Source organism: Alligator mississippiensis, chromosome 1 (assembly GCF_030867095.1).
Source record: "Alligator mississippiensis isolate rAllMis1 chromosome 1, rAllMis1, whole genome shotgun sequence".
NCBI classification, from domain to species: domain Eukaryota; kingdom Metazoa; phylum Chordata; order Crocodylia; family Alligatoridae; genus Alligator; species Alligator mississippiensis.
In genome coordinates, this window is record NC_081824.1 from 241,225,986 (window position 1) to 241,349,755 (window position 123,770).

The 123,770-nt window shown below is 47.4% G+C and overlaps 1 protein-coding gene across 8 annotated transcripts; it reads left to right on the top strand.

Annotated features, from left to right (window-relative positions):
- Positions 1-227: 227 nt before the first annotated feature.
- On the top strand, positions 228-107,207 carry USF3 (upstream transcription factor family member 3). 8 transcript variants are annotated; one of them, XM_059720346.1, is made up of 9 exons: positions 237-406; positions 33,232-33,344; positions 47,229-47,276; positions 69,748-69,812; positions 71,612-71,640; positions 84,142-84,224; positions 87,483-87,560; positions 91,201-91,297; positions 92,399-102,286. In XM_059720346.1, the coding sequence occupies exons 4-9, from the start codon at positions 69,766-69,768 to the stop codon at positions 98,845-98,847; spliced, it is 6,783 nt and encodes a 2,260-aa protein (XP_059576329.1). In that variant the 5' UTR covers positions 237-406; positions 33,232-33,344; positions 47,229-47,276; positions 69,748-69,765; the 3' UTR covers positions 98,848-102,286. The 8 variants fall into 8 exon arrangements, with proteins under 8 accessions (XP_019351732.1, XP_019351727.1, XP_019351730.1 ...); XM_059720347.1 differs by having other exon boundaries at positions 33,232-33,295; XM_019496185.2 differs by lacking the exons at positions 33,232-33,344; positions 47,229-47,276 and having other exon boundaries at positions 234-406; positions 92,399-92,541; positions 102,195-107,207.
- Positions 107,208-123,770: the final 16,563 nt, after the last annotated feature.

The window sequence follows — 123,770 nt, forward strand, 5'->3', positions numbered from 1 at the left end:
CTTCCTCGCCGGCGCTTCTGCTTCTAACTGGCTCCTTCAGACGCCAATAGAGAGCAGTTCCTGTTTTGGGCAACCGAACATGCTATCAATTCCACGCCGCCTTTCTCCAGCCCCCGCCGGATTGGGCCTTCCGAAGTAATATTGTGGGCAAGGATTGGGGGGAGGCCAGTTTGCCCCGCCCTCCCCGGGATCGCCCGCCTCCTTCGAGGGCGGGTTCCTGATTGGCGCAGCGGAGGCAGCCTGCAGGAGTGGATAGGCTGCCGCGGGTCGCGTGTGCTTGTAGCTGGTTCCGTTGCGAGGAAGGGGATTATAGTGGGGCCGGCCGGAGGTAGAGCGGGGACGCGGGGCGTCCGCCGGGAGCATGGTGCCCGTGGCGGGGCCGCCGCCGAGCCCGCCCTGCCCGCTGGTGAGTGGTGCCGGCCGGCCGGCTTGTCTCTGCGGGGCCTCAGGCGCCGGGCCCGGGGTTGTCCGCGGAGCGGGTCCCGCTCCCTTCCTGAGCGCGGGGCGGCCAGGCTGTGCTGTCGCCAGCAGGGCTGTGCACCTCCGGGGGGTACTGGGAGAAGCCCGGCCCCGGGCAGGTCGAACCAAATGCAAAAACTGAAGGGTTTTCCTCTGCTGCCAAACGCGGATGTCCTGTGACAGCGCCTCGCAGCACCTCATCTGCGAAGCCCTGGTGCTGCTCCAGGAAGTACTGCAGCAAGTTGTGCTGCATGCTACCTCTCCAAATGGGAGTAAGCTAGCCATCGGTACAGTGTTGGGCACGCATCTGTGAGCATCGCAGCCGGGCAGCTAAGTTACTTATGTTTCAGGAGGTTGTATGCATGGGGTCAGTGTGGCATTTTACTGTGGTGCTCTATCCACCCAATATAGCCGAAGGAGGTTAAGTAACTGTCATCTTCAGAACCAGGAATTCTTAGGGAGTGTTGAAAGCCATTCCTTTGAAATGTATAATTTGCAATGTTTGCTCAACAGACAAAGGTGCAAGGAAATAGTGGGGAAAGCAGTGGATAGTTACACCATTACCTTTTATATACCCTGCTTAGGAATTGTCAACAAATACATTATGCTGTAAAATAGTTACGTTATTTAGTAATCAGGCTGTCCAACTTCTAAGTAGCTGGGAGTCTCACCCTGTGTGGCCTGCACCAGCAGGGGCCCTGAGCAGTGTGAGCCACTGGGACTGATGCCATGCAGGTGATCTCCCTGCTCTCCCACCTCTACACAGGCTGCTGTGCCTCTGCTTACCAGCTGTGGGCTCCCCCACTCCCTACTGTGCAGTGGGCTTCCCCGCCTCTGCATGCTGCACCTCCCACATCCTGGGGCAGATGCAGAAATAGGAAGCCAGTGGAGGGAGGAGAAGCTCAGAGACCCTGGCTGCAGCAGTAGCAGCCACCAGAGCTCTAGGGGGAGTGGCAGCATGGTGGGATCCCAGAGACCCAGATTAATCTCTCACGGGCTGCATGCTGCCAGTTAGACAGTTCTGATTTAGTATGTACTTGCATTTGGATGTACCTGTGATGTGAAAATAAAAGTTTTCAATTTTATTTTAAATTAATAGAATACTATTTTCAAAATCAGTGGTCTTCCAAGTATAAATTACTTGTATTTTCCCACAGGTTTAATCATGAACAGTGGGGGCCAACCTTGTTGGCAGGTGTGCCACAAGTTAGCCCTACATCCTCCTCAAAAGTTACTATGTTTTCTCCCTGCCTAATCTGCTGCTCTGCTGCTTGTGCCACTTGTGTTGCAGGCTCCTCCCAGGCTGCCCGTACTGCTTGTGTTGCAGGTTGGCCACCCCTAGTGTAGAATGTTGAAAATGACATTGAGAACTTATTTGGGGGGCTTGTCGCATAGAAGTAGTCGCTCTGCTGTCTAACACAGTCTAACCATATACATGTTGTGGTCTCCAAGGATCTATTTGGTCCTACTACAACATAGTTCAAATGAAGTTTGCAGCAGCTATTTATTGAATATAGGGTCATAAGAAAGTAGGGCTGGAAGAACCTCACGGGGTCGTTTAGTCAGCCCCAGAGGTAGTCTAGCCCTATAGATTGTGAGTATAGTCTTTATTCATGCCATCAGCCAAGTAATGAGACTGGCCAAAAGCAGGGAGAGTGCAGCGTTAAACTTAAAGCTAAAGTGCATTTCTGTTATACTCTTTTTAAACATTAAAAGCGCTTGCATCCAGCCTGCATCATTATACCTTACGACTAGCTGATTTAATCATCTTAATAATAACAATGTTCCTACATATCTTTTGTGCCAAGTTCACCTGTGCTCTCATACATGCCTTCTGTATGATCAGTCATATTTGATGTCTTACACCTTTACAATTTCCTGATATTAATGAACTTATTCAGTTACAATATCCATATGTTTTGGGGTTGGCCATACTATCTTACACACTTCTCTTTACTATATAGTTTGTACTCATTCTTTATCCATCTAGAGATGTTCTTGAATTGATCCCAAATGTTCTGTGGAAGGCAGCAGTGCACCAGAACTTTAGACCTGCAGGTTTTTAACTCCTGCTCCTAGCCTGCCTTGTGGCCTGATTATTTACTGTTAATTTAACCCTGCATCTCTCTGCATGTGAGAAATGGTTTGAAACCAAACAAATTGCTATTCAAGAAGTCTGTATATTCTCAAAAGAAATGATTTGAAACTTATTTTATATAGCAGTACAGGCCACAGAAAGAAAAGTTAACTCTATTAAAAGTTTTTAAGGATTAAATTATGAAAGAAGTTGAACACCTTAAGCTCCCACTAAAGATTATTGGAGCTTCAGGTGCTTGGCAGCTTTTGGGATTTGTCCAAAATACAATAACAATAGTCCTGGAACATCATAATGGCTAGTGTAAGTGGTGATGAAAATGCATTTTTCTGTAGGTTAATGTTCAGTGGCAAAGATGATCTGGAAAAGGTCCAACTGGAAAACTTCAAATATATTAATCTCAGTTACATATAGTTTCAACTCTAGGCCTCTTGGTTCTGATTCTAATTATTCTGCCTTAGTTTTGACAACTTCTAGTACTGTTATTCCCCACTTAATAAATGGCCCTCTGAGGAACAGAGTGAATTACTTTAGCCACATTGGTATGAGAGTCTAATCCTATCTTCTGAGTCAGAGTCTAGGGATTTACCTCAGGAGTAGATCCATTGCAACAAAAAGGGGTCCATTGCAAGTATCGTTCCACTTACTTTGGACCATTTTCCTGCAGCTTTGGATACAGCTCGCTCCCTAGACTCTCTTTTATTTTTTTATTTTTATAAATCCGACATTAGTGTAGCACTGAAGGTTGAGATTTTAATTGGACTACAGGCATGAACTAGAAGTTTCATGGTACGATACCAAGTATTATATTTCATCTGAATACTCTTATTCTCTAGATGCAAATTATAATCCAGGTCTTCCATAATATGATGGCAAGAGCAGAGCATAACACTAGCTAAAATGTTGCAGTACTGTACAGTGGAAAATAAACATTACTCTTGTTTCATACCCAGCTTCATTTTGATAATATTTCACCTTACATGTATTGGATAAAGCTTCAAATTTGTTAGCCTAGCATATTTTATAATAAGCATTTTGGTTCAAGAATGAAAGTCTAGGAAACTGGGTGGCTCATGGAATCAGCAATTCTTGGAGATGCTGGAAACCTATAGGATGCTGACAAGGGAATCACAAGGTTCTTTTAAAGAGGGTGTGTCAAAGATGGGGCCCAGGGGCCACATTAGCCCACTGAGGTGGGCTATCCAGCCCACAGGATTTCTTGCGAGCTGGACCAGATTAAGTCTGTGGGGCTCATTGCAGTGGCTGCTGGGGCTCCTCTTGCTTAATGATCAACTACAGCGCTTCTTGGTTTTTATTCAGTTGCCTTTTTCAGTAAGCTGAGTGTACTGCAGTGTCACAAGCCTTTCATATACTAGAGTATGGTAAATCAAGTACTAGGATGTGGAGCATCCTATACTTGTGTATGCACATAACTTACTGAAGAGCATAGCATAAGGGGCATAATACTGTGACCTTTTGTGGTCATTTTGGGTCTAAGAGACTGAAAAGGATTGGAATTTTTGTTTTATGATATGGAGGCAAAAAGTGAAGAGTTTGTATATTGGTAGGGAAAAATTAGTTAACCAGATTAATATAGTTAATAAAATGGACAAAATCTGGGTTTTGTTATCATTACTTTGGGCATGGTATATTAAAATGAACAGCAACAACCTCCCCCCTGAAAAACCTTGAATTCTTGGTAAATGCCATCTGGTTGGGATGCATAAATTAAATACAGTTTTTTATACAAAGGATTTTGATACAACCGTGGCTACTTGCACTTCTAACTCTTGCAACCTTATTTTTGTATGAAGTCATAATAAATAAATGGCATGACTAAGTTCATTTGTTAAGTACTACAGCTGGTTATTATTGTTTTCTACAGAATTCTTCCTCAGTAAAAAAGTGAATAATGGTGATTATTTAGATCAAATTTTCAAAAGGTGAAGAAGTTTGTCTGTGTAATTGTATGCATAATTGCTTTGGTCCCAGGTACCAATTGGGTGTTTGCACACAAAAATAAAGCCTCTCTGCCTATTTGTGCACATTTTTGCAGTATGTTCACAGTAGAACTTGGGTTTCTATCTGAAGATTTGACTCTAAAATTATAATAATTTCTAGATATCAGAATAAATAGGTCCTTTTCTAAAGCGGTAAAACAGATTTTCTACTTATAGATTCCCACACAAAGTGTATATAACTCATCTTTCATTTAGGTAACTGCTTATTCAAGTAGAAAATATTTTTTGATGTCCTTTTTATTATAGAAGTATCAATGGTAACAGATAAACTATATACTTAGAGTATGACTTTTGAGAGTGATTAATTGATTGAGAATCTTTGATCTTGAAAGGAAAAGGAATGTAGAGAGTGAGGATCAAGATTCTTTTGAACTCAGATTTATTTTGTTATGATCATCCTCATTTACTGTTTATTGGCTGAGGAACATAGTTTTGATTTTAGTCTCTTTGCTTATATGTAGATGTATATTTTGGCTTTGCTAGTATAGTACAGTTGCCTTGCTGTAACCTGGCTTTAAGAGAGATTTCTGTTGTGTAGATAGGACTGCTTAAGAGAGAGAGAGACAGTGTGTGTGTGTGTGTGTGTGTGTGTGTGTGTGTGTGTGTGTGGCTAGCTATGTAATCTCAGCACTTTTATGCAGGAGGCCATCCTTTTGAATTGCAAGCTTACTCTTGTTACTAGGTCCTACACTGACAGCATAAAAGGACGCTGTCTTCTCTCCCAGCTGTCCTGTGTGCTGTTAAAATCCATGAAACCAGAAACTATTTAAGTTTCATGTTTACTGAAACATAGCAGACCATTTAAGTTTCATGTTTACTGTTGCTTTTTCCTGCTATGATTTCTTCCTTTTGTAGTGAAGCCTGAAGCTACTTGGACAGAATGGATGTGCCATCAGATAAGACTCTTGACCAAGCCTATTTCTATGCGTGCCTCAAGTATGCACTTGTTTTGATGTGAGGTGAGCCTCCCGCTGCAAATCTGAAGCAGTGAAAAGATCCAAGCCGTTTGTATTTTGGCTAGATATATCATTAAATCTATTGGCATATGTTTGCAAATTGCAGAGGAAAGAGGTTTGACGGGCATCATGGAGAGATACCTAAAAGTTTTGAGACATTCCAAGTGAAAGCAGCCTTTCAAAGAAGAATAAAATCTTGTTGATGTTTGCCATAACTTAAATACTATCTTTGTGGTGAAAGAGGGTGCAGGAAAGAGTTGGTAGTACTCAATGTCTGTGACTAGTTATGTTAATGAAAATTCATGAGAAGATTAAATATCACAAAAAGAACTTTGCAGTCTAGAGCAGGTGGAATTTGAAGATGACCATGCTCAGCAGCAGAAGAATGAAAGCAGAACTCCCCAGCTGGCTTGAAATTTAAGATGGAAAAAGCTGGAATAAGTTTATAGGAGGAATAAGGCAGACAAGGTTCTTTGGGTAATATATGATATCTTTTATTAGACCAATTTAAATAGTTGGAAAATTGTTTTTAGCAAGCTTTCGGGTTTAAAAACCCTTTGTCAGGCTGAGGAAGTCTCTGCAGTTGGCGTGTTCTCTTCCTGGATGGAATGAATAGTAAAGAAACCAGAGGCTGGGCTGGTATGCATGCAAGGCAGTCAGTGAAAATATAAATTGAGGAGTTGGTGGATGAGACACAGGCTGGGTGGGGGATTTTTTGGTTGGTCTAATAAAAGATATCAGATTCACCCAAAGAATCTTGTCTGCTTATGTTCTTAGACCAACATGGCTACAACCTACACCCCTGTAACATAGGAAAAATAAGGGAGTTCTGGCTCTCCAGACAGGCTCTGTGATATGTAGGGCTGTGTTTGCGGTTCCCAGGTTGTAGTGCAGGATGGAAGGCATTTGGTTTTTCCCATGCTTCTGAGCTTTGCTGGTTGCCATGGAGGAACAGGAAGGGTTTTTTTTTCCTCTCCTATTGCTACAGGTGTTGAGGGTCTTTCTTGCATTCTCCAAAAACATTGGATGTTGGCTGCAGCCACGGATGGGTATTTTGACTGGGGTGTGCCTGTCTGTTGCTCTGGCTTCAACTGTTGGTTCCTGGAAAGAGGGAATTGCTTCTTTGCTCAGTCAGACCAATTTCCACATTTGGGATCAGGAAGGAATTTTACCCTAGAGCCAGATTGGTTTAGACTGGGGATTTAGTCTTCCTGTATAGGAGAGGGTGTGGTTCTGTTTCCTGGATCTCTTAAGTATATTTTTAATAAACTACTACCTGTCCTTAGATTGCCAGGGCATAATTGGTGTCCTCATTCCCATGCTTTTCCTGTGGCAAGTTAGGTTTTTGGGCATTGCACCTGATTAGTTGTATGAGATGGTTGTTTGTACAGCTTTAACAATTGGTTAGACAAGCAATGGTCTGAGTAGGGATGGTCCTGCGTTGGGAAGGGGGTTGGACTTGATTGCCTCCAGAAGACCCTTCTAGTCCTACTTTAAAACAAAACAAAATTGTGTTATCTTCATGTATCTGGTAATGTTGGTAGTGCCACCCAAGCCATCTATGGTCTGAACACTCGGGGACCAACCCCCTTGAGACCTTGGGATGAGACCTAAGGAGACGTGATCAAGGAAAGGGGAGCCATCAATGCCCGTTGGAAGGAGTATTTTGAAGACCTTCTCAATTGAGACTGTTGTTGACGAGAGTGTTCTCAACTCCATCCTGCAACGGCCAGTCAGAGATGATCTCAGAATCCCTTTGACTCTTGACAAGGTGAGGAAGGTCATCAAGCAGATGAAAAACAACAAGGCATCTGGAGTGGATGGAATCCCCACTGAAATCTTCAAACAGGGAGGAGAGGAGCTCACATCACAGCTGCGTGCCCTCGTCTTAAGGATCTGGAATAATGAAATCCCAGACAACCTCAGGGATGCCATGATTGTGACAACCTTTTTCTCTTTTAAAAAAAAAAGAGACAAGTCCAACTGTGGAAACTACAGAGGGATTGCCTTGCTGTCTACCACAGGAAAGATGATTGTGAGAACCTTCCTGAACTGTTTCCAGGAGGACTTCTACAGGAAGTGGAAAGAATCTCAGTGTGGGTTTAGGGCATCAAGAGACACAACTGACACTATCTTCGCAGCTTGCCAGCTGCAGGGGAAATGGCAGGAATGACATAAGACTCTGCATGGCCTTCTTTGACCTCATGAAAACTTTCGACTCTGTCAGTTGAGAAGTGTTGTGGAGGATCCTTATGAAGTATGGATGCCCACTGAAATTGGTCACCATTCCCTGCTTGTTCTGTGATGGTATGCAAGCAGTGTTTCTCAGTAATGGATCTGTCACAGATCCCTTTGAGGTTAAAACGGGAGTTAAGCATGGCTGTGTTGTTGCTCCAACACACTTTTGTTCCTTGGCATAATGTTACATCTGACCACCAACAAGCTTCCAGCCAGAGTGGAGCTAAACTACTGAATGAATAGTAAGCTGTTTAACCTCAGCCAACTGTGAACCAAAACCAAGATCACCCTGATCTCAATCATTGAGCTGCAGTATGCCAATGATGCTGTAGTGTACACTCATTCGGAAGCAGATCTTGAGGCAATCATCAACATCTTTACTGAAGCATACAAGAAAATGGGACTGATGCTTAACATTCCGAAGACTCCGGTCTTCCACCAACAAGCTCTTAATGAACAGTCCCCAGCTTGGGTAATCCAGGTCCATGGTGTGACTCTGAAGAATGTTGAGAGGGCTTTTAAGGTATAGGAAATACTCTTGCAGAAGGTTGTTATTGATGAAGAAACCCAACATTGCCTCAAATGTGCAAGTGCACCTGAACACCTGAAGAAACAGGTGTTCAACGATCACAACATAGGATCCAAAACCAAGCTTGTGGTTTATCAAGCAGTTATGATCCCTCCTTGCTGTACAGAGTTGAGGCATGGATAACGTACAGGAGACATCTGAAGTTGTTGAAGTACCATCAATGCTGCCTGCGGAAAACTCTCCGAATCCAGTGGGAAGACCAACATTAGCATCCAACATTAGCATCCACCTGCAAGCAAGCACCGCAAGTATTGAGGCAGTGATCATCTGACATCTTCTTTGTTGGGTTTGCCATATTATCTGGATGTCCAACTTCAGACTCCTGGAGCAAGTTTTATTCTCCTAGCTCAGCAAAAGTGTATGCTCAAGAAGAGGGCAGATGCTTCAGGGACGTTCTCAAGGCCAACTTAAAAAAAATACAATATCAGTGGCAACTCTTGGGATACTATTGCCCAGGACTGCTCCAAATGGAGGCAGAGTCTGCTACAGGGATCTCAGTACTTTGAAACCTCACAACAACATCAGGAGATGGAAAAGCAGGAGTGGCAGAAACAACATGTTGTGAACCAAATCAAGAATCCAGTGCCACCCACCCTATATGGATACACATGTCTGAGCTGCAGTAGAGTCTGTCAATCCCAAATAGGCCTCAGCAGCCATCTTTGGACATACAGATAAGACCATCATGAAAGACAATCATCCTCGATTTGTAAAGAGATGGCCTAAGAAGAGGGTTGGACTCTTGCTCCTCTGGTGAAAGAACAGTGACTGGGGGCAAACTACTGGGGACAAAAGTTTTCTGCCAATACCTAGAAATTTCATTTCCTTCAAGGTTGCAGCTCTTGGCCTAGACAACATTTATACCTCACAGCAAACATTAAAAACAGTGATGAAGACTGAAAGGCCGCTTGTGGGTTCAGGCAAGTATAACTTGCTTTGGCACTTAATCTAAGACCTTCTGGAGACCATAGCAAATGAGCCAAACTGGCTTCCTTCTCTCTTGCACTTGAAATGAATTGTAAAGTTTCTCTTGGCACCAGTCACGCACTGATTCACTTACCCATGTTCAAAAGTCTCTGAAAGGTAGGGGTGTACCGGTAAAGATGTTTTTGGGCCAGTACTGATGGCTGATTATTAATGAGCCTTATTGGCTGATACTGATCCAATTGCTGGTGTGCCGTCGGCAGCTTGGAGAACAGCATCCGGCTGGTAAGTCTGTTGCAGGGGGAGGGAAGGGCATGGCAGAGGGGGAGATCAAAACCTTTGTGGTGAGGGAGGGAGGGAATGGGGCTGGGGCAGGTGCTGCCCAGCTGTGGTGAGGTGTGGGACAGAGCCTTTTCAGTGGGGGTGAATCCCGCTACTACACTCTTTTTTCCCCCCTCCCCAGGGGAGCCATAGGAGGCATGCTCCCCAGATCTGTGTGCTGTGGGCTGGAGCTGGAGGCAGCACTGGGCTCTTCCTGGCAGGGGGCTGGACTGGGGTTGTGCTCAGGGCAGGCAGCTGTGGTGCTGGGGTGGCAGGAGTTCGGGGTGGGGGGGCTACAGCCACCACAGAATTTGCTGTAGCCCATCCTCTCAGTGCTGCTCCCTCCCTCCCTCCCTGAGCACAGCCCCGGCCCAGTCCCTGGGCCCCCCAGTGGGGGCCCCACTGGGAAGAGCCTGGCAACAACGCCTCTGGCCCCAGCCCACAGTGGTAGGCTGTCCTTGCCCTGCACACAGATCCAGGGGACCCGTGCCCCTCATGGCTCTCCTGGGGGTGCATGTAGCAGCGGGATCTACACCCCTTTCCCTGTACTCCCTGGACCAGCCACTTGTGGCTCTGTCCCATACCTAGCCATGGCTGAGCAGTGCCTGCCCCACTCCCTCCCTCCACTGCAGGAGGCTCGATCCGCCCCCCCTGGCCCTTCCCCCCCCCCCCGCAGACTTACCAGCTGGATGTTGCTTTGCAAGCTGCTGGGCTGGCTGTGTGTAGGGTGTGGCTGCACATGGCATTTATCCGCGACATTATTGGGCACATCAGGCAAAAAATGCCAGTTGCCAATAATGTCAATTTTTCTTTTATTGGTGCCAATATGATATGGACTGATGTATCAGTGCACCTCTAGTAGAAGGTGGTTATGATAAATTTAACCACTTAAGGAAAGATACAGACATATTGGGGATGAGAAGCTTCCAAAATGTTGTGTGAGAGAAAAGGGTGAATGAGTTGGGGTTTGTCTAGTTTAGATGACAAGAGTAAAGGACAACATATGTCTTCATATAAAGTTGACTATTACCAAAGGAACAAATCAATTATCCTGCCCTCACTGGATGTAGAGAACAGAAGGTAATCGGGCTACTTTGCAGCATGGGAAACTTGGGTTTAGGAAACTCTTATTATAAAAGGATAGCTATACTAGAGTACCTTACGTAGGGGGGATTGTGGAATCCCCTTCATTGGTTAGACAGGTATCTATCAAGCAAAGTCTGAGTAAACTTGATCCTGCTTCAGAGCAGAATGATAGATTTGACCCACTGATGCACTTTGAGCAAATACTTCTACAGTTTCCCACAGTCAATTGATACGTATCATTATGTGTAACCTTTCAAGCACTAGATATAGAGCATGGTGCCTAGGCGCTAACTATGCTTTGGATCCTAGTTTATAAGGATTTTCCTTAGTTAATCAGGACTGATATAATTCTAAAGTGTCAACTCATCTGGCCTTGTGAATCAAGCCTACAAACTGGTCCCACATTTGGGACCAATCAAGCCTGCAAACTGGTCCCAGATCAGTATGTGGGGCTGGTCTGGGGTGGGTGTCTTATGTAGTGTGCACCCTGAACTGGCGCATTGTGCTGCTTCCAGTGTATTCACCGACTGCAGTCCTGCATATCACATGCAGTATGTGCCGGATCCAGCCACACACAGCACAAGGTGCATAGGGCTGGTGCAGGCTGTGTGCTGCATTTGGCACTCGCACCAGACTAGCCCTGTGTGGGCCCCGTGCCCTCCCCCTGTGCCAATGCAGCTTTGTTTGCCTACTTGCACTCTGCCATAGCAAGCAGCTGTTTAGCCTACATCTGCTTGTCCTGTTCCACCACCAGCCTCACTGCAGCCATAGTTTGTTCAACAGGTGCAGACCCCTCCATTGTGATGACAGTAGCAATAGTGGGGCCAGTGGCCATGGGGCACCTCTCACCACCTCTTTCAGCCTCCATCTTGGGAGTCTCTGTTCCCCAATCTTCTTCTTTCCCCTACCCCATGATCTGTTTTTTGTTCTGTATTTATTTGACACTGACAATTTAATCCTCCCCACTTCCTGGATGACACTAGGATGACCTCTAAAAGTGTTGTGCTGTGTTGTTCATCCTCTGAATTTGAAGATCACCATGACTTCACTCTGGTTTGGTTTCTGTGAACATGTGAATGGCCAATCAGGCCAATTTGTGCTTTGAACTGTCTATGGCACACTGAACAAGAGATGCCGCTTTGGGTTGCTTGATCAACAGTGGATATGCTGCTGTTGTGAGATTTGCGCTTCTGCTCTGCCTCAGCAGTTCTCTGCTCACAGATGGTAGTTCCAGAATGGATGAGGCTTCGCTAGGTGGAACAATCTTGAGTGAGATCTTCCCAAGACTTCGGGTCAGTGTTGAAATGTTTCATGGACAACTTGAGGAAGTCCTTGAAGTGTTTCTTCTGACCTCCCTGAGAGCATAAAAAAATCTTATTTGGCAGTCATTCATCTAGCATCCTGGTAACATGGCCTGCCCATCTCATCTGTGATTTCATCAACAGTGTGTGGATGGTTGGAATGCCTGCCTATGTGAGAACCTCAGTGTCTGGGACCTTGTCTTGCTATTTTTATCCTCGTCGGTTTCCTCAGACAGCCCATGTGAAAGTGGTTCAGCTTCATAGCATGGTGTCTGTACACCGTCCAGGTTTTTGCATGCATACATTGGGACTGGAAACACAGTGGCTTTGTAGACGATCAGTTTTGTTTTTTGATTGATGCCTCTGTGCTCCTGCACATTTGCGCATAGTCTGCTGAAACTCCTCCATTGCTTGGAGGCTTTGACCATTCACTGTGATGGTAGGCTTTACATAAGGCTTTCCTGGTGCAGGCTGGTGCATCACATCTCTCTTCTTAGTGTTGATTTAAGTCCAAAGATGTCACAAGCTGAAGAGAAATGGTCTATAGTCCACTGCATGTCAGACTCAGATTTGGCATTCAGGGAGCAGTCGTCAGTGAACAGAAGATAATGAACAATCACTTCCTGTAACTTTGTCTTTCCTGTAGTCTCCTCAAATTGAAGAGCTTGCCATCAGTCCGATATCTGGTGTCAATCCCAGTGTCACAGTCACAAAAGGCATCTGTAAGCATGACTGAGAACACCATACAGAAAGGGTTGGGGCCAACACACACAGCCCTGCTTGACTCCGGATGAACTCCATCCACATTCATCTTACTGGAAGAACGGTATCTGAGAGTACTGAAGATGCTGAAGTCATTGCAAGACCGTTGACAAAACTCTTTGAGAATTTGTGGTGCTCAGGAGAGGTTCCAGAAGACTGGAAGAGGGCCAATGCTGTGCCCATCTTCAAGAAGGGGGAGAGAGGACCAAGGGAGCTACAGGACGATCAGCCTGACCTCAGTCTCAGGAAAAATCCTCAATTTCTCAAGGAGTCTGAGACGTATGCAATAAGCTAATAGAGAGCAAAATTCTGAATGCCAGCCAGCAGTTTTGTCATGGGTAGGTCATGTCTGACTAATCTCATGTCCTATGACCAGGTTACTCACCATCTGGATAAGGGAAATGAGGTCGATGTCATTTACTTGAACTTTAGGAAGACCTTTGACTTGGTGTCCCATGAGACTCTCAAGGTAAAACTAAGGGATTATGGGCTCAATGATTCAGCGGTCAGATGGGTGGGAAACTGGCTGCGGGGTTGGACCCAGAGACTGTTAATAGACAGATCTGTGTCGACCTGGTGCAAGGTAGTCAGTGGGGTCTCTCAGGGTTCTGTACTTGGACCAGTGCTTTTCAACACCATCAGTAATCTGGATGTGGGACTGAAAAGTACACTGACAAAGTTTGCTCATGACACTAAGCTGTGGGGAAGTGCAGCCACTCCTCAGGGTAGGCTAATGATCCAGGAGGACCTAGACAGATTAGTTAGATGCATGGATCAGAACCAGATGCTATTCAACACTGAGAAGTAAAGTGTTCCATCTGGGGAGGAAAAAATTGCAACAAACTTAAAGGCTTGGTGGTGCTACTCTAGCTAGTACCACGTCCGAAAGGGACCTGGGGGTCATAATTGACCATAAAATGAATATGAGCCACCAGTGTGATGCTGCAGTTAGCAGAACAAACAATATGCTGGCAAGCATCAAGTGATGCATCTCAAGCAAAACTAAGGAAGTTATTCTCCCGCTCTACTTGGCATTGGTGAGGCCACAGCTGGAGTACTGCATCCAGTTCTGGGCTCCACACTTCAAGAAGGATGTGGACAAGCTTGAGAGTCCAGAGAAGAGCCACTCATGATTTAGAGACTTGAAGAGTAAGCCATACAAGGAAAGGCCGACAGACATGGGACTGTGCAGCCTAGAAAAGAGAAGACTTTGGGGGGACTTGGTGGTAGCTTACAAATATATGAGGGGTGAGCATCAGAGGCTAGGCAAACAAGTATTTGTCAAAGCTCCCTAGGGGAAAACCAGGAACAACGGTCATAAACTCCTAGAAGAAGGTTTCATACTGGATACAAGAAAAAACTTCTTCATGTGTGACCAGACTCCCAGCAGGGGTGGTGCAGACACCTACCCTGGAGATCTTCAAAAGGAGACTGGATGCACACCTTGCTGGGGTTATTTGACCCCAGCAGTCTTTCCTGCCCAGGGCAGGGAGGGCTGGACCTGATGATCTCACAAAGTCCCAGTCCTAAACTTGTGTGACTCTGTGACTCCACTGGTGACTGGGAATGGTTCAGATGACTTGCTGTTATCCACAACATGAGCAAGCATGCCATCATAGAATTGATGAACCGTTGTGATGAATTTCTCTGGGCAATAGAATTTTGCCATGATCTTCCAAAGGCCCTTCTGACTGACTGTTTCAAATGTGTTTGTCAGGTCAATGAAAATGATGGAGTTCTGTTCCTGGCATTTCTCCTGAAGTTGACAAGTGTTAGGCAAACTTTATCAGTAATGCTGTGTGCCCTTCATAGGTTATTACCCCAAACAGAAATGTTCATAAAAAGCTTATAGATGTTTTCAAAATGTAATTGTACTATGAAATATTCTAGAGGTGCACCAATCCATCAGTCCATATTGTATTAGCACTGATGAAAAGGAAAATTGACATTATTGGCAATCAACTTTTTTTTTTTTTTGTCTGATGTGGCTGATAATGTCACTGATAAATGCTGTGTGCTTGGCGATCAGTGTCTGGCTGGTAAGTCTGGGGGGAAAGGACAGGGGGAAGGAACGGGAGTGGGCAGGAGATGGAGGCTGCAGATCAAGGCCCTTGTGGTGAGGGAGGGAGTGGGACTGCGGCAGTGGCAAGCAGCTTGTCCAGCGGGGCAACCCCCACTGCTTCACACACCCCCAGGGGAGGCATGGGGGGCTTGTGTCCCCCAGATTTGTGTGCAGGGCAACAACGGGCTGGGGTCAGCACTAGGTTCTCAGTGTGAGGGGCTGGGGCTACGCTTGGCTTGGGTGGCGGTGGCACTGAGAAGGGGTCTGCGGGGCCCGTAGCGCCCCCTCCCAGCACTGCCACTACCCGCCCTAAGTGTAGCCCCAGCTCAACCCTCCCACCGGGAAGAGCCTGGCATTGCCCTTGGCTCCAGCCCACCCTCACCCTGTGCACAGATCTGGGGATACATGCTCCCTTTGCCTCTCCCAGGGGTGTGCGCAGCAGCAGGAGCCACTCCTTCCACCGCCCCCCGCCCCACCCCGGACAAGCCTGCCCCAGCTTCGCTCCCTCCCTCACCACAGGGGCACCCCATGTTGCTCTACCCTCCTCCCACCCCTTCCCCCCTCCCCCCCACCAACAGACTTACCAGCTGCTCTACAAGCTGTCAGGCTGCATATTGCCAATCAGATCGGTATTGGCCTATATGGCTTGCTAATAATTGGCCATTGGTATCAGCCCAAAAAATCTTCATTGGTTCACCCTTAAAATATTCAGTTCTTCCTTGGGAGATAGTTTTAGAAATAGTTCAGAGTAAAATAATGAATTCAAAAGTTTATTTTTCCAGACAGAAAAAACATACTAGGGCAGTGAGATTCAACCATGTGGGCCAGATGAATGTTGCGGGGTCTGTCTGCATGCCAGGATCTGACCCAGAGCTGTCTGCATGTTCAGAGCTCCAGTATGGTACTGGAGATAGGTCAGTTGAAAGCCTTTTGGTTAGGGTCAGAAGGGAGAGCAACAACGGTTGATGTCATGGTGGGGGGGTCTACTGTAGATCATCAGACCAGGAGGAAATAGCAGATGAGGTTTTTTTTAAACAGTTAGTAGAAGTTTCCCAATCACAGGCCCTGGTTCTCATGGGGGACTTCAATCACCCTGACATCTGCTCGGAGAGCAATACAGCAGTGTGCAGATAATCCAGGAAGCTTTTGGAGAGTGTTGGGGACAATTTCCTTGTGCAAGTGCTGGAGCAGCCAACTAGGGGCCATCCTCTTCTTGACCTGCTGCTTATAAAAAAGGAATTGGTGGGGAATGTACTAGCAGATGGCAACTTGGGCAGCAGTGACCATGAGATTATTTGAGTTCAGCATCTTGAGGAAAGGAGAGCACCAGAGTAAGGATCCTGAACTTCAGAAAAGCAGACTTGGACTTGGGGAACTGATTGGCAGGATCCCCTTGGAAGTCAGCCTGAAGGGGAGAGGAATCCAAGAGACTACTGTACTTTAAAGTTCAGGCCGTACTTTAAAGAAACCTTACTGAGAGTGCAGGAACAACCGTCCCAATGTGCAGGAAGACAAGCAAGTATGTCTTGGCTTAGCAGAGAATTTTTCAGTAAACTAAATCACAAAAAGGAACCTTATAAGAAGTGGAAACTTGGACAAACAGCTAGGAAGCAGTATAAGAGTGTTGCTTAGGCATGAAGGGATGAAGTCAAGAGGGCCAAAGTGCAATTGTAATTGCAGCTAGCAAGGGACATGAAAAGGTAACAAGGAGGTTTTTTACAAGTGTGTCAGTAACAAGAGGATCAGAGAGGGTATGGGTTTCTTACTGAATGGGGGAAGCAACATAGTGACAGAGGATGCAGAAAAAGCTGAAGTACTCAATGCCTTTTTCACTCCTGTTTTTACTGGCAAGGTCACCTCAGACTACTGCACCTGGCAAAAAAGTTTGGGGAGGAGGTGAGCAGCCAGCTGTGGCAAAAGAACAGGTTAGGGACAGTTTAGAAAAGCTGCTCTGATTAAAGCACCTCCCTGCCACTTCCAGAGGACATGCATAAATGTCCATTAGCAATATAGGACAGAACATAGTGGCTTCTCATTGTTAAAGAAAGTTTGTGTTTGAGCTGTATTGAGTAGGAGCTACCTGCCACCACTCTTCAATCAAACACTGAGTTTCCTGTTATCTCTTTCATAACCATGTTACACTGTGCATATCAGAAGGGTGGGCAAAATAGGGCCTGCAGGCTGGATCTGGCCCACCAGGCCATTTTATCTGGCCTGTGGGGCTCCTGAAAAATTTAGAAAACTTAATATTTTTCTGTTCTTGGCTGCTTGTCAAAGATGATGGGAGACGGGGGCAGTAGGACCCAGGGGAAGCTGGTAGCAGGACCCAGCAGCAAGGCCAGCCCTGCCTGGGGCTGTTCCTGGCTCCGTCTGCTGGAGAAGGAAACTCAGATAAGAATGCAGGGAGGGATGAAGGGGGGCAGGGGAGGACTGTGGATGATCATCCCAGTCCTCAGGGCTGGGCCAGGCTGGCTCCTGCTGAGTCCTTCAGTTGTGGCCATGCAGCCAGGAGCCATGAAGTGCTGGAGCAGCAGGCAACAAAATGGGGAAGTGGCAGCTACAAGCTGGGGGGAGGAGGAGTGGCAGCAAGTGGGCGTGCGAGAGCACAGCGACAGCTGGGCAGGAGCCCAGGGCCTGGGCTGGTGTGCTGGGAACAGCACCAGTGGGGCCCAGATTGGGGTGGCAGGAGTGCAGGACCCCTGCCCCTTCTCCAGCACAGTTGATGCTAGACCCCGCACCCCTGCCGCCCTGCTCTGGGCTCTGCTGGCACTGGCCCCAGGACACCAGTCTGATCCCTGTGCTCCTAACCAGCTACTGCTATGCTTCCATGCAGCTGCTCGCTGCCCCTCCCCAATACCTGTAGCTGCCATTTCCTTGCCTTTCTGCCCGATGCCAGCTGCTTGTGCACCACGTGGCTCCCAGCTGCATCACAAAACAACAGGAGCACAGGGCCCACGCTGATACCCTGGAGCCAGGATCAGGAAGTGTGTGTGTGTGTGTGCAGGAAACAAGGTCTTTTGTGTGTGTGTGTGCAAGAGAGAGACTGTGTGTGTGCGTGCGTGTGCAGGAAAAGGGTGTGTGCATGCATGTGTGCAGGAAAGGGATAGTGTGTGTGCATGTGCAGGAAAGAAGGGACCTTGTGTGCATGTGCAGGAAACAGGATAGTGTGTGTGCATGTGCAGGAAAGAAGGGACCGTGTGTGCATGTGCAGGAAACAGGATAGTGTGTGTGCATGTGCAGGAAAGAAGGGACTGTGTGTGTGCGTGTGCAGGAAAGTGCGTGTGCAGGAAAGGAGTGTGTGCTGGAAAGAAGGGAGTGTGCACGCGCATGTGCAGGACGAGATTGTGTGCGCGTTTGCAGGAAACAGGATTGTGTATGTGCATGAAAGAAGGGAGTGTGTGTGTGTGTGTGTGTGTGCGTGTGTGTGCAGGAAGGAAGGGATTTTGTGTGCGTGTCTTCAGGAAAGAAGGGAGTGTGTGTGTGTGTGTGTGTGTGTGTGTGTGCAGGAAGGAAGTGTGCGCACGTGCAGAAAAGGGAGGGCATGCGCACGTGCAGGAAAGGAGTATGCATGAGTGTGTGAAAAAGGGAGTGTGCGTGTGCAGGAAAGGGAGTGTGTTCATGTGCGTGTGCAGGAAACAAGGGATTGTGTGTGTGTGTATGCAGGAAATAAGGGAACGAGCACATGTGTGCAGGAAAGGGAGTGTATGCGCGTATGCGCAGGACAGAAGATAGTTTGTGCGCACATGTGCAAGACAAGGGACTGTCAAGGGATTGTGTGTGCAGGAAGGAAGGGATTGTGTGTGTGTGTATGTGCAGGAGAGAAAGGAGTGAGTGTGTGTGTGTGTGTGTGCAGGAAGGGAGTGTGCGCACGTGCAGAAAAGGGAGGGCATGCGCACACGTGCAGGAAAGGAGTATGCATGAGTGTGTGAAAAAGGGAGTGTGTGCGTGTGCAGGAAAGGGAGTGTGTTCATGTGCGTGTGCAGGAAACGGATTGTGTGTGTGTGTATGCAGGAAATAAGGGAACGAGCACATGTGTGCAGGAAAGGGAGTGTATGCGCGTATGCGCAGGACAGAAGATAGTTTGTGCACACATGTGCAAGACAAGGGACTGTCAAGGGATTGTGTGTGCAGGAAGGAAGGGATTGTGTGTGTGTGCATGTGCAGGAGAGAAAGGAGTGAGTGTGTGTGTGCAGGAAGGGAGTGTGCGCACGTGCAGAAGAGGGAGGGCATGCGCACACGTGCAGGAAAGGAGTATGCATGAGTGTGTGAAAAAGGGAGTGTGTGTGTGTGCAGGAAAGGGAGTGTGTTCATGTGCGTGTGCAGGAAACAAGGGATTGTGTGTGTGTGTGTATGCAGGAAATAAGGGAACGAGCACATGTGTGCAGGAAAGGGAGTGTATGCGCGTATGCGCAGGACAGAAGATAGTTTGTACGCGCATGTGCAAGACAAGGGACTGTCAAGGGATTGTGTGTGCAGGAAGGAAGGGATTGTGTGTGTGTGCATGTGCAGGAGAGAAAGGGTGTGTGTGTGTGCAGGTGCAGGAGAGAAAGGAGTGAGTGTGTGTGTGTGTGTGTGTGTGTGCAGTAAAGGGTGTGTGTGTGTGCTGGAAAGGGGCTGTGTGTGTGCAAGCGCATGCAGGAAATGGGATTGTGTGCGTGTGCAGGAAACAAGGGATTGTGTGTGCGTGTGCAGGAAACAAGGGATTGTGTGTGCGTGTGCAGGAAAGAGGGGTGTGTGTGTGTGTGTGTGTGTGCGCGTGTGCAGGAAAGGAATGTGTGCGTGCATGTGCACAGGAAAGGGAGTGTGCGTGCACAGAAAGGAGTGTGTGTGTGCATGTGTGCAGGAAAGGGAGTGTGCACAGATGTGTGCAGGAAAGTGTTTGCTTGCGCATGTGCAGGAAAGAAGATATCGTGTGGATGTGCAGGAAACGGATTGTGTGTGTATGTGCTTGTGCAGGAAAAGGAGTGTGTGTGTGTGTGCGCATCTGGAGGAAAGTGCACACGTGTGCACGAAGGAAGGGCATGTGCATGTGTGCAAGAAAAGGTGTGTGTGCACATGTGCTGGAAAGAAGGGTTTGTGCGTGCGCGCGTGTGTGCAGGAAATGTGATTGTGCTGGAAACGGGATGGTGTGTGTACGTGCGCGCGCATGCAGGAAAGAAGTGTGCCTTTGTGCACATGCACAGGAAAGGAAGAGTGTGTGCATGCACATGTGCAGGAAAGAAGGGAGTGTTTGCATGCGCGTGTGCAGGAAAGAAGGGATTGTGCATGTTCAGGAAATGGGATTGTGTGTGCGTGTGCAGGAAAGTGTGCGCGTGTGTGAGGAAAGAAGTGTGCACTCACGTGCAGGAAAGAAGGGGTTGTATGTGTGCATGTGCAGGAAACAGGATTGCGTATGTGCGTGTGCAGGAAAGAAGGGATTGCATGCATGTGCAGGAAATGAGATTGTGTGTGTGTGTGTGCAGGAAAGGGAGTGTGTGCACGTGTATGTACAGGAAAGTAGGGATTGTGTGCACGTGCAGGACACAAGGGAGTATGTGTGCATGTGCAAGAAAAGGTAGTGTAAGTGTGAGTGCATGTGCAGGAAAGAAAGGGAGTGTGTGTGCACGCATGTGCAGGAAAGAAGGGAGTGTGTGTGTGTGTGTGTGTGTGTGTATGCAGGAAAGATGGGAATGTGTGTGCGCGTGTGAAGGAAATTAGGGAGTGCACATGTGTGTGCTTGTGCAGGGAAGAAGAATGTGCGCGTGTGTGTGCAGGAAGGAGGGAAGTGTGCGCGCATGTGCATGAAAAGGATTGTGTGTGTACATGTGCAGGAAAGGGATTGTGTGTGTATGTGTGCATATGCAGGAAGAAGGGAGTGTGTATGCACTCGTGCAGAAAAGGGAACCTGTGCTTGTGTGTGCGGAAAAGGGGATTGTGTGTGCGTGTGGGGTGGGAGGGGCCGTGTTTGTGGGGGTGTGTGTGTGCAGGGAGAAAGGGACTGCGCAGAGGGAGGGAGGGATATTGTCTGTGTGCAGGAGGGAGGGACAGTGTGTGTGTGTGTGTAGGGAGGGATAGTGTGTGTGTGTGTGGGTGGGTGCAGGAAAGGACTGGGTGTGAGTATGCAGGGGGGATGGAGTGTGTGTGGGGGAGATGGGGTGTGCGTGTGTGTGGAGGGATGGGGTGTATTTGTGCAGTAAGCAAGGGAGTCTGCATGCATGTGCAGGAGAGAAGGGATTGTGTGTGCGCAAGGGGCAGGGGCAGTGCTTGGGTGTGTGAGTGTGCTGGGAGGAAGGAACTGTGCACAGAGGGAGGGAGGGATAGTGTGTATGTGCAGGGAGGGAGGGAGAGTTTGTGTGGGTGTGCCGAGAGACGGGACAGCTGGTGAGCATGTGTGTGCAGTGAAGGTGGAATGGTCTGTGTGTGTATGTACAGGGAGGGAGGTGACAGTGTGAATGTGTGCCACACAGAAGGAAAGTGTAGGTGTGAGTTTGCAGGAAGGGAGGGATTGTGTGTGTAGGTAGAGAGTGTCTGTGTAGGGAGGGAGAGACAGTGTGAGCATGTGCAGGGAAGGACTGGGTGTGAGTATGCAGAGAGGGAAGGATTTTGTGTGTGTGTGTGTGTGTGTGTGTGTGTGGAGGGAGGGGTAGTGTGTGCGTGTGTGTGTGGAGGGAGGGATTGTGTGTGTGTGGAGGGAGGGGTAGTGTGTGTGTGTGTGTGCGTGTGTGTGTGTGTGTGGAGGGAGGGATAGGTGTGTGTGTATGTGTGGAGGGAGGGATTGTGTGTGGAGGGAGGGGTAGTGTGTGTGTGTGTGTGTGTGTGTGTGCGTGTGTGTGTGGAGGGAGGGATAGGTGTGTGTGGAGGGAGGGAGTGTGTGTGTGTGTGTGTGTGGAGGGAGGGATTGTGTGTGTGTGTGTGTGTGGAGGGAGGGAGGGATTTGTGTGTGTGTGTGTGTGTGGAGGGAGGGATTGTGTGTGTGGAGGGAGGGGTAGTGCGTGTGTGTGTGGAGGGAGGGGTAGTGCGTGTGTGTGTGTGGAGGGAGGGAGTGTGTGTGTGTGTGTGTGTGTGTGTGTGTGTGTGTGTGGAGGGAGGGAGGGATTGTGTGTGTGTGTGTGGAGGGAGGGATTGTGTGTGTGGAGGGAGGGATTGTGTGTGTGGAGGGAGGGGTAGTGCATGTGTGTGTGTGTGGAGGGAGGGAGTGTGTGTGTGTGTGTGTGTGTGTGGAGGGAGGGGTAGTGTGTGCGGAGGGAGGGATTGTGTGGAGGGAGGGATAGGTGTGTGTGTGTGTGTGTGTGTGTGTGTGTGTGTGTGTGTGTGGAGGGAGGGATAGGTGTGTGTGTGTGTGGAGGGAGGGATTGTGTGTGTGTGTGTGTGGAGGGAGGGATGGGGTGTGTGTGTGTGTGGAGGGAGGGATGGGGTGTGTGTGTGTGGAGGGAGGGATGGGGTGTGTGTGTGCATGCGCATGTGTGTATGCAGGGAGGGAGGACATAGTCTGTGCATGTGAGTGCAGGGAGAGAGGGATAGAGAGTGTGTGTGTATGCAGGGAGCAGAGATAGTGTGCATGTGCACAGGGAGGGGGATAGTATGCGTGTGTGCAGGGGAAGGGGCAGTGTGGCTGTGCATAGAGGGAAGGATGGATTATGTGTGTGCATGCGCACAGGGAGGGAGGAACTGTGTGTGTGTGTGCGTGCGTGCGTGCGTGGAGGGAGGGAGGGACATAGTGCATTTGTGTGTGCCAGAAGAGAGGGACTCTGTGTGTGTGTGTGTTGTGGGCCAGTAGGGGGTGTTCCTGCGTTGAGGCAACCACCTCACTGCTCCCAACCACCTTCCAGGCTCTGAGTGCCTCCCTGGGGGCACCTCATGTCTGTCCGACCCCCTACCTGGAGCACACCCGCAAGCCTGGCTTACTGCCACCACCACCCAGGGTCTTGACTGATCTTGGACCTGTGCTCCCTGTGAAACAGGGCTAGTAGTCCTTGAGGGTACTTGACTTGCTGCAAGAACTTGGGGTGCTTCCCTCAGTCCGAAGCACAAATAGTGATCTCCTTTAGTCAGCCGAACCAAGGGGACCCCAAGGCATAATCTAGACTGTCTCCCAATAAGTCTCCCATGCTAGGTACAAAGGAGAATTTTATTGGTTACAAGGAGTAGGTTTGGAATAGGGAAGTGTTTCTCAACCTTTTAAATAGCAAGTACCCCCGAACTTCTGAAAATTTTAATAAGTACCCCAACACTCAATTTTCCATGGGATTTTATATTTACAGACTAATGTTTGCCATATGTTGGAAGAAGGGCTGTGTATATAAGGCCGTGATATGACAGATATTCGATCTAGTGTAGGTTGGGCTGCCACCTTTTACACCAGGGATGGTCAGTTCAAATATGTACCTGGGCTTGAGGTGATGTTGGCCAAAACTAGGAGGGCTGAAGCCTAAATTATTGTTGGGGAATTTAATTGTGTGGTGTGCCAAATTTTTTGCCATAGTTTTGAGAGGAGGAAGGGGTGAGAGATGGGGAAAGGGGGGGGGGGGGGGGAAGAGAGAGAGACACAGGGAAGTGGGAAGAGTGGAGAGAGGGTGGGGGGGGAGAGAGAGAGGACAGGTAGCAACCCTATTTGTGGGGATGACCCTTAGGAGGAGGGAAGATTGTGGCTGCTCTTTTTCTAAAAAGGGTATGTCTGCACTGTGGTGGCAGTGGGTGAAGGGAATGTTTGGATCTGTAGTTCAGAGATAAAAAGATACACGGACATGCAACGACATGTTGAGACATGCATGCAGGCAGACATGGAGGCACACAGAGACATAAATAGGTGTACAATAATTCAGAATTTTAAGATTTATGTATTTTTTATTGAATTTTACAAGTTTTTGAAACAAAATAACATGAATCATAAAAATTATAGAACAGTAAAAACAATACAACTCAAAGTTTTATATTAATAATTGCTAAATATGGGTACTTTTGTGATTGGAACTGATACTCTCCCTCTAGAATTATTCTACAAATCAGGGATTGGACTGGACTTTTTGTTAGCTTTACTTAAATAACGTTAAAATTAGTTTTTGTAAGAGCTGGATTTAATGAGAAACTTGGGCCTGTTTGAATGACATAAGCATTCCAAATCTTGGTTTTAAACTATTTATTGCTACTATCAGATCATTTTCCAAGCACAAATGATTTCTTATTTTACTTTTTAGCCCAGTCAAGTGCAAGAAACTGGTTGCACACAAATATGTTGAGGCAAACGGGAGAAGATCTGTGAGAGCCATGTTCCTCAGCTGTGGGTATTCCCATTTCATTTTCTGCCAAAATGCAGGGATGTTACACAATCCCATGCTTTGCATCCTCTGAGAGAGACAGTAACTTCATATCTCAGCTCAAACGGGAGATTCAACAACCTTCCACACGACAACCACCGAAATTCAGTGTGAAGAAGTACAGTAGTATGTTCAGATACCATGTCATGGCAAGGTGATTGGAAAAGATGTGAATTCAGACTTTTAGGAAGTTTACTGTTTGCACAGCTGTTTCTAGCACACTGTTTAAATCTTGATTCAGTCACATTGCAGCCAGTGCCTGTCTATGGATCATTTAATAGATTTCATAGACATTAGGGCTGCAAGGGACCTTGGAAGATCATCAAGTCCAGCCCCCCACCCGAAGGGCAGGAAGTCAGCTGGGGTCATAGGATCCCAGCAAGATAAGCATCCAATTTACTCTTGAAGGTGTTCAATGTAGGTGCTTGAACCACCTCCGATGGCAGGCTGTTCCCGACCTCGGGGGCTCGGACAGTAAAGAAATTCTTCCTTATGTCCAGCCTGAAATGGTCTTGCAGTAGTTTATAACTTTATAACCTCGTCATCCCTTGGGGCACTCTGGTGAACAAACGTTCCCCCAGATACTGATGGTCACCCCGATAAACTTATAGGTGGCCATCGGATCACTTCTGAGCCTGTGCTTTTCCACGCTAAAAAGCCTCATAGATCTCAGCCTGTCATCGTAAGTTCTGTTTTTCTGACCTCTGATCATGCGCATGGCTCTTCTCTGGACTCTCTCAAGCTTCTCCACATCCTTTTTGAATTGTGGGTCCCAAAACTGGATGCAGTATTCCAGCTGTAGCCTCACCAAGGCTGAGTACAAGGGGAGAATGATGTCCCAGGATTTGCTTAATACAATGGTTCCACTTGATTGAAGGATTTATAGCTTTTAAGAAAGCAATATGTGGCGGGCCAGTAGGGGGAGCTTCTGTGTTGAGCCTCCCACCTCACCATGCCCGTCCACCTTCCGGACTCCATGCATCTCTCCAGGGGTGCCTAAGCCCTGGCAGTCCCCCTTTCGAGCCCCACCGCAGAGTCCCGGGGGGGTAATGTGTGCTGCCACCACCCCGAGAAGGGACTGTCTGGGGCCTGTGTTCTCAGGGAAACACAGACCTAATGGTCCTACGGGTACTCGACCCAATACAAGAACTTGGGGCACTTCCCCAAATCGGGGGCCAAAAAGGATAGTTTCCCTTAGTCCGCTGAACCAAGGGGACCCCCAAGGCATAATCTAGACCCACTCTCAGTAAGTCTCCCACACTAGGTACAAAGGAGAACTTTATTGGTTACAGAGGGTAGGGTTAGAATAGGGTACAGGGTAGAGCAATATCAGAGAAATCCTATAGAGCAAACTCCTGTGGCTGGGGTAGCCTTTGATCTCGCATCTGAGTAACTGCAAGCTAAAGATCTAGTTGGATCTCAGCTTACTCACAAGTATCTTCCAGAGGCAGTTCCTTGATCATGAGTTCTGAGAGAGAGAGCAAGTTTCAGATGGTACAGCTCTTCTTTGTTCCTGAGTATCCCTCATGGCTGTTGCCTCCTCCTGCCGGGCAGTCCTTATATACCCCTTGTGACCTCATTTTCCTGGTCCAGTGGAGGCCAGCACCTGTTGGCTGTCAGCCAAACAATTTTAAATACATCACTAGTTGCTAGACAGACTCCCTCAGGAATGTATCCAGCTCAGGTTACCTAAAGAGATAGGGTAAGGATGTCTCTCTCTGCTGGACCCATCCTTATCAAATTTGTCACAGAGCAGAGTTTTTGGGAGAGAAACAAAGATGGCTTTCTGCCACACAACACAACACAACCACTTTATTGACCTACCATTGCTGCTGCTCCATCTGTGCACACAAATACATGCCGCTCCAATGACAATCCATTTTTTTTACAATGTGATCATTTAAGATCTTAAATATGTCCTCTCCTGTTGTTTTTGTGTCCAATTCTTTGCAGTCATATATTTGTTTCTGTATTCCTTGCTCATTTTCATCATCAATGTATTTGACAAACATCATCAATTGTGCATAGTTGGACACATCTGTAGATTCATCAGTCTGTAAAGCAAACTTTTTTTCTGTATGATTTTTTCTGAAATTTGTTTAATTATGTCTTCTGCCATGTCATCAGTTCTTCTTGTCACGGTGTCATTTGAATGTGGGATGGTTTTAATTTTATCTACTTTTGTTTTACCAAACATGATTTCAGTGATTCTGATAGCAGCAGGAATGACAAGGTTCTTAGCAATGACATGTGGTTTCTTCATTTTTGCCACCACGTGTGATTTCAAATGAAGCTTGTAGAGCTTGTTTAGGGAGTGCAGAGTATGATTTAATAGCAGCACTTGATTTTTTCAAACTTTCACACTTTCTTGTGATGATAAAATCTATTAATTTGTCCTTCGGATCAGGATGTTTAGTATGAAGGTGCCATTTCAGAAGGAAAGGCTTCGTACAATGATTAGATAATGTCTCACTGCAAATCACATAAAGTGATAATGAAGGTGTACTTCTGTTGTAAACCCAAAAGCTAGATAACTGGGATTGTAGCTATGTGCTTTATGAACCTGTGAAGAATATTTACTTTCATACTTTCACTACTGAGGCTTGTTTTTTTTTTTTTAAACATGTTCCTCTGACTCCAGCACTTGTTGCACTATGTCTGGAAACTACCTACCTTCTTCTAAACCTGAAGTCTTTCTTTTTACAAGAAAACAATCCATTTTAACACTCTCCTAAACAGTAAAATTAAAACAGTGACACAAGCCCACTTAAATTTAAACACTTAAAGTGGAAACTACAGCTGACAGGCACGTGCTTAAACTCTGAGAAACATAATCTTCCTCCCTTTTACCGATGGATGATTCTTTATTTCTCATAAAGCAGGAGAGTTCTGATGCAGAAAAGCTGGCAAGCAAGTGCAGGGTTGATGAATTATGAAAGTATCTTATTTTAGGAAAATATACAGGTTTCCCTCCCTTGATTTATGCAGGTTTGGTACATGTGAATTCACTCTTATGCAATGACCATTTTTATACCCAAATTCGTTATATGTGAGGTAAATCCACAGTTATCCAATCAGCTCTGGGGCTCTGCTTGTCCCCACTTACCCCAGCCCCTGGATTGCACCGTGCTGTGATGCAGGCAGGTGGTGTCGGCTGCTTCCAGGGCCACTGTAGCAGGGGTTGGAGTGATAGTGAGAGGCAGAGGCCCATAGCACTGTGAGGTAAGTCTGTAGGGCAGGGGTTGGCAACCCCTGGGGCATGCATGCTGAGCATGGCACCTGAGGCCATTTTGCTTGGCACATGAGGCCATTTCACTTGGCATGCTACCGCCAGCCCAGGCAGCTGCTCCCAGGCATGGAGCCTGGGCTGTTCCCAGCAGGTGGATGGGAGGCTGCAAGCAACCTGGGCTCTGTGGCTGGCGTCAGCTACCAGGAGGCTGGAAAGCTGCTCCAGACTCCAGCGTTGTGCATCTCAGAGCAGATGGTTGGGGGGGCACTGAGGCAGCACAGCCCAGAAAAGCCTGGTGCTGGTGCCGGCCGTCCCTGTAGACCACCTGGGCTCTGAGCAGCTGCAGCGGGCAGGCTGCAAACAGTTGCACTGGGCTCCGCAGCCCCAGCATCAGTTCCATGCTGCTAGTGGTTGCATGCGCACCTCAGAGCAGACAGCGGGGATAAATGGTAACATTGAGGGGGCAGGCAGCAGCCCCCTTCCATCACCGCAGCCCACCCTGAGCACCAGGAAGAGTTCAGTGCCACCACCAGCCCTCCCGCATGCAGTGAACTGGGCCCCAGGCAGGCCGGGTCATGGGGCAATCCCCACAGTGCAGGAGGAAGCAGGGCGGTGCCCTGCCCCTCCCCTACTTCCTCCTGCACTGTGGGGTCTCAGTCTGCACCCCCCCCAAGCCCAGGTAGGATAAAGGAAAAAATACTTACCTGCCTGTGACTGGGTTGGCAGGGAGTGCACAGGTATCTGTTTGCCCACCTTCCCCCTCCTGCAGCAGCCTGTGGCCGGCCTGAGGGGCAGGAGGCAAGCAGCCAGATGCGAACCCAGGGACGGCCAGGGGAGCAGCGGTACCCCCTTGCTGCAGGCGTTTTTGGTACCCACATACCCCCTGCCTGTGTCTCGCATACCCCCAGGGGTACGCGTACCATAGGTTGAGAAACTATGCAGGATAGAGCAATATCAGAGAAATATCTTAGAGCAAAAAGTGGCATGATAGCCTTTGATCATGCGTCTGAGTTGTTGTAAACTATGTATCTAGTTAGATCTCAAGTAGCTTACTTACAAGTATCATCCAGAGGCAGGTAGAGATTTCCTCTGGAGGCAAGCAGTTCATTAACTGTGAGTTTCAAGAGAGGGAGAGTGAGTTTCATATGGTTCAGCTTCTCTGAGTTTTCATCATGGCTGCTGCTCCTTCTCCTGGGCAGTCCTTAACTTATATAGACCTTATGACCTCATTTACCTGATCCAATGGAGACGAGCAACAGTTGGCTGCCAGCCAACCAATTTGAAATGCATCACTGTTTGCCTGGTAGACTGGCAGGGTCTCTAGCCCCTTCCTAGTCAAGTTGACATTGCATAGAATAATAGGGAGCCCCCCCTACCCAGGTTTGTGAGGCCAGTCGCATAGGCTGGGGGAGCAGGTTTCCCCCTCCCTCAGGAATGTATCCAGTTCAGGTTACAACTCAGGGTTACCTGAAGCCACTGGGGTCAAAGGTGTCTGCCCTCTGCAGTGACCATGGTAACCAAATCGTCCCATAGCAGAGTTTGCGGAGAGACAGAGATGGTATTCTGCCACACTTTCCTCCTCCTTTAAAAGCTTGGGCACATGGCTTCACAGAGCTGTGTGTACAAGCATATTTTGTTTGGAAGGGAGTCACCTTTCACACCTAAAGAGAGATTAAACAGCACATAAGACTGGTTATAGCGATACTACACATAGAACATCGAAACACATTGGGGTGCTCCCACGCCAGAGCTCTGTCAGGTGGGCCTGAGTTCACCTGACCCATTACCTGGAGTCCTTTCACGACGGGGCATCTGCTATCACATTCTGGCTTCCCTTGATTTGTTTGATGGTAAAATTGAGCTCTTGAAGCTGCCAGGCCTATTGTTGAAGCTTGGCATTGGTATTGTGCATGGTTTGCAACCACTGAAGCAGGGCATGGTCCGATAGGACGGTGAACTGCTGCCCCCACAGATAGGGTCTCAGCTTCTTCAGTGTCAAGCACTCTTTCTTAATAGATGACAGGTTTCTCTCCTGAGGGATTAACTTCCAGCTTAAGTAAACCACAGGGTGTTGTGCTTCTTTGTGCTCTTGTAAGAGTGTAAAGCTCCTAGGTCTGTGTTGAAGGCATCATTGGCTATGTAGAAAGGTTATCCTGAACCGGTGCCTTCAGAACCGGTTGTTTGATCAGGGCACCCTTTAGGGTGTCAAACACTTCCTGACACCCCTGCTTAGACCACTGGATCAGGGCTGCTCTTCTTGGTCAGTTCATGTAGGGGAGCGGCCATCGCTTCAAATCCAGGGACAAACCTCCTGTAGTATCCAGCCAGACCAAGGAAGGCTCGGACTTGCTTCTTGGTTTGTGGGGGCAGCCAGTGTCTAATGGCCTTGATCTTGTCCCACAAGGGAGCAATCTGACCTCCACCCACACAAGGTCCCAAATATACCACTTCAGATAGTGCCAACTGGCACTTTTTGGCTTTCATCACTGTTTGCATCACTCTTTGCCTGGTAGACTGGCAGGGTCTCCAGCCCCATCTTAGTCAAGTTGACATTGCATAGAACAATAGGGTGTTTGAGTCCCCCACCCAGGTTTGTGAGGCCAGTCACATAGGCTGAGGGAGCAGGTTTCCCCCACCCTCAGGAATGTATCCAGCTCAGGTTGCAACTCGGGGGTTACCTGAAACTGCTGGGGTCAGAGGTGTCTGCCCTCTGCAGTGACCGTGGTAACCAAATTGTCCCATAGCAGAGTTTGCGGAGAGATAGAGATGGTATTCTGCCACAGTGTGTCTGTTCCGGAAGAGAGGGACAGTGTGTGTGTTTATCTGTATGTAGGTAGGGAGGGACAATGTGTGTGTGTGTTTGCAGGGAGGGGTGGATAGTGTGTGTGCATCTGTGTGCAGGGATGAAGGGACAGAGATTGTGTGCAGGGAGAGAGGGAGAGTGTGTGTGTGTGTGTGTGTGTGTGTGTGTGTGTGCGTGCACGCATGCTTGTGTGTGTGTGCGTGCAGGGAGGGACATAATGTGTTTGTGTTGGGAGGGAGGGACAGTGTGTGTGTGTGTGTGTGTGTGTGTGTGTGTGAGATCAGGAAGATAGGGACATAGTGTGTGTTTGTGTGTATAAAGGGAGGGGCATAGTATGTGTGTGTGTGTGTGTGTGTGTGTGTATCCAGGGAGGAAAGGACAGTATGTGTGTGTCTAGGGAGGGAGGGAGAAAGTGTGTGCGTGTGTGTTTGCGGGGAGGGAGGGACGGAGTGTGTCTATGTTTATGGTTGTGTGTGCAGGGAGGGTGGGACTGTGTGTGGTTGTGCAAGGAGGGAAGAACACTGTGTGTGTGTGTGTGTGTGTGTGTGTGTGTGTGTGTGTGTGTGTGTGTGCAGGGAGTTAGAGACATAGTGTGTTTATGTGCAGGGATAGAGGGACATTGTGTATGTGTGTGCGTGCAGGTTGGAAGGGACTGTCTGTGTGGGAAGGGAGTGGCAGAGTGTGTGCATGTGCATGCGGAGAATGGGAAGGAGTGTGTGTGTGTGTGCGCATGCGTGTGTGTGTGCACAGTGTGGGAGGGATTCTGTGTGTGTGTGTGTGTGTGTGCAGGGAGGGAGAGACCGTGTGTGTGTGTGTGTGCGTGCACACGCGCATGTGTGTGTTCATAGGGTCAGTCCCACATGCACACCCTGCCATAGACATGCACTACATGCCCCTTTCTCTGCCATACACACAGACCCTGCTCACATGCCCCAGCCACCGTCCCCTCCACACCCTACATATCCATGTACATACTCACATGCTCCCTCACCTCACACACATACCTGCACCTTCTCCTGCACTCCATTCCCACAGCCACCTACAAACTTATACCCACCCCCCACAGTGTACAAGAGTAAAACTTCATTTTAAGCTATTGTGCAATCACCTTAACATACACTACGCAAATGCATTCAATATTTTTTTAAGTGAAATTAATGAATGCTGTAGATGTTCACTTTTTAGAATATCATTTGGTATTTTTCTGGTTCCGAGATAGCAAACTGCTTTGCTGAAAGGAGTACTTTCAGGGCCAAGGGGGGAGGGACTTCTGGTGGCAAATGTCAGGAGTTAGGGGTGGGACTTCCAGTTACAAGATGGCAATTGGGGTGGGGCACCTGTCAAGGGGCAGGGCTACCCATGCAGCTCTCGACAGCTTGCCAAAACTTGGTAAGCAACCCTCTGCTCAAAAATGTTGCCCCCCCCCCCCCCAGTATATCATCTAATATTGTACCATACCAGTCTCATGTCCCACCTCACTCCTGACCTTCCCCATTGCAAGAAATTCCCTGTGAACTACTAGTGATGACCAAAAAGCACAGCACTGGAATGAGGCATACTCTATCTCTCAGGGTGCTTATGCACGTCTCTCTGAACATCCCTGGTGAGAGGCACAGATCTGCTTCTGGGGAGCCAAAACCATCAAATCTAATTTCACAGTCATAGCTCTAAGTATTTTTTTTCCAAAAAATCCCTCTACCATTCAGTAAAGCTAGACCTAATTTCTTCACTCCATGTTGGGCAATTTTATAATTACCAAATGAACCTATCATACATGGCTTAGACTCTTCACAGCATTCAGAGCTAAAAGCTATTTTTCTTTGTTGCCTTACAAACCTCTTGTGTAGTCAGCTCTTTGGGGTATACAGGTTTAGAGTCCAGGCTCTGCTGCGTGTATGGTAAACTCTTGTATGCACACAGCACTATGCTTTTTTGTTCTGTATCTGGTTAGCTTTTTAGTTCTTATGAGATTTTTCTAGGGTTGCACCAATGAAGATTTTTTTTTTGGCTAATACCAATAGCCGATTTATTAATCAGCCATATTGGCCAATACTGATCTGATAGCTGACATGCAGCCCAGCAGCTTGGAGAGCAGCGTCCAGCCGGTAAGTCTGTGGGGGGGAAAACACGTGTGAGGGGACAGAACGAGGCCCCAGTGGTGAGTGAGGGACTGGGGCTAGGGTAGGCACTGCCCAGCCATGGCACTTGGTATGGAGGCTTGGTACAGAGCCTTGGGTGGCTCATCCAGGAGAGTGGTTCCCTGCTGCTGTGTGCAGCTCTGGGGGAGACATGGGGGCATGTGCCCCCTGGATTTGTGTGTGGGGTGAGGGTAGGCTGCCTGTTGTGGGCGTGGATCTAGCAGTTGTGCTGGCCTCTTCCCAGTTGGGGGGCTGGGCTCAGGGTGGGCAGCAGTGGCGCTGGGAGGGTGGGCTACAGGCACTCCAAAATTCACTATAGGCCCCCTCAGCCCTCTGCCTGTAGCCCCTCTTCCAGCACTGCTCCCACCTGCCCTGAGTGCAGCCCTGGCCTAGGACCCCCCCCCCCCCCCCCGAAGAGTTTGGCACAGCCCTTGACCCCAAGCCTGTAGTGGGCAGGCTGCCCCACACAAATCTGGGGGTACATGCCCCCTCCCCATGGCTCCCCCCCTGGGAAGCCTGCCCCCTACTTTCCACCCCTGTGTACCCCCCTGATGAGCTGCCTAGAGCTCCTTGCAGCCCTGGCTGGGAAGCACCTGCCCCAGCCCCACTCCCTCCCTCATCGTGGGGGCCTTGGGCTTCCCTCCCCTACACCCCTTCTTTCCCCTCAACACTTTCCTGCCAGATGTCACTGTCCAAGCTGCCAGGCTGCATGCATGCTGCAGCAGTGCACATGCACGCATTTATCAGTGATATGTTTGGCTACACTGGCCAAAAAACTCCAATTTGCACCGATTAAAAGGAAAATTGACATTATCAGCAATCTGATACGGACCAATATCAGTGCACCTCTAGATCTTTCTTTTCATTTGCATAGAATCAATACTATCAGGATTGATGGACTTAAATCTTAAGATCAGGCAATACTTAAACATAACTTTTTTTTCTCCTATGCAGTAAGAAAATAATAAATGTAAGAAGTCTGCCAGCAGAAGCTGATGTGTTCAGGAGCCAGAGTGAGGTAAACCTGGGAGGGCTTCTAGAGTCCATGAGAAGAATTGCATCTTCAGGTTGGTGGGTGAAAGAATGTGAACAGGACTGTAAAACATACTTTCAATGCTAGAATAATAGAGATACTAAATGTGGGCTGCAAAGTGAGGTTGGGCTGGGAAGGAGATGAGACGCTCTCCATTGTCTAAGACAGGGCAGCAAAAGTGGGGTGGATTGCTTTTGAACTTGGGCATTTGAGAAGGGTAATTTTTCCTCCTTATTTTAATGTTTTATTCCAGGGATGCTCATCCTCTGGCCCATGGGCCAAATGTGGCCTGTGGAACCATGGCATCTGGCCTGGGGGTCCCTGTGGGTCAGGAAATTTGGTGTTGGGGGAACAGTGACATTTGATACTGCCACCCTCCCCCATGGCCAAATTCCCAAGCCCTGCAGGGTTAGGTTGCCCTCCTTCCTCCTGCGGGGCTGGGTCAGAGCTAGGCCATGTCCCTGCTCCCCCCGACTGAGCTAAGCCTTCTTTCCCTGTGCAGCTGGATGAGGGCTGGACTGTCCCCTCATCCCACCTTTGCATGTCTGGATGAGGCCCTGTCTTGAGTGCTGGATTGGGGCTACTGACCATATCCACCCGCAGACAGACTGGGCACTGCCCCTCAGGCCCACTGGGCAAAAAGGTTGAAAGCCACTATTTTTTTAAATTCTTTTTCCATTTTTTTAGGTCTTTTATTATAAGCTGCCCTGCACCCTTTTTTTGAGAAGGTTGGCATGTAAATCAAATAAATATACAATCAGATTCACCTTACAGACATTGTCAAAGAAATGCTCTTATGTGCCCCAAACTCTACATTATGTACAAACAGCCTCCTTCTTTGTTATGGCATTGAGTGAGATAGATAGATAGATACTCGCTACTACATCATATGTAGAGTAGTTTAAGTGTAGGCTACATGTAGTGGCTAGAAATAGACATCTCCCCCTCTACGCGACACTGGTCAGGCCACAGCTGGAGTACTGTGTCCAGTTCTGGGCACCCCGCTTCAAGAGGCATGTGGACAACATTGAGAGGGTCCAGAGGAGGGCCACCCGCATGATCCAGGGACAGCAAGGCAGACCCTACAATGAGAGGCTACGGGACCTGAACCTGTTCAGCCTTCAGAAGAGAAGGCTGAGGGGGGACCTTGTGACCATCTATAAACTCACTAGGGGGGACCAGAAGGGTTTAGGGGAGACCTTGTTTCCCCTAGCGTCCCCGGGGATAACAAGGAATAATGGCCACAAGTTGTTGGAGAGTAGATTTAGATTAGACATCTGTAAGAACTACTTCAAGTTAGGGCGGCTAGGATCTGGAACCAACATCCAAGGGAAGTGGTGCTGGCTCCTACCCTGGGGGTCTTTAAGAAGTGGCTTGATGCCTACCTGGCTGGGGTCACTTGAGCCCAGTTTTCCTCCTACCCAGGCAGGGGGTCAGACTTGAAGATCTACAAGGTCCCTTCTGACCCTACTTCTGTGATTCTATGAAGTGTGATCAGCAGGGATCTGGATTTTTGTTTCCTATGAAAAAACAGAAAAACATGGATTTTCCCCCCTTTACTGGAGGAAAACATGGATTTCTCATTTTAAATGGAGAAACCCACAGATTTTGCAGTCTTGCAGAGTGCTCTCTGCAACCTGGCAGAGTTCCAGCTTATAAGGGTCTGGGAGAGTGTGGGCTTAGGGGGTGCCATGTGCATGGAGGCACATGGCTGCCAGGCAACTTGGAGAGGCACTCCTATAGGTAAATGGGTGGCAGGATGGGAATTGAGGCCCCCATAGGGAAGGAGGGAGGGAGTTGGGCAGGGCTGGGGCTGCTGCCCAGCTGGGTGGTACAGGGGTTTGGGGGCCTGTATGGCTGCAGGGCCTTAATGGGGAGCCATAGATGGATTGTCCAGGTAGTGGGGGAGTTGGGGCCGACTTCCCACTGCTGCATGCACTTCTGCAGTGGGGAGAGGCAGGAGGGTTCTGTGTCCCCCACATCTGTGTGCAGGGTAGGGGTGGGGATGTAACCACTTAAATGTTACACAAATTGCTAATTGCTCAAATCACAAGTGAGACCTTATGAGGGAGGATAAGGTAAGATGTCATGTTTGTTGATTCAGTGCCCCGTGGGGTCAGGCTAACTCTCAGGATCTCAATATGGTGCTGTTAGACAGGAGGGTGTGACACAATTGTGTGACACAATTGTATATATACAAACACACAAATCAATTAAGTGCACACACACACACACACACACATACTACCAGCTCAGGCACATACACATCCAAACCAGCTTAGGCACATGCATACCTATCACCAATTCAAGCACATACTCTATTCACCCCAAAAGTTAAACACGGATCACCAATTCATATATCATGCACACAATGCCATATATACACACACACACACACAACCCACCTACACATGCACACAGGCAAGTTCCTAACTTGCATGGTATAGTGTGTCTGTGTGTGCTTGGGGTACCTGGGATACTTGGGGGAAGGTTCAGGTGAGAGAGAGTTAAAGTGTAGGGAGTGGAAGTTGCCAGAACTGGGATTAGAACTAGTGGACTACAGGGAAGCTGGCTGAGGAACTGAGGCTTGGGTTTACTTAAGGTAGACTGGGGCTGGAAACTGAGGCAGACAGCTGAGATGGGGGGGAGGGGTGCAGATAAGTGGTGGCAAGGAGGAGATAGCCAGGAAAGAAACTGAGGCAGAAACCTGGTTGCTCAGGGGAAAAGGAAAAGGCAATGGGGATAAGACAGTGGCAAAAAGAAATGGGGGGTTTGGAGGCAGAGAGGAGCTCAGGACATGTGTTGCAGCTGGTAGTGAGCCAGAAGTAGGAGAGGGAGAAATGAGACAGAAGAAGTGAGAGGGGCAAGGAGTAGAGATTGGAGCAGGGCCAAACCATCGTAATTATGGAGAAGTTTTACTTGTGGGTGATAGATTCCCCTAATGGTAGTTGTGGGAAGTTGACAAGCAGCAGCTGAGTGCTGTCAGCACTGAGAGATGATGAGAGGCTAGATGGGCCTCAACCTCAACTGTATCTAGGCAAAGGTTTCTGGCACGTTCCTGTACAATAAATTCACTTCACTTTAATCTGTATTTCCCTCTGTTGGGGGGGGGAGAATGCTGCCCTATGTCCTGTGGGTATGTTATGGCTGGCTTTGTCATTTCAGTGAGCTTCATGTAGCAATAATGGACTCTATTGCTTCCTCCTGTAGGAACAGTCATGGTAGGAAATCATACTGAGGGTCTTGCAATGCTTTTTCTGACTGCAGGTTAGACAAGTGGGCAGAAAACAACAAAATGCAGTTCAACAAGGAGAAATGCAAAGTGCTGCGCCTAGGGAGGAAAAATGTCCAGCACACCTACAGCCTAGGAAATTACCTGCTGGGTGGCACGGAAGTGGAAAGGGAACTTGGAGTCCTAGTGGACTCCAAGATGAACATGAGCCGGCAGTGTGACGAAGCCATCAGAAAAGCCAATGGCACTTTATCGTGCATCAGCAGATGCATGACGAATAGGTCCAAGGAGGTGATACTTCCCCTCTATCGGGCACTGGTCAGACTGCAGTTGGAGTACTGCGTGCAATTCTGGGTGCCACACTTCAAGAAGGATGCGGATAACCTGGAGAGGGTCCAGAGAAGGGCCACTCGTATGGTTAAGGGCCTACAGACCAAGCCCTACGAGGAGAGACTAGAGAAACTGGACCTTTTCAGCCTCCGCAAGAGAAGGTTGAGAGGCGACCTTGTGGCTGCCTTTAAGTTCATCACGGGGGCACAGAAGGGAATTGGTGAGGATTTATTCACCAAGGTGCCCCCGGGGGTTACAAGAAACAATGGCCACAAGCTAGCAGAGAGCAGATTTAGATTGGACATTAGGAAGAACTTCTTCACAGTTCGAGTGGCCAAGGTCTGGAACGGGCTCCCAAGGGAGGTGGTGCTCTCCCCTACCCTGGGGGTCTTCAAGAGGAGGTTAGATGAGTATCTAGCTGGGGTCATCTAGACCCAGCACTCTTTCCTGCTTATGCAGGGGGTCGGACTCGATGATCTATTGAGGTCCCTTCTGACCCTAAAATCTATGAATCTATAGTAAAGCAAAACCCAATTTAGGGATCCAAATAACAGCGGCCCCATGAAGTTATTGATTCTCACACACAAGCAGTCACAATGGCAGCAGGAGAAAGAGACTTAGTGGAAGGATTGGAGTCCAAGTTGGAGAAGAGAAGCAGAGTCCAAGTCCTTGGTTGAAGAGGGGAAGGGGGGGGGGGGGTGATAGCTACCTATCCAGGCTGGAAAGGGGTTCTTGTCTAGTAGGTGTTATCCAGAAGGTTGGGGGGAGTCGCCAGTAGGGCCTCTGGGTGGATAGGTGGTGTGGCATGGTGCTGGTCCAGATGAAGAGGGCGTCGTACTGGGTCTGTCTTCACTGCCCCTTTTTATAGGGGCAGACCTTGTGTGACCCTAGTGACAGGAGGCATGCCCAGGCAGGGGTCAGCCCCTGGTGTACTGAGCACGGGTGCTCCATGAAGGGATGTGCAGTTTTGGGTGTCTGTAACGATGGGGTACAATGGTAGAGTTGCTGGTTCTGCAGGGTCTTTCATCTTTCAAATGCTGGGATCTTGTCACTGTTCCTGGGTGAGGTCTGAGGTTCCTGGATGAATCCATGCAAGGTGATGGCCCAGTCATTACAGGCCATTCAGTAGAGGCCTGCTACCATTGGGAATGATTGAAATACAATGAATCACTCTCGTTCATCTTGGAACTAATTTACATGGGAGGGGTACATGACTCACAGTTGCAACACAGGGGATGCCTGGGCAGAGGACATAAGATGGAGACTTGACATTACTTTGGTTCACTTACAAACACAGGCCTAAACCATACAAGATCCATATGAAACAATAAAAAAAAAAACAATACAAGCCTAATAATAATACAATATAAAACAGTAGATATCCAAAACCAAACACTTGCTACCAAAATAAAAATGTTAAAGCTTATCCTGTCTGAGCTTGCTTATGCTTGTCTATCGGGAATAGAGAGGGAGAGAAAGAAAAGCCAGAAATAATTGGAGAAGGGAATGCATATCTATTCTCTCTCATTTTTATATTATATATATATATAATGAAAACTGGGGTTTTGCTACATATTCACCCCGCCCCCCCATTTATACCCCAATTTCTGTTCTGCACTGGTATATATTACCAGTCTTATCAGCACTCAGATTAATTTAGTGGCCAGCCAAGTTGATCATGAGTAGGAGCCAGGCTCCTCCTGGTCCATCTCATCAGACAAACCAAATCTCCAGGATGACGTGCAGAACCAGACCTAGAAATCGATACGTCTCGCCCCATCTTTTATACCCATGTCAATTCATCCAGTTCTTTGGGCTTTTGCTGTGTTATCAGTGTGTTCTTCCTTGAAGGCTGATTGCCATTGTTCTCTCAGTGTTTTGGGATGGATTCTTCTTGTTTGGTCTTTTACCTGTCTGCATTGGTCAGCCAGTTGCCAGCTGATGTTTTCCTTTTCCGCAGACACACTCACCCATTCAGCATATAAAGGTTGAGCACTTATGTCAAGCTACAGGGCAATGCAAAATGGAGTTCCTTAAGGCAATGCAAACTCAAGAAAATACATAAGATTAAAAACCATAGGCAAAAAGTCTATTTGTATAACATTCCCTTCCTTGATCCTTCAAAACGTTGTTTTGAATGGATCACTCTATACTTTTTGCAAGGCTATATGTTGTAAAGCACTTAAGCCATGTGATTTCAATTTAAATACATTTGTGTCATCCAACAACACATCAATCGTATTATTCCAGTTAGTGTACAAAAGATGATAATAGAATGTAACATGACATTTAGGACCGCCATCCATGATGGTGACCATCCCTAGATAATATCATTTGTCTAGCTTGTTCAAATACTCTCAATTTCTGAACTTTGGTGTAAAATAGTTATGATACACCGTTGATTTTGTTCTCGTGTTGTAGTAGTAAGATGGCTAATTTGTGAATTCTTTTGTAACCAGTAATTGAAGGTAGTCCAATTGATTTCTAAAGGGAAATGGAAGTCAATTAAATTATTCCATCTCCAGGGATGATTTCCTTTAAGATGCTTGCACAATCCAAAATGCTCAAAAAGAAAAAAAAGTAACAAAAGTGTAACAATATGCTGATAAATCTTAAAGCAATAAGCAAAGCTAAGTCAAAATATCCAGGGTTTGTGCTAGGCAGTTTCCAGCAGCATGTGCAGCTTCTATATATGCATGTTAAATAATTGGTCATGTTCAATTCATGACACACACATCAAAAATAGAAGAACACAACAACAAATACAGGTTGACACTGGTTCACCTTCATCAGTGTTTAACAGTCACTGGTCTTTTAGTCCAGTGTCATTGGGCATCCTGTGGCTTTCAAATAAATTTAAATACATTACATTTCATACACCATTGAATAACTTTAACTGAAAAGTATGTACCCATTTTGATTCTTCTCCCCAATTGTATTTCACATACCACTGGACTAAGACGGTTAATGGTAGGCACCAGTCCACTTTACTTGGAATCCAAAGTATGTTTTTTCTTACCCGGTTATAAATACATAACTTGATCATCAATATCCCATAAAAATGGGTTGCCAATCTCTTCTTTCTGTATTTTCTCCTGCATTTGTTGAATGGCTTCCTTCATTTGTATTTGAAGGGTTACCTTGTTCTCTTTTTTTAATTGTCCTAATCATTTATACACGTCATAGTTAGTGGTATCTCCCACATCATTAAACTGATCCACGTCCATCACCAGCTTCATGGGCTGTTCAAATAAATTTTGATAAGTTTATATATATTGTTCATAAACAGTTTAGAGTTACAAATAGATTTAATTAATAAATTACCTTTAACTTACTCCACAGGCCTCCCCTCCTTTGAAATAGTGATTGGAACCAAGAAGGTTGGGCCTCTTCTTTTGCACATTGGACATAATTAGCTATGCAGGGTTTCACATCATTTTACATACCCATCCGTTCTGTAGTTTGCTTTAATCAGTAAAGAGTTTCCTTTACCTCTTTATACAAAATACTGATGTGCTAGGTTTATCAACTCTTGCTTTTCCTGTAAAACTATTGGTTAATGTAGTTTTCACACGCATTCTGGTATGTTGGTGTTATAAATAGTATCAAATACAAATGAGATTTCTTTTATAGCCTTAAAAACATTTCATTAGGTTATTTACTAAACACACACATATTACCTTTTTAATAAATGCCATTTTGCTAAACAAGTAAATTTTACAACCTGAAACTTTCATATGCATTGCTGGTTTTTGTTTCAAAGCTTAGAACAACTTTCCTGTCCAAACTGGACAGAAAGGGTCCTGGTCTGGGATCCACAGATAAATCCAATTTTTAGAGGGAGTATAACCAATGATTTTGATCACATCTTTCTGATATCCATATACATTTAAACTTTTGACAACTTAAAACAAACCAAAAAAAACCACAAACACACAGCAGAACAAACAACACAAATCAGACAGACAAAACAATTTTTGCTGTGGTGATTAAACCATGGCTTAAGTGAAAAAACCCCCAAAACCATGCTGTTGATGGTAATGAGGCCTTGTAGTCTTTCAATCACCCTTGCTGCTAGATTGAATTTTACACTATGGCTTCTGCAAAAGACAACACACAAACCAGCCAAGGAAAACTCCTTGCAGTAAAATATTATTCATATTTACAATGCTGATGTGCAGTAACAGTGTACATATTGTTACAATTCTTGGGGTGTTTTTCGTGTGTGTGTGTGTGTGTGTAAGTGACAAGGATTATTTACATTTATTTTACTGTTTTCAATGGTTCATTGCACCATTTTGGCAATTGGAATTGGGACCTTTACAATTCCCCCCCCCCCCCCCCCCCAAACATGCGAGATCAAGGGATGCCAATACCCTTGTTACACTTTAACCAAATTGCCATTTTAAAAAATAAATTTTTCATTTTAGAGGGACAATTTTCTCCTCAGAATTTTTATTTTAAAAAGCTTTTTCCATATCTTTATTGCTGGGACATTATAAAAACTTTAAGGTATTTGGATAAAACAATACTATTGTTCCCATGAATATCAATTCCAAATTATACCAGCTCTTTTGTGCTGAAGAAATAAACCAAAATATTGTATTAGCCAAATTCAGTATTAAAAATCAGTTTACCCCACCTGCTATCGCTGCTGGAACTTCAGAGTATTTTGCTATACCAGGGGCTACAACAGTTGTTACTGCATTTAAAGCTCTGAAGTTTATGGTCAGTTTTCAGGTTCTTGTTTGCCCTCAAAAACAGACCAAAATTTGGGAACTATACATATTAACCATCTATACTATCATTTCTTAACTTTAACCAACAATCCTGGTTTTCCATTTCCAACGAAAAAAACAGACAAAACCACGGGGACTCAGTTTGAAAGGTGTGCGAGGCAGAGTTAGTGACTTGGAATCCAGAAAGGGTTAGATCAGGAGAGAATGCCTTCATTTACTTGTCTTGATTAACTCTATCAATTACAGTAAGAGCCTTAATAGCTGACACTGAGTTTTCAGAACCATCTTTTTTTGTCTTAACAAGCTGTTAACACTTTCTTCTCTACAAGGGTTGCACTACTCTTGGAGAGTGCGGGGAGCTAAAAAAAAAACAAAACCAACCAAACCCCCCCCCCCCACAACAACAACAAAACACAACACATTTCTCACCCCCTTTACCAATGAGATTGCAGATACTTACACTTCCAGCAGTTTTTCTGCTTTCCAATATACACACAGAGAAAACATATCACACTGCTCACACGCTCCGTTTTGCACCAACACTGTAACAGTCTTTGCAAAGCTGCTTACTCATTAGGCTCTTTAAGCTCTACTTCTGTTACAAACATTCAGAGTTTCTAGCACAGAGGTTATTTTTTCTTTGCTTCTGACTTCTTATGGGACCAGCAATAGAAGGTATTTTACTTAATCACCTCAGATGCTCTGAGATCAAGTTACAGCTTTCTTTCAAGGTTGCTATATTCCTTTCTGCTATAAAGCAATTATTTGTAAAATTTCGTTCTCACCGTCTCCTCTGCTCTCCTCTCAGTGTGGCACCAAGGTGTATTTCTGCCATACATCTCTTTTCCTTGGGTTTTACTGTTAGGGTATGCTCCCCCTAGCCTTTTCCCATTGAAGGATAACCCACAAGGTGGTGGGAGCTAGAGTTTTAAGGTGCCCTATATTTGCCCCTGCCCATTCCCCAGGTGGTTATTATGCAGCATTTTGCAGACTACACTAACCACACCCAGGAGGGTGGCAGTTTCAGGTCATACCCAGGACCAAACTCTCCACTCTCCTGGTCTGGTCTTCACTCCTCATGGGCACAGTTTCTCATTTTTGGGCTTCCTGACCTTTCCTCAGGCCAGTTGAGATTACAGGCTCCTGGCTCTGGCAGCTCTAACAGTGTTTTTTTCTCTGCCCCTTTTCTGGACTGCCAGATCACTTGGTCTTCTAGGGCCCTGCAGATCCTTCATTAGATCTTTCTCTCTCTTGGCTCCCCTCAGAGCCTCTGGACTCCATCTAGCTCTATTCTCTCCTGATCTAACCCTTCCTGGATTCCAAGTCACTAACTCTGCCTCACACACCTTTCAGACTGAGTCCCTGGCTTTCCATGCTGTCACAAACTCTGGCTGGGTTCTGCTCTTTAGCACCCACTCTTAATTCTTCTCTGTGAGCCTATTTTCAAACCCTCTTTTAATAATCTCTCTCATTCCTCAACAGGTCTCTCTGTCTAGCAATTCTCTCTCCATTCTGATGGCAATACTTTCTCCAGCAGCTCGCTCTCTTTAGAATCCCAAAACTTCCTTCTAGGTCTCATCTAACTTCCAGCTTTCCTTCTCTTTACCAGATCTTAACCATATCCTTTCTGGTCTGTAGGCTTTACAATACATTCTCATCAGTGACTCCTTTCTTGCCTTGCTCTCTGCAGACCAATACACCCAGCAAATATTGACCTTTCTCTCACAGCTTGTCAGTTTTCACAATGCACACACAATCCAGCAAGCTTCATTCTAGGACTGAGAGAGCTCCCCCTGAAAGACTGTCTGATGGGTTACACACTATATACAATCCCTTTGGAAAAGCTCTTCATACCTCTAAATGGAACACCCCAAACTATGCCTCTATAGAGAAAACAAAACAAAACATGCCTCTGATAAGCTCACTTTTCTTCTGCCCAGGGTAACTCTGGGCACTGATCTCTGTTTGCACAGCTGTACCCTGATGTTTCCCAAAACAAGATGTTACACTCCTATAACAATTTCTTTCTCTTCTAGGCTCTTCACTGTTCCTCAAGAGGTGGGGGAGTGGGGAGGAGGAGAACCAAGTTTCTCCTTCACTTTTCAATTACAAATTCTCTGCCACTGCCTGAGCAGGTGTCCAGTAACATACCCTGTCTCTTTCTGTGCCACCTGCTGCCTCTATTCTCCGGTGCACACAGGATTCCAAAGTATTTGTATCTGATCTCTCTGAAGCTACACTGCCTGGATAACAGTCTGCCTTGCCATCACCTGCACTTGTAACCACACTGTCCCAGGAGAGAACGGGACGAAGGACCCCAAATAAGAAAATAAAGTTATGGGGAATGGAATAAATGAAAGGGAGAGCGGACAAATGAAAGAATTAAAATAGGAAAAAAAAAATCACTTACCTGCAGCAGGCTCCCACTGCGTTGCGGCTCAAGAAGAGAAGTCCACGTGGCTCGTTAGCCACGTCTTTATTCAGCTGAGGCCAGCCGGTGATGTCACCAACAATCACCAGCTGGTGAAAATAAAGATGGTGGATGGTGAAAGGAGAGGAGGGGGAGAACAGACCGGAGGAATGTCTGGCTGCAGGACCCACTCTGGGGACCCCTCAGGAGAGGAGGAGCGTCAGACGAGGAGTCAGAAGAAGCTCCTGACCCCAGTCTCAGCCGCGGCAGCAGGGAACAGGTCGTTGGTGCTAGAAGCAGGACAGAGGTGGCCCTTGCAATCGGTGACAGCAGTAACCGCAGGGGAAGCAGAGGGGAGCAGGCGAAGACCCACAGCATAGCAGGTGGAAGTATTGGGAACGGTGGGGAGGAGAAGGAGGTGGCCCTGCTGGAGAAGTCCCGGCAAGAGCAACAGGGAGGGCCACTGAAAAGCAGGGCACCTACCCTGAACACAAAGAGTAACCAGCTATATATACAGGAGCTACTAGACGCTCATACGGGGATGCTCCAGGAAGAAGAGAAGTGTGGTGGCCCAGGGCTCGTGAAAGGAGCTGAAAAGGAGGAAAGGAGTAGGAGGCTATGAGTATATGGTCCAAACGGGGGTATACCTCAGCTAGATCATAGGGGAACTTGGCTCCTCATACCCTGTTGTACGGAACTAGGGAGGGGGACCATTCCAGTTCCTAATGAAGCGACAGACAAGTTTTCCTGTGGATTTTCTTTTGTGTTTCCCTGGGTGAAGGGGTTGAGAGACGGGACAGGCTCAGGTAGATAGAATAAGTGGAGCAGAGCTCGTAGGGCTTCACATGGGGATCTGACCCTGAGGGATGGAATTTGCTCAAGATGATTGTAGATTCCAAGAGCAGACCCTCCGAAGATAAAGAACCCACGAAGGGATCAGCAAGACAGTCTCCAGGGTTAAGACTCTGGACGGGAAGAAACTCAAGAGGCACCATAGCTACAGTAGGAAGAGGAGGGGGCCCAGAAGACGGAGGGGGCCAATGAGGTCGGGGTGGCGGAGCCCCGTGAGTTACCATCGGGCAGACTGTGTGCTGCAGAGGGACCCTGGATAGTCAACCCCCCCCACTGGGGACATTCAAAGTCGTGGCAGGAGAGATAAGGGAAGACTATTCCTGGAGCGACCAGCTACTTGGCCATTTATGGGAGCCTGTAAGACGACTGTCACCCATCGTGCAGACCAAGGCTGCACATGACTGGGTGTTTGAAACCCGGCAGTCACACACACCTTACAGACCCCACAGAAAACGCACGACTGCTTTTGTAATGATCCACAAAAGACTGTAACCCTTCCCAAGGACCCTAGAGTCAAAGGACCCTGTCATTAACACAGCCTTTCCAGCAGAGAGATGACTTTCTCTGCACTCTAGCTTCCTATTGCAAACACAACAGGAGGGTCTAACTTAATTCCAAGTGGACCACAGCATGTAACCATGTCCACTACTCTGCCTGACCTAGGCAAACAGTCCCCTGGTTAGCAGTAACAAACCACCTCTCCTGTACAAAACATACAACTCTACCTTACTACAAGTTGTAGCTAACCCCTTGTGGCGAGGTGGGCTTCTCTCAGGCCAGCTGTTACCAGCCTCCCACCTGCCTCTGGGCATGCCGCCTGCCTGTCTCAGCCACCACAACTTGTTGGAAAATTAATAAGTTGTTAAATAAGGCAGGAAGCTGCCCATTTCTTGCCCTGATGCCAGGTGGTGCTATCTGCGGCTCCATTCCTCCCCTACACCACAGCCCAAGCCTCACAGATGGCATCCAGATGTTATCCATATCACTGGTCCCCAGAATCCTCTTGGGAGGACCCTTCCTTGATCCCTCCACTCAAGCAGCCTACGCTGCCTTCATTTGGGCTGCTGAGCTCCTTGTAGCTGGGTCCCCTCTCAGGTGTGGTCCCCCCCACTCGGGACCTTCAGCCATACACAGGTCCTGGCCTCACATCGAAGGCCAGGCAGGGTCCCAGGCCCACAACTCTGGGTGCCCCTTGCAGTGGGCGCCTGGCCTTTTTGACCTCCTTGGTCCTGGCCCCAGCATGGACCAGTCGAGGGGGCGCTCTACTCCCGGCCTCGCTAGCCCCACCTTCTCTCTGGGTCCACCTTCCTGAATGTGGGGAGCTGGGGTACCTCACACCATGACTGGTGCCCCAGGGTGTCACAGGGGACTCTCACTCCCCCCCGGGGCAGCAGGTCATGGTGTTACTTCAGATCTTACATTCGACCCACACTCGGCCTCCCAGCAGTGGAGGACTTACCGGGGTCAGGACTCGCCTCTCTTGCTCTGGGGCTGATCCCCTTTCACCCTCTTCATTTGGGGCTCCAAATCTCTGCCCTTTACTTGGGGCCACCCCCTCACTGGAGCTCTGTGACTCTGCCCCCTCACTTGGGGCTACCACACCGACCTTTGCTTGGGGCTACAGATCTCAGCCCCCTTCATTGAGGCTATCCCCTCACTGGGGTCCTAATTTCCACTCCCTCTCACTCAGGGCTCCAGACCATCTCACTGGGGGGCCATGGGGTTTGCTTCGCGGGGGGCTCAGGTGGCCATAGCCATACCCGGCTCCAACTTTCCCTCTCAGGGTCTCACACCCCCGCAGGACTCAGGTGGCCACAGCCATACCTGGCCCCACTCCTCCTCGGGGCCTGTACCCCCACAGGGTTCAGGCAGCCTTAGCCGTGCCTGGCCCTAACTACTTCCGATGGTACACAAACCCACCCGAAGGTGAGGGCCCCTACCGACCTTTTACAGGGGTGATAACTGGCCTGGCATTTCCTGGGGGCTCCTGCACCACTGAGAGCCCCACCAGGCCACCCACTCCCAGCAGGGTGCAGTTTTGGGCCAGGGCCTACAGCAATCCCTTACTGCCAGATGATACCTGCAGCCAGGCAATGTTGTTGCTTGCCTTCAGCAGCAAAAATGCCTTGTTTATATGGGCAACCCTAGATCCAAAATGGCTGCCCTCATCAGGCACCTGCCAGCCACTAGCTTCGGGCCCTTAAAGTGGCAGGCACCTACAGTACCCTGCCACACCCCTCTAGAAAGGGTCACTGTACCAACAAATTCCGTGATCAGTCAGGTTATTGCCCTCATCTAATGAAGTGGCCAGTTGTTGGACTGAATTTGGACTCAGCACCTATACCTTTGTTCCAGGTGGGCACAACCCTCAGACTGACCACAGCACCTGCCGGTTGATAATAGGTAAGTTTATTGATACAGAGTGATAACAAAAACCAGCAATACAAACCATCAAACAATTCTATGTCTACCAATCCTAGGGCTGTCATCAGAGTTAAGTTACATCTGGCCAGGATGCAATCTTCACTTCTGAGGCTCTCCTAGGTGTCAGTCTGGAGGTGGGATTCCGAGGCCCACAGAAACCCTCTAGTGGGGTATATGAGATGAGCTGCTGGTATGCCCTCTGTCCGTGGTGGCCTTGGGAGCCTTCCCCGTGGAACGGGGACAGGGACCCTCAAATCTTTACTTTTGTCTTTTGCATAACAGCCATCTGCACAGCTTCAACAGACAGCTGACCCTAAGGATTTTTCAACTGCTTAACCTGTTTCTCTAGATGTTAATTAATAAATTGCTATACTTCTTACAACCTTCTATTTAGATACCACCTGTTTCTGCACTTTAAAGTCCACTTGCCTTAAGTCACACAATATATCTTAAAATCTGTGGTCACCAACCATACAACACCTAAATTTCCCCTTCTAACCCTCAGGGACAGCTACAGACAAGGGTTAGTGGTAGGAGCAGAGATTGTAAACTCCCCCCCTCTAGTTTCTCAGGTAATCTACAGCCGAGAGACATCCATAAATTTGTTTCCATAAACTTGTTTCTAACTCATTTCTTCTTTTTCCTAACAAAAACATCTCTGAATCTCCTAATTGGTGAGACTGTAACGTCTCCCATAGGCTCAGGAAATTCTACAACTGCGAGGGTGCACACCACAGGAACAGTAAACATGGAGCTTCCTCTATATCCTCCTTCCGCATTCTCCACCACTTAAATGTTACACAAATTGCCAATTGCTCAAATCATGAGTGAGACCTTATGAGGGAAGATAAGGCAAGATGCTGCGTTTATTCATTAAGCACTTAATACAAACACACACCACATTCATACCAATTTCTGTTCTGATACATTACTAGTCTTATCAGCACTCAGATTAACTTAGTGGCCAGCCAAGTTGATCATGAGTAGGAGTTGGGCTCTTCCTGGTCCATCTCATCAGATGAACCCATGCTCCAGGATGACATGCAGAACCAGACCTAAAATCAATATGTCTCGCCCCATCTTTTATACCCTTGTCAATTTACCCAGTCCTTTGGGCTTTTGCTGTGTTATCAATGTGTTCTTCCTTGAAGGTTGATTGCCGTTGTTCTCTCAGTGTTTTGGGAGGGATTCTTCCTGTTTGGTCTTTTACCTGTCTGCGTTGTTCAGCCAGTCGCCATCTGATGTTTTCCTTTTCCACAGACACGCTCATCAATTCTCTCACACGTACAGCATATAAAGGTTGAGCACTTATGTCAAGCTACAGAGCAATACAAAATGGAGTTTCTTAAGGCAGTGCAAAACTCAAGAAAATACATAAGATTAAAAACAATAAGCAAAAAGTCTTATTTGGACCTGGGTTCCTCGTCTCATAGCTCTGGGGGCCTGCTTCAGCAGGGTTGGAGGAGGGGAGGGAAAGAAGGCTGTGTGTAGGGGATAAGAAGCACCAGCAGGGCTGGGGAGGCTGTGGGAGGGCAAAGTGAAGGAAAAAGCAGGGCCAGGGGCCTGTGGTGGGGGGGATGAGGCAGGGTCTGGATGAGCTGGGAAGTGCCTCAGAGGTGATAGATGTCTGCCACAAGAAAGTGACAGAGTTTATTATCACCTTGTGTTGTGCTGCTGACTTTCATATGCTGCAACCAAGGGTATGGATGTCTATTTGCTTAGCATTTGTACTGCTTAAAAAAATTTAAGGTGATACAAATGAAAAGCCTGGTAAATGTCTGTTTCTACCCAGTGTGTGTTCAACCTACAGAAAGGTTATGTGTAAAGTTATGGTTAGGGATCAATTTAATGTTTTATTTTTATTTTCAAGTTTGTTTTGTTGACATTTTAAATGTTTACCAACATAGAATACTATTTGTAACAATTTTAACTATGTATGTTAATACAGGGCTCCTTTGTGTATTGAATTGTAACTTGTGCCTTTGTTGGAGTAATGTCCAAAAGGAGCTTGGTTTTTGGTTAAGATTTTAAACCAAGGTTAGAAGCTTTTTATATATTCTCTTCTGTAAATGCAAGAGATGGCAAGGTCACTATTGGTACGGACAGACAAAATTTGTAGTAGGGTTGCACCGATAAAGATTTTCATGGCCAATACTGGTAGTCAGTTATTAACCAGGCATATAACCAGGGAAAGGCAGCAGAGCAGAATGCCCCGAGCACGGGTGGTGCTAGGGGAGGGCTTGTGGGAGCTATAGCCACCCCAAAATTTGCCTTAGCCCTTCTACCCCCTGTAGCCACCCCTCCCAGTGCCACTGCCACCCACCCCATACAGCTCAGGCCACCTCGCTCTCTCCTGTTCCGAACCCAGCCCTGGTGCAGCCCCCACACCAAGAAGAGGCTGGCACCTCCCGTGGCCTCAAGCTCACAGCAAGCAGCCTACCTCCGCCTTGTGTCCAAATCTGGGCAGGGGGCACCCCCTCCCCATGACCCCCCGGATGAGCCACCCATGGCTCTGTCCCGCTACCTGCCCTGGTCCCAGCCCCTGCCCCCCCGTATCCCTTCCCCTCCACACACTTACCTGCAGGGTACTGCTGTCCACATTACCTGGCTGCATTCCTGGCCATGGACATGCTGCCTGTGTGTGCATGCACTTGGCATCTGGGGACCCCAGCCAGAAGGCGTATTTATCTGTGACAATATCAGCTACACTGGGCAAAAAAAGCTGATAGCTGATGATGTTAATTTATGCAAGCAGACAGACTACCATGAAGGCTAAACTGCAACAGAACTGCTTGAAAGTAGATTGGAAGAAATATAGTGGGAGTGGGCAATTTATTTGGGCCCGAGGGCCCTAAGCAAATTTTTGCAAGCTGTAGTGGGCAGGGTTCTTCCCTTCTGCCCCCCAGCAGCTCACTAAAACTCCCTAAGTGGCTTTCATCTGTGCTTGGCTAGGCAGCTAGGATGGGGCTGCAGGTAGGTTCGGAGTGGCACCTGGGAACAGAATGGGCAGGCAGTGCCAAGGCTGAGATTGCGGGGCAGTGACAGTGCAGGGTCCGGAGTAGAGGCATGATTCGCTACCTACATGTCTCTGTGACAGGCACTGGTTCCACAGGCAGGAGCATGAGAGGAGCAGATCAAGACTCTGCTCCAGGCCCTAGCCCCACATTGTCATTGCCCCGTAATTCCTGGGTCTCCATGGAGACCAGCCAGGACCTGCATGGGTAGGGTGGGTGGCTAGGTGGACAGCATAGGTCTGTTGGTGGGAGGAGGATGGGTGGGTGAGGCTGGATCTGGGATCTTGGGGCAGTGATCGTGCAGAGCCAGGGTGGAGCTACAATTCACTCCTTACATGCCCCTTCCTATGGAACTGGTGCCTGTAATAGGGACATGCAGGGAGCAGATTGCAGCTCTGCCCTGGACCCCCACCCTGTGTTATCACCACCCCGTAATTCCAGCCCATGATTCCAGCCCCGCTTGCCTTTCACACTCCCAAATGCTGCTTCTTTCCTGCCCATAGTCCAGTCCTATCCACCTGGCCCTGCACTCTGCCTGTGTGGGCCACACTCCTGGCAATGCGTGCAGGGTGGATGGGCTGTGTTGCCCAGGCAGCGGGGCCTGGGCTTGGTTGGCAGCCACTGAAAGGTGCTTCCGCTGTTGGGAAGCAAGTCTGGCCACTGTGCCACTCCAGTCCTACTGCATGCTTAGGGGCAGCAGGACCGGCCACAAGTGCCACTGCCTGGGCTGCCCCCCACTCCTGGGTTGGTTGGGGCTGAGGAACCTGCCATGGGTCGGACAAAATCCCTTGGCAGGCTGGATCTGGCTCTCAGGCCAGGTTTTGCTCATCCCTGTGCTATAGTATCCCACAACAAGTGGACCATTTAGTCCCCCAAGTATCTTACAATGCAATGTTTCCCCTCCCTTTACCCCACTCTCCAGGGTTCAACTGGCTGTTCTTGTACTTGGGCTGATCTCTATTGCCTGGGGATTATGGGTTATAGATGGCCTCTCCCTCTTTCTTATTACCCAGCACAAAAGCTGCCAGCCATTTTGTAGTTGCCATTGACATGGATGAGGCCTGGGCAGAGAGCAGAATTGTTGCTGCTGCTGGTGTCCCTGTCCCAGGTGGGCTCTCTGCTCAGCCATTTCTCACAGCTCCCAGTTGTGATACGTGATCCTAAGAGAGGGGTGGGCAAAATACGGCCAATGGGCAGAATCCAGCCCACAGGGACCCTAAAAAAATTAGAAAGTGAATATTTATTTGCCTCTGGCTACCCATCAAAGATAACAAGGCACCAGGAGCAGTAGGACCTTCAGGGAGCTGGTGGCAGGGCCCAGCATCAACAACAGCAAGGCCCGCCCAGCCCCACTCTAAACCTAGCCCCCACCTCCAGCCGGAAGCCTCTGTCCTTACCCTTTCTGTGAAGTGTTATGTGGACTTGATGTGCACTACAGTGATGATGAGGGTGACGTTTTGGGCATCTGTACAGTGACAGAAGTAGCACTGGTCAATCATTTGGGGCTTCTGGCCCCAGCAGCCTCTTTGAGCTTCTGTGGACCTGAGGTGGGAGGCTGGCAGCAGCAGCAGCAGCAGCTTGCCCTTTGAAGGCCTACTTCCACCCAGATCAATCCTAGGGCAAAGGCAGACTCTCTCATCATGGTCCAGGTTATGGCAGCGGCTATTATACGATTTCTATGTACACTACACAAACCCATGTAAATCAGGACAAAAATATTTTTTTAAATCAAGTTAATGAATGTTGTAGTAGATGTTTGATTTTTAGAATATCATTTGGTATTTTTCTGATCACAGGTGGCAGCAGTCCCTCTACTGCAGCATTCCCCAACCTTTTTCACCCCATGGCACACTTACCTAAATAAAAAAGTACTGCGGCACACTGGATGTGGGGCGGGGGACGTGGTGCATGGCCAGCTGGATGCTGACAGGGACGGCATTTTGGGCTAGAGCTACGTTCCCCATCCGTTTGTGTCTGCAGCAGCAGCAGGCAGGGGGCATGGCTCCAGCCCAAAATGCTGTGGCACACTGGTTGGGAAACACAGCTCAACTGAACCCCTATGACTACTCTTGTGGTTCATGAGATTTCCGTTGATTCAGGTGCCTTCCTTTGGGAGGCCTGAGGGTGACCAGCCCTTATGTCTGATTAGGAACCAATGCCAGGACCTTGTCATTTATAGAGGACTCGAGCAGTTGTAGATAGATGGGCAGCAGCTCTTCAAGGTCCTTGTTGTCTGATCTGGTGGAGAGGGTTCTGAGTAATACAAGGTCAGCTTATTGGAGCTTGGCAGCAGGCTCAGGGCCATGATCTCATGGCATAACAACTTGCATTCCTCTAGAGTGAGATGAAGCTTGGGCCCTCTGCATTCTGTTTGGATTTGTTTTGGTTTAGTTTTGAGAGTTCTTTTTTGGAGTTTTTGTTCATAGAAAAAGGTGTCCACCCCCCTCCCCCTCCGCCCTTTAGTTGCCTCTCTGTTATTAAAGAAATGTAGTTTTGTCTGAAGTCAGTCTGAAGGCAAGGTTGATTTGCATCTTTATAGACTAACTAAAGCAGAGATATATAGCGTAAGCTTGTGTTTTTTTTTAAGTTGGAAAAAAAAAATCATGTTTCAGACCAAATTAGCCGAATCGGTTCTAAATTCTATTGACTAAACAGCTCAGTCATTCAAGTTTGTGTCGTGCTACCACCGGCAAATATCTTGAGTCCCAGACTCTTCATCCTGGAGCTTCAGATACTCCTAAATCCATGGCAAGCATGAACGATACATGCCCCCGGTGGCTGGAGGGGGCACGGCAGCGGCAGGAGCATGGCAGCAGGAGCATGGCGGTGGTAAGCGACAGCTCCTTCAGACGCTGCTGGCATTGGCAGTGGCGGAGGTGGGGAGGGGCGTAACGAACATTGACCAGGGGTCGATGACCACCTGCAGATACTGTTGGCAGCAGCCAGTGGGGATTGCTGACTGCCCACAGATGCCGCTGGCAGTGTTGGCAGCAGGGGGGAGGGGGTGGTGAGTGGCGACTGCCTGCTGTCGGCAGTTCCTTTTTATAGGGGGTGCGCTGCTACGCTCAGGGAGTGCACATACATTCAAGTGCACCCTGTACACGTCCCCCCTGATGGCAAGCATCCTTGGAGTTCAGTTGTCCTCAGATCTTGTTTGTCCTTAGCCAAAAGGCCAAAGGAGCAAGTAAAGGAGAAATCCTCCATCCCCATAAAAATAAAGTGTGGCACCCTGCCTTTTTCTGGGATTGGTCTGTGGGGCCCTGGGACTGCTTCCTTCTGTTGCCATGCATTGTACCACTCCTTTCTGCCCCCCCCTCCCCCCCAAACGCTGGGATTGGGCCCTGGGGCCTGGTGCTGCCTGTGGCAGGACCTTTAGGACAGCTGCCACTTTAAGAGCTGAAGCACTCTGTGGAGCAACCTGCAGATGTGGAGCAGGGCTAATTGCAGAGTCAGTTGCCCCAGGGAGCCTGCAGGTGGTGCTAGGGCTGAGTAATGGAGTTATCTGACTAGAGGAGGGCTAGGCTTAGGCAGGATATAAGCCCAGACCCTGAGAGCAAAGATGGCAGTAAGATTTTGGAGCCTGCTGAGAGAATACCACCTTAGTAGGATGGCTGCAGCTTGAGAAGATCAGCCTGGAGAATAGCATCTAGGGCAGGGGTGGCCAACCCATGGCTCCAGAGCCACATTTGGCTCTTCAGAAGTTAATGTGCGTCTCCTTGAATCTTTGTACAAGCACACGGTGACCATCTTCCAAAACCATTATGTCACATCATGTGACACAGCTGCTCGCAGCGAGCACATTACTCAGTTTGGACTCTGGAGCCACGGGTTGGCCACCTCTGACCTAGAGTAGTCTGAAGGTTTGGGACGGAACTTCAGGGGTACAGGAGGTTTCTGGGGACCTAGGGAGAGGTTAATGGGAGTCCAGAGAGAGGGGTCAAGTATTATATGGGGGGAGTCTGGATAAGCCCAGAGAGTGGCCAGGTACATGGGACCTACTAGGTGGGAGGTCCAGGTGAGTCCAGAGAGAGGAGCAAGTACATGGGATCTTTTGGGGCAGTGTCTGGGTGAGCCCAGAGAGAGGGGCCAAGTATATAGGACCTATGGGGGGTCTGGGTGAGCCCAGAGAGAGGGGCCAAGTACATGGGACCTATTGGGGTAGGGTCCAGGTAAGCCCAGAGAGAAAGGCTGAGTGGGGAGCCCAGAAGGACTGGGGCAGAGAGGGCCCAGAGGTGAGACTGAGCTGGGGCTAAGGGTCTGGAGGTCTGCAGCCCAAGAGGGGCAAGGAACAGGGCTGGAAGCTCATGGTCCAGAAGGGGTGTGTGACATCAGGATTGCCAGAACAAGATAGTTTAGAGGTGGGTCCTGGGTATGACCAGAAACTGCATCCTACTGAGGCTTGTGGTCACACTTGTGGGGCTGCTTGTGGTGGAGTAGCCCCTAGAACAGGGTCGGCAAAATATTGCCCACGGTCTGGATCTAGCCTGTGGCTGTCTTGATGGCACTCCACATGGGGCAGAACTCCTCCTGCTCCTGCTGGGATAGCCCATGCTGCGCTCCCTCAGGCATCTGCTGCCCCATAATCTGGCCAGCATGCAGCTTCTGGTGGGGCTGTTCCCAGTGCGGCTGTAGCCTGCTAGATACTGCTCTACTTCCCTTATCTCCGGTGGGAGCCACCCAACTGAAGCTTCCCCCTGCCCTCCCACCTGGAGCGTCACAGTGGGGGCATGAGCAGCAGCCACAGCTGGAGGCAAGGGGAACAGAACAGAGCAGCACCTGGCCAGCTGCAGCTGCACTGGGAACATCCAGAAGCTATGTGCTGGCTGGGGCCTGGGGTGGTGCGGCTGTTCTGCTTCCCTCGCCTGCAGCTACAGCTGCTGCTCCTGCCCCTCCCCCTGCTGCACTGCTCCAGCTGTGTGCAGGGAATGGGGGAAAGGGGAAGCATTAGCTGGGTGGCTCCTGGCCCAGCATGTGGAACTCTGGCTTCAGCTTCTGGCTACCTTCCACCCACTTCACCCAGCAGGTGTAATGAATAACCATCTCCCAGGGCAGGGCTTCAGGTGGCTGTGTTGTCTGGCTGGGTTTCCCCCTCTCCCTACAGTCAAAGGGCTCCAGGAGCCGGGAGTGACTGCTAGCAGCAGCTATGTCCCAGCTGCTATGTTATTGGTTAACTGTTTAACCGATATAATTAAAGGAGGTTAAACAAATAGTTTTTTTAAAAACAATATTCCCATATTTTGTAGGGCACTTGGGGTGCCTGCCACTTTAAGAGGTCAGGCAGCCTGTGGAGATGCTGGAAGGTGTGGGCCAGGGCTGATTGGGAGTCAGCTGACCCAGGGAGCTGCCAGATGAGGCTAAGTCTAATAGGGGGAATCACCTGACTTCAGAGGGAGTCATCCAACTCGGAAGGAGGGCTTAGCTTACAGTAGGTATAAGCTCAGGCCCTGAAGCCCAAGAGTAAGATGTGGACCCTGCTGAATGAAGTCATCTCAGCAGGAGGGTTGCAGCTCTGGAGCACCACTATCAGAAGATAGCTAAAGCAGTCTGGAGGTTTGGGGAGGAACTAAGGGGATGGAGGAGGTTCCTAGGGACCCAAGTGGGGTCTGGGTTAGCTCAGGGCAAGGGGCTCAGAATGTAAGACCTACTGTGAGGCCTGGAGGTGAAGCTGAGAGAGAGGGCTCAGTGTGTGAGGACTATTATTGGGTCTAGGTGAAGCCTACAGAGAGGGGCTCAGTGTAAGAGACCTGTTGAGGGGTGCAAGAGAGTAGTCCCTTGAGTGAGTGAGCTAGCAGGCTGAAGGACAGATCCCAGTGGAATCATGCTGGCCTGGCAATGGGGCCAGAGCCCAGGGAAGGGCCAAAGGCTGGAGGCAGCCACAGTGGGAGACTGCCTGAGACAGAAAGGGGCCTGGAGTTCTCAACTGGCCCAAGGTGGGGCCAGGGGTAGGTCGAAGGTCCCAGTGGGACCATTGCTGGATGGAAGGGGATCAAGGAGCCATGTGGCCAAGAATGGCTGGCCTGGCAATGGGACCAGGGTCTGTGTGAGGCTAAAGGTCCAGGTGGGGCCACTGCAAGAGAGAAAGTGGTTAGAGAAACTGAGGCCCAGAATGAGGATGGCAGTGATGGGGCCATTGAAAGGGGGAGGGCCTGAGAAACAGAGGATGAGGGCCAGAGGTAGCCTGGAAAAAGAAAGCTGAACCCCAGGAGGCGGATGCATGAGAGCCAGTGAAGACCAGGGGCTGAGAAAAGGGAGGGACCGCAGGAGCCCTGAGGGTTGACACCAGTAAAGGGCCAGTGAGTTTGTAGCCAGGGTATTGGACAGCATGGCTCTGGGGATGGAGGCCAGGGCCTAAGCTGGTCCAGGGTCTGACTGAAAACTGCACCCTACTGGGGTATGGGGTCACAGTTGTTTTGCCAGAGCCCTTCAAAGATTGACACAGAAACTCATCTGATGCGGTATCTAGTGAACTTTAATAGTAACCCCTAGGCTTTATTACTGGTTTCCTCCCTGTATTACAACCTGGCAGGCGGTTTCCTCAGATGTTACGATAGTGACCTTCGGTGGTACTGGCCTCAGATCCTCTGCTGGGAGTGTGGGATGTTAGTTTCTGGAATCCCCGTTTGAACAAGAATTTCAAGGCTACTCCTGTCTCCCCAGGGTGGCAACACAAAACACACTTTGTCTCTTTCTTTGTTCGCTACTTCTGTAACTTTTTCTTGTCCCAAATTGTCCAATCCTCTGGCTCTGTGCCAAGCATTTCTTACATGGTGCACCAATCCCTTGGCACTCTGCCAGCCACATTCCTTATAGGGAAACTGTTGTGCCTTGCTTGCCTAGTGCCCAGTCACAGCACTCGAATCTCCCAGTGTCACAGAAGGTGCTCTGTTCAATTTTGTCGCTTATTTCCAGGAAGGTGTGGACTATGGCTAAAAAGCCTTAGTGTAACTCAGTTTGCCCGCTACACTCCCCTCCTTGATGCCCCAAAATATGGTGGCATCATACAGACATTGGTTGACTTCTCACATGTGACTCAAGGCATGCAGGTTGCTGCCCCATCTGGGACATGGATCTTCGTGTGAGCAGGCCACGGTGCCCTGTGTGGATTTTACGGCGGGTTACAGAGGACAGCCTTTAACTCTTTCTCCCTCGCTATAGCTTCAAACCTGGTCAAAAGCCTTTGCGTACAGGAAATGAGCACACACTGGATAATTGATAATAGGATTCTCAGAGCTAAGACCACAAGCGGGGTGTAAAGCCACATTAAGGATGTGGGTTGCAAGAGGCAACCAAACCAACAAGTTGTTCCACCTATGTTGTTGAGTCGGTTTTTAATGTCTTGCAGGACTGAAGTAATAGTCTTTTGATTTTTGAATCACAACAGAGGTCCTATTAGCTGTGTTCTGGACCTCCTTGACTTTTGCTGCAGGGTCAGATTTTGTATGGCCTGGAGTAAATCATCAGGCGCCATTCTTAACTGTATTTTGTTAAAGTCCTTTTCATTAAACATTCTGAAGCTCCAGTTAGTTGGTTGTTGACATATCAATGGTTGGGGTATAATTAAAATCACATTAATAACATTTTACAAACATAGCCAATGCATAACACAGCTAAGCTTAATTGTTCTTGTACTTCTTGATGCTTCAGTGGTGGTATACATCCTGCAAAAGACAAAGACAACAAAAAGGAGGGGTCAACCCCCTTTAGATTAGTTCAGGTCATGGAATCACTTGATACTGTGGCTGGCTGCCAGAGATTCCACTCTTAGCTTCTTACAGAGGCTACTTTTTAGCAGTCTTTTCTTCCTTAAAGAGACAGGTTCCCCAACATGTACGCTGTCATGTATTTTCTGTCCTTGGCCTTCACAGGTTTTTCTGTTGGGGTATGTTCCTCCTAGCCTTCTCCCATCAAAGGGTAACCCACAAAACAGTGGGAGCTAGGGTTTTCAGGCACCCTGTACTTGCCTTTCTCTGGGGTGGCAACATGTGGCATTTTGTAGAGACTGCCCTGCCACAAGTAGCTTCACCACATTAACCAGTCCCAGGAGGGTGTAGTGTTCAGGTCTTACCTAGGACCAATTTCCAGACTTTCCTACCATGGTTCTTTTTACTTTTTATGGGCACTGTTTTTTACTTTTGGGCTTCCTGGCACCTCCTCAGCTAGTTCAGATCTCAGGCTCTTAGTTCTGGCAGTCTTAACAGACTCTTTGAACCTTTTGACCTCTCTAGAGCTCTGCCTCTGGCTTGCCAGACCTCTTGTTTTTTCAGGGCTCTGCCAGAGCCCTTAGGTGTCCAACTGTGTCCTCCAGACTTTGACCCCTCTCTGATACCTGGCCCTGCTAACACTTGCTTCTCCTGGGCTTCAGACCTCTCATCAGATCTTTCTATCTTTTGGCTCCACTCTGAGCGTCTAGACCCATCAGGTATCACTCTTTCCAGCAGTTCTTTGAAGTTCCTGTACTTTTTAAACAAAACATATTATAGGTTCATACACATTTAAAGCTTTTTGTTACCACCAAGATTGTATCTGACATCTACTATAAAACCTGTGTCCCTCTTTAGATGGGATACGTACCACCATTTTTTTAAATATGCTGACCAATTTTTAATAAATAAATCCTTCAATAATTTGAATTGCAACAAGCAAGCCTACTTTTTTAAATTTACCATAGTTACCCAAACAACGCTACACCATTGCTGAACTAAATTTAGTTTTGATTTTAACCATCTTCTAAACACGGAGGTTCCAAGTTCAGGGAAGCCTCAACTTGCAGGTTTTGTTTCCTGTAAAACAATGGGTTAATGCAGTTTTTCATACACATTCTGTTATGTTGGTGTTGTAAATAGCATTTAAATACAAATGAGAATTTCTTTATAGCCTTGAAAACATTTCATCAAGTTGTTTGCTAAACACACACGTTACCTTTTAATAAATGCCATTTTGCTAAACAAGTGTGTGGCTGTCGGGCCTCGAACACCCAGTCAGGTGTGGCTTTACCTCGTATGGTGGGTGATGTTAATCTCGCACACTCTCGTTGCTGACCAAGCAGTTGTTCACTCCCAAGGTGGTTTGCCCATATCTCGCCTGCCACGACTTTGAATGTTCCCAGTGGGGGCTGCCTCCTCGAGGTCTCTCGGTCTGACGGTCACTTACGGGGCTCTGTCACCGCTACCCCCCGTCCTTACTCCGCCTTGCCAGTTGGATGAGCCAAGTCACTCCTATATGGTGAGGTTGAGGATACCAGGCTAATCCCTGGTCCTGGGTTCCTTCTTTTATACCTGACCGAAGAACCTGTGCTTGGTCAATATCTATCCTGGCCTCATGGATTATATCACAATGAGATCCCTAAGGTTCCTGCCCCCAAAGCACTCGGTTATCTGGGCCCTTTCCTTTCCTTCTCAACCTCTTCACTCGGGGGGAAAAATAAAAGAAAAACAAAATCACACTGCTAAGTCCTGGGGCCCCAAGCTGTTTCTCTTTATGTACTTGATTTGGCTAATCCTGTCCACTCTCACTCGCAACCCCTCGCAAGTCTCATTTTCTGAACTGTCACTATCAGCAGTTTCTGCTTCTTCCGATTCCTCTGATCCTTCATTTTTATCATCTTCGTGGACTTCTGAAAACTGGAGGTTTGTCCGCATTGAGACAAACTTCTCTACTCTTTCACATGGTAGTTTATTTCTTGATTTGGTGTGAGTGTTCCCAAACATAGACCAGTTTCTTTCACACGCTGCAAGATGGAGGAATCTGAAATAGGTGAGAAGCAAGAGGAGTCAGAGCCTGTGTCCTGCAAAGGCCTTGTTACCATGTTGCAGGAGGGATATGCATCCCAGACTGCATTCCTGGACCATATACCTGAAGATGTTCTGTATACTGCAACATTTGAAAGTGCCGTTCCAACATCAAGTCCTAAGTGTGTTGCTAGTTTTGTAATACAATCAAATGCACATTTCTGCCATTGCAGCACCATGAATTGATTGGCAACAAAATTCTTCCTGTCTGTTAATACAGTCTTTCACTTTTCTTTCTTCTATTCTTGTAAGCGGAGATGCACTTAGATTCTCAAAAACAATTGATTTTATTTGGTCCATTTGGTAAGGAATATCTGACAAAAATGCACTGTTTGATTCAGATGCAGTGACTGCTGAAGAAATGGTCTTAAGACTCTTCAGAGAGTTCTGCAGCTGCACCCAGAAGACATCCTCATCAAGTACGGTGTTCTTTACACTTCTGGGTACTCTAAAATCCTTAATTATTACTGTTTCTTGAACAGCTTCTTTGTTTTTCGTAAATTTTCAAATGAGATCACTACTCTATCCCATCTAGTTTTATTTTTTTACTACAGAGTTTGAGTAGTACTGTTTTATTCTTGAGGAGTACTATTTTATTCTTTGCATTCTTTTCTTCCTTCTTCTTCTTAAAGACTACAGCTACAATATGAGTAGCTTTTACATGTTTTATAACTTACTTTGCTGTTCTATAGATCTTTTGCAGTGTCCAACTTCATGATACCATTAAGAAACAAGTTTAGCCCATGGGATGTATATCCTATTGCAGCAATATGTTGATATTTATCCATTATGATCTCCCATGCTGCTTTCATGTTACCTGCATTGTCAGTCAGCAAAGTAAATACTTTACCACTCCCAATCTTCTGTAGGACTTCACATATTTTACTACTGATATACTCTGTAGTATGCCTGTTCTCTCCTGTTTCAATGTATCTGTAAAAAACTGGTTGAGGTGTAGTTATCACAAAGTTTATGATTCCTTCTCCCTGCACATTTGTCTATCCATCTGTAAGTACTGCAAGAAACTGTGCTTCATTGATTTTTCCTAGCACAGATTGCATTGCACGTTCATATTCTGACTCTAAAAGAGGCTTGCTCAAAGAATGTCTGCTTGGCAAGTGGTATGGTGGTCTTAGTAATTTAAAAGCTTCCTGCCAGTATACATTGTCAGTTATTGACAATGGTGTCCCAGAATATCTTGCTCTTGCAAGATCTTGGTCAATTTGTTCTTGATCTTCAGGTGTCATCTTGTCTACAAATGAAGCTATTGAGAGTCTTTTGTAGATAGTTGGTTGCAAATTACTTGAGGATGTTGATTTGGTCAACCCTTTGTGTGCTGATGTTATGGAGGTGGAGGAGGAAGAGGAGAAGGAGGAGGAACTGTTGGATTGAGAATGTTGGAAAGAGCTACTTGCACTTTCATCATCATGATCTACCTCCTCCTCCTCACTTACACCCATGAAGGATTTTTTAATGTCTGCAGGACACTTCTTACATACAAGCATGTGTTTGGTCATCATAGTAGCATTTGGAAACATATTTCATTTAACAGTATTTGCAAATCACATTTTTACTCAGAATAACTTGCTGTGTGAAAATGCTTCCATGTGCTAGAAGTTGGTCACACAATTTTGCTGAGGAAGAAAAAAGAAAAATGTACTTTAGTGGCTAGCTTGCATATATAAACACTAAGCTACAGCATGTACAAATTTAGTAATGGATGGAGGAGAGGCCTCCTCAGAGTTAATTGTGAACAACTTCCCTGCCCTGCAGGCCTCACCTCACTGCTAAGGTTGGGTGATTTGTCACAAAACATCTGATTACTAGGAATTAAATTATGAATTGCATAGGTTTTGAAAAATACTAATTCAGCTAAAATATAATTTAATATACTGAATTCAGAGAAATTTAAACTCTTACGTTTCAATAAAGTATACTTTCTTTCAGCTCCTTTGTGCTGCTTCTGTACTTCTGTAGATCTCAAGATCACAGGGCCAGGAGGAGGCAGGTTCCTTCCAACTCTAAAGCCTTTAGAGTTGCTCTGTCTCTTCTCCTGAGGCTTTTCAACAAGCAGGGCAAGCTGTACTTTGAAGCCTAGTCAGGAGATCAGGAGCAGATCCACCAACCTCTAGATCAAAAGTCAGCAATAGAGGAAGTCCACAAGCAAAGAAGTCACTGAATCCTTCCTTCTCTTGTGAAAATGGCAGTACCCCTTAGGGGCAGAAATGCATCTTGCTCTTGTGTTTGAGAGTTGTACTGTACTGCTTGTCCTCAGTGTACAGGAATTGTAATGATCTGATCCTGTAGACAGTCTTACATAAAAGTCTTCCAATTACATAGTTATTAGAAAACATTTTTTGAGAGTAAAGGGTAGCAATATATGAACACCTTGCCTTAAACGTTTTATTCATCATTCTAAAAGAAAATATTTCATAAGAGGTTTTTGAATTTTTCAATTTTTTTTCAATTTTTCCAAAAAAACCCGGGAAAAATGCTTTTTTCCCTGAATTTTTGTTTTTTTCCAGGCCTTCACATCTCAAGACCCCTTGTACCCTGCATCCTGCCAGGGCATGCGGTTACAAATTCCACCCCCCCCCCCCCCCACACACACACACATACCTCACCTCCACCAATACAAAGTACCTGCTTAATTTTGCATAATTTTTTGCTGTGTGATTAAAATTGCAATTAATCGGAACCAATTTTTTAATCACACAACTAATCATGATCTATTTTTTTAATTGCTTGACAGCCCTAATTCTAATCACAGTTTTCTATTCTGCAGCTCTGCTTCATGCAGTCCCTTCACAGCAACTAATAAAATATGCCCTCTACTTACAAAACTTACATCATACATCAGTGATTCAGTTAGCCTCTAAGCGTGTGTCCGCACAAGTGTGGACATTTGTTTCTCCGGGGACAATGAGCAGCAGGACACTTTGTGCTGCTGCTCGTTGTCCCTGGGGAATGCCTGTCCCACATGGCCTCTGGTGCACAGCAAGTTAATGTTACCAGATTTGTCCTTCACTTGGGGTGTGCTCATTTAATAGGGGTACATTTCTGGGGTCTCTGTAATTCTGTCAATGTGCTGCTTGTTTCACTTGTGTTTCTGTATGGAGCTGTATCTCTCCCTTCTGCAAGTCCTCACCCACAATGGAGCTGTCTTGCAAGACTCAGTTTCAGTGAGGCTGGGTTCCTCCAACTACTGAATCAGTCAGACATGTATGTGTGTGTGTGTGTGTGTATGTGTGTGTGTGTGTGTGTGTGTGTGTGTGTGTATGCATATGTACACACACAGATTAACAGGGCATGCCTGAGCCAGGCTAGCACCCTTATATGCCTTGGACTCAATTCATCAGGGCAACAATAAAATGCAGTCAGACACAAGCGCACGGGTTAACAGAGTACATCTGAGTCAGGCCAGGACATTCAGCATTGACAAGCTGACACCCTCATGTACCTTGTACTCAGTTTATCCCTTATTTCAGCAGGACAATAATAAATGCAGTTAGACTCACATACACACATGCTAACAGAGTACATCTGAGCAGGCCGGGTCCAATCAGCACTTTCAGCTGATACCCTCATGCGCCTGAAAACTCAGCACACCCCAATTTCTTGTCACAATGGTCCTAGTAGTAATTCCCTTGATGAGCAAACCCCACCATAGTTTTGGGGATTACAGGGATTTTTGGCTTAGGTAGAAGTGTTGCTGTAGAGCAAGTGGGGAGGTCAAGGGGAAGGAAGAGTAAGTGAGGTACAGGGAGAGAGTATAGCAACCAGCTTGGCCATAAAAGTTATTTATTGCCAGGTACATGAATTTACGATGATAACAGTAATATCCATACAAGAGAGACAAATAAAAGTTATAATATTACATAGTTTCAATTAAGTATTTGTGGTAGTCTAGCTCAAATTTGATCAGCAAAAGCCAGGTTTAGAAAACTGTGCCTGGAGTAAGAGAACAAAAGTCAGGTTTAGAAAGCTGTGCCTGGAGTAAGAAAGCAAAAGTCAGGTTCCTGGAGCCAGAGAGAGAGAGAGAGAGTTGGGGTCTCACCACTCGCGAAGCGTGAACCAGTCGAGTTTCCCAAGGATTTGTTGGAGCTTGTAGACAGGCAGAGCCCTCAGCATAACCAGTGGAGGGATTCCAGGCAGAAAAGGAGTGGAACTGGTGCAGCTTTTGGATCAGGACAGAAACTTGACCTTGGGTAGGGGTTTTTGTAGAGAACTAACAATGGCTCAAAGGAGAACACTAGATTTGTTTATGGGTAAACAATGGCTCATATGCTGGATAATAGGAAAGGATCAGTTCTGACTAGGGGTGGCATTACTCTGAAGGAGCTCACAATACAGCCAGACAGATTCAGTGTTTTGGATACCAATAAAGGAGTCATTACCAGGGATCCTGGTTTTCTCTGATTAAAAATTGCAAATTCTCTGATTTAAAAACCCCAAATCCATGATAAAAATGAAAGGCCCTCCACAGCCCCACCCAGTGCTGCTGGTGCCCTGCACTCGCCCCCACAGTCTCAACAGCCCTCCTGATGCCACTTGCAACAGCCCCCCAGACCCACAGACATGGAGACGCAGACACTGACACCCACCTCAGCAGGTAAGTGTGTGGGGGGGGGGGGAAAGGGAAGGTGCTGGGGGAGGGGGGGGTAGATCAAGAACAGAGGGAGTGTGCCCCTGTGCCTACTCCCAGGAGCAGGGCCGGGGAGTGAGGGAAGGGGTGCCACTCTGGGCCACACATGTGCTGGCTGGCCTGACAGGAGGTTCGCACATGGAGGCTGCTACTGCAACTCTGCCACTGCGCCCTGCTCTACCATCCCACGGCCACCTGAATGGCTTTGTGGGCAAATGGCACAGGGTGCAGCAGCAGCAGCAGTGTGGTGGCAAACACCGTGTGCAGGCCACATATGTGCCACCCGGCCGGGGGGTGAAACGGGGGGCTTGCATGCAGCAGCACGCGCCACAACTGGCTGCACGACTCTGCGGCAGTGTATGGGGGTGGTTGCTGCATGCAGGGTGGGGGGGCTTTGCGGGCAAGCACTGCCACCGTGGAGCCATGCCCATCGCCCCTGGATCCTAGAAGAAAGTGGGGCTTGGGGGCTATGGGGCAGAGCAGGGGAAGATGGTTGGGGGCTGAGGGAGCGGGGGGTGCTGCTGGCCCCAGGCGGCACATCGCAGCTGGGAGCAGGGCCAGGGGGTGAGGGCAGGGTTGCCCCTCTGTGGGGGGGCTTTGTGGGCAAGTGATATGGGGCGCAGTGTGGTGGTGCCCACCATATGCGGGCCACACACGTGCCACCCAGCCGGCTGCCCAGGGGAGAGGGAGGCTGGCATGCAGCCAGAGCACAGCTCTATGGCTGACTGCAGCCACTGCGAGGGATGGGGGCGCGGTGGGGAGTGGGGGCTTGGCCTTGCATGTGGCGGCCACTGCCACTTACCTGGAGGCCCGTGATGGTGGTGACAGCCACTGCCTCCAAAACCTCCTGCTGCCACCATGGAGCTGTGCCTGGAGCTGTGCGGCCGGCCACCGGGTGGCAGTGGCAGCGTGGTGGTGGGCGGGCGGCATGCAGCCCTCCCCACCACCACCCTGCACTGCACCACTGCTGTCAGCCACACAGCTCTGAGCATGGCTCTGGCGGCAGTGGGAGGTTTTGGAGGCAGTGGCAGTCACTGCTGGTACAGGAAGCCACTGCAGCTTGCCTGTGGGGCCGCCCGTGCCAGCGGTGATGGCCACTGCATTCAAAACCTCCTACTGCTGCTGTGGAGCCAGCTTGGAGCTGTGCAGCTGGTGGCAGCAGCACAACCCGGCGTGATGGTGGCCAGGTGGGACACAGCCATTCCCATCCCCCTCACCACCCCACACTGTGCCGCTGCTGCCAGCTGCACAGCTCTGAGCATGGCTCCACAGTGGCAGCAGAAGGTTTTGTATACAGCAACCATCACTGCTGGCATAGGCAGCCCCACAGGCAAGTGGCAGTGGCTTCCCGTGCCAGTGGTGATGGCAGCTGCCTCTAAAGTCTCCCGCTGCTGCCACAGAGCCATGCTTGGAGCTGTGTGGCTGGCCAGCGGCAGCAGCGCAATGCAGGGTGGTGGTGGGGAGGGCTGCAAGGTTAAGCCCCCCCCCCCCCCGCATCCCTTGCCACGGCTGCAGAGCCGGCCATGGAGCTGTGCTCCGGCTGCATGCTAATATCCCTCTCCCCCTCCCCCGGGCAGCTGGCCGGGCGGCATGTGTGCAGCCCGCAAATGGTGGGCACTGCGCCCTGTATCACTTGCCCCCCCCCCCCAGAGGAGCACCCCTGCCCTCACCCCCCGGCCCTGCTCCCAGCTGCGATGTGCCACCTGGGGCTCGCAGCACCCCCCACTCCCTCAGCCCCCAACCATCTTCCCCAGCCCTGCCCCACAGCCCTACTTACCTCCATGCTCCAGGGGTGAAGGGTGTGTGTGGGCCTGAGCCCAGTCTTGGCTGCCTTGGAGGCTCAGGCCTTGCCCTCCCCCCTCTCCCTCCCCCTCCGGCCAGGGCTGGGGGTTTCCTGCCATTTTTGCAAATCGGCTCTTGCAGGCTGGAGCTGTGCCAGTCTGCAAGAGCTCTTTGCAAAAGCAGAGAATCCGCGGATTTCTCTGCTAAAAAGAGAAATCCGTTTTCTCCAATAAAAACAGGGAGTCCGTGGTTTTCTCCGGCTTTCTGTGGGAAATGGAAAATCCAGATCCCTGGTCATTACTAGAATTGGTGTAGTAACTGCCGAGCTGGGTGTGTGTAGATGTGGGTTGATTAGCATTTGGAGCAGGGATCCCTCATCATGCAGTGTTCCCCTGCTTCTCTAGTCCCAGAGTTCAGTGCGGTCCTTGCCTTGGAATCTCTCTTCTCTATCCTGAATGCTAATGAAGGTGCTCTCCTGTCCCATCTCCCATGGAAATGTGACAAGGGGAGTTGCTTCACTCCTATCACCCTTGTCTGGAAGTCTTTAGATGCGTCTCCCACTGCATCTTCATTGTCTTTTGTAAGTCCTTCCTCTAATCAGTTTTGGTCAGGCAGAGGTGGGGACAGGTTGAGTTTTTTGTGAGTCAGGCTGCATATTGTGCTAGGGTTCCTCGAGAACACATTGCTGAGAGGCAACTTTAACCCCCCCCCCCCCCCCCGCCGCCACAGCTCCCTTGTAGCATGGAGAACAGCTGAATGTGTGTACGTTCAGCACATACCACATGGCTGCGCTTGTTTGTATGTGGCCTAAAGGTGCAAAGTTACCCTGCCTTCTCTTTAATAATACCCATTCTTGCTAAGGAGAGGTATACTTTGTCATTACTGGATTAGTAAAGTATTAGAATGGGGTTAATTTGAATGATATGGCCAACACGATATAAAGCATAAAATGCTATAAAGCTGCACAAGGTTCCATAAAAGGTGTGCTGGGACAAACCAGCTGGCAGACCTTAATTCACGAGAGAGACCATGAGCCCTCAGACCTCTCTCCCTGTTCTCTCTCTCCCGAAGGCCCTAGTCCCCTGCACCCACTCATGCCCCCTTGCACCTGTATGGACCACAAAAGAGTTTGTTTTTGGTTGGCAGTGTCAGCCATGTCGGTTTCATAGAGCCTTACTCTCTGCCTCAACTGGTGCAGCAGGGTCAAAATTTCCCTAGTGTTGGGCAACCAGGATCTGCAAGAGGAGGTTGGATATGCATCTAGCTGGGGTCATCTAGACCCAGCACTCTTCCCTGCCTATGAAGGGGGTCGGACTCGATGATCTATTGAGGTCCCTTCCGACCCTAACATCTATGAATCTATGAAGACAAACAGGTGGTACAGATCTACTCTGTGCTAGCTTGGCAGTTGCGCTGCCAGCCCAGAGATCTGGAGCAGAAGTTAAGTCCTCCCAGCACAAGGGGAGAGTGGGTATCCAATCAACACTTTGCTCAGGAGTCCTGGGGAACCTCTGGAGACTGGGCCCTCATGTGGCATGCTGGAATGTCTTCCCACTGGTCACCATAGCTGCTTGCAGATGTTTTTTTAAAACAAAACAAAAAGAAATCTAGCTTTATCAGAAGAAGCAGTGTGTTATTTTGACCTGGCTTTGCAGTGGCTGTAAAGAGCAGGCACTTCAACGGGGCTTTTTGTCACTTTTAGCTAAGAGCTGACTCAATCAGCTATTATATAATAGCATCAAAAAAGCCCCGCTAAAGTACCTGATTTATACAGATGTTGGGGGGGGCCTGGTCCAAGCATTTTTTTTCCCTACGTCCGCAAGCAGCCCTTGTGGTGGAGCAGCAGCACAACATGCTGCCACTAGTTGATAACATTTGCAAGTCTGATCCTGAAGGACTGTTCTGTCTGCTTCAAACCCTGTGACAGTTTTTCCAGCTACAAATGGTATATCTGTCTGTATCTTGTGTTGGCAGTGACATACTATTTATTTGAAAAGGGTACTCAGTGTGACTTTAAGCTTTTTTGCTTAGTATTATTATTCTTTTTCTTTATTCAAACATTTTTTCAAACATTATTTATTCAAACATTAGATTCATTTTCTAATTTCATCTTATTTTCTGACACCACTGCATAAGGAGTTGAGACCTTCCCTTTTCCTTCCACCCTGCTGAAATACGTAATTTTCCTTTTTGATTACCCGATTGATCAAATTGCATTTTTATAAACACTGTTGCTTATGCTACTATTGCTACACACTTGACTTTACAGGCACAGTTATGTGTGTGACACACTTCCAAACAGGTCTGTGCATATGATGAACAATCCAAGGCAACTTCAGGTTCACCTGCAAGTGGAAATTTGATTGGATATGAAAATGTTCTTTCAAATATTCAGCAAAATGTCTTTGAACTTTACTGAATTATCATACATTTTTATTAAATTGTCATATATTTTTGGCTACTTTTGTAATTATGTATTGTATATTGTACTGAAAATCAAACTCAACTGCAAAGATGATAATTATCAGGCTTCTGTTTCATGGCAGTACTCCAAGTAGATGTATTCTCTCATTTGTTCTCCTATTTTGTAAGTTATTTTGTTTTCTTACTTCAGTGGGCGCCAGTTTTTTTGGCAAGCACATCACAAGCTAAGCTTTGCACCTTCCCTGAGTACCCCTCTCTTCTCCTTATGTGTTCAATCTGTTGCTCTGCTTTCTGCTCCTGCCCTGTGCTCCCAGCCAAATTTGTTGTTTTGCTTTCTGCTTCCTGTTCTATCTGCTAATATATTTTCTGCTCCCTCCCTGATCTGCCATGTGCTACATGGGATGCTTGTACTGGTTTGGCTCATGTGTTGCATGTAAGCCACCCTGGGTCTTGTGGAGGGCAGCATATTAATTAAATAATTGTTACCTCTCTGGCAGTGCTGGCTTGGTATTTTGGTGTGTTTGGGTTTTTTATTTATTACTAAAACAACATTTCAGAAAATGAAAATCTGTTTACCATGGATAGGAATCATATCTGTGCCAGTCAAACAGCAGCATAAGAAGGGAGTTGCTTCCACTTTTGGTGCATTGCTAATTAAAGCTGCGATAAATCAAGGCAGTGAACTTTTAGATTCATTCTAATAGCTCTTGTGCTTACAGTTGAATCAGCTAGCATTTGTGCTAACAAAGTTTTGAAAAGTTTTATAATTTAGAATTCTTTTCTCCATTTCATTTTAGGCCCTTCTCTCTGAAACCATGCCAGAGATGACAGAAAATGAGACTCCTAGTAAGAAACAGCACCGGTAAATATCTGAGACCAGGTGACTGATGTGTTGACCTGGAAACTGTAGAGCAGGGCTGGGCAGTTACTTGGGCTCGAGGGCATCATAGGGAGTCTTGGTGAGCCATTGCATGGTCTGGGTCAGTAGCATCTTTCTCCTCCCAACCCCGTGTGCAACAGCTTACCAGAAATCCCTATGTAGGATGGGGTCATGGGTGGGCAGGGAATAGTGTTTGGGAGTGAGACAGGTGGGCAGAGCCAGAGAGACCCTGGGATCCTGGGCAGTGACTGTGGGGCTGGCGCAGAGCAGCAATCTGGTGCCTGCACACCCCTGCAACAAGCATGGGTTCTGTGGGCAGTGATGTGGAGGAAGCAGATTGCGGCTCTGCCCTGGCCGAGTGCTGTCATCATCCCAAGATCCCAGGGTCTCCATGAAGACCAGCTGGGAGCTGTGTGGGCAGGGTGCTTGGCTGGGTGGGGAGCTGCATCCAGGGCCGGGATCTTGGGGCAGTGCTATGATCCACTCCCTACGTGTCCCTGCCTGCAGAACCTGCGCCTGTTGCAGGGGCGTGAGAGAAGTAGATCATGGCTCTGTCTTGGGGCCCTGGCCCCACACTGTCACTGCCCCAAAATCCAGGCATCTCCCTGGCACCACCCACCGACTTCACTCCTGGAGGCTCCTCCCCACAGGCCTGTAGCCCCATCCAAGCCACCTGGCCAAGTACCTTGTCCATGCGGGTTCTGCCTCCAGGGGTGAGTGCAGAGCAGACAGGTCAAGGTGCCCAGACAGTGGGGCTGGGGCTGGCAGCAGTAGCTGGATGGAGTCACTGTCACTGGTGCTGCCAGGAAATGGAGTCTCACTGCCAAGCCAACCCAGCTCTACTACATGCTTGGCCATCCGAGGGCCTCGCTGAAGATAGGACAGAATCTCTCAGCAGGCTAGATCCAGCTCATGGGCCATATGTTGCCCTCTCCTGCTATAGAGCCTTGTCTTCCAGCTCTTGCTGCAGTACCAGCTAGCACTGTTAGCTGACCTATTCAGGAGAAACCTGACTTGATGACCCATATGATTGAAGTCCTCCAGTTATCTACAAGGCAGCAGCTATCAGGCATGTTTTTCAGATGCATTACCTTGCTAGTATGTTTCCACCATGTCTTTGGGAGTATCTCCCTCTAGACTAGAGTTAGCAGGGGTTGTTCAGTGTCTTTGGTCCATGCAGTCCTTAATATTTAGGCTGAGTCTCCCAATTAGTGCAAAGCATGATGGTGAATTTTTGACACGGGAGATGGAACTGAGTTCCATCAAATGCCTCTCCTATTGAGGCCACTAAGCATCCATTATATGGAAACAGCTTTTAATCCGTGCTCATCTGGGCTAGTGTCAAGCCAGCAGAGTTCAATGCACTGCTAATGAATTACAAAGACATGAAGTCCCTCAGTTTGCTGACATTAGAGCTTCAGGAATTCTTATCCCAATGCTATTTAGTTAGCTTTTCTGTTTCTGTCATACCTTTTCTTGTCTAGAGAGCATTTTTTGAATTTAAAGGGTGTTTTGGGTGTCTTTGGTCAAAGTATTTTTCTAGTTGTGCAACAGAATTGACTTGTATAGTTTTATGAATAGGTTTGACAAAGGGTTTGTCTGGAATAGTTTGGATTGGGATGATCCTGCTTCCAATGGGGTTGTGACCTATGAGCGCCATAGGTCACATCCAGTACTACTTTTCTGTGATTCTGTGAAACCATGTTAAAACAAGAAAAAATAATTCTTGCATATCACTCTTCTGTTTTGACATCATCTTTTTCTCTTCTCTTGTACTGCAGAAAGAAAAACCGGGAAACACACAATGCAGGTAGGAACTATTGTGGTTTTCTTTATTTAGAGTGGAGCTGCATTTATCTTTGAGCTCTTAATAGCATGCAGGAACTGGCACACTTGGAGTGGGGAAGGATGCCTTTATAGGAATGCGTTACATGAAAAGACTTCAGAGCATCAGGGAACACTTGGGCTTGGGACAGAAGTTGCCTACAAATCATTTTAAGCAACCAGAAACCAGTTTAAATCTGTAACAGAACAGAAATGGCCAAAACTAGTTTAAGATAAAGCTGGTTGAATGTAGTATCAGATTTAACTGATTTAGGTCAAACCGTTTTACGGGACTTCTGTCCCAAACTGCTTCCTGGTTTAAGTTAGCTCACAGTGCCCCAGCATCCCAGAATGCTTTGCAGTCTTGGGCTGGGCTGGGCTGTGCTGTCTGCTTCAGTGGAGCCCCTCTCCTCTGTAACTGGAGCACTATCACTGCTATGGCTAGCTGAGAAGGGCTGGAGGTGGGAAACCCTGCTTCAGAGAGCCCCCCTCACTGCTCGAACAGCAGGAGTGTGTGTGTGTGGGGGTGGCCAGATGCCAATAACCTGAGGGGAAAGTGGGGGGAGCTAATCCCCTTCCCTCCTGTCTCCCACCAGTGCAGGAGCCAGCCAGAGTCCGCCTGGTTTCCCCCCTGCTCGCCGCTCAAGCAGCAAGAGCAAGGGCATGGCCGGACCCCAGCCTGAGGTGAAATGGGAGAGGGAGGGGGGAATCACAGAGAAGCAGGGCTGTCTGGGACCTCTAGAGGTCCTCTGGTGTCTAGTCCAACCCCTGCTTGAGCCCTGGCCAGACCCTCCTGTACAAGGTGTGCTCGCAGTGCCCACAATCGAGAAAACCCACCGGGGGGCTCTACTGCTGGTGGGGGAAAAAAGCCACCAAGGGTTTCATGCTGCTGGTCCACAGCGGGGCCCAGGGCTGTGCCCTTCCAGCCCTGAGCCCTCAGGTAGTGTCACACAGAGCCCCCAGTCCCATGATGGGGGTAGAGCAGGGGAGCCCTCAAAACGCTCTAGATACACTCCCTGCAACATACCTGATTGCCCTTTCACAATTCCCCCTGCACTCCACCATACACCCCACCATACACACCCACCATACCCCACCATACACACTTCCCACACACAACATACAAGAGTAAGCCTTTATTTTTGAGCTATTATGCAATCACCTCTATATACAGTACACAAACACAAATCATGACAGGAATATTTTTTTGTAATAAAGTTAAAACATGATAGTAGGTGTTTCACTTTTAATATATGCTATGCTTTTTTCCTGGTTCCAAGATCATAACCCTCCCCTCCCAAAAGGGTATTTCATGGGGGCAAGGGAAGGGACTTCTGATGGCAAAGGTCAGGGGTTAGGGGCAGGACTTCCAGTCCCAAGATGGCAACCAGGGGGTGGGACTACCCTTGCAGCCCTTAACAGCTCACCAAAACTCCAATTAAGTGGCCCTCCCCTGGATTAGTGTGACATCAACTCCCTGGCTTATATCTTGCTGTGTTCACTGAACACTACCACCTTCCCAGAAATCCTGCCTGAAGCCAATCTGGGCTTAAGGATTTTTCTCTTTCTCAAGGCAGTTTTCTTTCCTTACTGCCGGACTGTAGGTTAAGCTGGGGTTGGGGGTGAGCAGGAAGAGGACAGGCTCAAGAGAGGCAGGCTAGGTTTGAATAAACTTACCTTCAAAATTCCGATACAGGTTCTACCTTCAGGCAGCCAGAATCCATTACCCATTACTCCCTAGACTTAAAATTGCTAAATTTCCATCTAAACCTTTTCTTAAGTTTTTGTCATCTTTGAATGCATTGTTGTTCTTATTTAAAATAAAATGTAGGAATACAGAATAAGGGAGCACTTACAAATTTTTTATCAGAAGCAGTGCCCTGTTGCAAAAGGTTGTCTCAGACGGCCAGAGCCGACTCGAGGTGATTTTAGAAATTACTTGTTCGCTGGGCAGGCTGGTGAATGGAGAGGCAGACAAAGCTTAATGGTTGCAAAAACTTTACTTACGCCGCTTGTAGCCATGATGCAGATGGTCCGGTCGTTTGAACAACTATGTGAGTTGCTCCAGCTGGCAAGGCTCAGGCCAGCTAATCTGTCCACAAATTAAGCCGGCGGGGAAAGGGTACGTCGAGGATTGCGCTCGGCGACGGGGAGAAGAATCGATAGGTGATCAGTCTATCGATCAGCTCAGCCGCAAGTCAGATCTCTTTAGAGGCACTCTGCAGCGTGCTCAAAGTTCTCCGACTTGGGCGGAAGTCGCACGAAATTTTAAACGGCTAGCAAGCCAATTACTAGCCGCCACATAGGAATAATTTAGAACTGGCCAATAGCAGGACACAAATTTGCATTCAAATGGCGGGAACTCTCTTGCATTGAGGTTTTTCTGTTGCAACAAAAACCTTTGCTGTGCAAGAGGCTCTCATGTGGCGGGAAAATTCCATCGTGCCGAGGCACCAAAATCACTGGGTTGTGACATGCCCCCTTGCCGACGGTACAACTGGAATTTTAGACAAATGAGCACATCATAAGGCATCTTTGTTTCAGGATTTACTGACCTGGCGAAGCTTAAACAGACAACGTCAATTAAAATACTTAATAAAATGAGAGAAAACAGTGTCATAGCAAGTCCTGAGCAGATGGACATTTGCTGTCTCAGTGTCTCCTTCACAACCATCACTCTATTAACTCGAGTGAACTGTAGTTTGGTGCGCGACGGATCTCACAATCAAGCGGCTGTAGATTACTGCTTTGCTGAGGTTAGACCTGTAAAGAAAAGAGAACAACAAAACAAAACAAAAGAGACTCATAATTGGATTCACTGTAAGGATACTGGGTGAACGTTGGAGCGGCGAGTCATCCAGTTGTGATGAATGATAATAGGAGGACGATTGGGCTTTTCTTCTAATTGGACAGAATAGGTATTAGGATATTGTCCTGACCGTTGAACGGTTCCTTTGTGAACTTGTGGATGAGACTGATGGGGGTACGGTATTGAGATCCACACTAACTCATCTGGCTGGAACTTGGTTCCCAAGGTGGGGGTTTCTGGACATTAGCTTCGTCCCATAATGGTTTAGCGGTGTTCAGCGAGATGAGAACGTCATGATTGAATTTGGTCCAGTTTTTAAATGTCCCTCCTCCTCTGAGGCGAAGTTGTTCTTTGTACAGGCCTATGTGTCTTTCCACAACGCCGTTGGACTGCGGGTGGTATGGCAGATGGAGATGCTAGGCTACATTGTGAAGACGAGCAAATTTGTCTAGAGCGTTAGAGTTAAAAAGGGGTCCCCCATCAGACTGAATCTCATGAGGAGGTTGCCAGGTGGCAAATACAGCAGTTAAGGCAGAAATAACAGCACTGGCATTGCTTTTTCGTAAGGGAATAACTTGTAACTGTCTTGTTCCCAAGTCAACAACAACTAATCCTTTATTTGGTGGCTTAGACCCTGGGAGGGGTCCTAGCAGATCTACCTGCCAAACTTTTCCTGCCTGAAACTGTGAAGAATCGAAAGCTCTGAGTTGATGCTTGGTTCTATGGCACTTTTCTTTAGCACATATCTCACAGGCCTGAGCTACCTTTTCCCAATCGCGCCTAGCTCCGTATGAGGCCGGCTCCATAATGGTTCGGCACCAACGTTGATGGCAAGCCTGTGGTCCTGGGTGACCCCAATTTTCGTGAAGCCATGCGAGGAACGGATTTACTTCAGGACCAGAGGTAGATGTGATAGGCAAGACTATGTCGGTCCGGAGTGGGTCTTCTAACAGCTTATCAATGACCTCATGTACTGGATCAGTATCCAGACGGTGGGACTTAGTGTGCCTAACCAACGGGAGGCATGCAAATTTAGTTAACGTTTTCCAGATGTCTTGCCAATCATTCAAATTTTCGGAGGGAAAGGCTGTACCAGTAAGAATTTTATAAATGTATTGCGAATCAATTGCGATGATTGGAACGGGGAGCGAGTTGTTATGATGGGTCAGACAATGCTCCAGTACCTTGAGGAATCCTAACAATTCACATTTTTGGGCCGAATTATCATCTGGGTCGGCTTGAAATATTTTCCTATCGTTACAAGCCTTGCAATAATACCCATAGCCTCCGCCATGTCGGGAGGTTCCATCTGAGGCCATCCATGCCGGAGCAGAAGTTCCATACAATGTAGGGACCTTTTCCTCATCTTCTGGGCTTGGATTAGGTGCCGTGTCTTCCAACCTCCAGCAATGCCAGTTGTAATGGTGGGTAAGCACTAGCGTATTCCAGGTCTTAGACTCCCCCTGAAAATGTGGGTCGATTTTTTCCGCATCCAGCAAGGGTAACAATGTGGCACCGGGAGCACGTAACGTCCCATGCCTCCTTGCTAATGGCTCCACCAGTTGTTCAGCTAGGAGGATTTTTCCTACAGCTCCATATCAATGTTGTGCCGCTTGAAGCGTCTTATGGGCTGTGTATACTAGCTCATTGTGAGGGTTATGCCCGACAGCCCACACGTGGTTTGTGGTGAACCCAAGGGTTACGGTTAGTGACTCACCCAGATCGATGGCATGGAGCTGTGTATCTTTAACCGTGGCTAGCAGGCGAAGCAGGTTCCGCTGATCTCTTTTCATCCAGGGCGTGGACTTTCGGGATTTGTTACGGATCTGTTGCTGAAACTTGGTGAGGAGTGCCAAATCGCTGGGTCCAACATAATGCCGATACCAATTCAAATGACCCAAAAGCTGTTGAAAGTGCCTCTTAGTAACAGGGAGGAATGTTTTTAATAGATCGATGTTAGGACCATCATGCGAGATTCCGTGGCGGATGGAACCGATGTATCGAGTGCCAAGGAACGTGACGTCATCTACAGGATGTAGGCATGACTTTTCCTCGTTGATCGTCCATCCCTCACTTTGAAGGTGAGCAACTAGTTGGTTGACTATACTAGCAACTACGGAACTATCACGACCCATGATGGCAATATCATCGACATAACTCCAGATTCTCAATTCCTCCTCTGGGGGAAGAGAGTGTGAGGCTTGAAAATTCTTTAGGGTATTATTCATGGCACCAGTGGCTAGTGATGGAGTGTTGCGATATCCTTGTGGACAAACCATCCACCTGTACATAGTGCCATCAATACACATAGTATTCCTTCCGGGTCAGTTATCGGGATGGAAAAGAACATGTTTTTTAGATCCAGTGCGACTCCGACCCACTTACTTTGTTGGAATTATGCCATCTCGAACATACACTGTGGCAGAGTAGAAGGATTAGGTTGTTGAAGTACTTGACATCTTTTGTTAACCTCTCTATAGTCTTCGACTAGCCGGGCTTCGTTAGGCTTTCCAGGTTTCACAACTCCCCATCCTGATGACAGGTAGGTGCTGGCAGTTACGGTCTTAATACAGCCTCGTTGCTTGAGTCGCCGCAGGAGGTCAGTAAGGGACTTTTTTAGAGAACCCTTGGTTGGGATTGGTCGATATCGCCAGGTGGAGGTGTTACGAAGCGTTGGTCGATGCCAGTCCTGTTCTGGGATAATAATGGGTAATGCTTGTAGCACTTGTTCTTTAAGGTCAAGCACTTTTATCCCTGGGATTCCTAAAATATTGTTGCCCCCTAGGACAGCCTCTAGGGGGTATCGGTGGCCTTGGACTGAGAATTTGACCTTTGTGGTGACTGCAATAGCATTAACCCTTGTACCTTAATCGTTTTGGTGGTCTTTTGGTGAGGTATCATTGAGGTAATCACATTGATTTGAGCTCCAGTATCGAGAAGGAAGAATACTTGTTGTTGGTCATCTGGATCGGTAGGGTTGTAAACAGTGAGTTCGGCGTATGGACGAGAATCAGTGGGGTCAGGTTTGAGTTGGAGAAGGCCGCCGGCAGAGCCGCCGGCCATTATTCGTTTTTTGGTGGGTCTTCGAATTTGAATCCTAATACTTCGGCCAGACGACACTGGGCCCTTTCTCCCAAAACTCGCAACTGAGTCTTTGTAAGTCCGGAGCGGGCGAGAAGAAAACCAAACATATTCCTTTCCTTTGTAGTTCTTTCCTTCGGGGTTCTTAGAGGTGACCACCATGGCTCTCGCCGGGGGGTAAACTCTTGACGTCTGGGTCTCAGTGTTTCGGCTGGGTATGCTGAAGGTTGGTCTCTTATGTCATCAGAAGTTTCTCCACTCTGTTTCATGAGTGCCTGCAGTCGTGGGAGATGGCCTAAGAGATTTCCCACTGGTTGACCCGCCATCGGGTTCAAAAAGAGTCGAAGTGTAATGGCATTTGCTCCTCCGTATACCTCCACGCAGACATCTATAGCTTCCAGGGGCGTTGGAATTGCCCCGGGGTTCGATAGGTGGCGATGAGCCCATCTCTCTTTGCGTTGGACTGCTGTTAGTCCCATTGGATTTGCTCTCGGACTCCATGAAAGATATGACACCCCGACTATGGCCAGGAGGAGTTGCTCTGCAGTGGCCTTCTGCGGGCAACCCTCATGCCAGGTGTGAAATTTGTGGGTTACCTGTCCCACTACAAGCGCCGGGAGCGGGATGGGCCAGTGGGCACTGTCCGTGACCACATTCAAGTCGGTAGCACGCCCTCCACTCCATGCTGCTTGTCGGGTCAGGGCACTCGCTTCTTCCTTGTCTAAAGTGTCAGATCCAAATTCCACTATTAATCGTCCTAACCACATGGCCAAGGTTTCATTTTAGATTCTCTACAAAGTTCCTGAATTTCTGGTCGGGTGCGTGTGTGAGAAATAACAGTGGTATGCGTAGTACCTTCTTCACCCGCAATATGCTTCATCACAGCTATCGGGTGATCTGTGGCAGAGAGAGAGTTAAATTCTTCATGCAGGAGTGTTGGATACATCCCTCCTTCCATTGCCCCCTCCCTGTGGGAAGGAGGCGGGGCCGTTGGGAATGACGTCACCTCAGGGGGCGGAGTCGCTAGGCGGATCCCCACCGGGTCTTCTGAAACTCCGCCCCTCTTTTCCGGGTTCCCCGGCTGGCTCGCGCTTCTTTCGGCGCCATTTTCTGCTAGCGGCATCATATGGCCGGCGTTATTGATAAGCGTCGCTCCAGAGCCTTTTGCTGTCTGCTCCAGTGACTCCTTACCCGCCATATGCATCTGAGCCTCCAAATTTGCGTACTCCCTTAGTAGACCCGTTACTGTACGGAACAGCACATTCATCATCTTTCCCTTCTTCCATTTAGTTAGACCCCACTTCGGCACATGATGGCCCTTAGTTTCCAGATTCTCCCGGAGCTGAAGGAGGAGCTCATGGCCCCGCGACCCAGGCACCAAATCCGGACAATTGAAGCAGTCCTTGGGGGTGGGTTCCCCTCCTTCCCTTAAGTATCGAGTGTATTGAGCGAACTCCTGAGCGGGGGTCAGCTTTTCTGCCTTCCGCACCTTCACCCTGGCTAGGGATATGGCTGATGTTTCCTGCAGGGGTCGATAATAGACCCGGTCGCTCCCCACTATGCATCCGAACTCCCAAAGGGATAGTTTAGTTCTCCATTCTTTTACGACTGCTTCTTCTCTCTTTACAGAGAAGTAGCCATCAATATTTCTTTCATCCCCTTCTAGCACCTGGTGGTAAGCGATATGTGCCCATAAGTCGTTTGCATTCTCTACGCGACGGGTCCTGGTGCGCCAGGGGCAGCACCCGATTAGGTTCATCTCCATCACCGTGCCCTTAGATCCCATCCTCGCCGCCATGTCTCGGACGGCCGGAGCCGACTCGAGGTGATTTTAGAAATTACTCGTTCGCTGGGCAGGCTGGTGAATGGAGAGGCAGACAAAACTTAATGGTTGCAAAAACTTTACTTACGCTGCTTGTAGCCGCGATGCAGATGGTCCGGTCGTTTGAACAACTATGTGAGTTGCTCCAGCTGGCAAGGCTCAGGCCAGCTAATCCGTCCACAAATTAAGCCGGCGGGGAAAGGGTACGTCGAGGATTGCGCTCGGCGACGGGGAGAAGAATCGATAGGTGATCAGTCTATCGATCAGCTCAGCTGCAAGTCAGATCTCTTTAGAGGCACTCTGCAGCGTGCTCAAAGTTCTCCGACTTGGGCGGAAGTCGCACGAAATTTTAAACGGCTAGCAAGCCAATTACTAGCCGCCACGTAGGAATAATTTAGAACTGGCCAATAGCAGGACACAAATTTGCATTCAAATGGCGGGAACTCTCTTGCACTGAGGTTTTTCTGTTGCAACAAAAACCTTTGCTGTGCAAGAGGCTCTCATGTGGCGGGAAAATTCCATCGTGCCGAGGCACCAAAATCACTGGGTTGTGACAGACAGAGCTAGGGTAACTTTTGCTGTGAAAGAACTTACTGTTTTATGGTTTCTGATGAAGTTTAGGCTCTTCTTGCAAGGCAGTTGATTAATAAGGATGATGAAGAAATATCAAGCCCATTGATACCATTATTTGGTGAACTCTTAAATCCATTTTAGGCGTTGCCCTTTATAGCTATGAGAGCTATAAAGATGAACTAATTATTTTAATTATAATATAATTATATAGGTTCTGAAATATAGGCCTGTAGCTTCTGCATTCTGAAAGATAATAAATTATGCTATGGAAAATGACTGTTTGTTTTGGTCCATAGTATTCAGTTTTATTTTACCTTTTGCCTTTTTGAGGGTCTTTTTTGGATTCACTTTTCAGAGAGTGGGAAGGTCTTTTGTTTTTAAGGTGTTGGACTGGGACTTAGAACTGACAGTTGAACTCTCTTCTATCTCTAATGTCGCTGTGACCTTGGGAAAGTTGCAGAGGTCCCAGTTCAGAATGTACTTTATCAAAGTACTCCTGGGCTTAAAGCTAGGTACATGCCTAAGCACCTTGCTGAACTATGTCTCTGTGCCTTGGTTCTCCGTTTGTGAAATGTGGATAACTGTAATTCTTTTTGTCTAACTGTTTGTCTTCCTGACCTATTTGTTCTTAAGGGCAGGAGCTTTCTCTTACCTTGTTTCAACAGTACCTGGCATAATGGAGGCTAAATCTCAGAAGAGTCCACTTGCAAATACTATAATAAAAATCATTCTTTATAGTCTTTCTTGGTGTAATTATCAAAAATGTAGCATGAAATGATAAACATAACTTTAAAAAGTCAACTCAAGCAGTTGTGGCAGAAGTAAGACCTTTTTCCACTTTTATTAAATATGTATAGTTATGGGCAAGCCTACCTAAATACATACTTCCCCACTTCCACGTGAATGGGCTATTGATGGCAATTCTAGAGAAATGTAAGAGGTTGATCCCTTACTGTGACACAGGTGTCCTGGTCGGAATAGATTCTAGTTAGTAGTTTGTCTGTTGACAGAGCTGCAGAACATGCCATGACAGCAGCACAGTGTGAAGTCTTGGAATTATCAACTGCCCTGAGTAATAGATCAAACATATTTCAAGAATTAGTGACAGCAGCAGTTGTACAATTCTGCTGCTATGTGGATGAGCCACATTTGAGAGCACCTGATTGTTGTGTGAGGCAGAGAGACTTTGAAAAGGTCAAGCTGGAAAGCCTCCTGTGTTTGCTTAGATTCACTATAGCGGATCCCTTACCACAGTTATAATGGAGATGGTTATAAGGAGATGAACCATGTCACAAAAGGACTAAAACTAATTCAGGTTTTTCTTTTCTTTTCCCCTAAAGGCCATGATATGGAAACATTTTCATAAAGTATTTCTCCACAGCACCTCATATCTAGATCTTGCAGTGTAACTATAACTACTTATCCTGGAAGAAGTTAAGAATACATGGTTGATACACCACACAGCTAGAACTTGCCATATGTTCACTGTGCTTTTATCTTTTCAGCAGTTAAAGCACTAATTCTAATCCAATCTAGTCTGGGGGCTAAATACTGGGCTGAGAATTAGAAGACTTGGATTCCATTCTCAGCTCATTGCTTGTGTGATCTTGGGCCAGTTGGGTTGTCCATGAAATGAGAATAATGAACATTATGTACCTTTTGAGATAAGTTTTGAAATCCCTCAAACTTTGAAACTCTCATCTGAATAGCAATATAAAAGAGTGAGACCTTGGGGTGCATCCACAGATGCAGGTACCTGTGCTTGCAGCAGCTCAAGTAGCAGTGGCACAGATTTATGCCAAAGATTTGTGCCTCACAGCATCCGCCCCTCGGACCTGTGGCCCCATGGTTGTGTGCCTGCCATACCCAGATGGAGACCTCACAGCCACCTGGGTTATGGTATGGGCACTGTAGCAGAGCTGCCTGCACCTCTGGGCCAGCTGCCAACAGGTTGTGGCTGCACAGTTGGCCTTTGTGTGGCACTGCTGTCATATATGCTTGTTGCGGTGGCCCACTTTGAAATGTTGGAACATGTCCGCTTGGCCCCAAATGGCCAGGAGGTCAGCCACCTCGTCTGCCCTTTAGCTTGGTCCCTGTTGCTGGCCCTGAGCAGGCTCCTCTGCTTGGGTCCCACCACTTGCCTCACCAGCAGGGATCCTGGTTTTCTGTTTAAGAATCCCAAATTCTCTGATAAAAAATCCCAAATTCTCTAACCAGTACCCAAAAATCTGTGTTTTTCTGCGACCAAAAATGAAATGCCACTCAATAGCTATATATCAGTTAAGCAGTGCTTTATTGATGTATTTACTGATATATTGATAGATTCATTCAGAGCTAGAATGAAGCACTGGGGCCTCCACTGCTTTTTTTTTCCTTTGGTGGAGGCTGTCCCCTCTGCAGCGAGGGCCCTGGTGCTTCATTTTAGCTCTGACTTGCCTGCATATGTGTTTGAAATGCCTCAGGATCTATAATAATAACATGCCTTTTCTGTTCGAAGCACTGTCTGTCCGGAGCACTCTGATTGGGCAGGGAGGGCTGGCCCTAATGATCTCACAAAGTCTCTTCCAGTCCTAAACTTCTGTGAATCTGTGTGATTCTGTAATTCTAAATATCTATGTACTTTGGCATTTGCTTGTTGGTTTTCTTATCATAGGAAATTAGAGTTCCCCCTGCCCCCTTTGCTCACCAGCATGCGGGTCCAGCTGCAGCTGTCTCCACAGCTACTTTGTGGCACTGAGCAGTACTGATATGCTGGTGCCCTGCCCCTGCCCATGCTCTTGCTCCTCACCCCCAGCCCACAGCCCTCCCCCCACCCGTGCCCTTCATTCCTGATCCACAGCCCCTGACTGCCCCTGCCTACTCCCTCCCTCTCTATAGCAGGACACTGTTTTGTGGCTCTGAGCAGCCAGCCTTTTCAGTTCTGCTCCCTGAGCCTGTGCCCAGGCCTCAGCAATTCCCCACACCCTTCCTGGGAAGCCCTTGACTGGGGCTCAGGGACCAGGCTGGGCAAGCCCCTTCTCTTCCAGGCTGGCCTCCCCCTGCACAAGCTGCCCTAGGTGGGACAGGGAGGCTCCAAGCCTGGTTCTGGCAGTCACTCCAACCCAGAACACATCCCTTCCCCCCTCATCCCCCTGTATATGTGTATCACGTGCTTGCTCACTTCTGCCACCCCGGTCCATCACATACACCAATAAACCTCACTGTCACCTCTACCCGTCACCCACCTCAAAGTGGTTCCTGGGACCAAGAGCTCCCCCCCACCAGGGCTGCAGTGCAGCAGCTGTCAGCACGGCTGTGGTTCTTGCCAGCAGGTCCCATCCCAGGGTGTGGGCAGAAGGGGTGGGATTGTGGGGGAGGTGGGTTGTATGTGGTGGGGGGAGCACAGTTTCCCCTTTAAAAGGGAAAATCTATGTTATCCTATGGGAAACAGAAAACCCAGATCCCTACTTACCAGGATCTCCTATGGCCTCTGCTCCAGTCTCCCGGTCTTCTGACTCTGACGCTTGTGCATCATTCTCCAGGACATGGGCACAGCTGGCCCCCGTGTATGGCTGCAAGGCAGCCTGCCTGATCTTGCTGCTGTGCCTGGGCCTGGGACAGACCCTGGGTGCCAAGCAGGCTCTGAAGCAATCCAGGACAGAGGTTGAGTCCTAGTCAGCTTTGGAGCCACTGGTGCCAGCCAGACCTCGCTTTTTTCTCCAGCATGCTGAGGCAGCATGATGGAGCAGCAAGGGCATTCAGCAGCCATAGACACCCTCTGCTGTGTGCTAGGGTGTATCTTTGGAGGACTCCGCCTCCAGTTGCTTCTGGAGCTGCTGCTTGTTCTGAGAGCACACCCTATGCTGCTTTTTTTCCAGTGCTTTTTTTTGCAGTGCATCTCAAACTGCTTTGAGATGCTGCAACAGACATGTGCAAGCTCATGTGGATGCAGCCTTATGATAAGCCACTACTTCCTTTTCTCCATGAATGGTCCTGTTGATCCCCACCTTTTCAAATACCTCTTTTTGTCACTGCCTTCCTGTTTTACTGAGTGAGAATTCAATAATTGAGGTGTTACTTTAGAAATGAATACTTTTCACCTCCTAAGATGCTATGAGAGATAATGATAACCATGAAATAATACATTTATGAGTACTCAGGTTGGTGTTGGACCTGCTAATTATTTTGTTGATTTGACAGTGGTGCATTTTATTTTTGTTTAGTGGAGAGACATCGAAAAAAGAAGATCAATGCTGGGATAAATCGAATTGGAGAGCTCATTCCATGTTCCCCAGCTCTTAAGCAGGTAAACAGCCTTGTGAAAACATACTACGATAGACACAGGCAAGCTTTTGGGTATCCCAACCATACAGTTGGTCCAATAAAAGACATCACCCACAAGAATTCTTGCCTCTTGCGTATTTCTTGGACTAACATGGCAATAACATCACCTAAGTAGTACCAAAACAGGTAAGTAGTCATTTAAATGTGCCTGGCAATTTTCCAGGTAGTGCTCATTTAGGTCCTCTGAAGCTGTAAACAGAGGGATACCTCTGTTTGCAGATTTTGGGTATTTTTACACGTGCTTTGGGATGCAGCGCCAGGATCTTTACTTAGCAAGCTACACTAATTAAAAGCGCCCATGCATCATGTGTATCAGCATCCCCATGCTGAAAAAATGGCAACGGGGTGCTTTGAACTAAAGCTCATCAAACATGTTTTATTTCAGAGTGCCCTGCTGCCATTTTTTCAGTGCAAAGACGTGCAGGGATGCTGATACATACAACATGGAAGGCTGCTGGAACATGTCAATTTCCATGTTCCAGCAGACTCGATTAATCTGGATTTCCAGCGCATTGGAGCAGGCTCCGCGCATATCTGTAGAAGCCCTTAGTGTAGGAAGCAAACTAAGACGGTAATAATATACTCAGTGAAACCTTGGATGAAAATTTGCTGTACAAAATTATTTATGACTGAAACGCTCTTGGAAATTTCGAAGCAATACAAATGCAGTTTTCCAAAATATGGGTTTCCTGCTAAATGAACATTAAGTATCATTGTGAAAAGTTGTCTGTTTGTCAAGTGAATGACTCTTCCCTGAAGCATCCTAGCTCATGTATGCAGTATTGTCCAGGAAGCACTTTCAGAAAGCATTTGCCCGGCAAGCCATAGTGTGTCCATATTGACAAAATGAATTAATTGGTTTTGAAAAAAACCCAGCTGCAGAAACATTTTTTCCTTCTTTTTGGGAAAGCTGGTTTACTTGTTTGTGTTGATCAGCTTACTGAAGAGCTGGTTCACAGTTCTCTAAAGCTCCTTTCCCTTCTCCCATTTTTATATCATCACTCAGTGTCCTCTTGTATGATATAAATATAACTGTAAACATGTTTATTTTGTATGATATTTAATATTAATGCTCTTAAGGTGGTATAAATGCTAAATGGTGATGATTAGAGGAAATGAAGAAATATAAGCAATAGAGAAGTTGTCTTTGTGAGAATTAAATAGTGGATAGCTTATGAGGCTGAAATACAGTAGGACAGAGGTTGGCAATCTATGGTCCATGGGCTGAATCCAGCCCCAGAAGAAGTTGGATTCAGCCAATGAAGGTCTGACTCAACCCAGGGTGGCATGAGAGATTAGGTGGCATTCAGCTGCACCATGCTCTCTGGATACCGGATCAGGCCTTTCTTCTCCTCAGCATCCCCCTTCCTGCAGGGGTTGGAGGCAAGGGTAAGTGCTAAGTGGCTTGGGTGCTCTGGGAAGTGGAGATTTGCAGTCAGTGGCAGTAGGTTGGTCACAGGCTCCAATCTGCCCCAGCAAAAAGTTGCTACTCCCTGCAGTAGAAAGTTTTAGAAATGGTATGCGCTACAAAGGTACAAGTGATATTGACAGTGGCCAACAGAAAGCTGAGAGAAAGAAAGGGAGCAGGGAGAGGAGGTGCAATTGTTCAGTACATTAGTTACAGAGTTGGTGAACTCTCTCTTGATAATTTCCCTCCTTGAGTTTCTCTTTACTAGTAAGACATTTGCAACACAGCACAACAGACATTTTGTGGTACTTGTATAGGTTCATTATAGGATAAGAATATCAAGCTGTTGAGCTGGTGGAAGTGCTTGGTGTACAGATCATGTAGCATCATTTCAGGATCAGAAACTTGCAGGCTTTATTCTGAAATGATTACCCCAGTAAAACCCAGACTATTTAGGGGAAGGTTAGCATAAATGATCTTCACGGTTTCCTAGTGAAATAAAGGGAAAAGGCCAGATTCTTTCAACCACTTTGCCTCATCATTATGATGTCTTTGACTAGGAGAATCTTTTAAAGATTCAACATTTTGCGAGTCTTCAAACTATTTTCTGTGTTTCAATTATTGGTATGTGTTCCCTGTTCCCCCCCTATAATTTGAAGAAAACATCTCCATGATTTAAGAATTAAATATACATTTATAACTAAAGAGAAACCTCTACCGTGTATGTAAAATAGAACTGATCAATCAGAGTGGAAGGTTCCAGCACACTTGTGCTCACTAGGAGAGAAAAACCTAGGAAGCATTGATACTTGAGAAATAGAGGTAGCAAAGGAGCTGTGAGTTTGCAATGTGATATCATTTTAGAAAAGGTCAGTACACTTTCTGGCTCCATATGCCAAGGTCACATCATGGACCAAAGTCTTTTTTAGTCTTATTTTATTTCCACCACATCTGCAAGATGACATTCCATTTTAGGGATGACATTGACAGAAAGATGTTGGCATCCTGTGGAGTATTCAGGGACTAGCAACAATAATGAACAAGTCTGAACTGAGTAACTGATTAAATTGGAAAGAATAAAAACATCCCATGGGGCAGATAATGTGGCCCTGCATACTAGATGGGCGGGTAGGCCCAAGATAGCGAAGAGCCTGATCCGAGCATGTGGGGCCAGGGCAGTGCAAGGTTAGCCCCACGCTACTTATCTAGCTTGTGGACCAAAAGGTTAAACACTACTAGCCTAAATAAGTCAAAGTGAACATATTGTGCCCAGCTAAATATTTCTAGTCTGTTAACATTGTAGATATCCCTAGGTATACTGAAGTAGAATTAAAAGGGAAATTGAAGTCTGACTATGAAGAGAAACATCCAGTGTTGAGGTTACAGTCCATGAATTAGTGTTCCAGTAGGATGGATGGAAACCATATGCTTTGAGGGCCTTGACCCAAGAGATCATTAATAGAATGTCCCAGAGGAGACAGTTCTGCGTTGTGCTATAAGAATTAGGCTGAGGGGTATACTACTTCTTTTCTACTTCCAGCTTTTCTGATTTGGTCAGGAACAGCATATCGTGATCCTCAAAAAACTCATTTGGCATCAGTGTTGTAGCAGTATGCTATGTATATGTACTGTTTGTTTTTCTCTGTGGAATTTTAACTTTCTAACTAAATAGTATGTAAACCCAATAGCAATCAAGTTTGAATCTGAAGTTTGACAAGGCAACTCAATTAGGATGAAGGATAAAATGAAATACTGCAGAATTGCATATTCTGATCAAACTCCCTTTTCCTTCTTTATCACTTTCATCCCCAGTTAAATGCCAGAAGAGGTGTCTCTGAAGGGGCTGTGATTCAAGACTCCTGGGTTCTAGTCCCTGCTCTGCCACTGACTGTATGTGACATTAGACAAATCACTTCCCCTTCTCTGTTCCTTAATTTCCTCATCTGTAAATGAGGCTAATACCAACCTCATTAAGTGTTGCAAGGCCTGATTCTTTTTTTAAAGCATTTGAACGACTCAGAGTAGTAGATTATAAGGCAAAAAATTACTACTGTAGTCATCTAAATAGATGTTCTACAGAACACAGTCACAGAATTTCATCAAGTATTTTCTACTTTTGCAGGGATTTTTCTTCTGCATTTGGAAAGCCCAGTAACTTGTGGTTGAATTAAGGCACGGATTTCATAAAGCATCATTCTTGACTTTAGACTCCCACCAATAATGAATTGATGAGTTTTCTTCATAATCTGATTCAGTAATTAAATATTGCTACTATTAAAATGTTAGTAAAGGCCACTGCATCAGTGCAATTGTAGTGGAGAAGCTGAGATCATAGCAACTGTTTAAAAAAAAAGATAAGACCGTGAAACAAAAAAACAACAAACCAAAACAACCAAGAAGCTGTTTTGTAGGATACTGCTAGTACTGGGACTCTAGCTGTTATAGCCAAAAGAAAGTCCTTGGGATTTAAAGCTTTCCCCCTCCTTCAAGGCTGCTATCACATTCAGTGAGTACTCTGCATGACCCTTGCTTCACATCCTTGAGGCTCAGTCTATCACTCATTCTCCAAAGGGACACAGAAAGAAGACCTCTAGTGCTGGGTGACTGTTTTCAGATTTGGGAGGAGTCCTTCAGTTAAGACTGAACAGAGTCCTTCAGTTAAGACTGAACACTCACTTTTCATGATTTTTGTTCCTGTGGTCTATTGCTCTGCATCAGTGGCCAGCAATATTTCTGAGCAACAGGATGAAACAATGCAGGCCCAGTCTGATATAGGCTCAGTAGGTTTTGGTGGAGCATCAGTAGAAGATGTTTTGTCTATACCACAGCCTGGGGACTGGGGAGAAGCAGTGGTACGGGTGTAGCTCCCAACTGTCTGGCCCTAGTACAGCTTCTCACCACCTGGTGCAGGTGTGGGCATGGGCAGAACCTCCCATTGCTGGAACACAACCAAAGCCCCTCCCTCCTCTAGCTCCACAGCCCAGGTCCAATGGCTCCACAGGCCAGATCTGACTTGCAGACCATGTGCTGCTGATTTTCTCCCTATACCAATATTTTTTTTTTCACTGGGAGGCTCACAACCTCCCAGTGAAAGTATAGCAGACCCAGAGAAGTACAACCTCCCAGAGAAGTATAGCAGACTATTCAGGAACAATTTTAGTCAACTCCTTACTCTTACTGTTAGTAGGCCAAGAAGATATGTTATATGCAGCCAACTGGTCAACTTTATTTACTGTTGCCCAGTTAATTCTCCCTCACCTGAAAGATGTTGTAGGTCTACTTGAAAGTCAGTTGGGAGAGTCTTAGGTTCCATCAGTAGCAATATAGTAGCAAGGAAGCTAGTTAGAGTAAGATGACTGATTCCAACAGCAAGTATCTTCCTCCTTACCCAGAGAGCCTGTCATCCCTTCCTCTCCTGTCAGCTGTAGGGATTTTAAGATCTTCCAAGACCTACTACAACAGATGACAGACCTTGGAGATGCTGAAGGAGGTAGTACAAGAAGAATCCTACAAATTACTAAGAAAGTTGGCCGATGCTGTCAAGCTTGTTCTAGTGCATTTAAGTGTTTTTAAACTCTCCCAGACCCACGATTGCAGATGGTGATGGCACTACACAAAGGATCTAAAGTGCTTCTAAAGATTATACCAACAGAGAAATACCCTAAACATATGTCAAAATATGATTGTCTAAACTGAAAAAAGATGTCATAGTGCATAGAGAAGTTTTTACTAGAATGCAGTTTCTCTCTAGAGACATTTTAAGGAATTGGACACCATTTTCACCACATTGACGCTACAGCTCATGAAAGCATACCTGCCAATTCCATTAATACCTAGCACCTGAGAAAACTCGGATGAAATTCATTCTCCCTCTTCATGATATCCCCAACCTGATTCACACAACTAGTAGTTAGAGCTCCAGTGGCTTCTCTGAGTAGCGTCCAAATTGCAGAATTTTTATCCAGAAGTATTCTGTAACTGAGACTTCCAGATGAGAGACCCACTTGGACAGAGCTGTCCTGAAATTGCTGCATCAGCCACGATGAGGTCATAGCTTGCCAGTCACTACAAGTAGAATCACTCAAAGAAGAAAGTATGATTATGTTCTGTGGTAACTGTGGTTCTTTGAGATGTCTTGCCCATATGGATTCCACAAGCTGCTTTCCTTCCCTCCCTCCTTTTCTGTAGAGTCCAATAGTGACAGAGTTCTTATGAGAGAAGGAACTGAGGGGATGTCTGGGCTTGCTGTAGCCTGTACACCATTGAATGAGGTGTAACCCTGCTTATACATATAATATTTTTGATTGTGTGCTCTCGTACTGGAGCTCTGTTCTACTGTGGATTTGCATATTCTCATCGGGCATACAGGCGGAGAAGGTTCCATGACTATCAGGAGGAGTGAGGGCACCCTGAAGGGCCAAGAAGAAGAAACTCCAGGGCTGTGATTGGAGAGCCCAAGGGAGACCCTAGAGTGAAGTCCCCCTTTGAGGGTATTCTTGCAGAGGCTGGTGAGCCTTTACTGGTGAGAGATGGAGAGAGCTGCCTCACTAATAAGGCCCTGAATCCAAGAGGGGGGACTCTCAGCAGCAACCCTGGGCAGCAAACAGCACACTTCAGCCAACCCCAGTGGTGCTAACAGAGCAGCACTAGTGAACCTGACCATGAGAAGCAGCAATGCAGCAAGTTCAAAAAGTGGCAGGCAGCCTGCTTCAGTGCTTCCCACAGTAGCAGCAGAGGCAGCATTCCCAAGTGGTGAGAAGTGATGAGCCAGAAAGTGACGTAAGGCAGCACACCCCAGCCCCAGCAGCAGCTATCCCAAGCGGAAGCCAGTGGGATGAAATCTTCCCCAGTGGAACTGAAGAAAGACTCTTCTTCCCCACTTTTGTTGGGCAAGGTAGCAGCCTCCCAGGTTGGGGAAGCTCTCAGAAAGAATCAGACACCAAAAGACTCAAGGGCTTGTTGTTTGTTATCTGAGGGTTTTCACTTGTTGTTTGGGGTGTAATTTGGCTTTTGAAGGTATTCAGTAGTTGTTAATATTTTATATGGTTCTGTTTTTTTTTTTCACATTTATAAACTTTTATATACTGTTGGTATCCAAATTGCTTACAAATGGAGAAGTCATTCTTCTAGGACTTCCGGTAAAGGTGAAATTTTCTCAGGTTAATGGGTGGGGACATGAGCCAAAACCTGCCAAATTTGGACTCAGCACTTGTACTGCAACCAAGGCTCGGCAGAAGGGTTACAGACGGCTCCAACTGACCTTACATGTAGGATGTTCACTAGAGTCTTTATGGATAATGCATCTCAAAGAATCAATAACTGTGCAGTAAGCAATTTGAGAGATTGTTTGTTTAGAAAATACAAGAAAAAATAAAATGTGAAAACTGAGTTCAGGACATCTTTAAAATAAAGATTCCAATTAAGCTGTTACACTGGAAACATATGTAGTCTTGTCATTAGTAAGTCTGCTTTTGATTAAAAATGTTCAGTGATGAACCTTCCCCTAATTATACCACACGCTCTTTTGTAGAGTAAGAACATGATACTGGATCAGGCCTTTAAATATATAACAGAAATGAAAAGGCAAAATGATGAACTCCTGTTAAATGGAGGGAACAGTGAACAAGGTAAGTGTGTAATGTTTTGAAGGTTCTTGATGTTCCTTTTTTCTCCTTTCTACTGGGTGTTATGTGGCTCAAATATCTCCCACCAGTCAGAACTGTTTTCCCCTGCAATGCACAGCTTTGTTAGCACCCTCCTCTCTTTACTAATCCCATGGCTATGTAGCATAGTGACATGAAGCACCTTTAGAACCCAGAATGGAAATTTCTTACTTCTACAAGGAAACAATTTCTTGCCTGCAGCATTAATTGACCATAGAACACTCATTAATACCTGTTCTCAGTTATCAAGTTTAGTAACAAAATCAGGATTTTTTTTTTCATTTGGATCAACAAATTGGGGAATCTCAAGAAGAGAGATTGGCAGAAGAGAGATGGCTGTTCAGAGTAACTAGAAAACAAGAAGGTTGATGGTATTTCTTAATGCATATTTGTGTACTTAACTATGGCAAATTAAAGCAGCAGCATCATGGGATGTTGCCATTAATAAGTTCACAGTGGCCATGTCTACACAAGATGTTGACTGTGCAGTTGTTACTGTGCAATCATTTAATACTTGTATAAACAAGTACTAAATAACTGCAGTGTAGCCTCGCTGTATGGCTTTTTCATGACATTGACTGCGCAGTAGCCCGAGACTACTGCACAGCAGCATTGTGTCATGCAACGCTACTGCGCAGTAATCACAGGCTACATCACTCCAACACTACCATTTCAAGTACATTATATATAGGCGTTTCCGCACAGAGAAAAGATAAATTAGTTTTCCAGTCCCTTTCTCAGTCTTTATAAAATTAATCAGATGTCTAGAACTTGTAGCATGATTTAAGTCCTTTAAAATGGCTTAGACAGAAAAATTAACAAATCTGACTATAACAGTGACTGACTGATCTGCTAAACTGAGCAGGAAGCAGGTGAGAAGGGGGCATGCCTGAGATGAGACTTAGCTATACCTAGATATGTTTTTTTAAGTAAGGTTTTCAGAGGGCATACCGTGTATTTATTCTGTGTTACATAGCAACTATTTTGTAAGTCATATGGCAGCAATAACCTTTCCCAACGTTTTAAGGATACCCTGTTAATGGTATATTCTCATTTGTTTTGCAGCCGAGGAGATAAAAAAGCTCCGGAAACAGCTAGATGAGCTCCAAAAGGAAAATGGGCGATATATAGAACTCCTGAAAGCAAATGACATTTGCCTGTATGATGATCCCACAATCCACTGGAAAGGGAACCTCAAAAATGCAAAGGTCTCTGTTGTCATTCCCAGTGATCAGGTTCAAAAGAACATCATTGTCTATTCGAATGGGAGTCAGCCCAGTGGAAATAACCAGGGGACGCCTGTCCAGGGAATAACTTTCAATGTTGGGAATAATTTACAAAAACAAACAGCAAATGTTGTACCAGTCCAGAGAACTTGCAACCTAGTGTCCCCTGTGACTATTTCTGGTATTTGCCCCACAGAAAACAAGCCATGGTCTCAAACCACAGTTTCTCCATTGGCATCTAATCAGCCAGTTCCAGCAGGGAATCTTGTTGAGCTTTCCACCTCAGATAATGAGCAGGCCCTTCTTAGTTCGGCTACTGCCAACTTACAAAAGGCTTCTCACTCGGGCACAGAACCAGAACTGTATTGTTCCTCAAGTAACATGTCACAGAATGATCAAAATGTCCCCCAAGCCAAACATGGACAAGAAAGTACCAAGTTAACAAAGAAAACAGTCACACCTGGCATCATTCTTCCTCCTAATGCTACAATTGAGGCATCTCAAATTCAACAGGTGAATGTGTCCTATTCAAGGTTGCAGGATTCTAGAAGTGAATTTCAAGAAAGCTTTGTTGTTTCAGCCACTGCTACCACTTGCACCCCATCTGTGAGACTCTCCATCATGGATGGCTCCCCATCAGTAAATGTTCTCAAAAGTACAGACTTGGGAAGTAGTGCTGGCATGCCAGTGACTTCTGCAGTAGGAGTGAAGGCTTTAACAACAATAAGTACGCTTCCTGCCAGTTCCTTAGACAACTGTTGGTCTTTTTCTGGCTCTTCGAGTGTTGGTGCTTCTGACTTGAAAAACATGAGTAACCTGACATGGATCCCTTCAGTTGGAAACACACAGACTACGTGGACTACTTTGCAATTAGCAGGAAACACTGTTCAGCCACTAAGCCAAACTCCTTCTGGTTTAATGACTGCATTATTAAATGAGCCAGTAACTAGTGCTCATTCAGTATCTTCCACCTCCAATAGGCATTTGACTTCAAGCATGAGTCTGAATCCTTCTTTGACTGGAGACAGACAGGCAGCTGAACAAATTGTTGTTACCATGCCTTCTTGCCCATCATTACCTGTGCAGCCATTAATCACTCAGCCACAGGTTAAGGCCCAGCCTGCAGGAAATATACTTCCATTGAATTCAGCTATGCAGGTAATTCAGATGGCTCAACCAGTTGGTGGGTCAGCTGTTACTGCAGCACCAGCTAATCAAAATGTCATAATTCTCCAGCCACCAAACACTACCCCATGTCCTCCAATAGTGAGAGCTGAAGTTTCTAGCCAAACAGTTAGCCAGCAGATTGTGATTATACAAACAGCTAATCAAAATCCACTTCCCCTCCTTTCTGCACAAGCCCCTGGTTCTGTCAGAGTTCCTGTGAATGGACCCAGTTCAATAACAAACTCTAACAACCTCGTGCAAAATGCTTCTGCTCCACAAACATTTGGAGGGAAGCATCTTGTCCATATATTACCAAGACCTTCTTCTTTACCATCTTCTAGCTCTACACAAACTTTTTCTGTTACCATGTCAAATCAACAGCATCCTCAGACCATCTCTTTAAATGGGCAGCTGTTTGCATTGCAACCTGTAATGTCCTCATCTGGAACTTCAAATCAGACCCCTATGCAAATTATTCAACCTACCACCAGCGAAGATCCAAATACTAATGTTGCCCTCAACACATTTGGTGCTTTAGCTAACCTCAATCAAAGTATATCACAAATGGCTGGGCAAAGCTGCTTACAGCTGCCACTCAGTCAGCCTACTAATCCCACAGTTGCCAACAGCCAGATTGCCCCAATAAACTGTGTGCCACTACCAACTTCTATATCTTCCATAGCTACTGAAAGTTCAACAGTGTTACCCAGTGCTGCTCATTCAGTAAGCACTTCCCCCAAAAAACCTGCTAGTGTGCCATCTAATGTAAAATCAAAAAGGACAAATAAAAAACAGAGTACAAAAAAACATTTAATATCCATTAGCAAAAATTCATGTCCAGCAGTTCCTTGCAGAGATGTAGGGAAGCTTGATTGCACTAATGTGGAAGGTACAGACCAGTGTTCAAATAGTGAAGGGCTGCGTAAAAATAAATCTGTGCTATCACAAACCTTAGATGTATCACAAGCAAAAAGTATGGCAGCACTAAGTCCTGAAAGCATTTCTGATGACTGTTCCAAAGAAGCTCATAATTCTGAACAGATGATGGGATCTGGCCATTTGCCAGAGCCAAGCTCAACAGAGACTCCTACTTCTTCACCACTGAAATCAGTGATGTCAGAACAATTTGCATTGGTTCAGTCAAGTTCCAAAAATTCCATTCCTCAACAAGCATGGAGGCCTCAAAATAATCCACTGCCCAACTCTGCATTGCTGGAATTGTCCAAATCCAATGCAACTCCTACTGTCTCAATGTCTTCTCCTTGTGAAGCACATGTAACAATTTCTCAGATTCCTGAGACACCAAGAGCACAAAGTAGTGCAACAAACCATCCTTCTGAGACAGAAGCCATTTCAGAGACCTGCAGCATAGGGCAGAATTCTTCAATTGGAGTGCAAGGCACAGATTTGTTAGAGGGACAAGGTCTAACTAAAATGTTGTCTGACCTTACTAAAGAAAGAACAGCTGGACAAAAAACCTCCTTTGCAGTTCATGTTGAACATTCTAATTTTCCCACAGAAAACTCCAAAACAATAGAAGCAAATGTTAGTTTGCCTGAGAAGCAGGAACTCTTGCTAATGAACACGGAAGGTGATACTCTCACACAGCACCATTCTTGCATTTCTGACCAAGAGGTGGTTAATAGTTCTCTTATTGCTAGCAGACAGGCAGACTCTCCAATGTCAACTAGCTCTGGGAGCAGTCATAGCTTCTCAGTTGCATCCATGTTGCCAGACACATCTAAGGAAGATGTTACCAGCAGCACGTCCACAAATAGTTATAGCAGCTGCACATTTTCAGAGCAAACTGACATAGTAGCTCTTGCAGCAAGAGCTATTTTTGACCAAGAGAACCTTGAGAAAGGTGGAGGGGGAGTACAAGTTAATATAAGGGATAAGTCTGCTGAAATTGCACCTTTGGAGAGAGAGCAGCAGTCTTTTAAACTACAACCACCTAAGGAGAACAATGCAGGACAGTTGGAAATATCACCTAGCAAATTCAGTGCTCAGGATTCAGTGCAAACAAATATTGAAAGACCAGCTGAAAAACCAAGCTGTTCTGTAGGGGTAGAAATATCCAACACTTTACAGATTTCAACATCCCACTCACCAAGCGTAACTAGCTTAAGTGTAAATAATCTTATACATCAAAGCTGCATAATACAGCCTCTTGTGAGTTGCTCAGGTTTATCCCAGCCCTCAGAGCAAACACCTGTTCCTGCAACTGTGAATCTTTCCATATCCTCTAGTTCCTATGTCAGTCCATCTCCAGGACCAGCTATGGTGACTGAATATGCTCAAGAACAACTGAATGCTATTAGGGCAAACCCCATGCAAGCATCCCAGATACAAGAACCACACTTAAAGCAGCAAACCCATGAAAGTCTCAAGGATGCAGCTAAGCGTGTGGTGCAAGATGACTTTCTGCTTTCTACAGCAAAGAGGCAAAAGCAGTGTCAGACGACACCTATCAGGCTGGAAGGCATGGTCTTGATGAACCGAACACCAGATGGTATAGCTGATCAAAGTCAAATGCTGGTTAGTCAAATGCCTCCCAGTTCATCCAATCCAGTGGTGTCAGTGAGCAATCAGGGGCACACTGATGGCCTGAATAGATTATTCCCATCTGCCAACAGTTTTGTAACAACTGTGAGGCAAACTGAAGTTCAATGCAGTTCTCAGCCTTCAATATCAGAGCAGCAAAGCCAAACAGGAGGTCAACATCTGCAGTCCATTCAGCATGTTCCTGCCCCAGGCATATCGCATATTCATAATAATCACCCATACTTAAAACAGCAGCAGGCTGGACAACTGAGAGAGAGACATCACTTGTACCAGATGCAGCATCACATTCCTCATGCAGAGAGTTCAGTTCATTTGCAACCCCATAGTGTCCACCAACAAAGAACAATTCAACAGGAGGTGCAAATGCAAAAGAAACGAAGCCTTGTACAAGGAACCCAAACCACTCAACTTTCTTTGCAGCAGAAGCACCATGGTAGTGATCAAAGTCGGCAAAAAAATGGTCAGCCACATCCACACCACCAGCAAATGCAGCAGCAATTGCAGCAACACTTTGGAAATTCTCACCCTGAAAAGAACTGTGAAAACCCTGCAACAAGCAGAAACCATCATAATCATCCTCAGAGCCATATAAATCAGGATATTCTGCATCAGCAACAAGATGTTGGCAGCAGACAGCAAGCCTCAGGAGTTTCCTCTGAACATGTATCAGGGCATAACCAGATGCAGAGACTTATGACCTCAAGAGGTTTGGAGCAGCAAATGGTGTCCCAGCCGAGTGCTGTAACTAGGCCATCGGATATGACCTGCGCCCCACACAGGCAGGAAAGAAACAGAGTTTCTAGTTACTCTGCAGAGGCACTGATTGGAAAGACACCGTCTAACTCTGAACAGAGAATAGGTATGCCTCTTCAAGGCCCTAGGGTTTCAGACCAACTTGAAATGAGAAGTTACCTTGATGTCTCTAGGAATAAAGGCTTGGTAATTCATAACATGCAGGGTCGTATATCCATAGACCATGTAGTTGGTTCAGATGTGCAGCGGCTTTCTGATTGTCAGCCATTTAAGCCAGGTGGAGCTAGCCAGCAATCAGCAGGCAATTTTGATGTGCAGGCCTCAAGAAATAGTGACATTGGTAATTCTGTGTCATCCCTCAGAGGCATGCAATCACAAGTTTTTCGAATTAGTCAAAATACTGTGCAACCTATAGAGAGGCAAAAGAGATTGCCTTATCAGCCAGTTCAGGGTATTCCAACTGGAAATGCTCTTCTACCACGGGACAATGAAAACACATGCCACCAAAGTTTTATGCAGAGTTTACTTGCTCCTCATCTTGGAGATCAAGTTACTGGAAGCCAAAGATCAATTTCAGAACATCAAAGGAATACACAGTGTGGTGCATCTTCCACCATTGAATATAATTGTCCCCCCACACGAGAGAGTGTTCACATCCGAAGAGATGGTGAAGCTCAGAATAGGGAAAGCTGTGACTTGTCTATGGGTACAATTAATACTAGGAACAATTCTTTAAATATTCCTTTTTCAAGTTCTTCTTCCTCGGGAGATATTCAGGGTCGAAACACAAGCCCAAATATTTCTGTACAGAAGTCCAACCCCATGAGAATGACTGACACTCATGGAACCAAGAGCCACATGAATACGCCTGTTTCTAGTAACCTGCATGGGGTTGTCCGGCCAGCTCTCCCTCACCCTGCAGCCTCTCATGGAAATGCAGAGCAAGGGCAGCCACCTGTTCGTCAACCAAATTCTTCTGTCACTCAGCGATCCAGGCATCCTCTGCATGATAATAATGGTTCTAAAATCCGCCAGCCAGAAAGGAACCGATCTGGAAATCAAAGACATGGAAATGTCTTTGACCCTAGTCTTCCCCATCTTCCTCTGTCTACCAGTGGTAGTGTGATACTTGGGCGTCAACAATCTACAGTAGAAAAAAGAGGCAGCATTGTCCGTTTTATGTCGGATAGCCCACAAGTGTCTAATGATAATGCAGTCCCTGATCAGCATACTCTGTCTCAAAATTTTGGGTTCCCTTTTATTCCAGAAGGTGGTATGAATCCACCAATAAATGCCAATACATCTTTCATTCCACCAGTTACTCAACCCAGTGCCACTCGAACACCAGCCCTTATCCCAGTAGATCCTCAGAATACACTGCCATCATTCTACCCACCTTATTCTCCTGCCCATCCCACTCTGTCAAATGACATTTCCATCCCCTACTTTCCCAATCAAATGTTTCCTAATCCAAGCACAGAGAAGCCTAGTAGTGGAGGTTTAAACAATCGATTTGGGTCCATTTTATCTCCTCCCAGACCTGTTGGTTTTGCTCAGCCAAGTTTTCCTCTTCTCCCAGATATGCCACCAATGCACATGACCAACACTTCACACTTATCCAATTTTAACTTGACATCTTTATTTCCAGAAATAGCCACAGCTCTTCCTCCAGATGGTTCAGCAATGTCACCTTTGCTTTCAATAGCAAACACATCAGCTTCAGATTCTTCCAAACAATCTTCAAACCGACCGGCCCATAATATAAGCCATATTCTAGGTCATGATTGCAGTTCAGCTGTATGAAAACTAATAGGCTGACATGGAGTCTGATGAGTTGTTTATAGATAAATATAGATCTTAGCTGGCATCTCTGAAGAGACATTCATAGCAACACTGTTTGTATAAAATGATGTGTGTACCTGGGTGCTTCTTATGTACATACTGTATATCAACTGACTTTCAAGTACCAGTGCCTATAATGCTTACTAGTAACAGTAAGAGTGCACAGCCTAGAGCTATGAAGGTATTGATTGTTGATTTTGCAACATTCAATAATCTGATTGTCCTGAGCTAACTGCCACCCTCAGTGCTTGGATCTAAAGCATCAAGTAAAATTTCAATTTTGTGGGAGATGGGATTGAAGGAAACAAATGTTTTGGATTTTATTTTAATGTTTGGTTAATTTGCCCAGAAGGTACAGTGAAATATATATATCTTCTTTTTTGGTAAGTTTATTTTAGAGCCTTGCACACAAGTCAACTTGGTGTTAGTTTAGACACCTTTGTGGGCTTTCTTACCTGGTAGAATTTGTCACGTGCTCTACTCAAGGCTGACTTTATTCAGGAAAACCCATTGTGTGTGCTTTTGGCTTCAGCAGCTAAAAGAAAAATTAAAATACTCAAATTCCCTTAAAATATGACTTCGTCTTTTTCTGAAGAGAAAATTTTAATTCAGATTTGTAACTGGTTCCTGCTGAACTGTGTGTTGCATTGTTAGTGTAATTTATTACTCCTTTTAGTGATATCAGCATAGATGCAGCAGTCCTCTTTGTTGTCATCTGTTTATTGTTAGTATGCTGCAAGTTACCTCAGGTATATCTTTCCTATACCTTGTTTAGCACCTTCCAAATGAATCTGTCTTTCTCTCTCTCCTTTTTTTTTTCAAATCCATGTCTTCACATCTGTGCTTTCATTCCTCCTTTCTTTGGATTAAGGCCCTTTCCTGTAATTGATAGCAAGTGGGCAGACTACTGTGCCTAAGTGGAACCCCACTGAAATTAATGGGGCTCTTTGGAGGTACAGCAGTCTGCCTACTCTGTGTCATTGCAGGATGAGGATCCTAAATAAACGTTAATTCTTTGCACTTATACAGCACCTTTTATCTAAGCCAGTGTGACTGTGGATATATTAGTGTGTCAGGATTTAAGCTCATGGTATATTGGGAACTGCTTAGTAATATGAGCGTGGTAATGTGTGTGGTGTTGGGGGAGAGAATGTTAAGTAAGATTTTTAATTGTCTAATACTTTTGCAAAATTTTGGTCCCATGGTTTTAAATGAAAATAAGGGGGGAACTAGGTAAGTGATATTTATTTAGTGACTTCTGTAAAATTGTTGTCTTAAGTAAGGTAGATATTCTTTGTTATGCATCTGAAAATGATCACGCAAGACTTCTTCTTAAGATCAGAAATAGTAACTATTAGTTTTGCTTCTAAACAAACCCCTTCCCCTCTTACTAGAGGGTCAGATTGCAGGTCTTGCTCCTTTACAGTGTAGTAGAGAGGATTAACAGCCAGAGTTGCTCTGAGGCATCCTTTCCATGCAGGGAAAATTCAAAGCCATTAAATGCTTCAAATGCCTGCTTGTTGTAGCATGATTTAATCCAGTTGCTGCTGTCAAATCTCTGTGGGGTGAGGAGAACCATGTAACGCCTCATTGTATCTGTGAATCATCACAGTGGGCATGTCTAAGTGAGCTAGGATGCTGTAGCTCATCACTACAGCGATGTAGCACTGATGGGCATGAACCATGACACTGATGCTATTGTGCGGTAGCAACAACCTACTGTGCAATAGGGCCGGAAATGACCTATGTGCCACTGAGGCTGCGCAGTAACAACTGCGCAGTCTGGTGCATGTGTAGATGTGCGGAGTCTAGCTCATCTCTCTGGTAGATGTGATTGAAAAATGGAGTTTTCCTATTTTTCACCCCCTCTCTATGCCCACACTGATGTAGCCAGAATTTTGTCTATAGATTGAGGGCTGGATTCTTATTAGGAGTAGGACTCATACTGCTCTGGCAGTGGATGGATGTCTGCTTTTATAATTTGCCTGAGGATGTCTCCATTTTTAATGTTGCTTCAGCTTGCAAATCAAAGGGAAGTGGTACTGTCTGAAACTGGAAATTCAATTCCAACCAAGATAGGGAGCATACTTAGGACACTAACTGTATTGATGTTTTATGTCTCTATATTTAAAATTAAGCACCTGTTTACTCTCTTTAGTTTAACTTGAAAACAGAACAATCCACAATTGTCAGTGCCACGGTTTGAGGTTACCATTCTAACCAAGAACCATAGGGGTAGAAATTAGCATAATGTTTTAGTTCTCTGATGGAGTGCACCTTCCAAGTCATGTGGAGCGCGCCCACAGTTGAATCCCTCCATCACCACATATGCAGGCTGGTTGCAAGTCACACCTGGCCTGCAGGCCATAGGTTGCTGACCCTTGTTTTATGCCTGTGTAAAGTTTTCATAAAGCACAACTGTTCTGATTTGGTATCATTTTATGTTAGAAAGTGTATATGACTGCTAAAGAAACAATGCTGTGGAAAATCAGATCCACAGTTAATAAAATTAGACTGAATTTTAAAAGTTCCTAAATACTGCTTTATTTCTTCTCATACTTTCAGGCATCCATATAGAAGTACACAGCTGTTAATACTCAGCTGCTTTAAGCTCTTTGAAAATTAGAGTGAACTTGTGAACTTTGTGGAATAGATTCTTTCTTTGCATAATTTTATTGGCTTTATTGGTCTTACACCCAGATTAAATTTTGTTGTATGTGTTTGCCACTGGGGATACAGGGCTAATATATAAATATATATATAGTGATGCTTCATTTTAACCATGGAAAAATGTGGATTTGGGGTTACTTTTTTTAACCAAAAAAAAAATTTTTTTTAATCAGACAAAACCAGGATCCCTGGTAATTCTCATGTTACATATAGTATTAATCAAATGACTTTTATAGAAACAACTTATTAAGTGCAGAAAGAGGGCTTTCCTTCCGTTCTGCCCCACTTAGTCGTGATAATTTTTATTGAACTCCAACCAAATTCCATTGCAGGTTTTTTATACTGTGTTATATTATATTAAATGTTAAAAGTAGTTAAATGATTTGTTAACCAATCCTGATTACTTTATTAAAATTGTCATAGCAATTTGTCTAGGATTAGGATGAGTACTGTGCAAAGATGTGGTGAGGAGCATAAAAAAACTCTAGAGAGCTTAAAAATGAACCACCTCCTTTTTTGAGGCATATAATGAATGCTGTTTTGACATGTGTTGCACTCCATTTTTTTTCTGGGGGGGAACAGTTCTGCCACTTGAGTACAAAGTAATAACTTCTTTTTCTTCCATGTTTCCCTCTTAGACTGCTCACAATTTTCACTTCAAGATACAGCCTTGCAGCTGTATTTCTGTGGAAGGAAACAGTGACCTCCAGTTGCCAGCTAAATGACTACAAAATATATATTCTTTATGGATGCCTGAATTAGAGACTTATTGTCCACCATATCTACTTAAAAGGCAGCAATCCAGAATTCAAAATTATCTACTTCCATACAGCTTGTGTTTTGCTGTTATCTAGTATTCTGTAAGAATAAGAAATGAAATAAAAACACTAATAGGTTAAACTGTATTTTTATTTGCTTCAAAACTGCAGCAGTGGAACTCCACAGTCCTCAATGAAGTTACTCAACCTTTATATTGTTGTAATGCAGGGAAAAATATATTCCTAGTTTGTAAATGAGTTAACAAGACTTGTCTGTACTTAAGTCTGGTCTTTTGGGCAAGCTGCCAAGTGCTTAATCTCCTTAGGTATCTGTTTTGGTAATAGCTAGGACAGGGGTACAAACTTTAATGTTGTATTGTCCCAAGACTGGAATTGTATGAATGAAAGCATTTCTTTTTCTACTGCATTAAGACATGTATATGCATTTTGTGTGTGCATGTATAGATTCACACAAACATACTAAATACATATTAGTATGTGCATGTGTGTATATATGAAGTAAATGTTAACTTTCCAATTTGTACAACTGTGAGCAGCCATTCCTCAATGCCTAGTAGTAGTATAAGAGAATACTAATTAACTCAGTGTTGCACTGGTTTTTGACAGTCACTCCCAGGGTTAATAAATTACATTACTGATAAATGGGAATGTAGTCTCCTTGCTGTGAGGTTGTGATGTTAATTAATTAAACTCCCTAACCCTAATGTGTGCCCTAAGTCTCTGCAGCGGTCTAAGAGCAAGCAGGTTATAGGTTGTTATAGGTATCTACTTTTCATTTTAATTAATTTATTTCTGATATATAGGGCTAGTAATTTTCTTACACGTTTCACAGTTTCTTGGGTGTTTGTGGGGAAAAACTGATATGAGAGCAGTAACTGAGACAGTGGAAAAATGCAGAGAAAGAGAAAGCAGTCATATCTCTTCTTCATTCCTTTCTAAGGCGGTTGGACTGCAGAGAGATTTAAATGTTGTTAAAAAGCTTTAAATAGTTTGTATTACAAAATTAAGGTTAGTTTAATTGAAAAGGGAAAGAATGACCTTAAAGTCCCTTTTACTATAAATTACTTACCTTTTGTTTTTTTCCCAGTGACCATACTGTGCCTGAGAAACACTTGCCCTACCAATGAGTGCAATGTTCTTGCTGTCCTAATGTGAGATAGTATGCCTCATTGTAGTTAGGTAAAGGTATATCTTTTCCCATCTCTTTTAGAATTAGGTCACAGATGATAATAAGATAAAAATTTCAATTACCAGTTTATATTTTAGTGGTGATCCTGATTCTTGCCTGCCACATCTTGATAGAAATAAAAAGCTTTTCATTGGGAGGGAGGGATTTGAACACCACTATATAACCTGAATATGTTACTTTATCTTGTAGCACAGAACTCTTGAATGTTCCTCCAAGTCTATGGAAATTCAGCAATTCTTATTGTAAAAGCTCACAATGATCATTTTTTTCTCTTTTAACTGTCTTTTATTATTCAAATTACATAACAAAAATTATTAACACCTTCAAGAGAAAATTGGATGCTTATCTTGCTGGGATCCTATGACCCCAGCTGACTTCCTGCCCTTCGGGCGGGGGGCTGGACTCGATGATCTTCTGAGGTCCCTTCCAACTCTAATGTCTATGAAATCTATGTTTTCTTAAATAGTTTGGATTTTTCTTCTCCAATTCCTAACAGACAGCTTCTTCAGACTCTGGCAATTACAACGTTCAGTCTTAGAAAAAATTAAAATAAAACAGAAAAAAAACCCTTTTGAGATGAGGTTGCTCAGTACCCTCATCTCTTTTAAGGATACGTCTATAAAATAACAAAAGTCTTTCTGATGTCTCTCCTGACTGTCTGCATCGGGGTTTCAATTTTTAGAGTCTGCAGTCCTTACTACTCTCCAACTCACTTTTGTTTCTTTTTGTTTTTTTAACATAAAAACGTAAAGTAGAATTTTTACTTGTTTCTGCAAGGCTTTCAGGTTCTCCATCTATTTAACTGGTTTCTGTACCTCGTTTACATCAACGGATCTTCAGCTGGAGTCTCTCTCTCTCTGGCTTGTAAGACTCTTCTTAGTCTCTTGATTTACTGTCTGTTGTCTCTCCATCGCTCCAAGCAACCCACACTCCCGCTTGGGCTCCCCCCTGTGTTGCGTCACACTTCTCTTCCTCATCCAGGTCTCTTCTTGTCCCCGCCTCTCTCTGGGGCTGTTCCAGCTTCATGGAGCAGTAACTCTGGAAGCGTGGCTCCTGTTTCTTTTCCTTCCCTGGCTCCTGCTCACCCTCAGGCAGTATCAGAATAGTCTTCTCTTCCTCGTACCTAAATTGAATCCAGGAAGTGTCTTTGTTTTGGGGAGACCATGTCAGCTGCTGCCCAAGTGGGGAGAAGTGTTTCAGTGCATTGCGTATGGGCAGGTAGAAAGACTTAGCATCTGAAGTACTTCCAGTGGTACCAGGCATTTGTTTCTTCTGTTACTGAAGTTTTTATAATAGATTTCTGGTTGATGGGAAAGCTTTGATGCAAAGCTAGTTGTCTTTATAAGATTTCTGGAAAATTTCATTGGGAAAAAGGGCTTGTCTAACCTATCAATTAATTTGGTTTATAGAATTATTATATACCTTCTTTGGAGAGAGAAGTCCAGAAGTTCAGAGGTGGCATGCAAGGTGGTTAATTGATGCAAGTTCATTGTGTTTGGTTAAAATATAAATAGGGTTTTCCTTGGATGTTCTCCCTATCAGATATCTGTTGGCATCTGTTTCTGTTACAGATCAGCTGAAAATTAAAAAGGCAGAGGATATTATAAAAATAATTAAAAATATTATTTTCCATCAAAAATAGTTGATGATAATCCTAGAAAGTAATTTACTCTTGTTCATTTGTGAGTACTATTTTGTTATTGAAGATTGCTAATCTGTGGCTTTGCTTGCCTTTTTTTAATTGAAGGGAAAAGATATGAAAAAAACTACAAAATGACCTGGGTTTTGCAAAGAAAAGGGTAAGAACATAGATATAATTCTGAGTCTATCAACCTATAAAATATTGCTCCATGCAACTGTGATGGTATTGCTATAGCTAGCAAGCACCGTGTATTTCTATAGCTTTCAGCTTTCTCCAGATGAGTTCTACAAACTCAGTGTAAGTAGACCCAAGAAGTAAATTTGCATATATTTTAGTGTAACATTTTGATATTTTCTTGGAGGGGCTTAGAAGAATAAGAGCAGGAGCAACCTGAAGCAATAAGTTAGTTGTTAATGCTTTACACTTATAAAACAGTTTTCATCAGAAGAATTTAGTTCCAAGAATGGAATTCTGCTCGTTTTTTTGGGTGCCCAGACAATGTTTTAGTCATGTACATTGTTGTCCAAGTCCCCAAAATGCCATTAACACACTGGTTGACATTCTAGTCCTGCACACATAGCCATACTCATACAAACAGCTATATATGCACCTAGTAGTAGAACGTTAACCTGTGCTTAAATGGCATCTTGGGCACTTAGGCAATCATATAAATGACCGGATCTGGTCATTTAGGTGTCCAAAAAAGAACAGAATGCCAACCAAAGAGTTTTACAAAGATGTGCAAACATTTCTGTTTTTAGTAGCTAGGGAAACTCAGACACAGAGAAGAGAAGTGATTCATTCAAGATCACAGAACCAGATTGTAACCCAAGTCTTTCAACTCATGTTCCCTATTCCAACATCAGACTGCTGTCTATGTAAAATAGCATCTCTCTGCAAAGTGCTATGTTAGTCTGAATAGAGAGCCTTCTAAATTTTGCCCAGACTTCCTTACTACACATTACAAGTGTGCAGTTACTGCCATGTGAGGGGACTTATCCAGTTGAAAGCAAGTGGTCTAGCATGGGTTTGCAGTCAGTGGAGTGGCCGCAACATACACGTAGGGAAAAGAAGTCAAATTGTTATTTCTGACTTACTATTGTTTTTAAATATTATGAGCTGTTTATGACTCTGGTTCAGCTTGCCACAGGCTTTTCTTCGTAAATTCTTTGTAAAAGCTACTATCAACCAATTGTATTTTTTAAGAGCTGTGATCTTTTCTCCCCTTTGGAGATCTCCCATTAATAGTAACCTTACTATTAATGGGAGATCTCCATGTTAACAATTACTTTAAATATACAGCTTCTTATTAAGCAGTGCTATTTTTTTCAGATATCCACTTTTCCTTAGATAAAGTGAAAACAGTAGGGCAACACTTTTTACTCTAAACTGGCTAAATGTTTGTGTGTAAATCTATTTTACATAAAATAACTTAATATAAGCTTTCAACTCATAACTTTTAACTATGCTAACCAGTTTTCTGCTGATCATAAACATGGGCATAACTAAAATGGAAATGTATTGTACTCATTTCCTTATTCTCACACAGTAAGAAGGAAAGCCAATAAGAATGTCACTATAAGCAGTTAATCTAAGATGCTGTTCCTCTCCAAAATGTAATTTTTTTAATTTATATTCAGTTTAGGATCTTTTAGTGTACTCCTTTTGCTATATCTGCAAATCTCCTGGATGCAGTCCCAATGGAACTCTTAGTTACTGTTTTGTAATGGATAAAGTAAAATGTATAATAAGCATAAGAATATCTTGCAATTGCAAATAAGATCTTGTTCTGTTTATTTTGACATTTTTATGAATGTGTTGTATTCAGATGTAAATATCCCAAACCACAATCTTATTCAAACTTTGGAAATTTCTACTGTTAAATGTAACACTTTGTTTAATGGTTGTAATATCTATTTGTATAGATATGAGCATCATAGTATTTTATTAAAAAAATACTGTTTTTGTGCTGTGTGGGTTTTTTTTTAACTATGTATATAATTTTCAACAGAGAACAAATTAAAGTTGTAATTTTTTTCAATTTCCTTAAAAATTAGTATTATATTTTGTTGTTCCTCCATTTTTTCTTGGTCAATTTAGTTCTGTGCTTATGAGTGCTTTGTCAGGGTGTTGTCTGTGCTGCTACTGCATGCAGTGTGTGTTCCCTTAGAGACCTTACTCTTACACAAAGAATGGCCAGAGGCTTAGTTCACTGACCAAGGCTCAGTCAGGTTTATTACCTACAAAATACCAACCCAGTAACACTCTTGTCCAAAGGGTTACAACATGGGATTATAGGAAAGTAGTTCAGCCCCCTGCTCAAGGCAGGATCATTCCTGACTGAACTGTTTTAGCCAAGTGTCTGTCTAGCTTGCTTTTGAAAATCTCCAGGGATGAGATTCCACAGCTTCCCTATGTAGCCCATTCTAATGCTTATCTACTGCCATTGTCAAATTATTTATTCTTCAATTTAAATTTACTCTGCTACAGTTTGAAGCCATTGCTCCTATCCTGTTCTCTGTAGATGTAGGGAACAGGACTATCTTCAGGCTCTCTGTAATTACCTTTCAGGTGTTTGAACATACTAAATCCTCCCTCATGTTTCTCTTCACCAGAATAAATAATCCTCGCTTTGAGGCTTTCCACATAAATTATGTTTCCTTGACATCTAATAATGTTTTTGCTTTTCTCTGGACTCTTTCCAATCTGTTTGCATTTTTCTTGAAGTGCAGGGCCCAAAACTGGACACAACTCCAGGTGAGGCCTCATTAGTAACAAATAAAGCAGAAGAATCCACTTCCCTTGATTTGCACATGACACTAATGTTAATACAACCCAGTATTTTACAGTAAAAGCACACTTGAGCCAAGGCCAGAATAAGAGACCCCAGGCCGAAAGCTGCAGCCAGAGTAAATAGGCCTGGTTGCCTGATTGGGGCACAAGGCTGGGACCTGCCCCTCCCCTGTAGTAATTTCCCAGCTCCATGCCCTGATTGGGTCATCAGGATTGGGAAGAGTTCCTTCCCCTGCAGCTCTTTCCCAGCCCTCTACTTGGATGGGGGCAGCAAGCCTCTGGTGGGGTGGGGAATCTGGTGCACCAATGGGGGAGCTAGCAGTGAGTTCTGTTCAGCTGGGGGTGGCTGGAAGCTGTCTCACTGGTGGGGCAGCCAGCAGTGAACCCCTGGCTGGGTGGGGAATCCCTATTTAGCTGGGGGCAGCCAGGAGCTGTCCCACCAGTGGGGCAGCTAGTAGCAAGCCCCCTGCTGGGCAGGGAGCCCTCGCCCAGCCAGGGGCTGGCTGCTAGCTGCCCCACCAGTGTGACAGCTCCTGGATGCTTCCAGCTGAGTGGGGGATTTCCCGCCAAACCTGGGGCTCACTACCAGCTGCCCCATCAGAAGCTCCCCAGTCCCAGTGCTGCTTAGCTCTCTGCTCCTCACTGCCCTAGGGAGCCAGTAGCCCCATTGCACTGGGACAGGGCCAGGGCAAAGATGGACCCGGTCCCTGTGCTGATTCCTGCTGGTGTGGCTGACAAGAAGCAAATTTGTTCCCAGTCAGTATCTACATGAGCCCTACTGTGCGGTATCTACTGCACTTGTTTAGTACCTGTTGATGCTTGTACATGTGACAGGGGTTTTATTCTATGCTGCCTAAATTGAAACAGTAGTTTTTTAATTGTTTCCGTTCACATTTAGGGGTTTCTATCACTGTTATGGCAATGGGCCTGATCCTTTTTTTTTCCAGCGGAGCCTGCCCACATTTGGGGGGCAGCTGCCAGGAGGCTGAGCATCCCCTGAACTACAGGGGGCCCTGGTTCTTCCCTCTGCAGAGGTGGTGGCTCCAGGACCACCCGGGCAGGCTGCTAGAGGCCAGGTGTTTCCCCAGCTTGGAGGCTGCACCTGGCTGGATCTAACTTCCTTGAACCTGCTGGGGCTTCCAGCACCCCATGCACTGTCCCTGCCACCTTCCCATTATCTGGGACTGCCTAAGAACAGGCTGGCTTGTCCCTGGGGCAGTGTGGAGAGGTGGCAGGAGGGTGGTTGGGTGTGCTGGCAGCTGGAGAAAGTGGCAGGGATGGTGCAAAGGTGCTGGAAGACCAGGCAGGCTCAGGAAGCTCTGGCTTGGAAGGCTTCTAGCAACCTATGCACCAACCCCGCCACCTTCTCCAGTTGCCAGCACACCCAGCTGCCCTCCTGCCACCTCCCCACACTACCCCAGGGGCAAGCTAGCCTGTTCGCAGGGCCAGTGCATGGGGCACTGTAAGCCCCAGTGGGCTTCAGAAAGAGTTGCATCCAGCCAGGTGCTGCCTCCAAGCTGGGCAGCCTGCCCGGGCAGCAGCTTGCCTATTAGCAGCCTGCTCGGGCAGCCCCAGGGGCACCACTGCTGTAGAGGGAAGGACCTGGGTCCCCTGCAGCTCAGGGGCTGCTTGGTCTGCCAACAGCTTGCCCTCCAGCCACAGGAGAGGCGGGCAGGCTCTTTCCAGGCTGGTTTTTGCTCCATGAAGAATCCTTCAGTCAGCATCAGTAAGAAACAGTTTTTAAACAAATGAAGTAAATAAAACCTGGTTGTTCTGTCCCAGACACAGGTCCTTTTTGGCTCTGACCTTCATAGCAGCCTTGCCCTCCAAGCAGTTCAGCAGTTCAACTCTACTTTCAAGGTTTAACTCCCAAGGAGCAACTCCATCGCTAGCAGCGTTCTCAGCTCAGCAACACTGGATGACTCCTACTAAGGGGACAGGACACCCTATTATACATCCTGTCTTAGAAAAATCTTTGCTTGGAAAGCAGTTTTACCACCAGAAGATAATAATTCTTTTTTTTAAGTTGAAGGTTAAAGGAACCACAAAAATCAATTTACAAAGCAGACCATGGCCTAAAACTCTACTGTTGTTAAAAGTTACAGATTCGTATGAGAAGGCTTTCAGATTCGGATCTGGACACCATCATCCATGATTTTGTAACCTCAAAGCTACACTACTGGAATGCTCTGTATACAGGGCTGCACTTGAAAACTGTCTAGAATATGCCACTGATGCATAACATGATGGCCTACCTTCTGACAGGATTGCATCACCAGGACAATATAACTCCAGTCCTGCAGCATCTGTGCTGGGTCCTAATAGCTCTCTGGGCACAATTCAAAGCACTGATTTAGATCTATAAGGGCATTTTTACACATGTTCTGGGAGGTATGGGGGGGCATTTTAATTAGTGAGCTGCACTAATTAAAAGTGCCCTAGCATCACGTATATCAGCATCCTCACACTGAAAAATAGTGGCAGGGAGCTTTGAACTAAAATTGAACAAGCTTTAGTTCAAAGCACCCCACTGCCATTTTTCAGCGTGGGGATACTGATACACATGATACTAGAGTCTGCTGGAGAGCAGTGGCATACCAATGGGGGGAGGGGGCCGGTTGGGCCCTCCAGGGGCAGTGAGCATGACACGTACCCACCCCAGCCATGGATTCTAGGAAATCAAGGACCTTGGGTCTGCCACGGAGGCCCGAGCATTACCATCACTCCATTCTCCACCCACAACTCCCCCCCCCCCGTTCTTGTGCCATTTTTCCTTACACCCTTCCCCCATTGCGTACTGATAGACTGGTAGTCAAAGATCATGTAGTTGGAAAAAAGGTTTTAGAAGATTTTTATACCCAGTCAAATTATGTCATTTGGTCAGAATTATCCAAAAATAATGGACGCCGCCGTCACAATGAGCTTACATCATCATAAACTAAACTATATGCCGCTATACTTTAGTTTGCAATGTTGCAACTTGCAACATTGCAGCCATTAATCTGTCATGTGTACATGGTAATTCACTGAAATACATGTAGTGATCCCCTCTGTCCTTTGGGTGTCGCTACAGTTTTTGTGTAGTGAGCCCCCTTGTTCACCAAGTGTTGCTACAATTTACAGGTATTCATGTGTAATTAAAGTTTTAGGACACCAGGTGTAGCTGCAGAGCCTGATATAAATCAATCTTTTGCTGACCTCTTGTTATTTTATTAAAGAATTCAAAGAAACTGATCAGTGGTTGTTGTCTCCTATTTCTTTTGGTGTGGTGGGTGTCCAAAGATCCCTATGGTGTGTTGGGGGGTTGAAGGTTGATCAGTGGCTGCTGTATATGCTCCCTTCTCCATTATCAGGGATAATGCTGTGCATGGTGTAATCTGACCCCCCTCAGTGCTATTATAGAAATACTGGACAGCGAAGCATGCCATTGAATGCTTGTCACCTAATTTAGGGTTAATGCTGTGAGTGGTGTTTTTGAAACCACTCAATGGAATAAAAATTACTTGTGCCAGCGAAAGGTATATCCTGTTCCCCTAGTTGGAGCTTTGGGGTTAATGCATGGAATAACCGATTGCCCACTTCATGTGGGATGCCAAGCATGGTTTTCTTTGGAATTAAAAGCAGTAAGTGGGCATCTGATTTCAGGATGGTGGATATTAACCATCACTTTTTTTTCCCATATGCAGTTCCCCCCCTTCCCCCGCCCCAAAGCTGACCTGCAGTTCCAGGAGGATGGATACTTTTCCTGGTTTGCCCTGGTGACTGAGGCTTGAGATTTCTGCTCTAAGCATTTAATACCTAATAGGAGTTTAATAGGTCCTCAAAGTTCACTGGGCTACTTTAACATTTTCCTTTGAGAGAGACAGAGCAGTATTTCTTGGTTGAACAACCAAGAAGCATACCCAGTGTATATCCAGCCACCCCAGCCATAGATTCCAGGAAATCAAGGACCTTGGGTCTGCCATGGAGGCCTGAGCATCACCATCACCCCTTTCTCCACCCACTTCTCCCCCCACCCTGTTCTTGTGCCATTTTTCCTTACACCCTTCCCCCATTGCATAATGATTATCACAGTGGTGATACTTCCACCATCCACTTGCATCCTTGGTGGAACTTCTGGGTGCCACTGCTCCATGGGGCCTCTAGGGAAATTCCTGGAGAAGTGTCCAGTCTTCCTGCACTGGAAACAAATGGTATCCTTTGATATGCCCCTATTGAGTGGTCGCCTCCACTCAGGCTCTCTGAGTGCTGGAGCTGTCAGGCCAGGGCTCTGCTTCTCTCGACTGTAGTTGACTTCTGATGCTGCAAAGGCTTCTGCTACTTTTAAGGCTTCTTTGCAACTGCGGGGCAAGTGCTGGTGAACCCAATGTTGCATGCATTCCTCTAGGTCATTCAGGAATTGCTCTAGCACGATCTGGTCGGCCAGAGTGTGTCGATCACATGCTGCGGGAGGTACCCATTTATTTAAAAGTTCCCTTAGCAGCTGTAGCAAGAGCCTAGGCCATCTCTCTTCTGGCCCCTTTGTCTGAAACAGCTTCCTATAATGCTCCAGGTTGATCTCTAGCCTACATAGGATCACTGTTTTCACCTGGTCATAATCGCAAGCTGCATCCCAAGGGAGGGCCTAATAAGCATGCCTGCAGTTTTGACCCCGCTGTGGCTTAACACATGCATGTGATATGAGTTTTGCTTTCATGATTTTGGGGTGCAGTTTCCCTGAACTCCCTGCTCCTATCTTCTTGAAACTTGGCAAGCTTCATGCCCTCAAAAGGGGCTACCATTCCTGCAAGTTTAATCTAAATCAGGCCAGAAATGACCAAGCTCAACAGACCCGGATCTGGCCCCCGGAGTCTGTTTTCCGGGTTTTCTGGCTCACCGGACCCGGTTCCGGGCCCCCGAGTCTCGTTAATGGGTTTTCCAGCTCACCAGACCTGGATCCGGGCCCCCCATAGTCCGGTTTCCTGGTTTTCCATCTCACGGGACCTGGATCCGTGCCCCGGAGTCCGGTTACTGGGATTTCCAGCTCACCGGACCCAGATTTGGGTGCCTGAAGTCCGGTTTCCGGGTTTTCTGTGTCACCAGACCCGGATCCAGGCCCCAGAGACCGGTTTCCGTGTTTTCCGCCTCACTGGATCCGGATCCAGGCCACCAGAGTCCGGTGAGCAGGTTTTCTGGTTCACTGGACTGGGATCCGGGCCCTAGAGTCTGGTTTTCTGGCCCTCTGGACCAGGATCCAGGCCCTCTGAGTCTGGCTTCCAGGTTTTCTGGATCACCAGACCCGGACCTGGGCTGCTTGAGTCTGCTTGCTGGGGTTTCCGGCTCACTGGACCCAGATCTAGGCACCAAGAGTCCAGCTTTCGGGTTTTCCGGCTCACCAGACTCGGATCCGGGCACCCCAAGTCAAGTTTCCTGGTTTTCCTGCTCACCAGACATGTATCAAGGACCCCCGAGTCTGTTTTCCAGGTTTTCGGGCTCTCCAGACCCAGATCCAGGCCCCTGGAGTCCGTTTTCCGGGTTTTCCGGCTCTCCGGACCAGGATCCGGGCCTCTGGAGTCCGTTTTCTGGGTTTTGGGGCTCTCCCAACCCGGATCCAGGCCCCTGGAGTCAGTTTTCCAGGTTTTTCAGCTCTCTGGACCTGGATCAAGGCCCCGGGAGTCCGTTTTCCAGATTTTTGTGCTTTCCGGCCCTGGATCTGGGCCCCTGGAATCCATTTTCCGGGTTTTCTGGATCTCTGGACCCAGATTTGGGCCCCCGGTCTCCGTTTTCCTTGTTTTCCGTCTCTCCGGACCCAGATCCGGCCCCCCGGAGTCTGTTTTCTGGGTCTTCCGGCCCTCCGGACCAGGATCTGGGACCCCGGAGTCCATTTTCTGGGTTCTCGGGCTCTCCAGACCCGGATCTGGTCCCCTGGAGTCTGTTTTCCTGGTTTTCTGGGTATCTGGACCCGGATCCGGGCTCTTGGAGTCCATTTTCTGGGGTTTTGGGCTCTCCAGACCTGGATCCGGGCCCCCGGAGTCCATTTTCTGGGTTTTCGGGCTCTCCAGACCTGGATCCAGGCCCCCAGAGTATGTTTTGTGGGTTTTCCTGCTCTCCGGACCCAGATTCGGGCCTCCGGTGTCCGTTTTCTGGGTTTTCCGGCCCTCCGGACCCGGATCCGGGTCCCTGGTGTCCGATTTCTGGGATTTCTGGCTCTTTGGGCCCGGATCTGGGCCCCTGGAATCCGTTTTTGGGTATTTGTGCTGTCCGGACATAGATCCGGGGCCCCAGAGTCCTTTTTTCAGGTTTTCGGGCTCTCCGGACCCGGATCCGGGTCCCCAGAGTCCGTTTTCCAGGTTTTCCGGCTCTCCGGACCCAGATCCGGGCCCCTGGTGTCCATTTTCCGGGCTTTCTGGCTCTCCGGACCCGGATCCAGGCCCCCAGAATCCAATTTCTGGGTTTCCTGGCTCTCTGAAACTGGATTTGGGCTCCCGAAGTCCGTTTTCTGATTTTCTGGCTCCCCAGACCTGGAAACGGACCCCCCAAAGTCTGTTTTGTGGGTTTTCGGGCTCTCCAGACCAGGATCCGGGCCCCCGGAGTTCATTTTTGGGGTTTTCTGGCACTCCGGACCCGGATATGGGCCCCTGAGTCCGTTTTCTGGGTTTTCAGGATCTCCAGACCCGGATCCAGGCCCCCAGAGTATGTTTTCCGGGTTTTCGTCTCTCCGGACCCAGATTTGGGACCCCGGTGTCCGTTTTCTGGGTTTTCCGGCTCTCTGGAACTGGAATGCGGGCCCCTGGTGTCCGATTATTGCATTTTCCGGGTCTTTGGACCCAGACCCGGGCCCCCAGAGTCTGTTTTCCGGGTTTTCAGGCTCTCTGGACCCAGATCTGGGTGCCCAGAGTCCGTTTTCTTGGTTTCCGGGATCTCTGGTCCCGGATCCCGGCCCCTGGATACCGTTTGCTGTGTATTTCTGCTCTCCAGACACAGATCCGGCCCGGCAGATTCCTTTTTTCAGGTTTTTGGGCTCTCTGGACCCGGATCCGGGTCCCCGTATTCCGTTTTCCAGGTTTTTGGGCTCTCCGGATCCGGATCCAGGCCCCCGTATTCTGTTTTCCGGGTTTTCAGCTGTCCTCAGACAGATCTAGGCCCCTGGAGTCCATTTTTCTGGGATTTCTGGCTCTCCAGACCCGGATCCGGGCCCCCGGAGTCCGATTTCCGGGTTTCTCGGCTCTCTGAAACCGGATCTGGGCCCCCGAAGTCCGTTTTCTGATTTTCTGGCTCCCCGGAACCAGAAACGGACCCCCGAAGTCCATTTTATGGGTTTTCAGGCTCTCCAGATCGGGATCCGGGCCCCTGGAGTCCGTTTTTTGGGTTTACATGCACTCCGGACCCGGATCTAGGCCCCTGGAGTCCGTTTTCTGGGTTTTCGGGATCTCCAGACCCAGATCTGGGCCCCCAGAGTATGTTTTCCAGGTTTTCGTCACTCCAGACCCAGACTAGGGCCCCCGGCATCCGATTTCCGTGTTTTCCGGCTCTCTGGATCAGGATCCGGGCCCCTAGTGTCTGATTTCTGGATTTTACGGCCCTTTGGACCCAGATCCAGGCACCCAGAATCCATTTGCCGGGTTTTCGGTCTCTCCAGACCCAGATCCGGGCCCAACGGAGTCCGTTTTTTGGGATTTCGGGCTCTTTAGACCAGATCTGGGCACCCGGAATCTGTTTTCTTGGTTTCTGTGCTCTCCAGACACGGATCCCGGCACCCGGATTCCGTTTTCTGGGTATTCGGTCTCTCTGGACACAGACCTGGATCCCTGGAGTCCGTTTTCCGGGTTTTTGGGATTTCCGGACCTGGATCTGTGTCCCTGGAGTACGTTTCCAATAAACAGGAGTAGGAACCAAAAAAACCGGTCCCCCGTTTCTGGGGGACCCACTTAAGCACGACACCGGGGGTAGGAACCAAAAAATGGGCGTAGGAACCAAAAAAACGAGCCGCTGTTTCCGGGGGGACCCATTTAAGTGCCACACCGGGGGTAGGAACCAAAAAACGGGGGTAGGAACCAAAAAAACGGGCCCCCGTTTCCGGGGGGACCCATTTAAGCGCGACACCGGGGGTAGGAACCAAAAAACGGGGGTAGGAACCAAAAAAAGGGGCCCCCGTTTCCGGGGGAACCCATATAAGTGCCACACCGGGGGGTAGGAACCAAAATAAACTCTGTAGGAACCAAAAAAACGGGCACCCATTTCCGGGGGGACCCATTTAAGCGCGAAACCTGGAGTAGGAACCAAAAAACTGGGGCAGGAACCAGAAAACCGGGCCCCCATTTCCGGGGGGACCCATTTAAGCAAGGCATCGGGGGTAGGAACCAAAAATCATGGGTAGGAACCAAAAAATTGGGCCCCCATTTCCGGGGAGACCCATTTAAGCGCGACACTGGGGGTAGGAACCAAAAAATGGGGGTAGGAACCAAAAAAACGGGCCCCCGTTTCCGGGGGGACCCATTTAATCGCGACACCGGGGGTAGGAACCAAAAAACGGGGGTAGGAACCAAAAAAACTGGCCCCTGTTTCCGGGGGGACCCATTTAAGCGTGACACCGGGGGTAGGAACCAAAAAAACGGGCCCCCGTTTCCGCGGGGACCCATTTAAGCGTGACACCGGGGGTAGGAACCAAAAAACGCGGGTAGGAACCAAGAAAACGGGCCCCCGTTTCCAGGGGGACCCACTTAAGCGCGACACGGGGGGTAGGAACCGAAAAACGGGGGTAGGAATAAAAAAAACGGGCCTCCGTTTACGGGGGGACCCATTTAAGCGCGACACCGGGGGTAGGAACCGAAAAATGGGCGTAGGAACCAGAAAAACGGGCCCCCGTTTCCGGGGGGACCCATTTAAGCGCGACACCGGGGGTAGGAACCAAAAAACGGGGGTAGGAACCAGAAAAACGGGCCCCCGTTTCCGGGGGGACACATTTAAGCGCGATACCGGGGGTAGGAACCAAAAAACGGGGTTAGGAACCAAAAAAACGGGCCCCCGTTTCCGGGGGGACCCATTTAAGCGTGACACCGGGGGTTGGAACCAAAAAACGGGGGTAGGAACCAAAAAAACGGGCCCCCGTTTCCGGGGGGACCCATTTAAGCGCGACACCGGGGGTAGGAACCAAAAAACGGGGGTAGGAACCAAAAAAACGGGCCCCCGTTTCCGGGGGGACCCATTTAAGCGCGACACCGGGGGTAGGAACCAAAAAACGGGGGTAGGAACCAAGAAAACGCGCCCCCGTTTCCGGTGGGACCCATTTAAGCGCGTCACTAGGGGTAGGAACCAAAAAACGGGGGTAGGAACCAAAAAAACAGGCCCCCGTTTCCGGTGGGACCCATTTAAGCGTGACACCGGGGGTAGGAACCAAAAAACGGGGGTAGGAACCAAAAAAACTGGCCCCCGTTTCCGGGGGGACCCATTTAAGCGTGACACCGGGGGTAGGAACCAAAAAATGCGGGTAGGAACCAAAAAAACGGGCCCCCGTTTCCGGGGGGACCCATTTAAGCGTGACACCGGGGGTAGGAACCAAAACACGCGGGTAGGAACCAAGAAAATGGGCCCCCGTTTCCGGGGGGATCCATTTAAGCGCGACACGGGGGGTAGGAACCGAAAAACGGGTGTAGGAATAAAAAAAACGGGCCTCCGTTTCCGGGGGGACCCATTTAAGCGCGACACCGGGGGTAGGAACCAAGAAACGGGGGTAGGAACCATAAAAACGGGCCCCCGTTTCCGGGGGGACCCATTTAAGCGCGTCACCAGGGGTAGGAACCAAAAAACGGGGGTAGGAACGAAAAAAACAGGCCCCCGTTTCCGGTTGGACCCATTTAAGCGCGACACCGGGGCTAGGAACCAAAAAACGGGAGTAGGAACCAAAAAAAACGGGCCCCGGTTTCCGGGGGGACACATTTAAGCACGACACCGTGGGTAGGAACCAAAAAAAGGGGGTAGGAACCAAAAAAACGGGCCCCCGTTTCCGGGGGAACCCATTTAAGTGCCACACCGGGGGGTAGGAACCAAAAAAAACTCTGTAGGAACCAAAAAAACGGGAACCCATTTCCGGGGGGACCCATTTAAGCGCGAAACCTGGGGTAGGAACCAAAAAACGGGGGTAGGAACCAAAAAAACGGGCCCCAGTTTCCGGGGGGACCCATTTAAGCGCGACACCGGGGGTAGGAACCAAAAAACTGGGGTAGGAACCAAAAAAACCGGCCCCCGTTTCCGGGGGGACCCATTTAAGCGCGACACCGGGGGTAGGAACCAAAAAACGGGGGGTAGGAACCAAAAATACGGGCCCCTGTTTCCGGGGGGACCAATTTAAGCGCGACACTGGGGGTAGGAACAAAAAAACGGGGGTAGGAACCAAAAAACCGTGCCCCCTTTTCCTGTGGGACCCATTTAAGCGCGACACTGGGGGTAGGAACCAAAAGCCGGGCTCCCGTTTCCGGGGAGACCCATTTAAGCGCGGAACGGGGGTAGGAACCAAAAAACGGGGTAGGAACCAAAAAAACGGGCCCCCGTTTCCGGGGGGACCATTAAAGCGCTACACCGGGGGTAGGAACCGAAAAGGGGGTAGGAACCAAAAAAACGGGCCCCCGTTTCCGGGGGGGAACCATTTAAGCGCGACACCGGGGGTAGGAACCAAAAAACGGGGGTAGGAACCAAAAAACCGTGCCCCTTTTCCTGTGGGACCCATTTAAGCGCGACACTGGGGGTAGGAACCAAAAACCGGGCTCCGTTTCCGGGGAGACCCATTTAAGCGCAGAACGGGGGGTAGGAACCAAAAAACGGGGGTAGGAACCAAAAAAACGGGCCCCCGTTTCCGGGTGGACCCATTTAAGCGCTACACCGGGGGTAGGAACCAAAAAACTGGCGTAGGAACCAAAAAAACGGGCCCCCGTTTCAGGGGGAACCCATTTAAGCGCGACACCGGGGGTAGGAACCAAAAAACGGGGATAGGAACCAAAAAAACGGGCCCCCGTTTCCGGGGGGACCCATTAAAGCGCGGGCAACGGGGGGTAGGAACCAAAAAACGGGCGTAGGAACCAAAAAAACGGGCCCCCGTTTCCGGGGGGACCCATTTAAGCGCGACACCGGGGGTAGGAACCAAAAAACGGGTGTAGGAACCAATAAAACGGGCCCCCCTTTCCGGGGGGACCCATTTAAACGCGACACCGGGGGTAGGAACCAAAAAACGGGGGTAGGAACTAAAAAATACGGGCCCCTGTTTCCGGGGGGACCCATTTAAGCACGACACCGGGGGTAGGAACAAAAAAACGGGGGTAGGAACCAAAAAACCGTGCCCCCTTTTCCTGTGGGACCCATTTAAGCGCGACACTGGGGGTAGGAACCAAAAACCGGGCTCCCGTTTCCGGGGAGACCCATTTAAGCGCGGAACAGGGGGTAGGAACCAAAAAACGGGGGTAGGAACCAAAAAAACGTGCCCCCATTTCCGGGGGGACCGATTTAAGCGCGGCACCGGGGGGTAGGAACCAAAAAACGGGGGTAGGAACCAAAAAAACGGGCCCCCGTTTCCGTGGGACCCATTTAAGCGCGAAACCGGGGGTAGGAACCAAAAAACGGGGGTAGGAACCAAAAAAACGGGCCCCCGTTTCCGGGGGGACCCATTTAAGCGCGACACTGGGGGTAGGAACCAAAAACGGGGGTAGGAACCAAGAAAACGCGCCCCCGTTACCGGTGGGACCCATTAAGCGCGTCACTAGGGGTAGGAACCAAAAAACGGGGGTAGGAACCAAAAAAACAGGCCCCCGTTTCCGGTGGGACCCATTTAAGCGTGACACCGGGGGTAGGAACCAAAAAACGGGGGTAGGAACCAAAAAAACTGGCCTCCGTTTCCGGGGGGACCCATTTAAGCGTGACACCGGGGGTAGGAACCAAAAAATGCGGGTAGGAAACAAAAGAACGGGCCCCCGTTTACGGGGGGACCCATTTAAGCGTGACACCGGGGGTAGGAACCAAAACACGCGGGTAGGAACCAAGAAAACGGGCCCCCGTTTCCGGGGGGATCCATTTAAGCGCGACACGGGGGTAGGAACCGAAAAACGGGTGTAGGAATAAAAAAAACGGGCCTCCGTTTCCGGGGGGACCCATTTAAGCGCGACACCGGGGGTAGGAACCAAGAAACGGGGGTAGGAACCATAAAAACGGGCCCCCGTTTCCGGGGGGACCCATTTAAGCGCGTCACCAGGGGTAGGAACCAAAAAACGGGGGTAGGAACGAAAAAAACAGGCCCCCGTTTCCGGTTGGACCCATTTAAGCGCGACACCGGGGCTAGGAACCAAAAAACGGGAGTAGGAACCAAAAAAACGGGCCCCGGTTTCCGGGGGGACACATTTAAGCACGACACCGTGGGTAGGAACCAAAAAAAGGGGTAGGAACCAAAAAAACGGGCCCCCGTTTCCGGGGGAACCCATTTAAGTGCCACACCGGGGGGTAGGAACCAAAAAAAACTCTGTAGGAACCAAAAAAACGGGAACCCATTTCCGGGGGGACCCATTTAAGCGCGAAACCTGGGGTAGGAACCAAAAAACGGGGGTAGGAACCAAAAAAACGGGCCCCAGTTTCCGGGGGGACCCATTTAAGCGCGACACCGGGGGTAGGAACCAAAAAACTGGGGTAGGAACCAAAAAAACCGGCCCCCGTTTCCGGGGGGACCCATTTAAGCGCGACACCGGGGGTAGGAACCAAAAAACGGGGGTAGGAACCAAAAATACGGGCCCCTGTTTCCGGGGGGGACCAATTTAAGCGCGACACTGGGGGTAGGAACAAAAAAACGGGGGTAGGAACTAAAAAACCGTGCCCCCTTTTCCTGTGGGACCCATTTAAGCGCGACACTGGGGGTAGGAACCAAAAACCGGGCTCCCGTTTCCGGGGAGACCCATTTAAGCGCGGAACCGGGGGTAGGAACCAAAAAACGGGGGTAGGAACCAAAAAAACGGGCCCCCGTTTCCGGGGGGACCCATTAAAGCGCTACACCGGGGGTAGGAACCGAAAAGGGGGTAGGAACCAAAAAAACGGGCCCCCGTTTCCGGGGGAACCATTTAAGCGCAACACCGGGGGTAGGAACCAAAAAATGCGGGTAGGAACCAAAAAAACGGGCCCCCGTTTCCGGGGGGACCCATTTAAGCGCGACACCGGGGGTAGGAACCAAAAAACGGGGGTAGGAACCAAAAAAAACGGGCCCCCGTTTTCGGGGGGACCCATTTAAGCGCGACACTGGGGGTAGGAACCAAAAAACGGGGGTAGGAACCAAAAAAACTGGCCCCCGTTTCCGGGGGACCCATTTAAGCGTGACACCGGGGGTAGGAACCAAAAAATGCGGGTAGGAACCAAAAAAACGGGCCCCCGTTTCCAGGGGGACCCATTTAAGCGTGACACCGGGGGGTAGGAACCAAAAAACAGGGGTAGGAACCAAAAAACCGTGCCCCCTTTTCCTGTGGGACCCATTTAAGCGCACACTGGGGGTAGGAACCAAAAACCGGGCTCCCGTTTCCGGAGAGACCCATTTAAGCGCGGAACCGAGGGTAGGAACCAAAAAACGGGGGTAGGAACCAAAAAAACGGGCCCCCGTTTCCGGGGGGACCCATTCAAGCGTGACACCGGGGGTAGGAACCAAAAAACGGGGGTATTAACCAGAAAAACGGGCCCCCGTTTCCGGGGGAACCCATTTAAGAGCGGCACCGTGGGTAGGAACCAAAAAACGGGGGTAGGAACCAAAAAAACGGGCCCCTGTTTCCGGGGGGACCCATTTAAGCGCGACACCGGGGGTAGGAACCAAAAAACGGGGGTAGGAACCAAAAAAAACGGGCCCCCGTTTCCGGGGGGACCCATTTAAGCGCGACACTGGGGGTAGGAACCAAAAAACGGGGGTAGGAACCAAAAAAACGGGCCCCCGTTTCCGGGGGGACCCATTTAAGCGCGACACCGGGGGTAGGAACCAAAAAACAGGGGTAGGAACCAAAAAAACGGGCCCCCGTTTCCGGGGGGACCCATTTAAGCGCGACACCGGGGGTAGGAACCAAAAAACGGGGGGTAGGAACCAAAAAAACGGGCCCCCGTTTCCGGGGGGACCCATTTAAGCGCGACACCGGGGGTAGGAACCAAAAAACGGGGGTAGGAACCAAAAAACAGGCCCCCATTTCCGGGGGGACCCATTTAAGCGCGACACCGGGGGTAGGAACCAAAAAACGGGGGTAGGAACCAAAAAAAAGGACCCCCGTTTCCGGGGGGACCCATTTAAGCGCGACACCGGGGGTAGGAACCAAAAAACGGGGGTAGGAACCAAAAAAACGGGCCCCCGTTTCCGGGGGGACCCATTTAAGCGCGACACCGGGGGTAGGAACCAAAAAACGGGGGTAGGAACCAAAAAAACGGGCCCCCGTTTCCGGGGGGACCCATTTAAGCGCGACACCGGGGGTAGGAACCAAAAAACAGGGTTAGGAACCAAAAAAACGGGCCCCCGTTTCCGTGGGACCCATTTAAGCGCGACACCGGGGGTAGGAACCAAAAAACGGGCCCCTGTTTCCGGGGGGACCCATTTAAGCGCGACACCGGGGGTAGGAACCAAAAAACGGGGGTAGGAACCAAAAAAACGGGCCCCCGTTTCCGGGGGACCCATTTAAGCGCGACACCGGTGGTAGGAACCAAAAAACGGGGTTAGGAACCAAAAAAACGGGCCCCCGTTTCGGGGGGAACCATTTAAGCGCGACACCGGGGGTAGGAACCAAAAAACGGGGGTAGGAACCAAAAAAAACGGGTCCCCGTTTCCAGGGGGACCCATTTAAGCGTGACACCGGGGGTAGGAACCAAAAAACGGGTTAGGAACCAAAAAAAAAGGACCACCGTTTCCGGGGGGACCCATTTAAGCGCGACACCGGGTGTAGGAACCAAAAAACGGGGGTAGGAACCAAAAAAAACGGGCCCCCGTTTCCTGGGGGACCCATTTAAGCGCGACACCGGGGGTAGGAACCAAAAAACGGGGGTAGGAACCAAAAAAAACGGGCCCCCGTTTCCGGGGGGACCCATTTAAACGCGACACCGGGGGTAGGAACCAAAAAACGGGCCCCCGTTTCCGGGGGGACCCATTTAAGCGCGACACCGGGGGTAGGAACCAAAAAACGGGGGTAGGAACCAAAAAAACGGGCCCCCGTTTCCTGGGGGACCCATTTAAGCGCGACACCGGGGGTAGGAACCAAAAAACGGGGGTAGGAACAAAAAAAACGGGCCCCGTTTCCGGGGGGACCCATTTAAGCACGACACCGGGGGTAGGAACCAAAAAACGGGGGTAGGAACCAAAAAAAACGGCCCCCGTTTCCGGGAGGACCCATTTAAGCGCGACACCGGGGGTAGGAACCAAAAAACGGGGGTAGGAACCAAAAAAACGGGCCCCCGTTTCCGGGGGGACCCATTTAAGCGCGACACCGAGGGTAGGAACCAAAAAACGGGGGTAGGAACCAAAAAAACGGGCCCCCGTTTCCGGGGGGACCCATTTAAGCGCGACACCGGGGGTAGGAACAAAAAACGGGGGTAGGTACCAAAAAAACGGGCCCCCGTTTCCGGGGGGACCCATTTAAGCGCGACACCGGGGGTAGGAACCAAAAAACGGGGGTAGGAACCAAAAAAACGGGCCCCCGTTTCCGGGGGGACCCATTTAAGTGCGACACCGGGGGTAGGAACCAAAAAACGGGGGTAGGAACCAAAAAAACGGGCCCCCGTTCCGGGGGGACCCATTTAAGCGCGACACGGGGGTAGGAACCAAAAAACAGGGGTAGGAACCAAAAAAACA

Excerpts from the sequence above, each read along its gene's own strand:
- USF3 (XM_059720345.1), top strand. The coding sequence starts at position 362 with ATGGTGCCCGTGGCGGGGCCGCCGCCGAGCCCGCCCTGCCCGCTG. Across the intron at positions 69,813-71,611 it reads CCTAGTAAGAAACAGCACCG|AAAGAAAAACCGGGAAACAC; the intron begins GTAAATATCTGA and ends CTTGTACTGCAG. Across the intron at positions 91,298-92,398 it reads TGGAGGGAACAGTGAACAAG|CCGAGGAGATAAAAAAGCTC; the intron begins GTAAGTGTGTAA and ends TTTGTTTTGCAG.